At 47.3% G+C, this 142,076-nt stretch overlaps 3 protein-coding genes across 6 annotated transcripts; 1 reads left to right on the top strand and 2 right to left on the bottom strand.

The window, feature by feature from the left end:
* Positions 1 to 13,889: 13,889 nt before the first annotated feature.
* On the bottom strand, positions 13,890 to 23,121 carry TMEM230 (transmembrane protein 230). Of its 4 annotated transcripts, none has more exons than XM_062203901.1 (4): positions 23,031 to 23,121; positions 20,842 to 20,962; positions 19,128 to 19,250; positions 13,890 to 14,945 (listed from the first exon to the last, which is right to left on the bottom strand). In XM_062203901.1, the coding sequence occupies exons 2-4, from the start codon at positions 20,938 to 20,940 to the stop codon at positions 14,805 to 14,807; spliced, it is 363 nt and encodes a 120-aa protein (XP_062059885.1). In that variant the 5' UTR covers positions 20,941 to 20,962; positions 23,031 to 23,121; the 3' UTR covers positions 13,890 to 14,804. The 4 variants fall into 4 exon arrangements, with proteins under 4 accessions (XP_062059885.1, XP_062059884.1, XP_062059883.1 ...); XM_062203900.1 differs by lacking the exon at positions 23,031 to 23,121 and adding an exon at positions 22,722 to 22,835; XM_062203899.1 differs by lacking the exon at positions 23,031 to 23,121 and adding an exon at positions 22,525 to 22,705.
* Positions 23,122 to 24,155: 1,034 nt separating this feature from the next.
* Positions 24,156 to 28,827, bottom strand: PCNA (proliferating cell nuclear antigen). The gene is made up of 6 exons (XM_062203898.1): positions 28,420 to 28,827; positions 27,466 to 27,563; positions 27,234 to 27,301; positions 26,168 to 26,362; positions 24,618 to 24,741; positions 24,156 to 24,540 (listed from the first exon to the last, which is right to left on the bottom strand). Exons 1-6 carry the CDS (start codon positions 28,638 to 28,640, stop codon positions 24,461 to 24,463), a joined length of 786 nt encoding a protein of 261 aa, XP_062059882.1. The 5' UTR covers positions 28,641 to 28,827; the 3' UTR covers positions 24,156 to 24,460.
* Positions 28,828 to 35,995: 7,168 nt separating this feature from the next.
* Positions 35,996 to 103,226, top strand: CDS2 (CDP-diacylglycerol synthase 2). Its single transcript, XM_062203897.1, has 13 exons — positions 35,996 to 36,260; positions 81,979 to 82,115; positions 83,616 to 83,712; positions 86,070 to 86,167; positions 86,309 to 86,448; positions 87,525 to 87,583; positions 89,416 to 89,498; positions 91,885 to 91,972; positions 92,456 to 92,524; positions 93,400 to 93,552; positions 94,199 to 94,318; positions 95,612 to 95,715; positions 95,953 to 103,226. Exons 1-13 carry the CDS (start codon positions 36,204 to 36,206, stop codon positions 96,083 to 96,085), a joined length of 1,338 nt encoding a protein of 445 aa, XP_062059881.1. The 5' UTR covers positions 35,996 to 36,203; the 3' UTR covers positions 96,086 to 103,226.
* The last annotated feature ends 38,850 nt before the right edge of the window (positions 103,227 to 142,076 follow it).

The following is a 142,076-nucleotide window of genomic DNA, read 5'->3' as shown; positions in this document are numbered from 1 at the left end:
GAGGTGGCTTAACCTGCTGTAAAATAACACTAGACATTGTGTACATTTTCATACCTGTACTTTGCTTTGGAAGAACACAATGAGATTGTTAATAAGGAATATTTAATATTTTTGCTTAATTCCATTCTATATTTAAATAAATTTAAATGATTATATTTCAAAGTCTGAAAAATGAACACGCAGCAGGAAAATCCAGAGCTGGCCCCAGATGACCACACACTGCCCCAGCCTTGGCTGTGAGCGGAGATTTCAGCACGGAGCTGTGGCTGCTCCTGGACACTGGACACCCTCCCCTTTGCCCCTTGCTGCAGGCGTTCGATCCTCAGGACCTTGCCTTTTTCAGGTCTGGCTTTGCGTACTCCAGGGACTTTCTAAGGATCTCAAGGAACAAAGGGCCTCTGGAAAAGGAGAGGCTTCGAACACAATTAGTCCTAACACAATTTCCTTTTAAAAAATAGGGAGGGGGGGGGGGGTAAGCATTTGGTGCAGTGATTAGGATGCCACTCTGACATCCACAGCCCATATTGGAATGCTTGCGTTCGAGTTTCAGCTCTGCCCGATTCCAGCTTTCTGATAATGCAAATCTTAGTAGGCAGCAGATGATGTTTCAAGAACTGGTGTCCCTGTCACCCATACATGAGACCTCGCTGAAGTTCTGGGCTCCTGGCTTTGACCTGGCCAGGCCCCAGCTATTGTGGGCATTTGGGGAATGAATCAGCGGATGAAAGATCTCTGTCAGGGCTGGCGCTGTGACGCAGTGGGTTAACGCCCTGGCCTGAAGTGCCGGCATTCCATATGGGTGCCAGTTCGAGACCTGGCTGCTCCACTTCTGATCCAGCTCTCTGCTATGGCCTGGGAAAGCAGTAGAAGATGGCCCAAGTCCTTGGGCCCCTGCACTTGCATGGGAGACTTGGCGCAGCTCCGGCCATTACGGCCAATTGGGAAGTGAACCATCGGATGGAAGATCTCTTTCTCTCCTCTCTCTCTCTCTCTCTCTCTCTCTGCCTCTCCTCTCTGTGTAACTCTGACTTTTGAATAAATAAATAAATCTTTAAAAAAAAAAAAAAGGAAGATCTCTCTGTCTCTGTATGTATCCGTCTTTCAAATAAAATACAAACACAATTTAAAAGGAAAAAGTCAAGAGTGTTTTTCATGGAGAAAAGAGATTTGCAAAGCAAAGCAGTATGTGTCTCCCATGTGGCTGGGTCAGCAGAAGTGTGGGCAAAAGCCAAGGAACCAGAGTGGGCACTGGTGATGCAACAGGTGAAATGACACTGTTGACCCCAAGCTCATCTGAGCATGGGCGGTGGGAAAGAAGCATGCTTGGGGGAAGGGAACATAGGGACCAGCAAAGAGACAGTGGTGGAATTCCAGGTGGGAGACAGAAAGAGAGATAAGAAAATGGCTCAAACACAGGGACCAGGTAAGGCACTAGGAACAGGATCGGAGACCAGACAACGGAATCAGAGTGCAGGTTTCCTCCTATCCATGCCACAGAAAGAAGTTTGTGTACCACTTTGCTGTGATATTTACAGCTGGGAATCTTTTAACCCAGGGCTCATGCAGACCTTGGGCAGTCTTAAGACAAGGCATACCTGCTCCTTGGACCTTATTCCCGATTACTAAAGTATGGCACAGAGGTTGAGCCACCACTCGGATGGCTGTATCCTGTTCAGAGCCCGGGTTTGAGACCCAGCTCTGCTCTCTCTATTACAGCATCCTACTAACGTGCACCCTGGGAGGCAGCAGGTGGTGGCTTATGTACATGGGCCTCTGCTACCTATGTGGGAGACCCAGTGGAAGTTCCTGGCTCCTGGTTTTGGCCTGGACCAACCCTAGCTGTTGAGAGCATTTGGGGAACAAACCAGTGGGTAGAGACTCTCATTCTGTTTCTCTGCCTTTCAAATAAATAAAACAAATAAGAAGAGAATGAAGAATCCAACAGCAGGGAAGCAATGTGATTTTATAATACAGAGGCCCCAAAACTCTGGGAATTGGTGGTACCTGTAAAAGTAAATGTAGAGACCACACGAGATGGGCTAAAAGTCTGTTGCAGAGGTAGTCAAGAGGTGTTGTGGCACAGTGGGCTAAGCCACAGCTCGAGCTGCCCAAATCCCACGTCAGAGTGCCTGTTTGAGTCCCAGCTCCTCTGCTTCTGACCCAGATTCCTGCTTATGTACCCATGTAGGCAACAGATGATGGGAGACCTGGATGGAGATTCAAACTCCTGGCTTTGGCCTGGCCCAGCCTTGGCTGTTTTGGGCACTGGGGGAGTGAACCAGTGGATGGAAGATCACTGTCTCTACCTCTGTCACTCTGCCTTTCAAGTAGGTGAAAATAAAGGAAAAAATCTGTCAGAAAGAATTAGACTCTGTGTTTACAAAAGCTAATCAGGCTGTTGATTGTGTCCTTCTCTATACATATACTATATTATACTTCCATAAAAAGTAAAATCAGATAAATCCACTTCTCCTCGCCAACTCTTAGCAAAAAGGACAAAGGGCCTTCTCATATGCTGGTAGAAACCTAGAAGCTCTTTGGAGAGGGCTTTTTGTTTGTTTAAATATTTGAGGGGCCAGCACTACAGCAGAATAGGTTAATCCTCTGCCTGCGGCACCAGCATCCTGGCTGCTCCTCTTCCAGTCCAGCTCTCTGCTATGGCCTGGGAAAGCAGCAGAGGATGGCCCAACCACTCGGGCCCCTGAACCTGCATGGGAAATCCAGAATCCTGGCTCCTGGCTTCGGATCAGCTCAGCTCCAGCAGTTGCAGCCAATTTGGGGAGAGAACCAGTGATTGGAAGAGCTTTCTTTCTCTCCATCTGTCTGTAACTTCGCCTCTCAAATAAATAAATAAAATCTTTAATTAAAAAAATATAGTGTCGATGTGTCTGATGAACAGATTGCCAGAGCCTGGGTCTGAGATGCTGGGCTGATCTAAAGCCAGGAGCCAGGAGGTTCTTTTGGGCCTCTCATGTGGGTGCAGGGGCCCAAGTATTTGGACCGTCTTCTTCTGCCTTCCCAGACCAACAGCAGGAAGGTAGATTGAAATGGAGCAGCTGGGACTCAAGCTGGCTCCCGTATGGAATGCCAGCATCCCAGGCAGAGGCTTAGCCAACTATGCCACAGCACTGGCCCTGGAAGGGCTTTATGCAGCTCAGGATTTTTCCAAAAACACTGGAAGACGCCATTTCCAGCTGAGGTGGGAGTGCTCCCCTACTCCGAGACCAGGGGACTAAGTACAAGTCTGCATTGCACATAAAACGCCACGGCCTTCTCCCTAACTTGGTTCTTAGCCCTGTTTGAGAAAGGCCAGCATCCGAGGAAGAATGAAAGTTACTGTGGGTATTCCCCAGGGACTGGCCCAGCCAGACTGTCCTCAGAGACTCCCAGAGTCATCAAGGCCTTTTTGCAGGCATGGAGACCACTCGGTTTTGTATCCTTTTTCTTTAACGTCAGCCAATAGCCGAGGATCACCTAAAAGACCCAAACTGAAGCAACAAGAGAGAGGAGATGATATGCAGAGAGAGAGAGAAGGAAACATGGAAAAGGAATTGTGAAAATTTGCTGAATCTATTTACTGTGTCATTTGCTCACAGGTGACTGGGGGCTTCTGTGCTAGGCACACGCAGTTCCAAGTTGCTTGGGATGTCAGCGAACAAAACAGGGATGGCTGAAGATCAATTTAAATGGACAATTTCTATTGGTCAATTAGACCTCAATAAAGTGGAAGGAAGGAGGGCAGTTAGAAAGACAGGGGGGCCGGCACCATGGCTCACTTGGTTAATCCTCCGCCTGAGGTGCCGGCATCCCATAGGGGCACCGGGTTCTAGTCCTGGTTGCTCCTCTTCCAGCCCAGCTCTCTGCTGTGGCCTGGGAGTGTAGTGGAGGATGGCCCAAGTGCTTGGGCCCTGCACCCACATGAGAGACCAGGAGAAGCACCTGGCTCCTGGCCAGCGCTGGGCATGGCGGCCATTTGGGGAGTGAACCAACAGAAGGAAGACCTTTCTCTGTCTCTCTCTCTCTCACTGTCTGTAACTCTACTTGTCAAATAAGTAAATAAATAAATACAGACAGACAGACAGGGGTAAACAAATGAATAAATGAACTAGTGAAAAAATCCAGAGATGTTTACCCTAACCAGAGTGAGGGACAGGAATGGGACATAAAGCAGTAAACAATTCCTACAACAAACAGGTAAATTAAACAGCATGTCACAAAGCATCCATTGCTACGGGAAAGAAGAAAGGACTAAGTAGGAACCGGTAGACAGTGTGCTGACTGCAGGGGTGGGTGTGTGATGTGTGGGCAGGTTGCTGGGTTAGACACAGGGGTCAGGCAGGTCTTTCTAAAAAGCTGCAATGTGAGTCAAACCTGAAAGGAGTGAGGGGCTCTAGGGAGAAGGGACAGCCAGGGTCAAGGGCGCAAGGTGGCAGTGGGCCAGGAGAAGTCAAGGAAGACTGAAGCAGCTGCAGTAGAGGGAACGGGGCAGGGGGGTGCAGATGGCAGGTGAGGGTGGACAGTCCATGGTGGGCCGGCCCTGTCCTCCTTGATGTGGAGCCACTGCAAGATTTTGAGAGGAGGGATTGGCACTGTGACACAGCAGGTCACATCTGGGTGCTGGTTTGAGTCTCTGCTGCTCCACTTCTGATCCAGCTCCCTGCTAGTGCACCTGGGAAAGCAGTGTAAGATGGCTCAAGTCCTTGGGTCCCTGAACTCATGTGGGAGACCTGAAAGAAGCTCCTAGCTCCAGGCTTTGGATTGGCGCAGCTCCGGCCATTGTAGCCATTTGGGGAGTGAACCAGTGGATGGAAGATCTCTCTGTTTCTCTCTAATTGTGGCTCTCAAAAAAACAAAATAGATCTAAAAAAAAAAAAAAGATATTGAGAGGAATTATGTGATGGGATATACTTTGAATGGACTGCCTGCTGTGCTGATAAGTGAATATTTTAAGCTGATAAGAGAATATTTTGAGATAACAAAAGATGTGATATCCATAAAATGAAAACCAATTGCTATAAAATAACAAAGAGAGTCCTTGGACATTGGAAGAACAGGAAGTGTAACAAAACAGTTGGAGGGGAAAAAAAAAAAAAAACCTGACAAAATCTTCCATAAAGACCAAAAAGGCAAAACACAAAAAATGACAAAAATAGGGAGAACAGAAGAGAAAAGACAGGACTAACAGCTACAGAAACAATTCCAGATGTAGGAAACAGAGACACGTGAGTGAAGAAAACTTTCAGAGAGACAGGACGTGAGTTCCTGCAGAAAGTCCCCAGAGCACCTGGCACGATGCTGGATAAAAACAGGCCAACAACAGGACACGTCGCCGTGACATTTCATGACACCAAAGATAATCTGAGCAGCATCCATAGAGAAAAATTACCCAGGAAGGACCAAGAGTCAGAGCGGCCCCGGATGTCTGCACAGGTATCCCATGGGAAGGCCAAGGGCACTGAGGCACCCCCTGCTCCTGGAGGGACAAGGAGCAGGTGGAGGACAGGGCAGCAGCCTCCTTCCTGGAGAGAGTTCATCCAGAGGAAGTGGAGGGGCTAGCAGGAAATAAACACACACAGGGTCCGCGTGGGCTTCACCCATGGCGGATACCTAGAAAACCACACAAACTGCCAGCTCCAGGGAAAACGAGAAGTTGTGCCAGCGAAGTCAGGACACACAGCCTGCCCTTGCTGTGAAGAGCCTCCGCACATCTAACGTCACCATCGCCGCGATGACCTCCCCACAAGAACACGCCCTTCTGGAAGGCTTTCCTCTGCCGCCCCTCTCCAGAACACGGGCACAGGAAACCCGAGTGGCAGTGTCCGGCGCAGAGCTCCAGCTCCTACCTCAAGCATGAGACGTGCCCAGGGTGCCCTGAGATGGCCTGCAGCCATGCACGCACGAACGGCGGTTGTGTGTGCTGCCTGATCCACTGTCCCCTGCCAGGCTCCAGGAGGAAACGCAAGACTCGCAGGACGTCCTTTCAGAAGGAAGCAGCAGTCAAAGCAACCTCAGTCAAGTAGGAAATCATCCCGATAAACAGTTTGGATATTGAAGGGAAATAACGTGAACATTAAGTACTGGGGCCAGCGCTGTGGCATAGCGGGTAAAGCCCTGGCCTGTAGTGCCAGCATCTCATATGGGTGCCGGTTCAAGTTCTAGATGTTCCATTTCTGATCCAGCTCTCTGCTGTGGCCTGAGAAAGCAGTAGAGGATGACCCAAGTCCTTGGGCCCCTGCACCCATGAGGGAGACCCGGAAGAAGCTCCTGGCTCCTGGCTTCAGATCAGCACAGCTCTGGTTGTTGCGGCCATCTGGGGAGTGAACAGTGGATGGAAGACCCCCTCTCTGCCTCTCTGTAGCTCTGCCTTTCAAATAAATAAGCAAATCTTAAAAGAAAAAAAAAATTGTGACCCAACCCAAATGGGGCAATTTCATGGACAAACCAGGGGCCTGGAAGTTATGTGTCTGTGATGAATCCACCTTCCACTGCAGCGTCAGCTGATGAGGCCTCGCACTGCAGTCACAAAGTGGTCACACAGTATTCCACACAGAGGCAATGCTAAAAGGTCCAGATGGAAGAACTGATGGTGGCTGTTTCTTGGGGGAAGAGCAGAGGGGTCCTGAGGATGGATTTTCATGATGGGCCTTGTGCAGCAATTTCTTTTTTAAATATATGCATTTCCACCAATGCCACGGTTCACTAGGCTAATCCTCTGCCTGGAGTGCAGGTACTCCAGGTTCTAGTCCCAGTTGGGGCGCCGGTTCTGTCCAGGTTGCTCCTCTTCCAGTCCAGCTCTCTGCTATGGCCCGGGAAGGCAGTGGAGGATGGCCCAAGTGCTTGGGCCCTGCACCCGCATGGGAGACCAGGAGGAAGCACCTGGCTCCTGGCTTTGGATTAGCGCAGTGCGCCGGCCGTAGCAGCCATTTAGGGGGTGAACCAACAGAAGCAAGACCTTTCTGTCTCTCTCTCACTAACTCTGCCTGTCAAAAAAAAAAAATGTGCATTTCCTCGTTCTTGAGCTGGTCACAACCTGGTCCTGTGTGTCCCTGTCAACGTTAATCCTTAGCTCTTCCATGCCCAGCCTGCAGACCCCATAGCACAGCACCCACCACCGCTGGGCCAGCCTAAGTCCCCCTCCCCACCTGCCATGTTCTAGCCCAGTCTCGGCAAGACCACTGCAGGGCCTGCTGGACCTCATCTTCTCTGATCCACTGACCAGAGCAAGAATTTAACAATTCCTCATTTGTAAATATGACTCTGGTCTGTTCAGTTGATTCAGATGTGGGTGTCTTTCTCCCTAAGCATGGTGCCGACTTCTGGAGGATGTGCGTGGAAAACAACACCTTTTGCTGCCTGAAAGGGCTAGTCCCATAGTAGGGGCCCCCAAAATGCCTCATGGATAAACCTAAGGGCAGGATTCAAGGTGAATTAAAACATAAACTTAAGTCAAAGTCCAAAGATAAAACCAAGGTTAGATTAAAGCTATTGGCTGGTAATAGCTAGGACCAGTGAAGGACCCAATCATATCAAGATAGAACTGCGTTCAAAGCTCTGTGGTCCACTTTTTTGGTTAATGTTTAAGTTGAATTGTTTTAATAACGAGATATTTTGACCCCGAGTACTCTGAAGTTTCCAGTTTTGGTGACCTGGGGCTTGGTATGTGACTGTAGGTCTGCTCTACAAACAGCCCCTGGCACTTTATAGACCCTGTGCCCACTTCCTCTGCTTTGCCAGGCTGCCAAGGCCCAATCTCCACACACTGAGAAGTTCACTTCTTTTATGACCAGTCTGATAAGACTACTGGAGGGAGATCATTTTCTTGCCTCTTGTTGGAGTGGCAGTTGGAGGTATGGGGTTACAAATGGAAATGCCTAGGAGGGTGACACACAGTGAGAAAATCAGCATCTAGAGCCTGGTTCAAAATGAGCTGGCATCCTGGACCCTGGGCCTGCATCTTTTGCCCAGCAACGGCCCCTTCGGTCTCTCTGTGGTTTCATTTCCCATTAAATGGGGGACATGTTTGGCATTTTCTGATGTCCTCGGTTCAGTGTAAGCTAATCAAAAAATGTGACATACCACATTAACAAAGGACCAAAACCATATGGTCATCTCAACAGATGTAGGACAAAAAAACATTTGACAAAACCCCACATCCTTTCATTAAAAACTCTCAACCACTTAAGTACAGAAGGAATGTACCACAGCACACGGAAGGCCATTTATGACAAGCCCAGGTAACCTCATACTCAGTGGTAGAAAGCTGAAAGTTTTTCCTCTAAGATCTAGAACAAGACAAAGATGTACGCTCTGGGCACTCCTATTCTAGTCAGAGCGATTAGGCATGAAAAAAGAAATAAAAGGCATCCGAATAAGAAAGGGAGAAGTAAAACTATCTGCAGATAGCATGATCTTATATATGGAGAACCCTAAAGACTATCAAAACAGTGTGAGAGCTCAACAAATCATTCAGGAAAGGTGCAGGGTACAAATCAACACTCAAAAATCAGTAACGTTTCTACTCACTAACAGCAAACTACCAAAAAAAAAAAAAAAAAGAAGAAGACGACGACGACGACGACAACATAGAGAGGGCAACCCCACTTACAGTAACTACAATACAGTAAAATTCTTAGGAGTAAATCTGACATCACGGAGAACAGGAAACTTGGTGCTTTCCCTAAGTCGCCTGTCAGTAAGCTCTTAAATGTTTGGATTGCAGATACAGGGACAGGTGGCCTGACAGCCTCAGCTCGCTTTGGTTGGTTCCTATCTTGCAGTGCCACCAGAGATAGAGGGATCTTTCACCCACTGGTTCACTCCCCAAATAGCTGCAATGACTGGGGCTGGGCTAAAAAACAGCTTTATCCAAGTCTCCCACCTGGGTGCAGGGGCCTAAGTACTTGGATCATACTCCATTGTTTTCCTAGGAGCATTAGCAACGAGCTTGATAGGAAGTGGAGCTGCCAGGACTCAAACCAGTGCCCGAATGCAATGCCAGTGTTGCACATGGTGGCTTAACCCACTATGCCATAATAACCCCCTAAGGGTTAGCATTTTAAAAACTTAATTTTCATATTTGGAAAATGAGATCTATCCACCAGGCACTTCCCAAATGTTTGCCAACAGCCAGGCCTTGGCCAGGGAAGAGTTGGAAGCCGGGAACACAATCCAGGTCTCCCGTGCGGGTGGAAGGGATGCAAGTATTTGAGCTATCCCACACTACCTTCCCACACTGCCTTCTCAGGGTGTATATTAGCACTAAGTTGGAATTGGAAGCAGAGCTGGGATTCAAACCCAGGCACTTCAATAAGGGGCTGAGCCAGGGTAAAGCCTGGGACTCCATCTGGGTCTCCCACATTGGCAGGACCTGAAGTATTTGGGTCATCTTCTGCTGCTTTTCCAGGAAGAGAGCTGGATAGGAAGTGGAGCAGCTGGGACTCGAACCAGAGCCGATATGGGATGCCGGCATTACACGGCCACTTAACCTGCTGTGACACAGCATCGGCTCCAGGATTAACATCTTGACCTGGCGAATTGATCCATGTGGTCTTACCTCTCAGAGCAGAGCATGTTCGAGTTGGCCCCTCTCAAGTTAGCAAGAAGAAAGCAAGAACGGAGGTGACAGAGCCCATGGACAGGGAGAGCCAACTCTTCAAGCATTCCGAATAAACTCTTGGGCCACGAGGGCTACTCCCGCAGAAACCCAGACAGAACCCACCTTGCCTCTCCCCGCATCATAACTGACACACTGAGCCCACTCCTGGGCCGCAGGGCACCAAAGCTTCGTCTTCTTTAGGACTCCTTTGATTTCTCACCGCTGACAAAAAGGATCTTCACAAAGGCTTCCTGCCTGGTCCCTGTGCCCTTTCCTTGCAGCTTCCTGAAGACCCTGGGAGTCAGGTTTTTGGCCAGAGAACAGAGAGCCAAGGAGAAGGGACTATATCTCATGGGTCCCCCACTCCCACCCCCACCCCGGTCCAAGGGGAAAAACGCACTGAGGGCAGGGTGCCCCCAATGCTGCTGCTCAGACAGATCTGAAATGAACATGGGGTCTCATTACAATGCAGGTTCTGATTTAGCGAGCAGGCCTACATTCTGCATTTCTACCAAGTTCCTAAGGGATGCCCAGGGTACCAGTCCACAGACCAAAGTATGTGAATATCAGGGGGCATGAGGAACGCACAGAGCGGGACGCACGGCTCAGGGGGGTTAGAACAAGCTTCAGGGAGGAGGTCTGAGCTGGGCTGTATCACCCGCCTTCAGGGTTTCCTAACAGGGCTCTCCAGCTACATGGAGAGCTCTGTCCTCCCCCTTTTCTGCAGTTTGCAGAGACCTGGTGCACACAGCTCCCCAGGCCTAGCCAGAGACATTCTCTTTCCTTACGCACTTCTCTTAGGAAAGGGAGCTCTCCCTGGGCTAGTTCCTGCCCCTGGCTCTGGCATAGTGCTGCTGTGAAATACAAACTCCCAGGATGGCCCCAGGGGTAACAGATGGACTCTCTCCCTCACTCCAGGCTCTGCTCCCTTAAGCCAGAGGTTTCGGCAGCTCTGTCTGCTACGTGAAGTGAATCGCACCTGATTTATCTGATCCTCACAATTACCCAGAAGTTTAAGTCCCTGCTTGCGCTGCCAGCATCCCACATCTATGTGCCGATTCCAATTCCAGCAGCTCTGCTTCTGATCCAGCTCTCTGCTCATGTGTCTGGGAAGCAGCAGATGACAGCCAAAGTACTTGGGCCTCCTGCCACGTACATGGGAAACCTGGATGGAATTCCAGGTTCCTGGCTTCAGCATGGACCAGCCCTAGCTGTTGCAGCAATTTGGGGGGTGAATCTGCAGATGGAAGCTCTCACTCTGCCTTTGGAATAAACAAATAAATCTTAAAGAACAACAAACAAAAACCACCCAGGAGAGTGTGGACTGTGGTGAACCGAAGAAACTTGCTCAGCTAAAGCTTTCACTTCCTCGTTCCTGCTGGTTGCAGCCACTCAGTAACCAGACTTATTTTTCAAGAACAGTAAAAAAGTAAAGATCATGTCTCTTTTCTAAAAAAAGATGTTTGTTTATCTGAAAGGCAGAGCAACAGAGAGAGGGAAAGAGATCTTGCATCTGCTGGTTCACTCCCCAAATGATGGCCTAAGTACCTGGGTCTCTGCCACTCACATGGGAGACTTGGCTGTTGCAGTCATTTGAGGAGTGAACCAGCAAATAGATCTCTCTCTGGGGCCAACACGGTGGTGTAGCGGATTAAACGGCTGCCTGTGCTGATCCAGTTCCCTGCTAACATGCCTGGGATAGTTGCAGAAGATGGCCCAAGTGTCTGGGCACCTGCTACCCACCTGGGAGAACCGGAAGCAGCTCTAGGCTCATGGCTGTGGCCTGGTATAACCCTGGCTGCTGCACCCGTTCGGTAATGAACTGGCAGATGGAAGATCTCTCTCTGTGACTCTGCCTTTCAAACACATAAATTTTTTTTTTAAAGATTTATTTATTTATTTGAAAGTCAAAATTACAGAGAGGAGAGGCAGAGAGAGAGGTCTTCCATTTGCTGGTTCACTCCCAACTGGCCACAACTGCCAGAGCTGTGCTGATCTAAAGTCAGGAGTCAGGAGCTTCTTCTGGGTCTCCCACATGGGTGCAGGGGCCCAAGGACTTGGGCCATCTTCTACTGCTTTCCCAGGCCATAGCAGAGAGCTGGATTGGAAGAGGAGCAGCCGGGACTAGAACCGTTGCCCATATGGGATGCCCGTGCTTCAGGCCAGGGCGTTAACCCACTGTGCCACAGTGCAGGCCCCTCTTTTTTATTTTTTAAAAAAGCTCTTTCTTCAAGTAAATAAATCTTAACAAATAAAATGGGGCGGGGGGTGGTTGCAGAGCAGTCATCTGCTTTTAGGCGAAGTACACATCTGACAACTGACCTTGGTCCCCACTACTCCTACTGTCCAGTCTCCCTCCCCCATTTCTTTACTAGTCCAGCGCCTCAAGGCTGACAGCTTTCACATCCAGTATGGGGAATTCCGTACTTAAATCTGAGTACCAAACGGCCCACCTATTACCTTAAAATCTTATCTTAGAATTTGTCAAAGGATTAAAATGAAATAGAATACATAATAAAATTGGTTGGTGCAACATTTGGCAAACGGCTCAAGACCCACTATTATTAGGGAGGGTTAGGTCTTTGCTATAAAGCACCAAAGAATAGTTAGTTAATGCCCAGAGGTTACAAGGCATCTGATTTTGGCTTAATGAACGTTTCTGTAACAATGCCAAATGGAGTGAGATAAGCTTGTACGTTCAGCAGACAATAAGGGCTGTTCCTCTAGGGACATGATGAGGTGACTCCTATGCCAAGTAGGAAGTAGCTGGGTCTCTGCTCTTCGACCTACAACTACTTGCACAGGATGGAAAAGTGCACTTTGTACATTAAAAACCAGGTCAGGGCAGGCATTGTGGTACGGCAAGTCAAGCTACCACCTGGCACGCCTGTACCCTGTTATCAGAGTGACTGGTTCAAGTACTGGCTACTTCACTTAAAAAAAAAAAAAAAAGTAAGATGTACTTTATTTATTTAAAAGGAGTTACAGAGACTATTGGGGGGAGGAGGAGGCAGAGAGGGAGAGAATGAATGAGAATGAGAATGAGAATGTTGCATCTACTGGTTCACTCCCCAGATAGCCACAACGGCTGGGCCAGGCTGAAGCCCGGAGCCTACAACTTACTCCGGGTCTCCCATGTGGGAGGCAAGGCCTCAAGTACTTGAGTAATCGGCTACTTCGCAGGGTACACGTTAGCAGTAGGCTGGAATGAAGTGCAGCTGGGACTTGAACACAGGGGCTCCAATGTGACACAGGCATCTTAACTGTGGTGCCAAATGCCTGCCCCATAGCCCTTTTCTACTTTTTTTTTTTTTTTTTCTTCACCAGCAGCCTCACTACCTTTATAAAAATGGGGGCCAGTGTTGTGGTACAGTGGGTTAAGCCTTTGCCCATGATGCCAGTATCCCATTTGAGCTCCGGTTCAAGTTCTGGCTGCTCTACTTCTGATCCAGCTCCCTGCTCACGTGCCTGGGAAAGCAGTGGGAACATGGTCCCAAGTAGTTGGGCCGCTGCCACCCACATGGGAGACATAGATGGAATTCCAGACTCCTGGTTTTGACCCAGCCCAGCCTTGGCCATTGCAGCCATCTGGGGAGTGAACCAACAGATGGCAGATCTCTCTCTCTGTGTAACTCATTCAAATAAAAAATGACCATATAATTTGGTTTGCCCAACACATCATGGTGAGTTTTGCTTTGCAAACACTACAGAAGACAAAGCTTTACACATTACCTCTGGTCTTCACTGTCCAGGTCCAAAGATGTTACAAGTCTTCAGCTCCCCAGCCTACCCTCCCTTTACCAAATGTGTCTAACTTTGGAGGCTGCATCACGGCCCCTGGTCCATTTCTTGAGACCTCATTTTTTCTTCATACACTCATCCCACTGATGATCTCACCCAGCCCCACAACTCTTGACATGCTGTCCAAACAGTGGTTCCCAGATTTCTATCTCCAGCTTAGACACCCTCCTGACCTCCAGATGCCCCTGCGTTGCAATGCCTCCCCAGCAGCTCACCTGCGAGTTAAGCAGACATCTAAGTGTCGTCATAAAGCTGAATCACCTTCCCCCAAATACTCACTTGACCCACAGCCTTCGGAATCTCAGTTGACACATCTGGGATTCTCATTCCCCAGGTGCATAACCTCACAGTAAAAGACTGGAAAGCAGAGCCTGCCCCACCATGTCAGTTACCTAAAAACCAGAGTAGCTCTTGTATTGGGATCAAAGGTAGCAAAAAATCTTTACAATGTTTTCTGAAATATATTTAAAGTTAATTCAAAAGGTCTAGGATGGAGATTTGGACATTTTAATTTGTTTTGAAGTCACATTTTGCAAGCTAAGAAACAGAATCAACCCAAGGCAACCCAGCCTCTGCTAATGTTGGCTGAGTTTGGCCAGCGTTAGCAGAATGGCTTCATATAAGAGGGTAGCAACAGAGTCAGCAACTCTAAAGGGTAACCACTTATCCCTAGTTTTCATGAGGAAGCAGCCAAAAGCTCTCTCTGTAAAGGCATGATATACAAACATTCTGATCCATAAGCACAGAATGCTCCAAATTAAGTCAGCTGACTTACTGGGGAACCAAATCGTAGCTGGTCAAAGGTTGGTAAACAGATACTAAGTGTTTACATTCTGAAAACCTGTTGTCTAAAAAAATTTCTGGCTGCTGTCATTAAGAAAAAAATATGACAGATGGACCTTTCTTGGTATCTGATTTTGCCAAGGTCTTCCACTAGAGCATGAAGACAGAGATAAGTACCAGGGATATGATATCCAGGTATTTAAAAATAAATTATATAGTAGAAGGAAATTAGGCATACTAAATTCTTCCATTGCTACAAGAACAAATTGGATGAAGACTACTGAAAAGAAAAGCTCAACCCTGAAGAGTGGGGGCACAACATTTTCCATTAAAGCACAACCTCGTGCGTTTCCAGGTAACGCTGCTCTTCCTCCACAATCCACGTTCACATGGACAAACTTGTCAGGAGCTTCTGCCAGGGCCAGGAGATGAAAAAGACAGCATGTCCTAATTAGCTAACTGTAAACGCAGTTGGCATTTCTGGAACAGACTCAGGAAACCTGGCCATCGGCTGTTAAACCTCTGCAAGCTGCAGAATGCCTTCTCCCTCAGCCACAGTTTCTCCTCAGCAGCTCAGAGCTGAGTGCGGTCCCACTGTAACTCCTCTGCAGGGATAAGGTGGGTGCTAGTCATCAAAGTCTGGAATGTCATCGTAGGAGTAACCACGGTAGCCTTTGGATGCATAGTAGGCGATGCGCAGGTGGTAAAATCCTGGCAGGAACACCAGAATGCCAATGATCAGCACGGGAATGGCCCGGTCTGCCCCCTGGTGGCAGAAAGAAGCAAATACATCAGTACTGGATGTCCTGGGTACACTCCATGGATTAATATTTTATAATTTTCTGAAAATTTTCATTGGGTAGTACACCAGAAGAAAAGGTTTATATCTCTTTTACTCTTGATCATAAATTGAAGAAAAATGGTTAAGTGTTAAAACTTATAAGGAAGAAAAACTATGCATTCTCATCCTGAGATGTACTTCGGCTTATTCCTCCTGCTCCTTTTTTAAAGTTCATGGTTGTAAACATACCACACTTCATGTCCTGTCTCTTTCATAGCAAGCAATGGCCAGCACCATTATAAGCTCTTCACAGGTTCAGCTGTAATGGTGTGCAATATTCCAATGAAATAGATATACCACAACTTTAGTTAGCCACCTCCAGCCACGCTGCTGGGCATATTAGTTCTTTCGCAGTTTCTGGAATACATTATGTTGCAATACACTTTTTTCCCAATAAATATTTTGTAGACCTATAATTGTAAATATTTATGGGGTACAGAGTGATAATTCAATACATGTACCACAATAAACTTTTGTGATTTTCTTGGCCTTTCAGATTTTCTCTTTTTTTTAAGATTTATTTATTTTAAAGTTATAGGGGGTGGGTAGAGGTCTTTCATCCGTTGGTTCACTCCCCAAATGGCCACAATAGCCAGAGCTGAGCCAATACGAAGCCAGGGGCCAGGAGTTTTTTCCAGGTCTCCCATGTGGGTGCAGGGGTACCAGGACTTGGACCATCCTCCACTGCTTTTCAGGCACATTAGCAGGGAGCTGAATTGGAAGTGGAGCAGTCGGGACTCGAACTGGTACCCACACGGGATGCTGGTGTTACAGGCTGGGGCTTTAACCCACTATGCCACAACGCTGGCCTCAGATTATTTTCTTGGAGTGGATTCCCAAAGCACAATTTACAGGTCAAAGAAAGAGGGCTGTGTTCAGACTCTGTAACAGAAGGGTTCCCATTCTGGGGGTGGGATGGTGTCTAAGAGGGCAGACTGTATTCATCCCTGTATCTACGACTGTGCATAATGAGCAACCGACAGTAAATGCGTTCAAAGAATGCATTTTCCTTTATAAAACTGTCTGCCTTGTTTCCTAGGCATTTAAAAGATGTATACAATTTATTTTCCCTATCTTTGTGATTTTTCTCCATTGATTTTTTAAAAATTATTTATCTGAAAAGCAGAGCTGCAGAGTAATGAGAGAGAGAGGTCTTCCATCTGCTGGTTCACTCCCCAGATGGCTGCAATGGCCAGAGCTGAGCTGATCCGAAGCCAGGAGCCAGGAGATTCTTCCAGGTCTCCCATGTGGGTGCAGGGGCCCACGTACTAGGGCCATCATCTACTGCTTTCCCAGGCCACAGTAGAGAGCTGGATCGGAAGTGGGGCAACTGGGATTCAAACCGGGACCCATATGGGATGCTGGCATTTTTTACCTGCTACACCACAGCACTGGCCCCAACTGTTTTTTTTTTTAAGAACATTTATGTATTTATGTATGTATGTATGTATGTATGTATGTATTTACAGAGATCTTCCACCAACTGGTTAATTCCCCAGACAGCCCTGAGCTTCAGCGCCTCCCACGTGGGTGGCAGGGACCCAAACACTTGGACCTCTGCTGCTTTTCCCAGGCCATTAGCAAGGAGGTCAATCAGAAGTGGGGCAACTGGGACTTGAACTGGCACCCATATGGGACACTGGCTTCGCAGGCAGCAGGGTTACCTGCTATGACATGATGCTGGCTCCTCTCCACTGTTTTTAAGTTTAGGAAGACTTCCTTATCCAAAGATTTAAATCCAATTTAAAAAATCTTTTAGTAAGGATATTTAAACAATGTAGATTAATACATTACCTAATCATTATAGTTTTGACTGCTTCATCCACAAACAGAAAAAGGAGTATTTACTTCACATGGTTATGGTAAAAACCAAATGAGGTAAGACATGGAAAGCAAGAGGTTCCAGGTGGTGCAAAATGACTCAAAACATAAAAGTTTACAACAGAGGGAAGAGAATTTAAACAGACTCCTTTGGGTCAAAGACAACGTGAACATTAGAAAGATTAAGTCTGCGAGTCACAATCAACATACTTGAGGCTGGTTCAAAGAATTTTACATTTTCTGCTGCTTTGTATCTTTGGCATGATTTTAACTGCACATCCCTAATATAGTCTAAGAATTAAAAGAACTGCAGAGAAAACTAATAGTGCATTCAGCCTTCTTATATGCAGCAATACTACTGCTGCTTTTTTTGTTTGTTTTTAGCTTTTTTTAAAGATTACTTATTTGAAAGTCAGAGTTACAGAGAGAAGTAGAGACAGAGAGAGAGAATCTTCCATCTGCTGGTTCACTCTCCAAATGGCTGCAACTGCCAGGGCTGAATCAGGCCAAAGCCAGAACCTTCTTGATCTCCTAGGTGGATGCAGGGGCTCAAGTACTTAGGCCATCCTCTGCTGCTTTCCCAGGCATATTAGCAGGGAACTGGATGGGAAGTGGAGCAGCCAGGATTCGAATGAGTGCCCACATAGGATGCCTGCACTAGACACTAGTTTAACCTACTGTGCCACAGCGCTGGCCCCGATGCTGTTATTTGGAAGCTATTGTATATGTAATGTGGAATAGGCAAGTAATTCTATGGATAGTATTAGCATTGACATATATAAAACAAAACAAAAAATATAAAATCGGGGCAGGAATTTGGCCCAGTGGTTAAGAGGCCCATGTCCTGTACCAGAGTTTAAAACCTGCCCCCTGGTCCTGACTCTGGCTTCCTACTAACACAAACCATTTGAGGCTGGGGCGGGGGCAGGGGGTACCGCAAATAATTTGAGTTCAACCACACATGTAGGAGATGTGGACTGAATTCGTGCTCCCGGCTCTGGCCCTGCCCCAGCTAACATGGGCATTTGGGAGAGTGAACCAGGGGATAAGTGCTGTTTCTTTAAATAAATAAGTAAATAAATAAAATTTTTAACTATAAAACCATAAACATTTTAGGGGCTAGTATTATGGCACAGTAGGTTAAGCTGCCGCCTGCAACGTCAGCTCCCATATTGGAGTGCCAGTTCAAGTCCTGGCTACTCTGCTTCCAATCCAGCTCCCTGCCTTCCCGGGAAGGCAGATGATGGCCAAGGTGCTTGGGCCCCTGCCACCCACGTGGGAGACCTGGATAGAGGCCTTGACTCCTGGCTTCAGCTTGGCCCAGCCCTAGCTGTGGTGAAAATGAGGAATGAAATCAGCGGAGGGGAGCTTGCTTGGTCTCTGTCTCTCCTCTCTCTGATGCCCTGCCTTTCAAATAAATAAGTAAACAAACAGATACTTGAAAAAACTTTAAAAATTCCCAATCTTTAAGCTGCATTTGAAATGTGGATATGAAAGTACTTTCCCTGTTTCCTAAAGGACATCTATTTTCTGTCAGTGAAAACTCCTAGAAACACTAACAATCTAACAGCAATGAGCACCATTAATGCCCAGGCTGTGATCTGCAAATCTGAATTCCAATGGAAAGACAGCATGGCTGTCTCTAAGGAGCAATGGCTCTCCTATCAGGAGCAGGATGCATGGGGGTGGGCCTGAAGATAAACTGCTGATTTAGGAAGCCTGGAAGTTATGAAAGGATGCAGGTTTTAAGACCCAGTTTGCCTACCTGCTACCACCTACTTCACAGGAACAACGGGAGAAATTTATTGCTCGAAGGAAGAAAAACATGTTTTGTAACCAGAGAACAAGACATAAGAAAATCTTTTCGGGGCCGGTGCCATGGCTCACTTGGTTAATCCTCCGCCTGCGGCACCAGCATCCAATATGGGCATCGGGTTCTAGTCCTGGTTGCTCCTCTTCCAGTCCAGCTCTCTGCTGTGGCCCAGGAAGGCAGTGGAGGATGGCCCAAGTGATTGGGCCATGCACCCGTGTGGGAGACCAAGAAGAAGCATCTGGCTCCTGGCTTCAGATTGGCACAGCGCCGGCCGTAGTGCCCATTTGGGGAGTGAACCAATGGAAGGAAGACCTTTCTCTCTGTCTCTCTCACTGTCTATAACTCTACCTGTCAAATAAAAAAAAAAAAGACAATCTTTTCTTTGGCTGTACTAAATATAAATATGAAACACTAGCGCTCTGGCTGCTACTTGATGGCCCTCAGACCTCAGCCCTATTGGACTGAGCACGTACCCCTTTGCTGATGTAGCCTGAGAGCAGGAGAGAGCCAATGATAATCAGAAAGGCGCCGATCAGGAACAGCACGGTGGCGAGAGCGATGGCCTTATATGGGATCTTAGGAGGGCTTTTCTTAAACTGAAAGAAAAACAAAAACAAAAAAGACAATTATCTGAGAACAATATGGAATTATGAAGGTTAAACATTTGAAAGCAGAGAGGATAATTAAGAACCAAACTGGAGGCCGGCGCCATGGCTCAACAGGCTAATCCTCCGCCTTGCGGCGCCGGCACCCCAGGTTCTAGTCCCAGTGGGGGCACCAGATTCTGTCCCGGTTGCCCCTCTTCCAGGCCAGCTCTCTGCTGTGGCCCGGGAGTGCAGTGGAGGATGGCCCAAGTGCTTGGGCCCTGCACCCCATGGGAGACCAGGAGAAGCTTCTGGCTCCTGGCTTCGGATCAACGCGGTGCGCCGGCCGCAGCGGCCATTGGAGGGTGAACCAACGGCAAAGGAAGACCTTTCTCTCTGTCTCTCTCTCTCTCACTGTCCACTCTGCCTGTCAAAAAAATAAATAAATAAAATAAAAAGAACCAAACTGGATGCTGCTTTTGTCGTGCAGGATGTCCTACCACTCAGGGCAGCTCTGGGAGAGAAAGGGACAGGCAGGAGACGAACCTCTAGTTGTTGCTGTAACAGCCACTCAAAGGAGTCCAGCTAGAATGTCACCCTTTCCAGTTCTAATCGCATTCCATGGACCATTTATTGTAGCACAAGAAACTTTTTTTTTTTATGCAAAAGCAAAAGCTACTTGATGTTCATTTGGTCACCAGATATATTTATTAAGTGCCTGGTACATGGATTGTGTACCATTAAATGGACATTTAAGAATGAACACTGTGCTACGGAGAAGAAAATTCATGGTTTCCAGAGTTCAAAATTAAGTTAGCACACAAAGATTTCAGAAATGGGCAAGGAACCTGCCTTATGAACAAGCTTAAGTCAAGGTTAAGATTCAGAGACAAACTTCCTGAGGTTTGGCTCATGGTTCCATCTGACCTAACTGGCTGGAAGCTATTCAGATCTATTTTTTCCTCTCCTTCAAGTGCAGGTCCACACAGTACAAAGAATAATTTATTTATACTTAAAAGGATATGTTCCTGTGACTTCCTTTTTAGTCCTAGTTCTACCTACAATATTCTGTCCTAAGAAGAAGTGGGCAAAAAGAGATGCTATTTATTTTATAAATAATGCTCATGGAAGGATACAAACTTACAAATATGCATTGTTTTACTTACTGTTTGTCACAAAGAATACCTTTAATAAATTGGATCGCATGACATCAGGAAAGAAGGAAGATCCCCACAATCTGCTGGCTTTAGCAGTTAGTTTCTCCCTTAAAAGATGAACTGACTTTGACTAAAGTATAGACAGACATGATCTTTAAAAAAAATCCACTTAATAAAACATAAGCTGCTTATTTTTTGATAAATTAAATAAAATTAGCAACTATAGGGCTCTGGAATTACAACTATAAATTGTGAGAAATGGATAATAATGGAATCGGTTTCAAAGTGCCCTTCTGTGAGCTGTGGCTGCCAAGATCTCAGAGCTGAGCTGCTTCTGCGGCTCCCTCTATAGTCCTGGGAGTTAGCAAAACCTCCACATGGGAGGTCTTCCTGGTAACTCAAAAGAAACAGGCAGCCAGCTCTGTCAGCCCCCTTTCTGCATTTACCTGAAGGTCAATGTAGCCATCGTCGGTGCTGGAGAGCCTGGAGTATTTCACTTTACTACTGGGGATTCCAGCAGCCAGGTTGGTGCGAGATGGCATCATAACACACTGACACGGCTACGGTCTGCAAACAAACAAAAAGCGCTATTGTCGGAGAAATGCATGCTGGGGCACTGTGGCCAGTGAGTTCTGGGCTACTCAGCCACAGCAGCAATTCAGGTTTTACTGCTCTTCCAGTCTGACACCCCTCAGATCCCCTGTCATTCTCATTACATATCTACTCTGGGCGAGAAATTCACCAAGAGTCAGGCCACCGCTTGTCTGGTGCCAGCTCATTTTTCTCCTCCTCATTTTTCTAAAGTCAGCAGGCGGAAGAGGTGTCATGAATCTGGGTGGACCTCACATCCAGGTCCACACTTTCAACCACCCTGCTACAGCCTGACCCATCCCGAGCCTGCTTAGGAGGATGGACCCAAGTGATTTTCCTGACTGGCAGGGAGGCAGGAAAGGATGGGAATAAAATATGCTCACATCAGCACGTTGCCTATTTCTCCGGGACCACGCACCATCCTTTTAAAGCAGCGGATTTGTGAAGCTTTGTTGCCAATCTGGACAAGCTCCTGGCTATCAGTACTATTTCAGTGCCTTCAGATATGACTGACTCTCTGCCCCCACCTTGCACACTGAACGACTTATTTTTCAAATTATGTTTGTAGCTACCAAAAAAATATATTAAAAAACTGTTTTATTGTTCAAAATACTCAAAGCACATAGTTATGGAATCATGGGTATTTTATCACCAGTTTGAGAAACAGGGGATATGATTTTAAAACACTGATTTTATTCTTATAAATTTATAATGTGTATTCTTTACCTCCATAAAGTGATAAACTTATATGAACAATGTAATTAAACCTATTTTGACCTCAAAGCTACTTTTATTCTGAAAGTAAAAATATATCTTTAAAGAGAGAAAATTAAGCATTTCAATAAAGGTGACATTAAAAAAAAAAAAACACCAAACATAAAGACTGACCTTTCTCTGGTGTATGAAGCACCATCATCATCATAGTAACGACAATACTTACTCAGTCTTGGTTAGGTGCCAGGCACCGTTTGAAGTGTTTTACACATACTTAATTCTGAAAATCAGCAGGCTGCTTTAAATGGCTTATAAGACAATGTAAAATAATTAGCATTGTGGGGAAAAAAAAAATTTGTGCTACGTGTTCATGTCTCTCTATCAATGACATCCTGGTCCAGAAACCAAGTATTGAGAAAATCAGAGTAATACTAACCTATATGCTTTTCTAGAAGGGTCAGCTCTAACTGCATTCGTTTTTAGTGTTTTCAAACCAATTACGTGATAGTCTAGGCTCAGTTTTACAAGACTGAGTTCAAACGACTGGCGTGTGGGTTATAACTGATTGGAGTGTGTCTTTACTCGTACACCCATAACAGTATTTCAGAAGCTCGCACAGCGCGAGGGAGGGGAGCACGGATTCGGAAACAGCAGCACCGCACTGTGAAACTCTGTCCGGGTTTCGGCAGGCTCGTCGCCGGCCCCGCCGCAGCCCCGCACCCCCTCCGCACCCGGCCGCTCTCACAATCACCGAGGCATCACTAAAGCGACCCGCACTACGCGCTCCTACAGCCGCTACTTTCCTGCTCGTCTCCAGACCTTACCAGGGAGAGAAACAAGAACGGAGGCGAATTTGGTCGTAAAACAAACAAAACCGGATTCTGGGACGAGGCCAGGCAGGCCCGGGCGGGGAACACGCCCCACGCCAGGGGCTCAGGGCTTGATTTCGGCCTGGAGCGCAGGCTGGGCCACGCCGACGGAAGGGCGCTTCCGTTCCCGCCCCGCCGCACGCACGCCTTACCGGAGCGCCGCGCCGGGCCGCCCGCGCGCTGGGAGCTCGCCCACGGTCGGCAGCCGAGGCGCCCCAGGCCGCATGGCACTGCCCACCTAACGGCCTCCCCGCCCGCTCCGCCAGAGCGCCAGCGCCCCGCCGGAAGTGGGCGCGCCGGAAGTGGCGTCACCAGGAGCGACGTCTCTCACGCCGCTTCCTGAGCGCTCCCGAGCTCGCTTGGCGCTTCCCGTGGGGTTTCGGGAGGCGGCGCAACCAGAGCCCGTCGTCGTCCACCCACGCTGGGGCGGACGGGTGGATACCTGGAGGGCCCCGGCCCACCTGGGTCATAGTCGGATGCAGGGCGAGCGCAGTGCGCGGGGCCTTCCCTGGCCCACCTGGACCCGACGGCGTCCCCGGCAGCCGGAAGTCGAGCCTGCCGCGCCCTCTGGATGGACAGTCTCCACCCACTGCCCAGGGCCCTGTCCTTCCAGCCGGACGCGCAGACCTGGGCGGTGTCCGCCCCACTGCTGGTTACAGACGCACGTCTTGTGAATCAGCTTCTTCTGGCCGTCACGGGCCTTGTCCAGTAGGTCTGTCCATAGGGACGCTGTGCAGCATGAGCTGAGCAGCTTTTTAGAAAGATTAAAGTGTGATTTACACACAGTAAGTAATATTCCTGACGATTGTAGTTCTGTCCGCGTCACCGGCCTAGATAAAATATTCCCATCACCCAGGGGTCCCTTTGTAGCCAACCTGCCCACCCCCAGGCACGCAGTAGGTAATGGACACTAACTACAGAGTGGAGTTCTAAGGTAGTAAACTGGGACTCACTACGACTAAGTAAGCCATTTAACCCACCAGAGCGGACTGTGGAAAGGACTGTAATGAGAAAGTTACCCTCTGTATGGGGTATGTCAGTGAACTCCCAGCACTGGGCAAGTTTGACAGCTGTCCACAACCACAGGCCTTTTCACTTCTCTGGGTTGAATCCCACACCCATGAATTGAAGCCATCTCCAGCCCTCAAGTAAAGTCCCTAACAAGGCTACTCCTAGCAGAAGTTTGCATACACCTGGGGCTCCATCAGACCAAAGCTTCCAAGACACCTGTAGTTCAGTTAAGAATTTAGTAGGGGGCAGGTGTTGTGGACCAGTGGATTAAGCTACCACCTGAGACACCAGCATCTCAAGTGTGGGTTCAAGTCCCAGCTGCTCCACTTCTGATCCAGCTCCCTGATAATAATGTGCCAGGGAAAGTAGAAGATGGGCCAAGTATTTGGGTCCCTGCCACCTATGAGGAAGCCATGGATGGACTTTCAGACTTTCAGGCTGCTGGCTTCAGCATTTTAGGGAGTAAACTAGCATATGGGAGATCTAACTCAAATCTTTAAAGAAAAAAAAGGTCTAATTTTAAAATATTAGGACACTTGCAAATGGTAGTTTCAAATGAAGGCACTGCTGTGTGGCATTTGAAATTTAGATAACTTTATTTAAATTGAAAATTATTAAAACTGCATTTAAAGAACGTTGTTATAAAAATCACGAGTATTTCTAAGTAAGGCAGAAGTATTCCTAGGTTAACAAGACCAGATTTAACTTTGGACTTTATTCTTTAAACAAATTGTAGACAATGGGGGGAAACAGGTTATTTACAGAAAACAGTATCTACATATGTACTCAGAAAGGTACAAATTTGGTGAAAGACTTCAGTACACACTGGCATCTCCGAAGCAGTTCTCAGAGCTTCGTTTTACTTCCTTGGATTTAATGCCTAAGATCCTTCTTCATCCTCGATCTTGGGGGCCAAATAATACTTTAAATGTCCCATGTCAGCAATTTTATACTCAACAACTGAAAAACAACAGGAAGAGTTAATTACATGCAGTACTACATGTTACCCACAAATCAAGGTTCAAATGTATTCTTACCAAGGGGTACATCTGCAGACATACTGAGCGTTACTGTAGGAGAAAGCGGAGTGGCTTTTGTAAAGAAGTTTAGGTACCTCAGTGCAAAAGTTAGCTGCACTGGCTCATTCATCTCTATGGCAACCTGTAAGAGAAAAATGAATCATTAAACAAGTTGCAATCTTAGTTTATAGTATACATTTAAAAGTAATTTTTATTGGTCACTTCGGAAGGCGCTACGAAACGAAGTCTGTTAAGTTAAATCAAAAGAATGTAGTATTTAGCCATCTTATATGAACTGTATTTTAGTTGACCATTTCAGAGGATATGGGAAAGGTTGTCTTTGAAAACTGATTAAAAACTTTAACTCTGCAAACCCTACCTAGGACAGTGACTATTGGCGACTGTCAACATCACAAAATGATGTCCAGACACCTTGTGCCGCCACTAGGACACTAGGACCACTTATGAAGTACTCATGTTCTCCTATCCCCGAAACAAGACCACAACCCGAATAGCATCAAGCCTCTACAGCTGTTACCAGTGTAGAGCAAACACTAAAGTGTTTAAGTTGAACACATATGGAAGCAATCTGCAAGATCCAGAACTGGAAAGTTCTGCGACCAGTTTCTTCAACAGAAAAGGGAACCAGGAGGTTGAAAGGAATTTAAGAGGTATAACAGCCAATTTAAAATGTATGAACTCTACTGAAATGTCTTACAATTTTGAAAACACTGGCAGGAGTTTGGAATATAATTCAAGACAGATGTTTTAGATATTTAATCTAGGTTTTAACACCTTCATTTAAACTAAGGAAGGACTATGCAGGCAAGGGACAAGAAAATACTTAACATTTACTGTAACCTTAAAATGCCAGACATTGTGCTAAGCACTTAGAATATGGCAAAGATTAAAATAATCCCAGAAGATCTTTAATTGTTGAGAGTTTACTTGCTAGCCTGAGCATGTTAGTTTAATTTTAGTTGACCATATTAGCTCAAACATTTCAAAAATGCTTAAAAACCCGATTTCTCTACCTTTAAAATGGGTTACAATAGCAGCTACAACACATGTAACCATTACATATTAGCTTTATAAGAGCTGATACTAGCTAGACTTTTACCAACCACTGAACTGTCCTGTGTACATTTGGCAGAAACAATGAACATCTCCAGAAGCCTAGGGGACAGATGCCTACTTTCCGAATCTTATCTTTTGGGAATTCCGATTTTAAACCCACAAAGCCACAGTTCAGTGCATTCCCTTTTCAGATGATTCTACTGGATAGCACTTAGATGTGGGCAGTTTAATTCCACTTCCTGCATACTTAGTAAAGGGTAAGTTTATTTTGGTGTAGTTTTTTCATAATACACATTTTCCATAAAATTTTGAAGATCCCTTAATGGGATCACTTGCAGATTTAAAATAGTAGCAATATTTTCAATTTTCACAAGTAAGCTGGAACGCATTTTTATCCATTTTTACCTTTCATAATTAACGTAATTTGTTGGACAACATTACAATTCTCTTCAAAATATTTGAGAAATGCTAAATCTAACTTTACTACTTACAGCTTCCTCTTCTTTATCAACATTGCTCGTTTGTGACAACTTAATGTTTCCATTTCCCAGTTCTCCACTGGCGGAAAACTTCACCCCATCTTTTGCACAGGATATTACAACAGCATCTCCAATATGGCTGAGGTCTCGGCATATACGTGCAAATTCACCAGAAGGCATTTTTACTACACAGCTGTACTCTTGTTCCTATAAAACAAACTTAAACGTTAACTGCTGGAAATCTGACATCCTCGCTCTTAAGCAAATGTCTAAACTCAGATTTCAGGTTTTTCTGATTTCTTTAAAACATTACTAGGGACCAGTATTGTGGCACAGCAGGTTAAACTCATTTGCAGACACAGGCAGCCCATACTGTAATGCCAATTCAAATACAAGCTGCCCCATTTCTGATGCAGCTTCCTGCTAATGTACCTGGGAAAGCAGCAAACCATGACCCAAGTGTTTGGGCCCCTTTTACCCATGTGGGAGACCTAGAGGGAATGCCAGGTTCCTGGTTTTGGCTTGGGCCAGGCCTAGGTATTGCAGCCATTTAGGGAGTGAACTAGTGGATGAAAGATCTCTTTTCATCTGTTTGCTGCTTTGCTTCTCAAATCTAATTAAAAAATGGTTACTATGTGACTCACACTCCAACTAGAAGTATGGCATAATAATCATACAAGAACCTCTTAATGATGCTCCAGAGCCCAATCAAGAGGATATTAGGGTTTCGCACAGTAATGATGGTGCAGACTTTAAAAAAACAGCGAAGAAAACACATTAGGCATTTTACATTTTAAACATTCCCAACAGCTGTTCTCATTTAATGGTGAAAAGCCCACCCTTAATTAAAAAAAGACGCACAGAGGCTAATGCAAGTAAGCACTCCACAGCAAAAAATGAATTCACCCCACAATCAGTTTTAGGCTGCTACAGTTTAGTAAAATGACAATTGTCATACAAAAATACAAATCTTGCTTTGAAAAAAAAATCTACGGATATATAGGCAGTAGGCCTTAGGTTACATTAACACATCTTAAGTAACTCTGATGACTACGTGCAATCAGAAGCTGATACTCACTGGAATTCCAAGCTGTTCAACATCTAAGTCCATTAATTTCATTTCATAGTCTGAAACTTTCTCTTGATCTACGAAAAGAAAGCAAATGTTACTCAAGAAAAATGTTTTATAATCATGATGTAAATTTTAACGACCATCACAAAAAAACATTTAAAATTCTCACAGCTTTGAGAATTTCAAGAGTGAGATTTTAGTTCCCTGTAGCATAACTCAGTACAAGGTTATGACTTACTTGGTGCTTCAAATACTAGCGCCAAGGTGTCCGCATTATCTTCAGCCCTCAGTGTAATGATGTCTTCGTTGCCGGCACATTTTAGGATTTTGGACATGCTACAACACAGAAGATACGGTTTGCAATCAACACCATCTGCTCTGAATCTAGATTCTTAGATTCCGAGAGCAATCAGGAGCTACCATGCCCACCCCTCAGGCTGTGTGATGGACAGGTGAGGGGAAACTGGCTGGAGGCTGGGTTCAGGGGTCCAGCACCGTTCAGGAAGGCAGCCTGGTCCTACTGATACTTTACACCGGAACACACCAGCAATTTCAGCTCTGGGTGTAACACATAAAGGGCGGTATTTTGTGCACTGTAAATCCTTCCAGTGGGTTTAGTAAATTAGTGGGCCATGACGACCGTTATTAAGTGAGCTAACAAACCTGAAACATGCCGCATGCACTAGGAGTTATTTCTCTCGAGTCTTTTAAAACTTAACCGTATACACGGACCAGGCAGGGAGCAATCAGGAAGTTGAAAGCCGATGCCCCGGAGAAATGTCCCCAGCACCAATCCAGGAGTTTAGGATTCTCAGTGCGACCGTGTAATAAAGACCCAGAAACATCATGTGGCCCAAAATGGTGACACAGAGCCACACGTTCCCACGAGGGCACGTCACAACGCGGTGCGAGTCAACCACGACCACAGGTTTCCCCATTCAGGGCTGCAGAGCGCTCCGCGACAGGCGTTTTCCCGCCACCACTCGCTTTTGTGACGTTGGCGCGGAAAAGAGCCGGTTCGCGCGGCGGCCAGCGCGGGCTTTTCGGAACCGCGCGCTCCCCAGGGTCCCGCCTCCCGCCGTGGCAGGCCAATGAGAAGGCGCCGGTGGCCCACCCCAGCCAATGAGGGCCCGCCTCGGAGGTGCTCCCGCCAAGAGCCGGGGATGGCGGTGGGCCAGAGCCCCGGGCTTACCTGGTGAGGTTCACGCCCATGGCCAGGTTGCGGTCGCAGCGGTACGTGTCGAAGCCCTCGGAGCGCAGGGTGAGCTGCACCAGGGAGACGTGGGACGAGTCCATGCTCTGCAGGTTCACGCCGCCCGAGCTGATGTCCCAGCAGGCCTCGTTGATGAGATCCTTGAGTGCCTCCAGCACCTTCTTCAGGATGGAGCCCTGGACCAGCCGTGCCTCAAACATGGTGGCGGGGTCGCAGTGTCGCGGCTGCAGGCGAGTAGACGGAGAAAGTTCTGGCTGAAACTTCTTCACGAGGCTCAGGACGAGCGGGCGAATACAGCGGCGTGTGCCCAAGGCCCCCGAAAGACGACGACTGACTCGCAGCGCCAGCTACCGTTTAATGCCACCGCGTCTGTAAGCGCGCGCTCTCCGCCCCTGCGCCCCAAGTTAAGGCGTCACGACGCTTCCCCGCCCACCGGCTGGGCGGAAGGGATCCCGAGGACCAATCGTGTTCCTGCTCCGCGCAAAGCCCGCCCTCGAAAGGCAGTCATTGGAGGCTGCTGAAGCGGGGGCGGGGTAGGTGCACAGCGCGCCTTCGGAGGCCGACTGGGTGACGCACTGCCAGCCGCCCCGCGTTTTTTTTAGTTCCTGGGGCGGACGCCAGACATGTCCGGGCGACGAAGCGCCGGGTGACCGTCGAGCTTGGGGCGCTGTGTTGGTTTCTAAGCCTCTCGCTTTAAGGGGAGAATCACTGGCTCCCAGCACACACACATCAAGATCATATAATCTCTCAATTGTTTACTGTCTACAGTTTTCTACACTTTCTTCTATAAAAAGATATTTAAAAAGAAATACGTTCACGTTCCAACAGAGTATGTCACGTACATCTTTTCGGTATTTGCTTAATAAAGGTTCCGTGACGTCCCATGTATGCTACCTAATGACCAATTTCTGTTATTAAGAACACCTTTGGGCCGGCGCCGCGGCTCAATAGGCTAATCCTCCGCCTTGCGGTGCCGGCACATCGGGTTCTAGTCCTGGTCGGGGCACCGGATTCTGTCCTGGTTGCCCCTCTTCCAGGCCAGTTCTCTGCTGTGGCCAGGGAGTGCAGTGGAGGATGGCCCAAGTCCTTGGGCCCTGCACCCCATGGGAGACCTGGAGAAGCACCTGGCTCCTGCCATCGGATCAGTGCGGTGTGCCAGCAGCAGCGCGCCAGCCGCAGCAGCTATTGGAGGGTGAACCAACGGCAAAGGAAGACCTTTCTCTCTGTCCCTCTCTCACTGTCCACTCTGCCTATCAAAAAAAAAAAAAAAAAAAAAAGCCACCTTTGGGCATTTGGGTGCTTTTGTGAGTTCAACTCCCTGAAGTAGCAGTGGTGAATGAAGAGTATACTCACTTAGATCTTAGATAACTTACTAGTTGGCCTCTAAAGATCGTGTGTGTAAGCGTGCTCATTTCCTTTGTTTTCTTGACTACAGATACTGAAAGTCTTATTTTTAAATCGGTGCTCAGTTGTGTGAAAAGTTCAGTTGTTACAGATCGGTATCTTTCAAATGCTTGTATTTCTTGACGATTGTGTGTGTGTGTGTGTGTTTAAGATTTACTTATTTGAAAGGCAGAGTTATAGAGAGGCAGAGGCTGAGAGAGAGAGGTCTTCCATCCGCTGATTCATTCCCCAGATGGCCACAACGGCTGGAGCTCCGCCAATCCAAAGCCAGGAGCCAGGAGCTTCTGGGTCTCCCACACCAGTGCAGGGGCCCAAGGACTTGGACCATCTTTTACTACCTTCCCAGGCCATAGCAGAGAACAGTATCGGAAGTGGAGCAGCCAGGACTCAAGCTAGTGCCCATATGGGATGCCGGCACTGCAGGCCACAGCTTTACCCCCTTTACCACTGCTCTGGCCCCGGATAGAAGATTTTATCTTAGGGGCCGATGCTGTAGCATAGTGAGTAAAGCCGCTGCCTGCAGTGCTGGCATCCCATATGGGCATCCCATCCTGGCTGCTCCACTTCTGATCCAGCTTTCTGCTATGGCCCTGAAAAGCAGTGGAAGATGGCCCCAAATTCCTGGGCCCACGCACCTACATGGAAGACCTGAAAGAAGCTCCTGGCTCCTGGCTGTGTATTGGCCAGGCTCGGGATTGACCGAGCTCCAGCTGCTTGCGGCCATTTGCGGAGTAAATCAGTGGATGGAAGACCTCTCTCTCTCTTTCTCCCTGCCTCTGTATCACTCTGACTTTCAAGTAAATGAAAGAATATTGAAAAAAATTATCTGGGGCAAAGATTTTGAAATCCATGTATGTCTGGGATCCTCAAAAAGCTTATGGAAAGTGTGTAGCATGTATTTCCATTTTTGCACCAAGATATATTTTAATATCATTTTGCATGAACTTTACTTACAGATTTATTTGAAAGACAGAATGACACAAATGAACACATTCAGATCTTCCATCCGCTGGTTCACTTCCTCAATGCATACACTAGCCAGGAGCTTGGTACTGCATCCAGGTCTCCCATGTGGATAGTAGGTACGCAACAACCTGGACCATCAGCTGGATCAAAAGCAGGGAAGACAGGGCTTAAACTGGCATTCCAATATGGGCTGCAGGCATCTCAAGCCACGGCTTAGCCTGCTGGGTCACAGCGCCCACACCCCCATGGGCTTTCTGAAGCACCCTCATCTATGAGAACATATCCCTTGCTCGTTTCTCTTGGACTTTTTTTTTTTTTTAACAGCATTTCTCCTTAGAAGCTTTGAATATCTACCTGTAGAATTCTTTAGCTTGCGGTTACCTACCTAGGTGTGGGTTTAGTTATCTTTATTTATTTTCATTGCATTTGAAAGGCAGAGAGACAGAGACCTTCCATCCGCCTGGACCGGGCCAGACTGAAGCCAGGGGCCAGGAACTTAATCTGAATCTCCCGCATTGGTGGTAGGGTCCCAACTGCTTTAACCATCTTCTGCTGCCTCCCAGGATGCATGCGCAGGAAACTAGAGTGAAAGTGGAGTAACTGGGTTTGAACAGGGACCTGATTAGGGACATGTGGTTTTGGTTTAAGTGGCAGCTTAACCCACTGTACTACAACTTTTCACCCTTGGATTTATTTTTACTTATTCTGTTCAAAGCACTGAAAATTCATTTATTTCTTCAAGTCTAGAATATTCTTAGCCATTAAGACGTGAAATATCGTCTTTTCCTACTCTGTACTCTTCCCCTGGAATTTCTATTAGGCATATCTATTTGAGATTTCATCAATTGTAAAATGTATTGTTATTTTATGTAGCATAGCACAAGAAAGAAAATAGCACCTTTAAATGATCATATAATACCTTGTTGATTAGAATTTCTATTTTATAATTGCAAAAGATCTTTGTGGGCCGGCGCTGTGGCTTACCAGGCTAATCTTCCGCCTTGCGGCACCGGCACACCAGTCAGGGCACCGGATTCTATCCCGGTTGCCCCTCTTCCAGGCCAGCTCTCTGCTATGGCCCGGGAAGGCAGTGGAGGATGGCCCAAGTCCTTGGGCCCTGCACCCACATGGGAGAAGCACCTAGCTCCTGGCTTCGGATCAGCGAGATGCGCTGGCCGCAGCGGCCATTGGAGGGTGAACCAACGGCAAAAAGGAAGACCTTTCTCTCTGTCTCTCTCTCTCTCACTATCCACTCTGCCTGTCAAAAAAAAAAAAATCTTTGTGGATGTTAAAAACATTTTTATCCTATATTACTCTTGCGCCTATATTTAAAAATATATAAACAAAATCGAGTTAGGCATTCCTACTATTTCTCCACCTTCAGAGTTTCCTACTCAGTTGCTGACATTGCTGCTTTTCCATATAATGCTGTATTCTGTCTACTTATGGGCTGTGTTGATGATGCAGTGTTTCCAAGGCTGCTCCTCTATTGTGTCTGGAATTTCTCCCAAGCCTTGTAAGTTTCGACGCTGGCACTTTCTTGCTTTATGAGTGGCTTTCCTTTCTCACCCATCTCAGCACAAAAACATAATCCAGTCTCATCTGTTTGGGGATATTTCTCTTTTTTGGGTCTTTTATAGTTTCAGCTTCTCTCAAAAGATGGTTCTTTTTTTTTTTTTTTTTTTGCTTCACTAATAACAAATGTGTAAGTTCTGCTACTCATTTTCAGAGTGCTACTCTTTGCTTACCTAATAGCATTTCAATTTAATGCTAAATCACAGTGTAATCGGTTTGAAAACATTTTAAATGGCAGTTAAGTTCCGCCCATGTAAGAATGTTTCCTATAGAATTATTAATAATTCTAAAATTGGAAGCTTTCAAGTCTAGCAAAATTCGCTTTGGAAGGTAAATTATAGTAAATCTGTAAGACGGAATGCTACATGACTTTTAAAATAGCACTTCATGGGGTGCAGTGGGTTAACGCTCTGGTCTGAAGTGCTGGCATCCCATATGGGCGCCGGTTCAGGTCCCAGCTGCTCCTCTTCCGATTCAGCTCTCTGCTATGGCCTGGGATAGCAGAAGATGGCCCAAGTCCTTGGGTCCCTGCACCCACATGGTAGACCCGGAAGAAGCTCCTGGCTCCTGGCTTCAGATCAGTGCAGCTCCTGCTGTTGTGGCCATCTGGGGAGTGAACCAGCAGATGGAAGATCTCTCTGTCTCTCTCTGTGTAACTCTGTCTTGGTTATATCTTAGACACATTTGGGAAAATTAAGAAAAAAAAGAGGAGAAGAAGAAACTTATCCCCACTCAGGCCTCATCTCCAGAAATTCTTCTTTGCTTATTCTGGTAGGTTCTCTCCATTAGCACACCTTAGAAGCTGCCCAGGTAATGCTAATGAGCAATCAGGACTAAAAAAAAAAAAAAAAAAAAAATCAGGACTGAGACCTGAGACACACTCTCACAGCATGTGTGATTAATAGTTCTGCTTATAGCCACTTGTGCCCTCACGGAGACTATTAGTGCTTTGAAAAAAGACCTTTGCTTGTTAGAGGATACAGACATAGTTTAGATGGAATGACTAATGATGTAAAAAGTAAGTTCACAGGAGTGCAGCTTTGCATTATTCGGAGTTTACAAATTTTGACAATTCCGCATATCCCAGTCCCAATTCTATTTTGTTTGTCATCTCATGAAACTGAGTCAGAAGAGAACATTTGTCAGACTAAGAAGCAGAAAGGCAAATGAGGGATAAACCTGTTTTTGACAGTCCTTTAACAAATTCTTTTTTTGTTTAAAGAATTGCTCATTGACAATTCTCTACAGAAGGGAAATGACTATTCGGGGAATTGAAGAATTTCCATGCCATTTGTACTATTTACTGCAGTTTTCAAGGATCAAGATGAGGGGCAGTGTTTTAATTATAGAATAATTGCAGCAATAGCTGCCTGCTTAGACTGAACCTGCAGTCAGCCTGCATATTCTGGGGGATTAGGAATCCCACGTTAGTGACCCTGTTAACCAACATAGCATCTAAAACCAATGGAACCAACTAAGGAGTGTAATGAAAAGAAATTGCTGTCCCAACCCTGGAAGAAATGACCCTAGAAGACAGAGTTCATGTAAGGAGCAGCAGGGAAGATCAGGTAGACAGGAGGTGCAAAGTGATGGAAAGCAACAAAATTCTTATTTGGGCACGAGGTGGAGGGAGATTTTTAAATTTTACTCTACAGTTGAGGGAGAGGTCTTAGAGCTGATCTAAAAGTCCATCAGCATGGCTTTCAGACATGTCTGAGTACCTGATCCCTGCTGTTCAGACACTGACTTCAGGGATGTACTTGTTCTGAACTCGGCCTTGGAGGGCTGAGCGTGAGGAAGGTCACCCGGGTCCGTTTGAGGTCATTGTCCTTCGTGGCAATCACACAGGCATTCTGACTTTGGTTTAGGCTGGATTTGAAAGGAGACAGCTGAGCTTCTGAAACGGCTCTCAGGCTCACTCACTCCCACGTGAGCTTTCACAGTGAGGTGCGGCTCTGGACACTAACACCTCCACCTGTTCCAGAAGATGAACTTCCAGGGCCTGCAGCTGATAAACCTTGCTTCATTTACTCAAGAGGCAACCTGGGGGCTGGTGATGCGGCATAGTGGATAAAGCTGCCGCCTGCAGTATCCGGCTGCTACACTTCTGATCCAGCTCTCTGCTATGGCCTGGGAAAGCAGTAGAAGATGGCTCAAGTGCTTGGGCCCCTGCACCCATGTGGGAGACCTGGAAGAAGCTCCTGACGCCTGGCTTTGGACAGGTGCAGCTCTGGCCATTGCAGACATCTGGAGAGCGAACCATCAGATGGAAGACCTTTCTCTCTCTCTCATTCAGCCTCTGCCTCTCTGTAACTCTTCCTTTCAAATAAATCTTAAAAAAAAAAAAAAGCAGCCAACTGGTCTCCAGGTCGGGAAGTGGTCACCGGCATTGGTCAAAGTGGTGGTCACAGGGTTTTCAGATTAAAGGAGTTTTCAAATTACCATCAGTATGTTTACTTTTATCAATAACGAAAGACCAAATAGGACTCAAAAAGCAAAGCTTTCTTGTAATAAATTATGGCCCAAAGGGAGTGGTATCTGTTTCAAAACAAACAAAACAAAACTGAAGTGTTTGTGCAATGTCGTTAAATAGGAAACAGGGTTCAGAGTTCAGTGCTCCTTCCAATCTATTTAGACTGTTACGGGGACATGCAAATATGCTCTTAGAGAAATCAGGAATATCTGATGCCCTTTTCTCACTCCTTTCCCCAAAACGCACAGCTTGGGCCAAAACTGGTGATGGGAAGTAGCAGCGCCTCTGTGTGCAGGAGGTGTCTCCCCGTGTTAGATTCCAACATGGTGAAGGGTGGTTATCCTAGCTTTGCACCCCTGACGCGGCAGTGACTCGGAGGCACTGAAGGTAGTGCTGGAACAGAGGCAGCCGTGAGTCCGGCCAGGCCATAGGCAGTACAGGGCAGCAAGCTGGTTAAAGGGGAGGCTCGGTGATAAGACATCTCCGCGTTCCGATTCTTGCTAGCTCGTTGCTGCCTAGCCGTGGGTCTGTCAGCGAAGTCACTTTCCCCTTAGGAGCTTCACACCCATTCAACAAGCAGTCGGGACGCGCACTAGAGCAGCTAAACAACCAAAGCGACTCCTCCGCTCCGTGCGTGGTTGCTGGAGACCGCTTGGGGAAGCCACGCAGACCCAAGTTTCCTTATCACGTGATTCCCTCCTTCTAGGCTGGTTGGCCGACCTGGGCTCTCCAATTAAGGCCGCACAAATGTCCACAGGTGTGAAAAGGAAGAGCCCTGGCCATTGAAGACCCGAAGCCGAGGGCCATGAGTACCACACGCGCGAGAGCCCTGGGCGGCGCCTCTAGCCCTCAGCAACCCGTTACCTTCCGGACCCCGGGCGTCCCGCCAGTCAACCACGGTCAGGAGGCCGCTCCCATTGGCTGATCTCGCTCGGAAACGCACGCCTCTTCCCGCCCCCTCACGCTGCCACCCAACGCGCGCCTCTCCGCTCCGCTCGGCTCCGCCCCTCGGCCCTGCCTCCCTGGCATATTCGCACCATTGGTGGATTTCGCCGGCTGTGATGGCGGCAGTGCGCGTGCGCGCTCACTCCGAACCCTCTTCCCGGGAGGAGGAGCGAGCCAGCCGGGGCAGGGGCAGGCAGACCGCGCTCGGCCGGAGTGGAAGGGCTGCTGCTGCGGCGACGGTGCTGGGCGGGGCCGAGCTCCGGAGCTGTCGGCTCGGCTGCGGAGGGGCCTGTGAGCCGCTGCGGAGCTGTGGAGCGCCCGGGCTGGACTGGGCAGGCCGAGAGAGTCCGCGCGCGCCCGCTCTGAGCTGCCCGCTCCGGCGGCCGCGCTGCTCACCAGCATGACGGAGCTGAGGCAGAGGGTGGCCCGCGAGCCGGACTCAGTACCCGAGGACAAGGTAGCGGCAGCGTCGTGGTGGGCGCGGCCGGGCCGCGGCGGCCCCGGTGGCCCAGCGGGGGGCGCGCACCTAGGAGTCGCCCTCTGACCCTTTGTCGCGGCCGGCGGCGGCCCCGGGCCCGGGCAGCGCAGAGGGTCCTCGGGGCCCGCGCGCGTCGCGGGTCAGCGGACCGGGGCCCGGGACAGGGCTCCGGGTCTACCTGGGGGTGGTCCCCGGGGGCGCAGGAAGGAGCGCGCCGGGGTTGCGAGCAAGGCGGCTGCCTGGCAGGGCCGGTCGGGGTCCCTCAGCTCCCCGAGGCCTTCCTGGGAGGCGCGACTTAGTCTCTGCGCCCCCCTGTGACATGTTATTTATTTTGAGGCTGAGGGAGTCAAGACAAGGCCACAGGGCTTGCCTCCTGGGAGATCGAAATCTCTCCTGGGGACTAAAAAATCTATTGGCTTTGAGCAGAGAGGTGTGTTGGTTCCCGCCGTGCAGCGGCTCGGCGGTCAGCAGGTGTTGCAGGGTGCACCTGGCCAGGCTCGTTTCCTGCGCCAAGCGTGGGCACTGATGGGGTAGAGGAGAAAGGTGAGGAGGAGGCCATCTTGGCGGGGACACAGGTTGTGAGGCAGGGTGAGGATGGGGAGCAGACTCCTCTCGTTTAGGGGGAAGGTGGGCAGGGGCTGACATTCTGTGGACGCTGCATCGCAGCGGAAGGGTTGGGACTTGGCGGTCGGATTGGTGCTTTTGTACTTAGCAGTGTATTTGGAAGTTGATCTTGCCCTGGTGTGTGGAATACACTGAGGGAGCCTGGGCTAGGGTGAAGGGGACTGGTTAACGCAGGGGGGTTGCCCACAGGTGATGTTTTGTCTTAAAAATCAGAAGATCCTCCCAACACTCTGAACTTCTTACCTACCTTGGGTAATTGGAGGGTCTGGCATCGCATTCTCACCTGAGCAGCAGTGGGCTGGACCTGCGATCATTATTGCACTGTCCCTGTTGCCTTATACCAGACCCACAGCACCGACATCTGTGGCCTGTACTTAGATCACTAGGAGAAAGGGGTGTTAGGGAGACTGCAGGGAGCAAGTAGTGGCACGATGTGGCGACGGATGTCAACAGAGCAGTTATGGTTGGAAAAAATGCTGTTTCAGATAGTTTTTTTTTTTTTTTTAAAGATTTATTTAGTTATTTGAAAGGCAGACTCACAGAGAGACAGAGAGGGGTCTTCCTTCTGTTGGTTCATTCCCCAAATGGCCCCTGGAGCCAGGAGCTTCTTCCTGGTCTCCCATGGGGTGCAGGGGACCAAGCACTTGGAGCCGTCTTCCACTGCTTTCCCAGGCCATAGCAGAGAACTGGATCAGAAGTGGAGCAGCTGAGACTTGAACCGGTGCCCATAAGGGACGCTGGCACTGCAGGCAGCTGCTTAACCCACTATGCCACAGCACCGGCTCCAATAGGTTTTAAACACCTTTTTTGTTTTTGCTGTTGAAGGTGGTTCATTTGGGGAGAACCGTCCATATTTTTTAGAACATCTTGAAGATACAGGGCTGGGAGTGCAAATTTAGGAGTCTATTGTAGTGACAAGGGTGCTTTGAAATTTCTCCTCTTGCCCTGGAATGTCTTGGTTCCTCTTGAAAGAACTCGCTGCTCATTCTTCGTAGCTGGTGAGAGTTCAGCTCTCTGAAAGGCGCTGTCATACTTGATGTTAATGGAACCTGGTGGGCTAGAAGGTACGAGGAGGGAGAAAGAAGGTATGATAGCTGGCGAGCCACATTTTTGAAAAACTAGCTGTAATTATTAAACCTAGTTAGAAAAAAGTGCCAAGTAAGGACCCCCATAGGATTCTAAGGTGAAGCAAAGTTTCTAGCCCCCCAAGATAAAGTGTGAGTGATTCTTGCTTTCCTGTCCTGTGTTTTAGGTAGGACTGGAGGAGCTGTCCAACTGACGGTGCTTTATTAGTTAGAACTGCATTCACACTGTGTATGTACTCCTGTGACAGGATGCCTGAGGCTGTGAGGACTACTAGTTGCATGTCGTTACCTAAAATATAGCAGCTATGCATTCTATTAAGAACATGGTAAGAGAGGCCAGTGTTGTGATATAGTGGGTAAAGCAACCGACTGCAATGCCCGCATCCTATGTGGGCGCCAGTTAGAGTCTGGGCTGTTCCGCTTCTGATCCAGCTCTCTGCTAATGGCCTGAGAAAAGCAGCAGGGAATGGCCCAAGTGCTTGGGCCACTGCCACCCCCATGGGAAACCTGGAAGAAGCTCCTGGCTTTGGGCTAGCTCAGTCCTGAGATTGTGGCCATCTGGGGAGTGAACCAATGGATGGAAGATCTCTTTATCTCTTTATCTCTCTCTCTCTGTAACTCTGCCTTTCAAATAAATAAATCTTAAACAACAACAACAACTACTACTAAAACTGGGGCTGGTGCCGTGGTGCAGTAGGTTAATCCTCTGCCTGTGGTGCCAGCATCCTATATGGGTGCCAGTTCTAGTTCCGGCTGCTTTTCTTCCAATCCAGCTCTCTGCTGTGGCCTGGGAAAGCAGTGGAAGATGGCCCAAGTCCTTGGGCCCCTGCACCCACATGGGATACAGGGAAGAGGCACCTGACTCCTGGCTTCAGATCAGCACAGTTCCGGCCTTTGCGGCCATTTGGGGAGTGAACCAACGGATGGAAGACCTTTTTGTCTGTCTCTCCTTTTCACTGTCTGTAACTCTACCTCTCATATATAAAAAAAATCTTAAAAAAAATAAAAAACTCCAGATGCACTCTGTGGCATAATAGGTCAAGCCTCCCTTGCGGTGCCAGCATCCCATGTGGTCTCCGATTTATGTTCCAGCTGCTCCTCTTCCGGTCCAGCTTTCTGCTTATGGCCTGGGAAAGCAGTGGAAGATGACCCAAGTGCTTGGGCCCTGCACCCACATAGGAGACCCAGAAGAAGCTCCTGGCTTCAGATCAGCTCACCTGTGGCTATTGTGGCCATTTGAGGAGTGAAACAGTAGATGGAAGATCTCTCTCTCTCTCTCTGCTTTTGCCTCTCTGTAACACTACCCTCCCAATAAATATTTTAAAATAAAATGTAGTCACAGGGGAAGAGGGAGAAACAGATTCTCTATCTGCTGGTGCATTCCCCAGATGACCACAGAATCCAGGAGCCAGCAGCTTTAGCTGGGTCTCTCACGTGAGAGGCAGGGCCCAGGCACTTGGACCATTCTCCAATGCTTTCCCAGGCATGTTAGTAGGGAGCTGGACCAAAAGTGTAGCATCCATGCCTATGTGGGATATCAGTGTTGCAGGAGGTGGTTTAACCCAACATGCCACAATGCCAGCAGCAATAATTAAAACTTCAAAAAGTCCAGTTTTATTCTGTTTCATAATCTGGGGGGAAAACCTACTTCCATAATTTTGTCTTTTCTAGTATCCTTGTGTTAGAATCCTAGGATAGTAGAAATAACAAAACAACGATGTCTTTTTAGGGAAACGAATTGTGAAATGGGAACTTATTTCATTGTAGAAGAATCTCAAAAACAATTTTTAGGTCAGTTCTTTAAAAGATCTGTAACACAGTTGAAAGATTCCTGAAAATGTTAGTTGCTTAACTGCTTTTGCAAAATTGTCTTGTCAATAGACAAGCATTGGTATCAAAATAATCTGGAGAATGTGTTTGTTTATAAAGGTCTGAAGGTATTTTAGCATTTAGTTATATTTAGCATCCTAGAATGGAATTTTCAAAGCCAATTTCTAATAAAGGAAATGTCCTCCTCTGGGAACTGTGCTTATAATTTTAAAGTCCCAACGCACAATAAGGTTGCCAAATTAAGAAACTTGGAATTTAAGCTTTGGGAATTGTTCTCTTCCTGCCCAAACACCCCCCCCTCCCCCCCTCCAAATGGAGTTTAGGAGAGAGAAGAATAAAACTTGGGCTAAAAGATTGGCATCTGAAGATTGATTGGCTTGGGATTTCAGGAGATTTTGGTTTTGGAAGTTAGATTGAAGTTTCTGTGGTTATCTGCTTTACTTAGATGCTGAGGTGCTATTTGAATGAGAGCTTTACTGGTTTCAAGGTTTCCTTTCTAGGTAGGTGAAACTGTTAGGGAGAGGAAATAGTGACATCATTTAGAAAGGGTAGTTTAACTTTTAACTGAAGATAGTGGTTAAGATCAGGGCCTTAAGAGTCAGCTAGATTCATTTGAGCTTGGGCTGTGCCACTTATCAGCTCCGTAACTTGGAGCAAGTCCCTTAAGTTGTGTAAGCCTCAATTTGTCCATCCCTGAGATGGGGTGATAAAATTGCTTGTGTGTGCTTCATAGCTTATGTGTGTCTCAGTGAGTATTCATGGTAAGTGCCTAGGGCACACCTTATCACAGTATAATGAGTTAGCTGTTGCTGCTACTGGTTAAAGTTGGTTTTTATAGGCAAAAGCTTCAGTATTCACCTTCTAGTCTTGGAAGGTGATAAAATCTTCAATTTTTAAAAAACATTTTATTTATTTGAGAGGTAGAACCACAGAGAGAGGGAGAGACAGAGATAAAGGTCTTTCATCTGCTGGTTCACTCCCCAAATAGCAACAGTGGCTAGAGCTGAGCTGATCTGAAGCTAGGAGCTTCTTTAAGGTCTCCCACATGGGTGCAGGGGCCCAAGCACTTGAGTTATCTTCCAGTGCTTTCCCAGGCCATAGCAGAGAGCTGGAATGGAAGAGGAGCAGCTGGGACTAGAACTGGCATCCATATGGGATGCTGGCACTGCAGATGGAGGCTTAGCCCACTACACTACAGAGCTGGCCCCAAAATCTTCATGTTGTCTTTGAAGTAATTTCATATTCATCACCTTCTAAGGAAAGTTTTATAGAAAGGGCTTGGGCTTTTATGACCTCTCCAGTTCATTTTCTTGCTGATGATTTCAGTGCTTAGAATTAGTCAAGCTTTAACTGTAGAATGAGCACTGGGCATTGCTGCATGCAATCCTCTTCTTTCATAGCACTCACTATGATATATTTTAGGGCCCTGGTGAATAATTAAAATAGTTTTCTGATAGCCTTTAAGAGTGAAATACTGAAATAAAATATTAAGAGCTATAACTCCTTTAGGTGTAGGAGGAATGTGTTATTTCTTTCAAAAAAGTTTTACATTGAAAAATAATTTGGGAATTGAAAAGTCAGTAAACCTTAACTGTGGTTTCCAGATTTAATTAGGGAGAGGATGTGAAAAAGATTTTTCCTCTCTCACTATCCACTCTGCCTGTCAAAAAAAAAAAAAAAAAAGATTTTTCATATGACCCAGCTTTCTTTTTTTTTTTTTTTTAAGATTTATTTGAAAGGCAGGGTTAAAGAGAAGGACACCCATAGAGAGAGACTTCCATCTGCTGGTTCATTCCCCAGATGGCTGCAATGGTCTCCCACATGGGTGCAGGGGCCCAAGCACTTAGGTCATCCTCATCTGCCTTCCCAAGGCATTAGCAGGGAGCTGGTTAGGAAGTGGAGCGTTCAGGACTTGAACTGGCACTCATATGGGATGCTGGCATCGCAGGCGGCAGCTTGGCTTTGTGCCATAACACCAGCCCCATTAACAGCAGTTTAAATTTATTTATGTTGATTAAACAGTATAATTGTATTAAAAAAACTCAACTGCTTTTCAATTTACAATATTAGTTTTATTCAGAATGTTAACTTTTGTTAAAATGTTTTGTTTGAACAAATTAATATATTTTATTAGAAGAATTTAATATCTTAAAAATGTTCAGTTGCTTGCCTCATATATTAGGATGAGAAGGGATAGTAGAGGATCTTCAAGAAGAGGATGCCATGGTCCAGGAATGGAAGTTCCTTGCTTAGGGCCACATAGCTGCTTAGATGCAGAATGGCTGAGTGTGTGAATGTATTCTGCTTCCTGCCATCTTCTCATCCTGTTGCATAGTGATGCCTTCCAGGGTACAGGATTAATTTACAGGTATTAAAAACTTCTATGTTGATTACCTTCTGGGGCAAAAAATGCCCAAATATCACTTGTTTCTCTCATGTGGTTACGAAGTTAGAAAAATAGCAAGATATCTTTTACAATGTCAAATACAAAGGAAAACAAGCTGGAGAGTTGATTAGGTCAGATTCTCTGGGTTATTGTGTGGCTGGTGATTTATGCACTTTGAAGCCCATATCTGGGCCTGGCCTGTAAAGGAGCTCCCCACAGGGTGCTTGGGCCCCACTGGCTTCTCTGAGCAGTCCAGGTGGCTGTGTAGAAGTGCTTTTTTTGGCTGTTGACCCTTGGTGTCAGGACCATGTGTCTGGCAGTGGTCAGTCATTCAGTACTCCACACCTCTCTGAGAACAGGTATAGTCTGTGGTTCTGAGGGAGGCTTGTGTGAGAGCTCGTGAGGATGAGATCCAGAACATTCTTTGTGAAGATATATTTATTTGAAAAGCAGAGTGACAGAGAGGGTGTGTGTGTGTGTGTGTGTGTGTGTGTGTGTGTGTGGTGCGCGCGTGCGCACAAGCTTCCATCCAATGATTCATTCTCCAAATACCCAGAACAACCAAGGCTGGGCCAGGCCAAAGACAGGAGCCAGGAGCTCATTCCAGGTCTCCATGTGGATAGCAGGGACCTATGTACTGAGCCATCAACTGCTGCCACCTGGGTACATTAGCAGGAAGCTGGATTGGAAGTGGAGTAATGGGGATTTGATTGCAGGCTCTCTGACAAAGGATGTGGGTTCAGTGCGACTTAACCTGCTACTCCACATTGTGTGCCACTTTCTACCAGTTTTGACTCCCAGCAATCCATTCTTGTACTGATTTAAATAAATTATATAATTTTTTGGGCTAGCATTGTGGCATAGTGGGTAAGGCCAACAGCCTGCAATGCTGGCATCCCATATGGGTGCCAGATAGTCCCAACTATTCCATGTCCCATCCAGAACCCTGTTAATGGTCTGGGAAAGCAGCAGGAGGGAGTCCAGTTACTTGGACCCCTGCCAGCCATGTGGGAGACCTGGAGAAGGCTCCTGGCTTTGGACTGACCCAGCTCCAGCTGTTGTGACCATTTGGGGAGTGAACCAGCAGATGGTGGATATCTGTCTGTCTCTCCCTTTCCTCTAACTCTGCCTTTCAAATGAGTTTTTTTTTTTACCCTATACTTTTGAATATGTCTGAAAAAAGCTTCTAGGTGAATCTTTGTAACTAATTTCACAGTATAAATAGTCATCCTTTAAACTGCTGGAAAGAGTATGAGTGTCCGTGTTTCTCCTTTTCACACTTTTCCGTCTTTTCTCGAATCTACGTAGGTGGAATGTGTCCCCTACACGGCTTGGTAACCTGCTTTTTTGTGCTGTGTCAGCCTCCTTGGCCTTCCAGACTGGCACCAGAGGTGTGGGGTGAGAAAATGCAGCCGTTTATGTATCATACGGCCTCTGGTTCCGAAAAGGGACAGACACTGGTTGGTGACTGTTGGTTTTGCCAGTCTCTTTGAAAGAATACTGGTTTGTTAAGCCGACGCCGTGGCTTAACAGGCTAATCCTCCGCCTTGCGGCGCCGGCACACCGGGTTCTAGTCCCGGTTGGGGCGCCGGATTCTATCCCGGTTGCCCCTCTTCCAGGCCAGCTCTCTGCTATGGCCCCGGAAGGCAGTGGAGGATGGCCCAAGTCCTTGGGCCCTGCACCCACGTGGGAGACCAGGAGAAGCACCTGGCTCCTGGCTTCGGATTAGCGAGATGCGCCGGCTGCAGCGGCCATTGGAGGGTGAACCAACGGCAAAAAGGAAGACCTTTCTCTCTGTCTCTCTCTCTCACTATCCACTCTGCCTGTCAAAAAAAAAAAAAAAAAAAAAAAAAAAAAAAAAAAAAAAAGAATACTGGTTTGTTCCTGGCATGGGGCAGGGTTTCTGCCTTCCAAGTCTTGTCACGTGGTGGTTGCCTGGTAGTGGGAGTAACGAGGAGCCCTCCCCCAAGTGCCCATTAGCCAGTCACGGATCTTTGTTCTCATGTTTGCCCAATGGTAGAGATGGTATCAGGCTGCCAGGTTGAGTGACCTCTTTAAAGTTTATTATGTTATTTTGACTAGGCCATGTGTGGTTCAGAGTTTGAAGGGAACAAAGGGTATCCGGTGAGGCCTCTCCTCCTACCTGCTTCTCCCAAGAGGCAGCCCCCATGCCGGGCTGTGGTGTCCAGGAGCACAGCTGTCTGGAGGGACTTGACCTGACCTGCTGAGCTCAGACATCCTTTTCAGCTGCAGCCTGTGGCATCAGCTCTTTGTATTAGCATCCCCACAGGTCCAGCCTAGAGCTTCTCTGTAAAGACTTTGCTGAAATTTTTTTTTTTTTTTTTTTTTTTGGCGAGGCAGTTAGAGACACAGAGAGAGTTATAGACAGTGAGAGAGACAGAGAGAAAGGTCTTCCTTCTGTTGGTTCACTCCCCTAATGGCCGCTACGGCCAGCACTGCGCCGATCCGAAGCCAGGAGCCGGGTGCTTCCTCCCGGACTCCCATGTGGGTGCAGGGACCCAAGCACTTGGGCCATCCTCCACTGCCCTCCTGGGCCATAGCAGAGAGCTGGACTGGAAGAGGAGCAACCAGGACAGAATCTGGCGCCCCAACCGGGACTAGAACCCGGAGTGCCGGCGCTGCAGGCGGAGGATTAGCCATGGCTCTTTGCTGAGCTTTTGAAAGGTTTTGGGACCTGGGATTTTTGGACAACCCCCTCTGCTTCTGAGTGTCTGACATTGAGAACTCTGCCATGGACACTGGATCCCTCAGAAGGTGACTGTCAGAGCCCCATCCCCAAAGTCTGTGTCCTGTGGATTCAGTGGTCCCCGAGACTTTCTTAGGGACTCTCAATGCATTCCTTCAGTCATTGTAAACTCATGTGGCCTCAGATCGGACTCTCTTGCTTCCTTTGTTGACCCTCTCATGCGTGTGCTGTTGTAAATTCTCTGAGTTAAACACCATCCCCATCATTTCCCTGCTGATCTATCTGCCCTTTGCACCTGTTAGCATCTCTGGACCTCCCTGTGAGTTATAGAAAGGAGGATAGATAGAATTCTGTCCCCCTTTTCATCTTTTAAGCAGCCCCCCCATCCCTCATGGTGCCTCTGTGTCACTTATGCTCTTGTTACTTAAAAAGCCTGAAATGTGCACTTCCTGTGTTCTATGGCTCCCATTTGTACCTGTTTAAAAAAAAGTTGAGACTAAACCTTGACTTTTTGAACCAATCAGGTGTTTAAATTGTTTTAAGTTTTTTGCTATTGTGAAGAATACTATAGGATGTAATTCTTTTGAAAAAGCCTTTCTGAACACATGTTGTTTAGAACTGCTAACTCAAAAAGGGAAGTATGTTGTTTAGCCTTTAGATACAATTAATAGATTTCCTTCTGCAGTAACTTTGTAGCCTTCATAACTGTATGAGTGTCTGTCTTTGATCTTTTTTCCCTGCTAAATTATACTGTATGCTCACATATTTCTTGATTTTTTTTAAAAAAATTATTCCTTAAATATCCAATATTCCTTAAATATTCCTAAGTATATTCTCTCTCTTCCTCACGGGCGCGCGCACACACACACACACACACAGAGAAAGTGCTGTTTCACTCCCCAGATGCTTGCAACAGTCTGGTATGGGGTACACCCAGAACTTGCAGGTCTTCCAGGTGGATGGCAGGGACCCAACTGATTGAGCCATCATCTGCTGCCTCCCAGAGTGAGCATTAGCAGAAACCTGGATCAGAAGCAGAGGCAAAATTCCGTGCCAGGCACTCCGCATATGGGATGTGGGTATCCTGAGTGACAGGCTTAACCCATTGCGCCACAACGCCTGCCCTACTTGTTTCTTGATTTTAGGAGAAGTGTTCTAGCTTAGCGATTACAAGCAAACTCAGGAGTTGGGCTGCCTGCGTTGTAGCCTAGCTCCACCAGTAATTTGCCTCAGTGTTCCCATGTGGACAACAGGGATCTGCCTTGTGGGTTTTTTCTCAGATGTTCTTAGGTCCTCACACGTGAATTGTACCTTAGAGTAACCAAATAGTTGATAAAGGAAAGTTTCTCATATAGAATAAATGGTACATGAGAGAGAGAGTATTTATGTTTTCCACGCCCCAGTGAATGAGTAGAATGTGGCAGTAATCATTACCACTGCACCTCCCAGCGGAGCAGCCTTGTCAGAGACTCCTATCTTGGCCTAATCAGGCTTTATGCTAAGTGCTAATTTATAAGAAATGGAAGAGATGGAAGAATGCATTGAAAAGCACTACTGGGCAGATGAACAGGTTACTTTAGTAAATAAAGAGTGAGAAGGACCTTTCCCCCCATTAAAAAAAAGAGAGATGGAGATACCCCGAGGGCAAAACCTCCCAGGTAAGATCCTTGAGGCAGATTAGTAATTCCTGGACCATATTTGGATTCTGATTCAATCTAAGAGAAAGACTAGAAATTATTAGGTAAATTTGAATATTGGGTATTTAAGGAATTACTTTTTAGAAAATCTCATTCGTTCACTGTTCTTTTTTTTTTTTAATATTTATTTATTTATTTGAAGGGCAGCGTTACAGAGAAGCAGAGAGAGTGAGTGAGTGTCAGTCAGTCTTCCATCTGCTGGTTCACTCCCCAGGTGGCTGCAACAACCAGAGCAGTCCCGATCTGAAGCCAGGAACCTGGAGCTTCTTCCGGGTTGTTCATGCAGGTGCAGGGGCCCAAGCACTTGGGCCTTTCAAGTAAATAAAATAAATCTTTTTAACAAAGTCTCTATACATAGAGTACTAGCTATGAAGGAGAAAACAATTGATAAATAGAAGCTCTTAAACATAACTCAGTTTAGCCGGCGCTGCAGCTCACTTGGCTAATCCTCTGCCGGCAGCCCGGTTCTAGTCCTGGTTGGGGCACTGGTTCTGTCCTGGTTGCTCCTCTTCCAGTCCCGCTCTCTGCTGTGGCCCAGGAAGGCAGTGGAGGATGGCCCAAGTGCTTGAGCCCTGCACCCGCATGGGAGACCAGGAGGAAGCACCTGGCTCCTGACTTCAGATCGGTGCAGCGCGTTGGCCGTAGTGGCCATTTGGGGGGTGAACCAATGGAAGGAAGACCTTTCTCTGTCTCTCTCTAACTCTGCCTGTCAAAAAACAAAACAAAACAAAACAAAAAAACCAACTTTTTATTGAACTTTTTTTTTTTGACAGGCAGAGTGGATAGTGAGAGAGAGAGACAGAGAGAAAGGTCTTCCTTTTTGCCGTTGGTTCACCCTCCAATGGCCGCTGCGGACGGCGCATCTCGCTAATCTGAAGCCAGGAGCTAGGTGCTTCTCCTGGTCTCCCATGAGGGTGCAGGGCCCAAGGACTTGGGCCATCCTCCACTGCCTTCCGGGGCCATAGCAGAGAGCTGGCCTGGAAGAGGGGCAACCGGGATAGAATCCGGCACCCCGACCGGGACTAGAACCCGGTGTGCCGGCGCCGCAAGGCAGAGGATTAGCCTGTTAAGCCACGGCGCCGGCCTTGAACTAACTATTAAGAGAATAGGCAGATATTTATAAAAATCATATTTTTGAAAGATTTATTTATTTGCAAGTCAGAGTTACACAGAGGAGAGGCTGAGAGAGAGAAAGAGGGAGGTATTCCATCTGATGGTTCACTCCTCAATTGGCTGCAATGGCCGGAGCTGTGTCGATCCAAAGCCAGGAGCCAGGAGCTTCTTCTGGGTCTCCCAAAAGGGTGCAGGGGCCCAAGGATTTTGGGCCCTCTTCCTCTGCTTTCCCAGGCCACAGCAGAGAGCTGGATTGGAAGTGGAGCAGCTGGGTCTCGAACTGGCTCCCAAATGGGATGCTGGTGCTTCAAGCCAGGGCATTAACACTCTGTGCCACAGCCCTGGCCCCTAAAAATCATATTTGACACAGGGCTTATTTTCAGAATCTATAAAGAATTACTACAAAACAGGTAGATAAAAAAGACATCTCAGTAGAAAAATGGGTACTTCAAATGGTTAATAAACATATGAAAAGGTACACGACATCATTAGTTGTCAAGGAAATGCAAATTAAAACACAGGATAAGATATGATTGCATATCCACTAGAATGGCTAAAATCAAGAAGGATGAAGTGCTTAGAGTTGTCAAGCATGTTGATCAAATGGAACTTCCATATAATCTGCTTATGGAAGTCTAAATTGATAGTAATCACTCTGGAAAACTGTTACAGTACTTACTGAAGTTAAATATACACAAACTATCTACATAAGCACCTGTTGGGATCCTTGGGGTCCAAGGACTTCTGCTTTATGAAACTGTAGGACTTGTCAGGGAAGACCAGGTTGAAGCAGTCGTTGTCAGTGGGCATGGAAAGTGCTGGTGTGGACCAGCTGGGTGGTAAGTAGGAAGGGCACACATTTAGCTCTCAAGTGGCCCAGTTTGGGTGATGCATTATGTGGTCACTCTAATGATGAGGCTTTGTCAGGCAGATCGTGAGATTTGGTAACTGAGATGATATGTGTATATTTTGATTTTCCTCCATGGTACCTGGTTCATTACTTCGGTAACTATTGTTATTTCCTAAGTGACTAGAATGTTGGGGTGTGTAAGGTCTCTAACCGGCCTTGGAAAGCAGTCTCTTCTCTCTCTAAATTTCTCCTACCCTCTTTTTACCTGTTCCTTTTCTCCCCAAGTCAGGTCATATCAACAAGTGCTGCTTTTCCCCAAGTGGATCATAGGGACCAAGGATAAACTCTAATCTTCCCTGTTCTGTTTTGGAGCTGGCCTTGTAGAAATTCTCTGACGTACCTGGTCTGATAGGAGTAGGTCCTGAGACCTCCATTCCAGAAGGGGAGATTGCCCCTTATCTGGAGGAAGGAGTGCTGCACACAGAGGCCAAGAAGAATCCAACAGACACATTTTCCCACCTGGTCTGTGGACTAGATTCCACCTTTGTTGTCCAGACACATTTTGACATAGCTTTCCATGTTCTGATCATGCTTACGCAATGAGGACTCCATAAAAACCAAAAGGTGGCCGGCGCCGTGGCTTAAAAGGCTAATCCTCCGCCTTGCGGTGCCGGCACACCAGGTTCTAGTCCCGGTTCGGGCGCCGGATTCTGTCCTGGTTGCCCCTCTTCCAGGCCAGCTCTCTGCTATGGCCCGGGAAGGCAGTGGAGGATGGCCCAAGTCCTTGGGCCCTGCACCCACATGGGAGACCAAGAGAAGCACCTGGCTCCTGGCTTCAGATCAGCGAGATGCGCCGGCCGCAGTGGTCATTGGAGGGTGAACCAACGGCAAAAAGGAAGACCTTTCTCTCTGTGTCTCTCTCTCTTACTATTCACTCTGCCTGTCAAAAAAACAAAACAAAACAAACAAACAAAACCCAAAAGGTTGGAGTAGGGAGAGCTTCAGGACAGCTGAGCATGTGGAGGCTAGGAAGGTAAAGGTGACTTCCATCCATGTGCTCAGGGCAGAAGCTGATGTTCTCTGCACCCTTCAAAACCTGGCCCTGTGCATCCCTTCATCGGGCTGCTTAATTGTATCCTTTAGAATTTCCCTTATATAAACCAGTAAATATATGTATACTGTTTGTGAGTCACCCTCGCAAATTGACTGATGGTGAGGCAGGAGCCTTGGGAAACTCAATTTGTAAAACCAGTTGGTCCGAAGTTCTGGAAGGCTAGACTTGTGTCTAGGTCCAAAGTGGGGGCATTTTTGGGGACAGAGTTCTCTGCCTGTGGGATCTAATGCCAGTTCTGGACGTAGAATGTCAGAACTGACTTGGATTGAGGACACCAGCTGGTGTCCATGGCCGCAGCTTAGTTGCATCCTTGCTGGTGCAGAGAAATCTCCATGCCTTTTGAAGTCCTGGAATTCTTCCATGTTGATTGTTGTGTGCGAGCAGAGGAAGAGTGGTTTGTTTTTCCTGTAAGTGCAGTACCAGCGTCATCTCTGTTGGTGCCTCTGTAGGGCTTCCTGTGCTGGTAAGCGTTAATCTTCTGGGGACCATAGTGGGTGGACCCAGGGTTTGGAAGAAAACACCCCAGTGAAGCTTTGTAACATTAACATGTTCTTTGTATGGTGCTATAAAATGTTTTGTTAAACTTCAGGCTACTTTCTAAAAGAAAGCTCCTCATATTATCAGAGTGTTGGAGATCACATATCCCTTTTGAAATTTATTTTCCAACATGATTTTTTAAAGAATGCTTTTTAAAAAAGAGATTTATTTATTTTATTTGAAAGGCAGAGTGGCAGAGGGGAGAAGGAAAGGGAGAGGAAGAGAAGAGAGAGCTTCCATTTGCTGGTTCCCTTTTGAAATGGCTGTAATAGCCAGCTCTGGGACAGGCCAAAGCCAGGAGCCAGGAACTCTATCCAGGTATCCCACATGGGTAGCAGAGACCCAAGTACTTGGACCTCCTTCTGCTACCTTCCCAGATGTGTTGGCAGGAAGATGGATTGGAAGTGCAGCAGCTGGGACTTGAACCAGCACTCCAGTATGGATGTCAGCATCACAAATGGTGGCCTAACTAGCTTCAGCACACTGCTGCCCCTTTCCCCCCAATGATTGTTATCCTTTCCCAGTGTAATTTGAAATTCAGTGTGAAACTGTCTACCTGTTTTGTTAAAAATGCTGAATGGAAGAGCACAGTGAGTTAAGCCGCTCCAGCATCCTATATGAATGCCGGTCCAATCTAGCTCCCTGCTAATGCACTTGGGAAGGCAGTGGAAGATGGCCCAAGTGCTTGGGACCCTGCCACCATGTAGGAGACCCAGATGGAGTTCCAGGTTCCTGGCTTTGGCCTGTCCCAGCCACAGCCATTGTAGCCGTGTGGGGAGTGAACCAGCAGATGAAAGATCTCTCTCTCTCCAATAAATAAATCTTTAAAAAAAAATTGAATGGCTTTTGAGAAAAAATATACATCTTTCCTGCATAAACTGTGACTGAAATCATCATGTTGAGGATCGTGTGCATATTTTGAAGGTTGTGTATAAAATTGTGTAGGTTTTCTCCTAGGAAAGTGTTAACTGGGGAAGGTTTGTGGGTGTGCAGGCTTAGTCTGGTCCTCGCCTCTTCTGTCTGGCAGCACATCTCCCCTCCTCCCTGGTGGTGCCAGCACGGAGCCCCATTCAGTCACTCAGCAGTTGTTGTGGTGACTCAGAGCTCAGTACTGCGATTCGATGCCCAGTGTGGTCATCTGAGCAGTTGTGGACGAGGGGCAGAAGGGAGAGGGCAGGGAATCCAAAATGAGCTTTCCCGTTCCGACCCAGAAGGAACCAGGGAGACACCTGGCAGCTTCTCGGCTCACCTCTGTCCTGAGTGGACGTTCAGCTGGGACCCTGTGTGTTTGGCTGGAGCCTGTTGCCCAGTAGACTTCACTTCAGGTTGAGTGGATGGGGAGCAGAATCTCCAAATCCAGAATGAGCAGGGTACCACCATAGGGTCCAGTATTCACACTGGGAATGTAAATTAATCCTGGTGATGTGTTCTGGGTATTTGAGCTGGGGGAATGGCCACGTCCTCTGCAAATGAGTCAGTAGTGGAGCGTGTAATTTGCAGGGTTGCTTCAAGGTCCAGACCCTCAATTTCTGTTACAAAACCTAGTTCTTGCCTTTGCCCACCATCCGGTGTGTCAGACATTGATTCAAAGCCTCTGTAGGGTTTCAGAGGGCAGAAGGCTCCTATTTCCCCCTCCCCACCCCCCTTCCCCAGCCTTCCTGAAGTACACTCTGGGCTACACTTTCTGTTCTATTTCAGCCATCTCAGCTCCTCAGTCCATTTTGTCATCCAGGAATTTGTTGAAACTGCATATCCACTGATGACCCCTGTCCCCTTCTATTTCTGTCTAAAGCCATAGTTTCATTCCTTACTGCTCTCATTGACGTTCATTTCACTGGGATATTGGAGGTCTAAGCCATGGGCTGTGTGTCTGCTGTTTATAAAAGGAAGTTTTGAGTTTTAAGAAACCAAGCTGATTTTACAACATAGAAGCAGCTAGTTGCAACACTTTTTGTTTTCTTTCTTAAAAGATTTATTTACTTTTTTTTTTTTTTTTTGACAGGCAGGGTGGATAGTGAGAGAGACAGAGAAAGGTCATCCTTTTTGCCGTTGGTTCACCCTCCAATGGCCGCTGCGGCCGGCGCATCTCGCTGATCCGAAGGCAGGAGCCAGGTGCTTCTCCTGGTCTCCCATGGGGTGCAGGGACCAAGGACTTGGGCCATCCTCCACTGCCTTCCCGGGCCATAGCAGAGAGCTGGCCTGGAAGAGAGGCAACCGGGATAGAATCCGGCGTCCCAACCGGGACTAGAACCCGGTGTGCCGGCGCTGCAAGGCGGAGGATTAGCCTGTTGAGCCACGGCACCGGCCAAGATTTATTCACTTGTGAGGCATAGTTATAGACAGAAAGAGGGAGAGACAGAGAGAGGTCTTATGTCCACAGGTTCACTCCCCAAAAGGCCACATGGCTGGAATTGAACTGAGGAGCTTCTTACAGGTCTCCCATGCGGGTATAGGTGCCCAAGTACTTGAACCATCTTCTGCTTTCCCAGGCCATCACCAGGGAGCCAGATTGGAAGTAGAGCAGCTGGGACTCGAACCAGCGCCCATATGGATGCCGACACTGCAGGTGGATGCTTAACCTATTATGCCACAGCGTTTGCTGCTCTTGTTTGGCTTTGTTTTGGGTGGGGTGTGAGGGATTAAAAATTATTCTTGTGGATTAATGACATTTGTGAATTTTGGGCTTCTGCTCTTGGCATTAGGATAGGTAAGAGCTGGAATTAGGCATTTGGCTCAGAGGTTAAGGCACCACTTGGGCTGCCCACATCCCATATCAGAATGCCTGGGTTCAAGTCCTAGCTTCATATCTGATCAAGCTTCCTGCTGATGAGCACCCTGGGAGGCAGCAGGCGATGACTCAAGTATTTGAGTCCTTGTCACCCATGTGGGAGACCTGGATGGAGTTCCAAGTTCCTGGCTTCTGCCTGGCCCAGCCCTACTTGTTGCAGGCATTTGGGCAGTGAAGCAGCAGATGTAAACAAGTGTGCACACATTCTCTCTATTCCTTTCAAATAAAAAATTAAATTGTGTGGAAATGCCCTGAAGATAGCCAGAAATGATGTTGTTATCAAACATGGCAACTTTGGATGCAAATCATCATACATGCACCTTGCATTGCCAAAGAAATATACTTTTCCTGGATGTTGAAATAATAACTTACTGTGGGCTGACTCTGGCACAGCCAGTAAAGCTGCCACCTGCAGAGCTGGCATCCCATATGGGTGCCGGTTCAAGTCCTGGCTGCTCCTCTTCTTATCCAGCTTCCTGCTAATGCACCTGGGAAAGCAGTGGAAGGTGACCAAAGTGCTTGGGCCCCTGCACCCACATGGGAGACCTAGAGGAAGCTCCTGGTTTTGGCTTGGTGTGGCCCTGACTGTTGTAGCCATTTGGGAAGAGAACCAGTGGATAGAAGAGATCTTTCTCTCTTTACCTCTGCCTCTCCTCTGTAATTTTGACTTTCAAATAAATAAATCTTTAAAAAACAAAACAGTAACTTGCTGGAGGGGAGCACAGGTATCCACAGGGCTGGGATTGAAATCTAGGTGTCCTGCTGCCTAACATTCCTCACGATGATCCCATGGTTAGGTCCTAGCAGCTTGATGGGGTTCCTTCTCCTAGGAAATGAATTAGTTATTTAGTTTTTAAAAAAAATTTTGTTTGAGTGGTAGAGTTACAGACGGAGGGAGAGAGAGAGGTGTTCCATCTGCTGGCTCACTTCCCAAATGGCTGCAACAGCAGGAGGTGGGCCGATCTCAAGCAAGAAGCTTCTTCTGGGTCTTTCATGTGGGTGCAGGGGCCCAAGTACTTGAGCCATCTTCCACTGCCTTTCCAGGCCATAGCAGAGAGCTGGATCGAAAGAAGAGCAGCCGGGACTTGAACAAGCGCTTATATGGGATGCTGGGATGCCACGGGGGCAGCTTTACCTTCTACACCACAGTGCCAGCCCCACAAATCAGTTATTGATAAATGCTCTTCAAAATAAGAGATCTTGGAAAAGAGATGAAAGGATCAAGTTGAGAGGTCTAGTCCCGACTTGTTACATTTCTGAGGCTCAGGAAGATTGGCCAGCATTCTGATTGTATCTGGCCTGTTTTGTTCCATGGACTTAGCTCTGAAGGCATGAGGCACAAGCTGTCTCTATCCCCTTCAGCTGTCACCACTGCTGTAGTGAGGGAAGCTCCAAGATGCTCTGGGGCTTGCTTAATTGCCGATCTTTTGGCTCCTTTGGATCTCTTGCTATGATCTTGTCTGCAACAATCTGATCTGCGTTGTGTTTGGACTGATGCTGTCCCCTCCTGAAGTCTGGGGAAAGTGTGGACCACGTGAGCCTTATTTTCTCATAGGGATGTCATCCAGATACCCAGCTTTCTCTGGCATAGCTGCCATTCCATCTCCTGCCTGTACCCTAGGATTCTCTGTACAGAGAACTTTCAATCTGTACCTAGTGCTCTGTTAAAAATACAACACTGGGGAGTAGCTATTTTGTTAACTTCTGGCAAGAACTGTTTCTTCTGGAGATAACAGCTTTTCCTTGGGACTTTTTATCACAAGTGACATTATTGGGGGGAGGTGGGCGGGGTTCATCCTATTTGAGTCCTAGTGATAAGGCATCTTGTTTCCTAGATCTCCATGCGTGGATTTGCTATCCTAACAGATGACTTCTATTTTTCATTGGTCTTAAAATACCCAAAACACTAGAATGAGCCACCATTCAAGAGTTGAAGAGGCAAAAAGGCTTTTAGTGTCCTGAGGGTCAAATGGGGGATAGACAAGCAGGAGGTGGTTTGAGTGTTCTTCAGGGTACTTCTATTTCCAGGGAAATTCAGCTTCTAGCCTTCATCACTTGCCCACTGATCTCCGTCAGCCCTGAAGAGTCCACTGTCAGTCATGTGGTTGTGGAAGCTGGCCCTTGAGGAATATGGTGCAGCCTCCTGCATTCACTTGTGTGTGGCTTTGGGGCCCAGCTCTTTAGCACAGCCTGGGCAGGACCCGTTACAGCTGCTCAGGAAAAGGAAGGTGCCTGGAAGGATGAGTCCGGGGTCTCCAAGTGTGACAGGACGGCTTTGCAGGCCATGCCAGAGAGTCCATGGGAAGCAAGTGAGCGTGTCAGCACAGGGGAGTCAGACACTTGAGAATCCACTTTGTTCTAAAATCGTGAAAGCAATGCTTGTTTTGTGGAAAGGTAGAGGTGAAAGAAAGGCTTGGAAAAATTTAAATTACTTTTCATTAACCAGAATATAACAATATATTTGTGTTTCCTGCTAATCTTTTACCTGGGTTTTAAAGTGGCTCCTAGGTATTCCTCTGTCTTTTAAAAATAGATCTTGGGGCTGGCACTGTGGCATAGTGGGTAAAGCCGCCGCTTGCAGTGCTAGCATCCCATATGGGCGCCGGTTCGAGTCCCGGTTGCTCCACTTCCGATCCAGCTCTCTGCTGTGGCCTGGGAAAGCAGCAGAAGATGACCAAGGTCCTTGAGCCCCTGCACCCGCTTGGGAGACCCAGAGGAAGCTCCTAGCTCCTGGCTTCGGATCGGCACAGCTCCAGCCATTGCGGCCAATTGGGGAGTGAAGCAGCGGATGGAAGACTTTCTCTCTCTCTGTCTCTGCCTCTCCTTCTCTTTGTGTAACTCTGACTTTCAAGTAAATAAGTATATCTTTAAAAAGAAATAAAAATAGATCTTGGCAGAATCTTCTGTTAGACCCAGAGTGTTTCCAGTTGTTCATTTTTATATAGATAATAATGTGATGAACATCTTCATAGAAGTGAGGTGTGTCTCCAGATATTTACTCTGGGTATTTTTCTCAATATGGAACGACTAGGTAAGAGATGGGAACCATTTGATTGAACACCTTTAATACCTGTTTCCAAGGTACCTTTCCAGAAAGTACTTTTTCTTGACTACCATACGCGTGAGCTGGTTTTCACCAGCCCTGGGCCACAGGGAATGTTATTCCTTTTGTCCATTCATTCAGTCTGATAGGAGAAAAATAGTTTCTTAAGGCTGTCTTATTTTTTTGAATCATTGATTATTATCGAGATTAGTATTTAAATTTACAGACAGTTTATGTTTGGTAAATTCTTTTTCCATGCACCTGTTCACATTTTTCTTATTGATGTGTAAGTTTTTTTTTTTAATATGCAAACAAGTTGAATGGTTTTGTGTATGCTACTGGTTTTTCTCAATTTGTCATTTTTAGTGCTTTTTCATTTGAAGTTTGAAGTTTTGTTATTTGGTTAGGCCTGTCAGTTGTCTTTTTTTGTTTTTAAAAGATTTTATTTCTCTTGGCTCTCTCTCTCAGCTCCTCTCAACTCTCTTCTCTCTTCACTCCTTGCTAGCTCCTCTCCTCTCTGTTTCTCTTGTATACTCTCTTTTTCTTTTTCCTTTGCCACCCCTTCACTCCGGTCTGTTGGGTGTTCCCCAATAAACCCTTCCCCTTACTCCAGTGTTCGGTGTGTTTTGCGACGGCTAACATTAATATATAACATTGGTGCCATGACTAGGATAGCCTCATATTGGTAATCCAGCATCCCCCAGTCCTCTGGGGTCCTGGATTTCTGCCAGTCACAAAGCACACTCCCGGAACTCTTTCCAAGCCACCGAACGCTCTGTGATCTCCATCCACACATTGGCCTTCCAAATGTTGAGGTTCTGATGAACTTTTTCCAGCCACTTCTATTGTATTCAGTATTTTGGGATGGCTCTGTAAACAAATGAAGGTCTCTGCTACAGCCTGGGAAAGCAGTAGAAGATGGCCCAGGTCCTTGGGCCCTTGCACCCACATGGGAACCTGGAAGAAGCTCCTGGCTCCTGGCTTTCGATCGGCCCAGCTCTGGCCATTGCAGCCATTTGGGGAGTGAACCAGCAGATGGAAGACCTCTTTCTCCTCTCTCTCTCTCTCTCTCTCTCTCTCCCTCCCTCCCTCCCTCCCACCTCCCCCTCCCCCTCCTCCCCTCACTCCATCCCCCTCAGTGACTCTGACTTTCAAATAAATAAATAAATCTTCAAAAAAAAAAAAAGATTTTATTTGAGAGAGAGAGTTACAGAGAGGAGAGACGGAAAGAAATCTTCCATCCGCTGATTCACTCCCCAAATGGCCACAATGGCTGGAGCTGAGCTGATCGGAAGCCAGGAGCTCCTTCCAGGTCTCCCATGCAGGTGCAAGGGCCCAACAATTTGGACCATCTTCCACTGCTTCCCTAGGCCATGAGCAAAGAGCTGTACCAGAAGTGGAGCAGCTGGGATTGGAGCCGGCACCCATATGGGATGCTGGTGCTGCAGGCGGAGACTTAGTCCACTATGCCTCAGCGCCGGCCCCCGTCAGCTGTCTTTTGTATGACTTTGATAACTGGCTTAGAATGGGCCTATTCCTGCGCCCCCCCCCCCCGTAGTTAACTGGTATGTTTTATTAGTGTTTTTATAGTTTATATAATGGAATCTTTACTCCATATGGAATGTGCTTTATGATGTGAAGCAGAGATATAAAGTATGGTATTAGAGGATTTTTAAAAATGGTTATCTGTTTTTCTTTCTTGCCAGTGTGATAGCTGTGGGCGGAGCTGGCTTTATGATGGTCAGCAGCTCATCAGATTTCTCATCAGAAACCCAGGAGAACCAGAAGGTCGTGGTGTTGCTACATAGTCCAGATATGGAAGGTTAAATAAGTGTCAGCTGAGAAAGCCACATTCTCCAGAATCATCCGTTGAATAGTAGGGAGAAATTGGGGCATTTCCAGATGTCTTGGGCTTTTTGGGCTACTGGCTACTGTAACAAAGTGCCTTGACCTGGATAATTGAAAAAGGACAGAAATGTGTTTCTTAGTGTTCTGGAGACTGGAGAGTCATAAGATCAAGGCACCAGCAGAGTTATGTCTGGAAAGAGCTCACTCTCTGCTTCTAAGATGGTGCCTTTATTGAAAAAATAAGCACATGGAAAAGCTGGTGGCCTGGTATGGTCAGTTCAAGTTATGTCGATGTGTTGAAGAGTTGCATTGTAGCCCTTAAAAAATGTGCAAGTACTACCTCTTAATCCAAAACTCAAAAGTAGATTTTTTTTTTTTTTTAAAGATACTGCTTTCTTGAGGTGTCCTCAAATGATAGAATGAAGAAGGCACTCACCCTTTAAGCCATTTTAGACAGTCACCCATCCTGGGGCTGGTGTGGTCGTTCAGCAGGCGTAACACCTGTCGCCCGTGACACTGGCATTTGATATGCCAGTTGAAGTCCTGGCTCCCTGTTGATGCTCCTGGGAAAGCAGAAAAGCAGAAGATGGCTTAAGTACTTGGGACTCTGCCACCCACATGGGAGACCCAGATGGAGTTCAGATTCCTGGCTTCAGCCTGGCCCACGTTGGCTGTTGTGGCCATTTGGAGAGTGATCCAGCAGGTGGGAGATTTCTCGCTGTCTCTCCCTCTCTATAACTGCCTTTCAAATAAATAAATCTTTTTTTTTGAAAGTGCCCAGAATTTATGAAATTAAAAAGATAGTGGGTGGGAGGGTGGTTATGGATGAGAAAACTGCTATAATCCAAAAGTTATACTTTTGAAATTTATATTTATTAAATAAGTTTTCAAAAAAAATAAAAACATACTGAAACTTTTAGCATGAAGAAATAAAGCTAACTCTCACAGCTAAAAAAAATAAAAAGTAGTAAAACTAGGTGGTTCAAATGCAGAAAGTTTGGACACAATACAGGATATCAGGCAAAAACCTCAATTCATAAAACTTTAAATGCTAAACATAAATTTTTCCTCTATGGGTTAGTATATAAAATATAAAATTTAAATTGTATTCAGACATTTGAGTTTTCTGAAATGTGCTAAACTACATTTATTTCCTTTACTACATTTAATTCAAAATTAAAACCAAGGTTTAAAATTCAAAGATCTTTTAAAATGCATACCAACGATGACATTGATTTGAACATTTTCACTAAGTTTTTTCCTGAACTGGGAAACCAACTCTAGGAAAGGGGGAATAATGAAACCATTGCTTTCTCTTCATCTTTCTTCTGTAAATAATCCCACCCCACCTCGTGTTTGACATCGTTGAGAAGTGTCCTGTGGCCTTGGTGTCAGAGGCAGCCTTTCTTGTTCATCTTGGTGTCCTGTAGTTTCATTATTGGAAAGTCTTTGCACTGGTGTTAGAATTATCTTCAGGCAAAAGGTGTGCTTCACTTTTTTTTTTTTTTTTTTAAAGATTTATCTTATTTACTTAAAAGGGAGTTTCAGAGAGATGTAGCAACAGAGGGAGAGAGGTCTTCCATCCGCTGTGCCCAAATGGCTGCCACGACCGTAGCTGAGCGGATCGCCCATATGAGGTGCCGGGGCTTTAAGCTGCTGCACCACAGCTTTACTGGTTTTCTTTCTCTTCTTGAGGGCTATGCAGGGAAAGAAGGCAACTTCTACATGAGGGCACCTCTGTAGGGGTAGGCCTCAAGTATAGACGGGTAGCAAGAAAGGCCTGTTTAGAAAGCATTCCTACTACTCAGGTGTGAGGTTCTCATCTCTAGTTCTCTGTGGAAGGGCTATAGTACCCAGTCTCCTATCCCTCTCCTCTTTGCCCCCCACTAACCAGCATTTGTGTGGTGAGTCAGTTCACAGCATATTCCTGTGCCTTGCCTCAGGGCCTTTCAGGCTTTTTTTGGACCTTGGTCCATGTAAGTAAATACACTTTATTCTGAGTCCTAACACCAGCTCAGATGTGTTCTCACTTTTGTAAATAAACCTCAGGAGGCAGTACTTTTAAAGTAATTTTTGAAAGATTTATTATTTATTTTTAAAGATTTATTTATTTGAAAGAGTTACACACACACACACACACACACACAGGTCTTTTATCTGATAGTTCATTTCCTGATTGGCCGTAATGGCCGGAGCTGCGCCATTCCAAAGGCAGGAGCCAGGAGCTTCTTCCAGGTCTCCCACATGGATGCAGGGGCCCAAAGACTTGGGCTGCCTTCTGCTGCTTTCCCAAGCCATAGCAGAGAGCTGGATAGGAAGTGGAGCAGCCAGATCTCGAACTGGCACCCATATGGGATGCCGGCACTGCAGGCCACAGCACCGACCCCAAAAGATTTATTTATTTGAAGGTAGAGTTACAGAGAGGCAGAGGCAGAGGGAGTTCTTCCATCTGCTGGCTCACTCCCCCGATAGCCCCAATGGCTGGAGCTGAACCGATCCAAAGCCAGGAGGCAGGAGCTTCTTCCGGGTCTCCCATGTGGGTGCAGAGGCCCAAGGACTTGGAACATCTTCCACTGCTTTCCCAGGCCATCACAGAGATCTGGATTGGAAGTGGAGCAGCTGGGACTCGAACTGGCATCCATATGGGATGCCAGCACTGCAGGTGGCAACTTTACCCACTACGCCACAGCGCCGGCCCCAGGAGGCAGTACTTATTATCTGTGGTACATTCAGAAGCTTTCTGTTGTGTTCGATTCTTTTTTTTTTTTTTTGTCTAACAGTTTATTTCTTTGAAAAGCGGAGTAACAGAAAGAGGGAAGGGGAGAGAGAGAGACCGTCCATCCGCTGGTTCACTCCCCAAATGACTGCAACAGCCAGGGCTGGGCAAGGTTGAAACCAGGAGCTGGGAACTCCTTCTGGGTCTTCTGCATGGGTGACAAGGACCTAAGCACTTGGGCCATCTTCCGCTGCCTTCCCAAGTGCATGAGCAGGGAGCTGGATTGGAAGCAGAATAGCCAGGTCTCAAAACTAGCATTCTGATATGGGATGCTGGTGTCACACACCTGCTATGCCACAACACCAGCCCCAATTCTGTCTTACTCTGTTTTTTGTGTAAACTTTTTTATTGAAGTGCAGCATACGTATAACGTTACAGAGACTTCTCATAAAGTAAGCACATCCTTCCATCAGCAGTTAGGACAGATAGTTCTGGGAAGACTCCATCGTGAGAGCCTCTTAGCACTGCCACTGCCCCGGGGGAGCCACTGGCCTGACGACTGGCACTGTTTTTTCTGTTTCGTTAGTAATGACCCCTTGAATTGATTTCAAGACCAAGTAGGTCTTAACTCTTGGTTGGAAAAACACAGCTTTATTTTATCTTCCCAGTAATCCTTGAGATAGGAATTGTTGGTTTCATTGATCAAAAAGTTGATGCCCAGAAGTGACTTGATTGCCCCTGAGGTCACCCAGCATTACTGCTTCCCTTTTCCCCTTATGTGACCCGCGCTGCTCCCTGAGGTAAGGAATGACTTGCTTTGGAACTTCAGCGGTAGCCCTTGTTTTATGTCTAGTTTATCACTTCCTCTTAATGTTTTTTGCAAGCTTGATATTCATTATTAATGTAGCATTAGTGAAATCCTGATATTCTTAAGTACTGAGTGTGTTTTTGTGAATCTGAGTCAGATGTGTTTACTCAGTGTTCTGGAGGTTGTGTGACTTGCAATCTTCTATGACATTTGTCCTCTGGCCTCTACCTAATAGAATGAAATTCTGCAGGGCTATAGGTGGTAAACAGGTGTCACAGCTCCCCACCCTGCTGACCTGTAGTTCCTCCCCTGCCTGTAGGCTTTGCCTGTGGAGGGATTTCTTTCTATTCCATCATCTTCCTCTGGCTCCAGAACAGCTACCTGGAAGTTTAAGTGCTGAGTGAGGTCACTCCTTCCAGCCAGCATCCCTGGGAGTAGATGCTCTGAGAGCTGCTGAGACTGACGCCCAGAAATTCCTGCCTGACCCCGGGGGCTCTCCCCGGCTATGAAAGTTCACTGGCTGCTTTAATTCTTAGGAGCCTCAGCCTTCTGGGTTTTCTGCCCTTAGTAGAATTCTTTGGGAGAGAGGCAGCTTGGAAACACTGCCAAGACAATTTTTTGCAAAGCAGAATTGCAGGGCATGGGAATATAGCAATGACTAATAACCAAAGGCTCTTCCACCATCAGTTTATGTTGCAGTGGGGGAGACAGACACATGTGTAATCATTTTGGGGAGACCAGGATAAGCACCTGGCTCCTGCCATCGGATCAGCGCGGTGCGCCGGCCGTAGTGCGCTACCGTGGCGGCCATTGGAGGGTGAACCAACGGCAAAAGGAAGACCTTTCGCTCTCTCTCTCACTGTCCACTCTGCCTGTCAAAAAAATAAGTAAATAAATAAAGTACATGTTTCTTAATAAGAGGATAGCATTTGGAGTGTTAGCATCTGAAATGGTCTTCTAGGATGTGGTCCAGTTGGCTCAAAGAACAGATGTATCCTGACTCTGCCTAGAGAATTTCCCGTTACTGAAGGAAGCATGTGGAAATGTCCACAGACCTAGTCATTCTGTAAGATGTGATGAAACTGTTTAGGGCTTTAAACCTTTTAGGCTTCACTTGTCTACTTCTTCATTGTCTCTGGCACTGCATTAGCTGTTGTTTGGAAATAGAAGTCATTATCTCCCTGGAGCTCATGGTTGCCCCTGGAGGCACCCCCAAATCTTTTAACCTTTGGGAAGGGCTAACATGCAGTGCTTATAGTCATTAGTTGCGTTTATGTAACTGTGCCTATAGGTTGTCTTTCCCACAGGCTGGCAAGCCAGTTTTCTAGGCCTTTTAAAAGGTTGATGAATTTGATTTGTTTGCAGAGCGGTCTTGAGCTTCTTATAGATTCAAGGTGAGAAGCTCTGGAGGTAAAAGATGAATAGGCACTCTCTGCTTTTGATTTGGAAATTAATGTAAATGGTCTTGAAGTTAATGTAAATGTACATGAAAGCATAACAAGTCCTGCATGGGGGAGGTACATACAGCATTCTTTGGGGACTTTGTCAGAAGAGAGATCAAGTTGATGAGAAGGATGGAATTATAGTTTCCTAGGGCTGTTGTAGCAAATGACCATAAACTGGATGGCTTAAAACAACAGAAATGGGCCGGTGGCTTGGTGCAGTGGGTTAAGCCTGTAGCCTGCCCTGCCAGTATCCTGTGTAAGTGCTGGTTTGAGTGCTGGCTGCTTTGCTTCCAATGAACCAGGAATCCAGCTTTCTAATGAACCTGGGAAGGAAATGGATAATGGCTCAAGTACTTGGGACACCTGGATGGAATTCCAGGCTCCTGGTGTTGGCCTGGTCCAGCCCTGTCCCTTGCAGCCATTTGGGGAATAAACCAGCAGATGAAAGATATTTCTCTCTTTCCCTCTGTAACCCTGCCTTTCAAATAAATAAATATTTAAGAAAACAAAACAAAGCAACAGAAACTTATTTTTTCTTAGTTCTGGAGGCTAGAAGTCTGAGATCCTGGTGTTGGCAGGGCTCTACTCCCTGGAAGCCCCAGGAAGATCTGTGTCTTGTTCTTTCAGCTTTTGGTGGCATTTCTTGGCCCTGTCTCCCTCTCTGCTCTCTTCTCTCTGATCTTTTGCCTCTTTTTTTTTTTTTTTTTTGACAGAGTGGACAGTGAGAGAGAGAGACAGAGAGAAAGGTCCTCCTTTTTTCTGTTGGTTCACCTTCCAATGGCCGCTGTGGCTGGCACGCTGCGCTGATCCGAAGCCAGGAGCCAGGTGCTTTTCCTGGTCTCCCATGCGGGTGCAGAGCCCAAGCACTTGGGCCATCCCCCACTGCATTCCTGGGCCACAGCAGAGAGCTGGACTGGAGGAGGAGCAACTGGGACAGAATCCGGCGCCCATACCGGGCCTAGAACCTGGGGTGCCGGCGCCGCAAGGCGGAGGATTAGCCTAGTGAGCCATGGCTCTGGCCTGCCTTTTCTTTTTAGATTTAGGCTTAGCCTACTATGCCACAGCGCCAGCCCCTTGCCTCACTCTTACAAGGATGCATGTGATTTCATTTAGGGCTTACCTGGGTAATCCAGGCTATACTTCCCCCTTCAGGCACTGTAATTTAGTCATATCTTTTGCGCTACATGTGAGGCAATATTCACAGTTTCAGGGGTTAGTGAATTTATTTGGGGTGTGGGCATTTTTTCTTGTTACCCACAGACAGGAATCATGGAAGATTTTCCTTAATGGCTTTTAAGATAAGAGACTTAAAGGGCAGCGCTGTGGCTTAGTGGGTGAAGCTGCCGCCTGCAGTGCCGCATCCCATATGGGTACCGGTTAAAGTCCTGGCTGCTGCAGTTCCCATCCAGCTCTCTACTTTGGCCTGGGAAAGCAGTAGAAAATGACCCAAGTCCTTGGGTCCCTGCATCTGTGTGGGAGACCTGGAAGAAGCTGCTGGCTCCTGGCTTCGGATTGGCCGAGCTCCAGCCATTGCGGCCACTGGGGAGTGAGCCAGCAGATAGAAGACCTCTCTCTCTGCCTCTGCCTCTCTGAAACTCTACCTTTCAAATAAATAAATCAATAAATCTTAAAAAAAAAAAAAAGACTTAAAAGGATGAACAGGAAGGAGCAATGGGGGAGAGGAGGGCAAGGTGGGATATATAATCAGAAACAAGGAATCACGTGGGATGAGCGGGGATGGGGTGCAGAGGCCCTTGAGTGGGAATATTTGTGTTTAAGTCACCAGGGAAAACAAGTGGTGGAAGGGGGTGAATTGGCTGTGTGTGGAGAATAAATCAGAAGGGAGGAATTCATGGAAAAACCAGTGAGGAGGCCAGTACAGCAGACAGATCGAAAGCAGACGTCCGCAAGGACATCAGCAGTGAGGACAAGGGGAAGGGCTGGTGAGGAAAGGCCCTACACAGTGTGAGGACTGCTGGAGGGGTAGGATAGGGACTCAGATTGTGATGACAATGTTTCCCATGGGACGTCTCTGGTAGATTGGAAGCTTGAAGGAAAGCAGGAGAACGAGTTAGTGTGGATGAGAAAAGAGGGGATTAGTTTGGTTTTGGGCCCATTGAGTTTGAGTTACCTTATTGGTTGATTGAAATTCCACTGGAGCTTATATATGACTAGTGTTAATCAGGGATGGGTCCAGGGAAGAGAGGCTGAACCTCTGTGTCAGCTCACACAGGGTGCGGTGCCTTGGATACTGACATTTAGGAGGTATGGAGAGAAAGAACTGAGAAGATGTAATTAGCTGTACATGTAAAAGCCACTCAGATGAAAAGGAAAACAATCCATTGGCTCATGTGACTTGAAAGAAAGGGAATTCTAGCGTCAGGTCTGGTTTAATACAAGGGCCTAAAATGCTACCAAGTTCAGATCAGTTGGACAGTTTATTCCTATCAGTGATATTCTTCAACTGAGCAATATTTCCCTGCCTGTGGGTTCAATTCCTGGAGGTGGAAACGTGGGCTTTTGGTATCATAGATACGATCCATCACCCAACTGTTGGTGTTTTGGAAATTACTGGATACTGTCTGCCCAAATTTAACTTTCTATTATGCAATGTGTAGTTAAGCCTGGTTCTACCGTTTGCTCTGACTCAGGGGCTGTGTATAATGTCATCCAGCTTCTCCTTGGTTTGCAATATGCCCGGGAGAAGCAGAAGGCCCAGCTTCAGTTTCATGTCAGCTCTTGATGTACACACCCAGAACATCAAGTCCTATTGGGACTGATCTAGAACAAAGTGCAAGACCATGAGAAAAGTTGTCATGACGTACTCATGTTTGGCTGAATTTATGTGGTGTGATCAATTTGGAAATAATGCTTAATTCCCTTTCACTTCACGTATTAGAACAATTTCCTATTAACTAATTTTTTTTTCTTTCTTTCTTTCTTTCTTTCTTTTTTTTTTTTTGAGATTTAGAAACATCCACTGGTTTACTCCACAAGTGCCTACAGTTGCCACTGGGGTAAAACCAGGAGCTGGGAACTCAGTCCAGGTCTTCCATGTGGGTGGTAGGGATTCAACTACTTGAGCCATCCCTTGTCTCCCATGGTCTGCATTAGCAGGAAGCTGGAGTCAGGAACTGAAGCCGGATATTGAACCAAGATACTCTGATGTGGCACAGTAACCAGTGTCCTAACTGCCAGGTTAAACGTCCATCCCCAGTATGTTTTGACTTTTGGTTTTAGCATGCTGTAGTAAATATCCGGGGACAAGCTCTTCAGTTGAATACATCTGAGACACTGTTCATTGATCCACCAAACTTTGTTCTCCCGCCATCTCTTGACTTTCAAATTAGCTTCATTTTTAGGCTTTTAAATCATAGAAAGATGTCTGCCAGCAGGTAAAGTCTCATGGAAAAGGCCATGCCTCCCTCCTCCTGGCTCCAGAGTACAAGAATTTGATGTGATTGAGTTTGTCTTTACCTTGACCTGGTCATTTTGTTTAAGAGAGCACAGTGTGCTGATTTATCAGGTCTAAATTATATGTCCATGATGGGAGTTGGGGATGGGAGGAGCACCCAGAAGCGAAATAAGGGAAGTCCAGTTGCTGAAAGGAGAACCAAAGCTGGGTAGTAAAACACTGAATGTTCAGTATACCAGGGATCTGGGTGGGAGAAGTAGTGTTTACTAAGCAGGCATGGGTGAGTGCTACAGAGGTGGCTGTGAGCCTGGTGATGGAGATCTGTTTTTCAGCTCCACAGACAGGGGCTGAATGATCTTTCAGGGGAAGCAGTTCCTGAAATTCAGTATAGGCTGAAGCCAGGTTCGGGAAGTTTGAAGAGTTGGTGAGGAAAGGAGAACACATGGTGAGTGGGAAATTTTGTAAGCTGGCTTGTAAGTGAAGAAAGAGGTGGACTGGTTGGTGGCTTGGGGTGGAACGGAGTCTGAACAATGGTTTTAGGAGAAACATCTGAAGAGTGGTTAGGTCCGAGAGTAAAAGGGTCAGTCAAGATAGTAGAGGGCGAGCGACGATGAGTTGTTTCGTCTAGGAGGACTCTAGAAGACATGGGGTCTGGGTCACGGGAAGACAGGCCAGCCATGTCTTAGTCTGCTTGAGCTGCTGTAACACAGTGCCATAAGTGGGTGGCTTTCAACAACAGAAATTTATTTTTCATGGTCCTGGAGCCTGGGAAGTCAGAGATCAAGGTGCTGCTGTAGACCAGGGCCTGCTTCCTGGTCTCCAGATGGCTTCTCTCGGTGTGCTCACATGGGGGAAGAGGGGGTTTCTCAGGGGCCTGTTTTATGAGGGCATCAGCTCCTGTCACCTGCCGGGGGCCCAGTCTCCTAATGCCATCACTTTAGGGGTTGGTGTTTAGTAAATGAATCTTTCCAGGGGACGCAAACATTCAGACTTTAGCAGGCGGGGACTTCCAGACAGAGCTGTGGCCAGGGCCCAGGCAATGGTACTGACCCAATTATTTTACTTCTTTTTGACAGAGTATGCTACTGACTGCCTTTCTGTCATATATATATATATATATATATATATATATTACATATATTATATATATATATATTTTTGACAGGCAGAGTTAGAGACAGAGAGAGAAAGAGACAGACAGAGACAGAGAGAAAGGTCTTCCTTCTGTTGGTTCACTCCCCAAATGGCTGCTACGGCTGGTGCACTGCGCCAATCTGAAGCCAGGAGCCAGGTGCTTCCTCCTGGTCTCCCATGCGGGTGCAGGGCCCAAGCACTTGGGCCATCCTCCACTGCACTCCCAGGCCACAGCAGAGAGCTGGACTGGAAGAGGAGCAACCGGGACAGAACCCGGCGCCCCAACCGGGATTAGAACCTGGAATGCCAGCACCTCAGGCGGAGGATTAGCCTAGTGAGCCGCAGCGCCAGCCAGTGTCATAATTTAAAAGAACCTGAAATATCACACCAGGATTCTTCAGTTGCTTCCAGGTTACAGTGGAAGCTGCATAGTTTTATATTTGAACCTTGGTCTCCAGGTCACTAGATGAAGTATCTTCAGCTTATAAAAGATAGGTAGACTTTCTATTAAAAGTAAAGCTTGTAAACCTTAGGTTGGCAGGTACAAACAGAACTAGTAGTTTCTTTCCCAGTTTCCTGTATTCACAACAGAATGAGAACACAGCACATTCCTTAGCAGCTGGCTGTTTGGGGGTACCGCAGGAATTTGGTGCCTGGATGATGCGTGTGTATCCCGAGGTGCATCTGTAAGTAGTAGTGACTGACTGACAGGGATATGGGGTGTCCTGCAAGGAATGTTCTCCACAGCTGTGCTAGGGCCTCTCCAAGCAAAACCTAAAGGTGACTGTGAAGATGGACTAAGACTTTAATTCACACTACCTAAGCACAGGGGAGGCTGAGACACTGATACTTTAACCTGTGTGGTAATGGAACAGAGGGATAGGCAGACTGCTTTGAAAATCAGATTGAGATTTTTGGGTCGGATACTGTAGAACAGAGAAGAATCAAAGAATGACTCCTAACCGTTCAGTGAAGAGTTGCCCCAGGGCACTGGGAAAGTCCTATTCCCCAGCTCTGTCCAAAGATGCAGGTCACCTGCCTGGGAAAACCTGTTGGAGCATGGGGAAAACCTCACGCTAACTGGAAGGATACTGCAGTTCCAAGTATGTCTTTCAGGTTGTAGTCCATGTTGCAGCAGATGGCCTCTGACTGTCCTACCCACTGCTCCCTTACAGTCGGAGGCAGCAGTAGTCACCTTCTAGCTGTCCTGCCTGCCTGCTGCTCCCTCACAGGGTGTTCAAAAGATCAACTCTGCTCACACTCTGACTGCTCTAGAAAACTCCTCCACTGCCCATATTGGCATCAGTTGAGTGCTCCCTGCCACACATTCTTGCCTAATTAATTGAAGAAATTATGTTTTTACAATTGTACAATGTGAAAAATATAATTATTATACATTTTTATTTTCCTTTGCTTGTTTTTTAATGTGCATGTAGGCAAATGTAAGGATCTTCGTAAGGGAGCAGATTTCAGGTTTTGATTCTTTTTTTTTTTTTTTTTTTAGATTTATTTTATTTATTTGAAAGAGTTACAGAGAGAGGCAGAGACAGAGAGAGAGGTCTTCCATCCGCTGGTTCACTCCCCAGATGGCTGCAACGGTCGGATCTGTGCCAATCCAATTCCAGGAGCCAGGAGCTTCTTCTGGGTCTCCCACGTGGGTGCAGGGGCCCAAGCACTTGGGCCATCTTCCACTGCTTTCCCAGGCCATAGCAGAGAGCTGGATGGGAAGAGGAGCAGCTGGGACTAGAACTGGCTCCCATATGGGATGCCAGCGCTTCAGGCCAGTGCTTTAACCTGCTGTGCCACAGCACCGGCCCCAAGTGTTTTGATTCTTGATTAACAGACCATCAACAAGTTGTGATGCCTGTACAGGTACCAAACTACATCTTTCTGAAATACGTTTCTGGTATTTTTTAGATTGTTTCCAAATGGTTGAGCATCCCTAACCTGAAAATCTGAAACTCAAAATGCTCTGAAATCTGAAACTTTTTATTTTTATTTGTTTTTTTAAAAGACTACAACAGCCAGAGCTGGGCCATGCAGGGTCTGGGTCTTCCATGTGGGTGGCAGGAACCCAAGTACTTGAGCCATCATCTGCTGCCCTCAGGCACATGAGCAAGAAGCTGGATCAGAAGGCAGAGGTGGGATTTGAACCCATGGAATATGAGAGGGAATACAGGTGTCCCAAAGGCAGTTTAACCCACTGTGCCACAATGCCTACCCATGAAGTCTGTAACTTTTTAAGTGCCCACATAATACTTAATAAGTTTTGGATTTTGAGGAACATGTTAGATTTCAGTTGAGGAAAGCTCAGCTGTATAGATACTCCAAAACTCCAAAATCTGAGGCTCTCCTAACCCTTCAGATAGAGGATACTCTGTGTGTATTAGGAGAGTGAAATCATTCTTAAAAAGCATCAACTTAGGCAAATCAACCTTAGTTTGTTAAACTGTTTCCCTGTATGTATTTAAAAACCATGGGTCATGTTTCTGTATAAAGTTTGTACATCTAGCAGAGTAAAATACTGACACATTAGAAAGAACGACATAAGAACTTAGAATCTTGGCAATTCAGTGCTCTTATGCTTTTTTAAAAAGAGGAAGAAAATAATGCAAGCCAGAGTTTTCGAGTGATTGGCATGCTTCTCTTGGTTTGTCTGTTAGTCTGTTAGCTGTATGCAAGTGATGATGAAGCTGAACTGTTTTTACTGCTGCCACCATAGCCATCTGACGCTGCAGGAATCACAGCATTGCTGCTGCTGTGGAAAGCAGACAGAGCTGGGATCTCTGCCGAGCAAGGCCTTGCTCCAGTCTTTTCTCAGGCTCGTGGCTGCAAAAGCTGCTCACGCTTGCTGTCAACAGGCTTAGAACCTGACCCCTCTTTGCTGAGGACTAGATACTGTGGGTTGTTGAGTGGTGCACAGCAAGGGGTGGGACGTGTGGACTGGGATCCATAAATCGTCCCAAAGCTGTGAAGGTCATGAAGGAGTCTGATGGGGGAGACACATGAACTGACACACATTTAGTGAGGAAAACAGGTGGAATGGGAATGACAATGGGAGGAGCTGCTTGGAGGTAACTGAGATGAACCTAGTGACAAAGGAGATAGAAAGGACAGACTTGATGTGTTTTGGTTGTAGAACCAACAGTACTTGAGTCATTGTTCTTATTGAAAGGAACAGCTTACATAAACCATTGGTTTCAATCAGTGTGGTCTTTCCACTTTGCCTTCCAGGTGCTGGTGTCATCTGAAGGCTTCTCTGGAGATGCAGGCCTGTGCCAGAAGCACCTGGCCCTCTTCCCTCCTGCTGCTGGGGGGAGAGTACCGTTTATTATCCCTCCCCCACCAGCCTTCTGACCAGATTCCAGAACTCTGCTCCCAAATAGTCATGTTGCACATTGGCTTTGTCTGGAATTAAATGCTCTTTGTGAACCTGTCATCCTGGTAGAGGGGATTGGATTAAAACTAATCTCACTAGGCTACAATGAAGGAATGGAATGGATTTTGGGAGGGAACAAACTGCAGTGTCCAGGACCTGAGGGAAGATGGGGAGAGAAGAATTAAACATGACTCACAGGTTTCTGGAAGACACAGGGTATAGATGGTGGTGCTGATCACCTGGCTGGCTAGGCAAGACTTCAGGATCAACACTTTTTCAGGCACCATAGAAAGTTCTGTTTAGATATGATCTATTTGAAATGCTTGAATATTTTCTTGTCGAGATGTTAGTAGGTAATTGGGAATATGGATCTGGCATTGGGTGAGAGGTTGGGGTTGGAGATAGAAATGTTGGGATCATTGACCTGGAATTGGCAATAAAGCCAAGGACTGATGGTGGTATTTAGGGAGAGAGTATAGTGGGTCCAGGTTTGAGCTCAGGGCCAGTCCTACACTTTGAGATCGAGTAGAGGGAAAAACAGCACAGGAGACCAAGAGCAAGTAGCCACTTGGTAGAGTGAGAACCTGGAGACTATGGTGTCATGGATATTTCAAGGAGGAAGTGGTTACTGAGAGATGTGATAAGATGAAGACTGGACAGTCCATCGGATTTGGCAGCATGGAGCCTGTTTTGTTTATTTTGTGCGTTTGAAATTGGAGATGCTTTTGTGTCCCCAGAGCCTGTGCCCACACCCTGAAGCCACATTGAGTTCTCAAGCTGAGGTAATGGATATTTGAAAGTCACTGTGATTCAGCTGCCCAGGCGGTCCTTTGTTCATTGGAGATTTGGTTAAACCCCAAGAACTAGAATTGAAAACATTTACTTTCATCCTTGCAGAGATCACAATCTGCATTATTGCATGATCTTGATTTGAACTAACCCCCCCCCTTTTTTTTTTAAAGATTTATTTGAAAGTCATAGTTACATGGAGAAAGGGAGAGAGGGAGAGAGGAAGAGAGGAAGAGAGGAAGGTCTTCCATCTGATGGCCGCAATGGCCTGAGCTGCGCCGATCCGAAGCTAGGAGCCAGGAGCTTCTTCTGGGTCTCCCACATGGGTGCAGGGGCCCAAGCACTTGGGCCATTTTCTACTGCTTTCCCAGGCCATAGCAGAGAGCTGAATGGGAAGTGGAACAGCCAGGATTCCAACTGTCACCCATATGGGATGCCGGTGCTTCAGGCCAGGGCGTTAACCCACTGTGCCACAGCGCTGGCCCCTCTTTTTGTATTAAAGGAACCTTTCAAACATGAGACACATTTTAGTCAACTCCCTTGTACTTACTATACAGGAAAGGTGTAAAAACACTTGATTTTTCCTTTTCTTTATTGATTTAAAAAAAAAGCAACAAAAACTTGATGTCACAGCACCCATCAAAGATGGCTAGAGTGGTTTCTTACAGAGTGGATAGTGAGAGAGAGAGAGAGAGAAAGGTCTTCCTTTTTGCCGTTGGTTCACCCTCCAATGGCCGCTGCGGCCAGCACATCGTGCTGATCCGAAGCCAGGAGCCAGGTGCTTCTCCTGGTCTCCCATGTGGGTGCAGGGCCCAAGCACTTGGGCCATCCTCCACTGCCTTCCCGGGCCATAGCAGAGAACTGGCCTGGAAGAGGGGCAACCGGGATAGAATCCGGCGCCCCAACCGGGACTAGAACCCGGTGTGCCGGCGCCGCAGGGTGGAGGATTAGCCTGTTAAGCCACGCCGCCGGCCTCTTACAGTTATCATTATGAAGTCAGATTTTCATGTGCTTGTGCTTAATTCATTGTTAGTTTCTTATTTATTTTTAAATATTTATTTTCAGTTTTTATTTGGAAAGCAGAGAAATGAGACTCAAACCAGACATTCCAACATGAGATGTGGGTGCCCTAAGCACTGTGCCAAATGCTCGCAATTTATTTTTAAAATTTTACTTTTATTCATTTGAGGCAGAGCAAGACACACACACACACACACACGAGACATATATATATATATATATAGAGAGAGAGAGAGAGAGAAATTTTCCATTTGCTGGTTCACTCCCCAAATACCTACAACACTCAGGGCTGGAGCCAGGAACTGCAATCTAGGGTCTCTTACATTAGTGGCAGGAACCCAACTTCTTGAACCATCACCTGCTGTTTTGTGGGCATTGTACAATGGGTTAAACCACCATTTAGAATACCTGCATCCCATATTGGAATGCCAATTGAGTCCTGACTCCTTCATTTGCTCTGTTTCCTGCTAATGCATCTTGGGATGCAGCAGATGATGGCTTAAGTGCTTGGGCCCCTGCCATCCACATGGAAGATCTAAATGGAGTTGTGGGCTCTTGGCTTTGGCCTGGCCCAGCCCTGGTTGTTTTGGGCATTCGGGAAATGAGCCAGCAGATGGAAGATATTACTCTGTCACTCTGTCTTTCAAATAAATTAAACATTAAATACAAGAAATGAAAATATCATAAATTATTGTTTGGGCCATTAAAAAAAAATTCCAGTACAGTAAACAGCCCAGAGCATTTGCCCACCTGTGGGAACAGGAGAGGTCAGGACACAAGATGCTGGGGACATCAGCTGTCAGGGAACTTGGCAGCACCTCCTGGTTCTACTTCCTGACAAAAGGCTAGGGAGTACCCTAACCCAGTTTCTTTCCCATTTTGTTAAATCTTTTGGCAATAATTGACATACTCCCTTCTTTGGAGGAAACTGGGGAAAAAATTACTTCATCCCACAGTAAGACTGAAGACTCATTTTTCCTTTGCTTCTAAACAGAGATGCCTAATTAGGGACCTGGTAATGGGAGGAGCTTTTCATTTTGCCCTGACCCTGGAGGACAATGGGAAAACAAGTGATGTCATCAGAACCGAATGAGAGCAGAGCCTCTCAGGAGAGCTAGGTGATTTTTCTTCTGCCTCTAGGAATCTCTGTTCTGCATTAAGTGATGTCTTGTGATGGAGGCTGGTACTTCCTGCAGCTGTTCTGATTATAGTTGTATGTGTGTTCTTTAAGTATATGGGTGCATCTATTCCAGAGAGAAAGCTTAATGGCAGGGGTGGGAGAGGGTATGGGAGGATTCCTTTTCATTCCTTGTTATGCACATTCTTGGTTTTACATATGAGACTGGCAGTTGTGAGGAAGGTGAGACCTGGTATAACTGAAGTTTGAATTGGAAAACCTTCACAGGAGTCCTCTTCCTTTATTGAACTCTTTCTCAAACATACAAATCTCTATTTTAATGCTCCTATACTATTTAGGATACATTTGACCACAAATACATATGAAAGAGGAGGAGATGAATGGGGGACCACTGGCTACAACTGTGAAATGCCTCTTGTATTGCTATTAAGAGAGCAATAAATGAGAGTGGGCATTTGGCCTAGCAGTTAAGATGCTAGTTGGGACTTATCCATTTTGGAGTGCCTGGGTTCGAGTACTGGCTCTGCTGCCAGTTCTACCTTCCTGCCAGTGCAGCAAGTGATGGTCCATGGGGGTGATCTCAATTGAGGTTGTGGCTTTATTGCATGAGAATTTTGTCTGTGTCTCTCACTCTCTGCCTTTCAAATAAATAAAAAATTCAAAAAAGCAAAAATGTTGAATTGATGACATAAGCTAGATGTAGCTCAGGTGTAACTGCCATATCAGTAAACCCTGGATTCTCCCTGATAAGAGTCCAATGTGGTGAGGCCTGCTTCCAGTCATCTGTGTTCTAGGTGTCATGGCAGGTGCAGTGGTGAGGACATTGATTTGGTTCTGCTTTCACTGCAGTATGGTCTAAAGGAGGACCCTGTGGTGTGGGGTATTCATGTGAGGAGGGATGGGGTGGGGCACACAAGTTAGGGAAGGTTCCTGGAGAAAGGGATCTCTTAGAGGATAAATCAGAGCTAGCTGAGAAGAGTGGTGGGTCTTAGAAAAGGGCAGTTTGCAGGAAAACATGATCAGAAAAGTAAGGGAGTACAACCTGTCTTAGGAATTGATTCTCATTTAGAGCAGCTACAGGAGACACAGCTGGAAGGGAGACAAGACCCTTTCTTTCTTTCTTTTTTTTTTTTTTTTAATTTTTGACAGGCAGAGTGGACAGTGAGAGAGAGACAGAGAGAAAGGTCTTCCTTTGCCGTTGGTTCACCCTCCAATGGCTGCTGCGGCTGGTGCGCTGTGGCTGGCACAGTGCGCTGATCCGTTGGCAGAAGCTAGGTGCTTCTCCTGGTCTCCCCTGGGGTGCAGGGCCCAAGCACTTGGGCCATCCTCCACTGCACTCCCGGGCCACAGCAGAGAGCTGGTCTGGAAGAGGGGCAACCCGGACAGAATCCGGTGCCCCGACTGGGACTAGAACCCAGTGTGCCGGTGCCGCAAGGCGGAGGATTAGCCTATTGAGCCGCGGCGCCCGCCAACAAGACCCTTTCTTAAAAGTGCTTGTATGCCATTTGAGAGTTTGGAATTGTCCTATGAGAGCTGGTGCTGTGGTATAGTGGGTAAAGCTGCCAGCATCCCATATAGGCGCTGTTCAAGTCCTGACTGCTACACTTCCAATCCAGCTCCCTGCAAATGAGCCTGAAAAGCAGCGGAAGATGGCCCAAGTCCTTGGACCCCTGCTCCCACGCAGCAGACCTGGAAGAGGTTTCTGGCTCCTGGTTTTGAATTGGCCCAGCTCTGGCCCTTGTAGCCTTTTAGGGAGTGAACCAGCAGATGGAAGATATCCCTCACTCTCTTTCAAATAAATTAATTAAAAATATTTGAGAGGTGGAGTTACAGAGGGAGAGACAGAGGTCTTCATCCTCTGGTTCCTTCCCCAAATAGCCTCAATGGCCAGAACTGGACTGATTCGAAGCCAGGAGCTTCTTCTGGGTCTGCCATACGGGTGTAAGGATCCAAGTACCTGGGCCATCTTCTACTGCTTTCCTAGGCCACCAAATAAATAAATCTTAAAACAACAACAACAAAAACTGTCCTATGGGTACTAGGTAGGGTTTAGGACGAGGAGTGACCTGATTAGATTTTCTTTCTGGGAAGTTCCTCTTGCTGCTGCAGTGTCAGGAGTGGGAGTGGGAATGGAATCTGGACTCAGAGGCAAAGCATACTATTAGGCTGCTGCAGTGCCCAGAGGAGAGATGGTGTTGGCTTGAATTAATGGACTTGGGGGGTGAGGAGTAGATGTGGCTGAAAGCTGCTATGGAGGTAGAATTAAGCATGCTGATGAGTGGAGCTAAGGAAGAGGTAATGGGAGTATGGGGTGTATTAATTTTTTTAAAATTAATTTCCCCTGAACTTTTTTTTTTTTAAGATTAATTAATTTATTTGAAAGGCAGAGTTACAGAGAGGCAGAGAGAACGAGAGAGGTCTTCCATTTGCTTCCCCAGATGGCTGCAACAGCCTGAGCTGTACCGATCCGAAGCTAGGAGCGTCTTCCGGGTCTCCCACTCGAGTGCAGGGCCCCAAGGACTTGGGCCATCTTCTGCTTTCCCAAGCCATAGCAGAGAACTGGATTGGAAGTGGAGCAGCCGGGACTAGAACCGGCGCCCATATGGGATGCTGGCACTGCAGGTGGTGGCTTTACTCACTAAGCCACAGTACTGGCCCCTTTCTTCACTTTTTTAAAAAAGTTATTTTATTTAAAAGGCAGGGCTAGAGATAGAGATGTCTCCCATTTGCTGGTTCACTCCCCAAATGCCTGCCAATAGTCAGGGTTGGACCAGGCCTAAGCTAGGAGCCAGGAACAATATTTGAGCTATCTGTCACCTGTTGTTTCCCAGGTTGTTATTAGCAGAAAGCTATATCCAAAGCAGAGTACCCAGGACTCAACCAGCCTCTCTGATAAGAGATGTGGGCATCCTAAGCAGTGCCTTAACCCACTATGCCAAAGGATGTTTGATCTTTTGTTCTGACAATTGAACTCTTCAGATGTGGTTAACATTAGGAAGGGCTAGGAATACCTTTGTTATTATCAATACTGCACAGACACACACACACATACATATTTATTCCAGTAGGAACTCAGACTTGGCTCTGAGAGGGATACTTGAGTCTATGGTCCTTATTAAGGACCCTCCTATTTCTGGCAGTTTCTCTCCAGAGCCCTGTCTACTTGAGTGGGGGGAGTTGACTGTCTGGACATCTGGCCACAGTCCTTGATTAAGAAAATGGCAGGTATTTAGTAGAAAGGTTAGACATAGAGTAATGTCTTTTCTCCAGTAGGAGGTTTGTAATTTGCATATAAAGCCGTGTAAGAAATAGTTTGTAGTATGCAATGCCAGTGGAAAGGACAGAGTCGTTGGAAAAGTAACCAACCCGGGCCTTGAACACCACTTTTTAAAGCAGTTTCTCAGAAGATGAAAGAAAAAAAGCAGGGAAACCTAATGAATGGCACCACTTATTTTCTTTCCCTAATTATTAGCTCCTTTTAGGCAAACATGAACAGAATATATATATATTATAAATTATGTTATTAGTAAGGTATAAAGCTGAGTTGGCACCAGTAAAGAAATGGGGTGTCGGGTGTCCCCTGCCTGGACCCCAACTGGCAGATTACCAGGTTTCTCTGTCTAGCCTTAGCCACAGCTTTTTGGGTCAGGCGGTGTTACTGTGCCATCTTCAGAGGTTCTGAGGTAGGAGGATAGGCCCCTGACACCAACTGATGACCCAAAGGGAACCTCAGAATCACACTCTGTAAGCCCAAGTCAGGCCTTCAGGAAATTCTGAGAATTAGGAGGAGGTGAGAAGAGGTGGGACATGAGCCAGACAATGAGGTGTCCACCTGGAGAGCAGCTGGCGTGGAGGCCTGCCCTGAGTGCAAGAAGCCTCAGAGCCTGCCCAGGCCCCTGCTTTCCTGGGCTGGCTGCTGTCTCTCTCGCTACACATGCTGTGCTGGACTGAGCCAGGACCCAGGCAGAGCCACACCTTGACACAAGGAACTTCCTCTCCCATGCTCTGCTTCTCTTGCCAGTGTTGAAGGCAGGGTCCATGCTGTTCTGGACCCCATAGTGGGGTGAGGTTAGAGGGGCCCTGCAAAGCTGGTTGGGGAGCTTTTTGAGCAAAGGTTTCTCCAGAAACGCTGACTGCTCTCACCAAGCCCTTGTACCGGAACACATCACCCCGTGCCTCTGCCTGTCCCGAGACAGGGTCTGCATGAACGGAAAGGAAAGGGGCCTCAGGAGGCACTTCTTTCCCTTTCCTTTTAGAGCAAGGCTCTTGTTTCCTGTTTACATCAATGCCACAACCCTAGGGGAAGTGCTGAGGAACTGTGGGAGGATGGGCGGTGTTTTTTTGAGATAGCCCTCCTTCTGGGCCAGAAAGGAAGGAGGAGGGGCCCTCTGGGAGTGGTGAGATAGCCTGAAGGGGGAAGTGCTGCCCCGGGGCTGGGCCTTCACACCCACCCCCTACCATTGAGGTGGCAGTGGACACACTAGTCTGGTCCTGCTGCCAGGGCCTCTGCAGAGGCAGGGGAGATGGGGGAGTATGTGGGGCTTGTGAACTGGAACTCAGGGGTGCCAGCATGTTGTCAGTGCAGACACTTTGGTCCATGGAAATTCAAGTTGAATGGATGAGCTCATTAATTCAACAAATCTCTGGGTGCCCACTGTTCCAGGCATTGCTCAGTGCAGTGGTGAACAAGTGCCCACAGCCCCTGACAGCACCGTGCCCAGCAGGTGTATGTTGTGTTCAGCGTGTGCCCCTGTTTACAGCTAACTTGTTAAGGTATCTGCATGCACTGATATGCATGAAAAGCATGCACAGGAAAGAATCAGAAGTAAGATCTAGAATGATCTCCCACCTCAGTGGACTGTGTGGCACACACACTCTGCTATGGAGAGCACTGAGAAGTACTGTTGCTTTAACAGGTAGCCTTTGCATTGCAGATACCTTGGGCCTGCAGTTGAGAGTGAGGAAGCCAGGTAGTCAAAAGCTGAGCTCAAATAATTTATTAGCAACCAGGCCCCAGCAAGGCTGATGGCCACTGTCCCCCTCGGCCCCCTTGGGAAGGGCACTCAGGTTGCCTGGGTGGGTGTTGAAGGCACTCATGCTCCTATGTAGTCAAATTCCTGGTGGACTGGGATTGGGAAGAGTGGTACAGCAGAACCCTGTTGCCAGGGAAGCAGTATCCTGGCTCCTACTGAGTCTTCCTGCTGCACATCTGCCTGTCTCGCCATCCCCTGCAGGAGCAGACTGACAGATGTGCTCAGCATCTCTGATTCTTGGCCCAGCTTGTGCCACTTTTCTTCTGGGCAAGAACTTAGGCCCAAGCACCCCCCTCCTTCCAGGTCCACCGTGGAAGCTGCAACTAGCACTTGGCTTCCTTCACCTCACTTTGCGGATGGTATGAGAGGGAGTTAGGAAGCTTCCAGCCTGCAGGTTCTTAAAGGTTTCTACTCTCCTGTGATGTCCACACCTGGGAGTCAGGAGAGCTAGCTGACTTCCCCCACCTGTGGTCCCATTTCTGCCTGTGAGTGTGCGGTGGTCTCTGTAGGGCTGGTCTGCTGTGCAGGCAGTGCCTCCAGATCTAGCTCCGAGAGTGCTTGTTCTGCAGGCTTTGGTGAATCCTGACGTTCCTGGCTTATAGGCAGGTACAGCCCAGAGAGTGATTCTCTTTTAGGTTTGTCCCTTCTGGGCCCTTCTTTCATTGTTGTTCATGCCAGTCACCTTGAAATCTTGGTAGTAAGGACAGTCACAGTATCTGATAGTTCTCTATCTCCTCTACTACTCCACCTCAGGATACCTCTCTTCTCTTCACCTCTTCCTGCAAGAAGGGAGCAGTCAGGGTTAAGAGGATACAGTGCTGGGCTAAGGTTCATGAAAGGAGGCCGGATGGCCCTGCGAGACTTTGAGCACAGGCCTTCCCCTGCAGGCTGCTGCTGGGCTCTGTTCCGGCCCTTCCCTGCCTGGGAAGCCAGCAGCCTTTGAGAGTCTCCTTGACAACAGGATGCATAAGTTAAAAATAACCCGGTGTGGGGCCTTCTCTGAGTATGAGTGCCCTCTCACCCGCCTGCCTGCCTGCTGTGCTTGAGCTCAGTGGTTGTGGCTTCAGAGAGCCTCTGTCTGGCCTTGTCAGAGCTGGGGTGCTCACATTTTAATGACCCAAGCTTCAGGGGTCAGAGCCGAATGGTCGCAGGGCTGCATTACCTTGTGTTACAGGTGGCTGCCGCCAAGTGCCGGTGTAAATGTACCCTAAAGAATGGGAGCCATGGCCCTCGTTGTCTCTAATAGAGAGGGACAGCACCGGGGTGGTGCAGTATTTCAGAACCTCTTGGGCAGTGAGTACAACATAGCCCTGGGTGGGAGTGTGCTGTATCTCTTCAGGGCATCGCCACAAGGGAGGCCCTTTTTATGAGGTGAGGACACCAACACAGGCCCCCGCAGTGCTTGTCCAGAGGCCCCTGGCTCGGCTGTGCAAAGTAAGGAGCAAGCCCTGTTGTCAGGAGCTCTGGCGCTACTAACTAGGCCGTCTCTGTGGGTGCCTGTCTCTGTATGCACAGTCTGCACTGTTTGTACCACAGCTGTCAGTGAATGGAGAAATAGCTGTCACCACGCGGCAGGGGCTGAGTGTCTCTTAGCCATACCTGGAATGAATTCCTGGCTTTCCCTCTCTCCTGTCTTTGCATCCATTAGTCAGTGTTTTTCTGTGGGTCAGGCATGGGGCTATAATGAGAACAAGGTATGTGGTACCATCTTTAGGGAGCTTCTGGGTAACTGGGGAAGTGTTTATTAAAAAAGGCCCCATCATGTCAGTGCTGGGAGAGAGTGTTGGGAAGAACAGTGACTGGGGTGAGAGGTTTGCAGAAGGCTGGGGGAAGACAGGAGTGCATAAAAACACCTATAAGCCAGTCTAAAGGAAGGCAGAAGATAGCAAGAAACTGACCAATAATCTGATAAAACTGTTGGGCCAGTAAACATAATATGAAATCCCATTCAATTTCATGTTTGTGTTCATTCTTCGGGGAAATTGTTAGTGCAACTTAAAACTGCATGGCTGTTGCTGGGCTTGCACACGTGTGTAACACAGTCTCGAAAGAGGTGGAGGACATCCTGGTGTGATTTTGCATCATTTTTGCATCATTCTGAGTTTCTGCTGAAGAGTAAGATGGACTCCAGAAAGACAGGTTAGTAGGAGACATGCGGCCACGCAGCTTCCCAGCACCCCTGTGTCCTGCCACTGCTTTCCTCCCAGTGCTGCTCCGCAGGTGTGGGGGACGCGCTCTGACTCGGGAGGGCTGTGCACACATTCAGGAGCTTGTGACCGCAGTGCTCGGTGATCCATTTCTCCTCCACCTCTTCTCACAGCATTTGTTTGGAATTCCCTGAAGAAGTAAAATTTCTATGTAGGAGCTAGGATTTAGAATAGCCTTTTCCTTGACCTTTGGGTAAAGAGTTTGTTGCTGGCCTGGTTCTGATCTCCCTCCCCAGACTGGGTCAAGGTATATTCCTGTAGGTGTTTTCTTCATGGCTAGGGCCTGGATGGCAGCTCTGTGTGAGTGGCGTTGCAGGGTCTGCTGATGTCCAGGCCTGGTAGCAGGGAAGGGACAGGCACCCAGGCTCAGGTGTTGACTGGAGTAAGCTGTCAAGTGTAGCCTCCTTTGCGCAGGGTGCTCTTATGAAGTCTGGAAGTGATGATCTGGACTTGGTGGTGGTATTGGCATTGACTGGTCCACAGGGGATAATGACGCACACACTGGCTTCTCCTGAGAGCTCTGGAGGTTCTGAGCATCTGTAGTGTGCTGTGGAGGAGCAGGGGCGGTGCTCTCTGTTCGATTCAATTGTTGGGGAAGAGTTTTCATAGTTGGATGGCTCTTCCCGGGAGCCTGCAGCCAGCCCTGATGGCATAAACCTGGGATACGTGGGCAAGGGCTGGCTCAGGGATCACCGTGGGGGAAATGAGCCACAGCCTCCTTTTTGTGTTCTTTGAGTACAAGAAGAATCTCTCCTCTGGATTGGGCCCCTGCTCTCAGACCTGGCCAAGTGAGCAGATCTGCTCTTCTAACAGAGCGCACCACTGCCTCACAAGTCAGAGCAGTGTCAGGATTGCTGTGCGTCCTGACCGTGCCTGGTTCTTGTGCCCTGTTTGGAGTCTCTCCCCACAGATATCCCAGGACAGCCACATGCTGCTCAGTTGTCTTCTGATCATTTTTGACCCTTTCCTCTTATGTGCTTCTCTCATGCAGGAGTCGGAGTCAGAAGCAAAGGTCGATGGAGAGACTGCATCGGACAATGAGAGCCGAGCAGAACTTGCTCCTCCTCCAGCTCCCGCAGATGACACCCCGGAAGTTCTCAATAGGGCCCTTTCCAATCTGTCTTCCAGGTAACCTGGCTTGGTGATGTCTGAGTGCTATGGAAGACCCAGGACCCTCAGTGGGGCCATCCTACTTGTTAAGGGGTGGGTGCAGGGTGCCCACTTGCCTTAGTGCCCCATCTCTGCCCTGGGCTCCACTGAGTGTCATCTGGTGCTTAGCAGTGACAGCAAGCACAGAGGGTGCTCAGGATGGAGGGCAGCCCTGCCTGCAGGGACCTGGCCCTGGAAGGCTGCTCTGGGCTGGGCTAGGTTGGGAGGTGCAGTCAAAGGAGGAGCAAGAGTATGGACCAAGGGGTGGGGTGGGTGAGGTCAGCAGACACAGCACACTGCAGAAACTCGACCTTGTGCTGGTGACTAAGGAGCTGGTGCTTTTCACTGGCAGTCCGCATTTCTGGCTCAAAGATTAGTTCTCCTTCTCCCATATACCTTTTTTCTTTTTAATATTTATTTATTTTATTTGAAGGGCAAAATGACAAAGAGATATCTACTACCAGTTCAGTCCCCAAATGGCCACAACAACTGGGCAAGGCTAAAGCCAGGAGTCAGCAACTCTAGCCTGGTCTCCCACATGGCTGGCAGAGGCCCAAGCACTTGGGCCATCTTGTGTTGCCTTCCCAGGTGCATTAGCAGGGAGCTAGATCAGAAGCTGAGTAGTTGGGTCTCAAACAGGCTCTCTGACATGGAATGTTTTCCCAGCAAGCAGCGGCTTAACCTTCTGCACTGCAATCCTGGCCCCTAAAGGAAAAGCTTTTGGCCCTCGAGAAGCTGGTCCTTCTAACACCAGCTCTCTGGGTAGATTAGAATTGCAAATTATAAGGCCCCAAAGCTTTAAAGTGTTGCTCTGTGTATCTCCTGGCTGTTCTTCTGGGAGACTGTATTGTGCAGTGGCTAAGGGCAGCCTCTGGAGCCAGAGCCCTGGATGTCAGTCTCAGCTTCTTCATGGGCCAGATGGATGACCTTTGTCTCCATTTCCTCCTCTATAAAGCTAGTGTGCTGAGGGTTGAATGGTGTAGTGTATATAAAGTCCTTAGAGAAGTGCCTGGTGGATATCTGGGAAAGCTCCTGTTATCATTGCTTAATATTATTTCCATCACCATGGTGGTGCAGGGGTAGTGCATGGTAGGATTCTGCTGTAGGAAACATGTTCATAATTTTTTCTTCAGGAACAGCACTGTAGAAACCCTCCAAGTAGACACAGGACCAAAGGACACTACCTTTCCCTCAGGTCTCTGTTTATTTTGTTTGATGCCTGCCTTAAGATGTAAGCTGAATGTGTATTTTTCTGAAGTTCTTGGAGCACCTGCTGAGTATGATTGTAGGTGCCAAGGGGCCCTGCTGCCACCAGCATGTGGCTGCTGCCTCTATCAAAGTGACAGAAATGCTCTGGAAAGGATTGAACACAAAGCCCCCAAATCTCAGGAAGAGCCAGAGCCCTGGGGGAGGGGGGGTGTTTTGGTTCTTTTTGGAATCCTAACTGGTGTTGTCTTCTTCCCCTACACTCTAACCTAGATGGAAGAACTGGTGGGTGAGAGGCATCCTGACTTTGGCCATGATTGCATTCTTCTTCATCATCATCTACCTGGGACCAATGGTTTTAATGATGATTGTAAGTGTCATTTACATGCTATATTTAAAAAATTATTTCCATTTTATTTCAGAGGTAGAGAGAGAGAAAGAGGGAGAGGCATTCAGACAGAGATCATCCATTTGCTGATTCACTCTCTAAATGGCCACAAGAGCCAGAGCTGGACCAGGCTGAAGCCAAGAGTCTAAAACTCCATCTGGGTCTCCCACGTGGGTGGCAGGGTCCCAGCAACTTGAGTCATCATCTGCAGACTCCTAGGGTGCACAAGCTAGAATTGGAAGTGGAGCTGATACCTGAGCCCAGGTACTCTGATATGGGATATGGGCATCCCAAGCCAGTGCCTTAGTTACCCCTTCATGCTATGCTATTTTATTTTTGCCTTGAGTTCTTCCTGCAGGAGCTGTTGCCTTGTGTGCCACATATTGGGTTGATTTTGGGAACTGATTGGGATCCAGACTCCTGAGAATACTTCTACCTTCAAACCACTGGACTTCTGCCTTTCAGCAGCCAACTTGAGGGTCATTGGCAGTGACCAGTTGTTTGTGGTTAAAGATTTCTTTTTTTTTTATGTTCATTCAAGAAGCAGTGAGACAAAGTGTGTACAAGAATGTGTTCTCACTCAGTTCTTCACTCCCCACATATTCACAGTGGGCAGTACTGGAAGCTGGGCTGGACTGAAGCTGGGATCTGGAAAGTCAGTTGGGGGTCTCCATGTGTGTAGCAGAAACCCAGTTACTTGAGCCATCACTGCTGTCTTCTGGATCTGCATTAGCAGGAAGTTAGAGTCAGGAGCTGGAGGCAGGAATTGAACCTAGGCAGGTATTACAGTACAGGATGCAGGTTTTTTTTTAAAATTTATTTGAGAGGTAGAGTTATAGACAGTTGAGAGGGAGAGACAGAGGGAAAGGTCTTCCTTTCTGTTGGTTCACCCCCCAAATGGCTGCAACAGTGAGAGCTGTGTCGATCCAAAGCCAGGAGCCAGGTGCTTCTTCCTGGTCTCCCATGTGGGTGCAGGGGCCCAAGCAGTTGGGCCATCTTCTACTGCTTTCCCAGGCCACAGCACAGAGCTGGGACTGGAAGAGGAGCAACCGGGACTATAACCAGTGCCCATGTGGGATGCCAGTGCCGCAGGCGGAGGATTAACCTACTACACCACGGTGCTGGCCCCAGGATGCAGGTATCTTAACTGCTAGGCTTTATAAAGGTCTGTCCCAATCTCTTAATTTTTTGAATTGACTTTATTATTCTAGCTGTTTGATTAAACTATGACCCTGGGTATGTCTGTGTATCCCTCCTAGTTTGGTTTTATTTTTCTGGGGCCTTCCTCAGGGGCTTAGAGCTATCATTAAGAAGCCCCAGTCCACAGAGCTGCTCTTTATCTTCTCATCCTCATAGACAAGGTCAGACGACCAAAAGCTGAATCTGCAGTCAGGCAGTGGGGGATTTTCAAGGACTGATATTGAGTCATAAAAGGAAGGGATTGGTTGAGTCCTGGGAAGTTCTATAAATAAAAAGGTAATGGAGAGGGCAGGCATTATGCTGAAGCAGATTAAGCTCCCACTTAGGGTACCAGCATCCGATATCAGAGGGCCTAGGATTGAATCTTGCCTCTGTTTCTGGTCCAGTTTCCCGCTAACATAGGTGCGAGGCAGCAGATGACTCAAATACTTGGGTTCCTATCACTTAGGGGAGACCTGGGTAGAGTTCCTGGCTCCTGGCTATGGCCTGGCCCAGCTGTGTCTGTTGTGGGCATTTAAGGAGTGAACTAGTGGATGGAAGATATCTTTCTGTCTCTCTGTTTTTCAAATAAATAAATTAAATAATTGTTTTTTTTTTGTAAAAGGTTAGTGGAGGCCCAGCATTGTGGTGTAGTGAGTTTAAGTCTCCACCTGTGATGCTAGCATCTCATATAGTGGATGGTTCATGTTCCAGATGCTCCACTTCTGATCCAGCTCCCTGCTAATGTGCCTAGGAAAGCAGTGGAGGATGGCACAAGTGCTTGAGCCCTGCACCCATGTGGGAGACTCAGATGAAGCCTCTGGCTTCAGCCTGGTCCAACCCTGTCTGTTGTGGCCATTTAGGGAATGAACCAGCAGATGAAAGATACCCTTCTCTTTCTCTCTCTTCCTCTAACTCTGCCTTTCCAAAAAAAAAAAAAAAAAGTTGATGGAGCCATCAGGAGTATGTATTTTATTGTAAGAAATTGGATCTACTGTCTATGACACTGTGTGGGATAGTAAGAGAAAGGGAAGCAGAATCGTTGTGGGAGGGAGGTTTTTCTTCAGTAGGATGACTTTTCTTGAAGGCCTGTGAGCTACTGGTTTTGTAAGCTCATGAGAACTGGGCAGGCAGTAAGTGTCTGATGCTCTGTCTTGCAGGTAATGTGTGTTCAGATTAAGTGTTTCCATGAGATAATCACTATTGGCTACAACGTCTACCACTCCTATGACCTGCCCTGGTTCAGGACCCTCAGTTGGTAAGCCTTTAATGGATTTGGGTGGTATGCTTTGTGGCAGGTGTTCACAGGGAAGTCAGCACAGGCTACCACAACACCTCCAAGACCTGAGTGTCTTGTAGGCCCAGTTGTGTTGCTGCACTGCACCATCTCCACTTACAGGTACTTTCTCCTGTGTGTCAACTACTTCTTCTACGGTGAGACAGTGACAGATTACTTCTTCACTCTGGTCCAGCGAGAGGAACCTTTGCGGATCCTCAGTAAATACCACCGCTTCATCTCCTTTACTCTCTACCTGACAGGTAGGCCGTGTTTGTGTTCTTCCCCTGTGTCTGTCCCACGGGACTGTGGGGGCTTCCTGGTTGGTGTAAAGCTGTGTTGCATGATCTCTGACTCCAGTGGGGATTGGAGCTGATGCTGTGTCCTATGTCCTGGGGCAGCTCTTCACTAAGTGGACACTGAGAGGGTTGTGTGCTGTGGGGGGCCACAGTCTGTGCCACCTCCCTTGGAGGATAGCAGAGCATGGCCGTGTCTTGACTTTCCTGTTGGCAGAGATTCTGCCACGTGACCCAAGCAGAAATCATCCTGAAACTTTGCCATGTTTTTAGGAGACTGCCTTGAGAAGCATTGCAGCCTGGGGAAAGTTAAATCTCCGTGGCCTCAGCAGGGCTAGGATTTTAATCTTTCTAAATTGCAGTGAATTTTTGTTAAGATTTATTCATTTATTTGAAAGAATTACAGTGATAAAGGGTTGGGGGGGAGAGAGAGAGATCTTCCATCTGCTGGTTTATTCCCCAGGTGGCTGTAACAGCCGGGACTGGACCAGACCAAAGCCAGGAGCTTCCTCCAAGTCTCCCATGTGGGTGGCAGGGGCCCAAATACTTGGGTCATCTTCCACTGGCCATTAGCTGGGAGCTGGATCAGAAACAGAGCAGCCGGGGCACAAGCCAGTGCCCATATGGGATGCTAGAAATTGCAGACTTTACTTCATAGGGTCTTCCATGTGGGTGGAAGGCACCCAAGTACTTGGGCTATCATCTGCTATTTTCCAAGGCTCATTAGCAGTGAGCTTGATTGGAAGCAGAGAAGCCGGGTCTTGAGCTGGCACTCTGTTGTGGGATACCAGCATCACAAGCAGTGGCTTATCTCACTGCACCACAGTGCTGGCCCTGCCTTTATTGTCTTGAAGGAGTCAGTTTTTCTTTATGACTGTTATCTGAATGAATAGTTTCATCTCCTCTCCGACTAGTAAAATTGTGCACTAGTTAACTGCTGTGAAGAAATCAAAGAACCACTTAACCACTTAATGGAATATGAGGAGAAAGATGAATGTGGAATGTCATAAATTTACCCTTTCTCCCCTCCCTCCTGAAACTAGGTTTCTGCATGTTTGTGCTGAGCCTGGTCAAGAAGCATTATCGGCTGCAGTTCTACATGGTAAGGGGCTGTGTCAGGAGTCTTGGTGTGACTGAAGCTCTGCAGAAGCTAAACTCATGCTTTCTGCAACAAGTCAGAACTCTGGAACGCAATGTGTTCCGCATGCGTGTGGAGCCTAGAGCACGAAGGAAAGGCGCCTGTTCATGTTTGGCGACTCTGCATCCTCCAAGGCCCAATCCCTGTTACTGAACTTTGGTCCTAAGTGGTCTGTCCACTAGGATCCTGCGGGTCGGTTGTGGGTAAGACTCAAGCTGAAGTGTTAGATATTTCCCACAGGTGTCCTGCCTGCTACATCCCTTTGGTCATTCCCTGCCTCAGCTTGAGCCTGTCTCCTCTCTTGAGTGCCCCAGGTGCTCAATGAATACTCAGAAAGTGAACCATACTTGGACTCTTAGAGCACGAATGGGCCTGCTCCCTAGAGGATCATGGAGTCCCTATTATTTGAGAAGTGGAGAAAGCTCCCATCCACTGGTTCACTTCTCAAATACCTTCTTATAGCCTGGGTTGGGCTGAAGCTGAAAGCTTAGAACTCAATCTAGGTCTACCATGTGGGTGGTAAGGACCTAGCTACCTGCACCATCACTGCTGCCTCCCAGGATTTGTGTTAGCAGGGAGCTGGAGTCAGGATCCAGGGCTGGGTGTAGAACCCAGTACTCTGATGTGAGACCAAGGCTTGCTTGCTTGCTTTCTTCTTCTTCTTTTTTTTTTTTTTTTGTTTTGATTTATTGACCAACAGTAATTGTGCAGATTTATGGGGTACAATATAATATTTTGATACAGGCATACATTTTAATGGTCATATTAGGATAATTAGCATCCATTGCTTCATATATTCAAGGTTTCTTTGTAGTGTGTGTATTCAGAAGTCTTCTAGCTATTTAGAAAAGTACAGCATGCTGTTCTTAACTACTATTACCCTACTGTGCAATAGAACACCAACAGTTTGTTTTTACAGTAATGGAAGAAAGTACTTTTTAATTCAATAAAAGTAAACCTTTCTGAGATTTGACTTACCTATTTTTTTTTTTTTTTGAGGGAGTTAACTTTGGAGACAAACTCCAGAATGGTGTGTCTTTTGCGAGCACTTAGACATTACTATAGCTTAGGAGACATAGATAATATCCTCCATTTAATATATTAAAGCAAGGTGAATCGTTGTGATCCAATTTTCCTATTAACTCTCATAATCCAACTCTTTGAGGAGAGAGGTCCTACATGGGAAGTTAACGCACAGTGACTCCTGTTAATTTAACATTTAACGCTCTTATGTATGACGTCAGTGATCACTGGAAGCTCTTGACATGAGCTGCCAAGATTGTGGAAACCTTTTGAATCCACTGACTCATTCCATATTTAGACAGAGCTGTGGGCAAAGTGGGAAGTTTTCTCCTCCCTTCAGAGTAAAGTACACCGTTCTTTGATGATCCCTTCTTTCTGTTGGTGTCTCACCCACAGAAGTCCTTCAAGTACGACGCTTTTTGCCACAGTTTTTTGGCTTTTTATGCCTGATGTGCTCTCAGGTTTTTCAGGAAGACCAGAATGCATTAAGGTCTGATTCTGAGGTCAGAGTGTTGTTTGAAGTGATTGAGACCAAGGCTTTCTAACCAGCTTCTTAACCACCAGGCTAAATGCCTACCCTGGTGCCTACTTTTGATGGGATTCTTAACTAATGGGATTAACTGCCAGAGGCCTGTTCTGTGCCTTTGTAAGCCAGGTATAAAAGCAGATATTTTTCCTACCTATGTCTCAGCAAATTTCTGTTTGGTATTGATTGTTCTCTGAAGCTACTTCCAAGGTAAATGTGATAGGTTGAGTTTATTTTTCTTTTGCAGTTTGGTTGGACACATGTTACATTGCTGATTGTTGTAACCCAGTCACATCTCGTTATCCACAACCTGTTTGAAGGAATGATCTGGTGAGTGATGTCAGTGGGAGGTGGCTCCCTCTTGTTTCGTGGGTGCTTCCTAGGTGTGGGTCGGCTGAGAACCAACCCCTGCCTTCCCTTTTAAGCCACTGGTTCTCACCTGGAGGTACCTTAGAATGCCTTGCAGGTTAATTCCAGCACAGATTGCTGGGGTGAGGCCTGAGGATGTGCATTTCTAGTGCATTCCAGGTGCTGCTGCTGCTGCTGCTGGGCAGCCTAGACCAGCAGATCAGGCATGGGGATATTTAAAGAAGCAGACAGTGCAGCCATATGTCAACATGCTTTAGAACACTGAGGAAATAGTGTGGCTTCCTGACAAAATATGAAGTACTAAAAGTCATAAAGAAAAAAACCCAAATAGATTAGTATCTATAAAAGAACTTTGAAAGTTGTATAAATTCTACATCTGGAAAAAGAAAAGAACAAATGGTTTATCTAATACTTACCCATATGATTAGAAGCAAGAGACAAGATTAGTACACTGATTCCTTTTATGATTACAGATAAGCCATTTTAAATAAAACATTAGCAAATAGAATCTGGCAGTGTATTAAAAGAGTAATATGCTGGGACCGGCACTGTGATACCGCAGCTTAAACTAGTGCTGGGGAAGCCTATATCCTGTTTAGGAGCACCCTTTCAAGTCCTGCCACTCCATTGCAATGCAGATTCCTGCTCATGTGTCTGGGAGGCAGCACAAGTACTTGAGTCCCTGCCACCCACATGGGAAACCAGGATGGAGTTCTGGCTTCTGGTTTTGGGCTGGCCCAGCCCAGCTGTTGTGGCCATTTAGGAAGTGAATCAGAAGATGAAAGGTCTTTGTGTCTCCCTCTCTGTCATTCTGCCTTTCAAATAGATAAATCTTAGGGGGAAAAAAAGGAATATACCATTACTGAGTAGATTTCAGAAATGCAGTGATTTCAACAGGAAGTCTGTCAGTATTGATAGAAATTAACAGGCTGACTGAAGAAGCTAAATGATCCTAGTGAGAAGGTAGAGCATGACCTGGTGTATGTAAGAGAGAGGTCGTAAGGATCATAGTTCAGACCCCAGACGGCACCTGTCTCTAGACCTCAGCATTAGGATGCACTAGTACATGCTTTCCGGGAAGTGAATCAGTAAATATGTATAAAATGCTTAAAATTGACTGGCTCAGGCAGATGTTTGCCTTGGCATTACTACATTTAAAACAAACATAATGGCCTGGGGAGGCTTTGGCTCCTTTTCTGTTTTTGTTGGGTGTTTCTTAAGAATGGCATGGGCCAAGTCTTCATCTTTAGGGCAAAACATACCATATACTTGGTTCTACAGTGATTAATGTTAGTTACAATCTATAATTACTAGTTTTCAACCTAGAAGACTTACAGAGCAGAGACTGCTAGAAGCATTGACAGAGTAAATGCCTTAGGGATTGGGAGGTGGATGGAGTATGGCGGGAGGGTACAGATGCTCTGAATCCCCCCTTTACAGACAGACAGTGCTGGCAACATTTGTGTGTTAGGTTAAGCCATAGTAGGTGAGTGTAAGGAGGTGTGTCAGAGGAGAAAAGAGAGATGGTCTGTGTGTGGACACGACCCTTGTTTGGTGGTAGGGATGCCCAGATCATCAGGGGTGAAGATGAAGAACTGCAGATGTTCCTATTGGAATTTTTGCCTCCAGTGCATCCTAGGGAAAGATAAGGTTCATAGAGCCTTGTGACAGACAGTGAAAGCAATGAATTATAGGCATAAAGTATGTTTAGAATTGTAGAGATTTGACAACAGACTAGCAAGGCTTAATATGAGTATTTTTGCGAATGGGGATAGAGATAGGGGAAAGAAGGATATTTTGTTATTTTTTCTTTACCCTTCACATTTGTATTATTGTGTACATGTTACTTTATAATGAAAAGAGCAAATGACATTTGGTAGAATGCCACCTCCATTTATTCAGCACTCAGTAAACACCTGAATGCCTACTGTGTGCCAGGTGCCAGATACAGCTTGTGTGATATTTTCTTCCATTTTAACTTTTTTTTAATTTTTTATTTTTAAAGATTTATTCAGTCATTTGAAAGAGCTACAGAGAGGGAGAGGCAGAGAGGGAGAGAGAAGTCTTCCATCCACTGATTCACTCACCAAATTGCCACACAATGGCCAGAGCTGAGCCCATGTGAAGCCAGGAGCCAGGATCTTCTTCCAGGTCCCCAACATGGGTGCAGGGGTCCAAGGACTTGGGCCATCTTCTGCTGCTCTCCCAGGCCATAGCAGAGAGCTGGTGGAACAGTCGGGACTCAAACCCATGCCCATATAGAATGCTGGCACTACAGCTAGTAGCTTTACCCACTACACCACAGTGCTAGCCCCTGGGTTGATCCTCACCTTGGTTTATTTCCTAGGTTCATTGTCCCCATTTCTTGTGTGATCTGTAATGACATCATGGCCTACATGTTTGGCTTTTTCTTTGGCCGGACCCCACTCATCAAGGTAAATGGATTGCCCTAATGGGATCTGTCACTGTGCAGGAAGGGTGGTGCTTTCCATCTAAGTGGAGTAGCATGTGGGAACAGGGAGGAGTGGCAGCTGGGCTTGACCTTGTGGCCATGTCTTCATGTCACCTTGGGAAAAGGCTGGTATTAAATTATTTGTGAGAGAAAAGCTAAAAGAAAACACTCACTACTACTTATTAAAAAGAAGAGAGAGGGGGGCTATTAAAATATTCTTGCAGATTATATATGCACACTTGTGAGGCTTTGATCTGGATTTGAGTGTTATATAAGTAGTGTGTGGTATTCTAATGTAGTACATTTGTATGATCAATTGAAACAGGGAACTGAAGGGTCTAGAAACCATATTCGAGGGACGTTGCAGACAGTGACATGGTTAGCAGTGCTCTGAGTCACAAGGACTCGTTCCCAGAGCCAGTGTTGCTGAAGCGCCCTGTGCTGAGAACTTGCTCTTTGTTCACAGCTCTCCCCGAAGAAGACCTGGGAAGGCTTCATCGGGGGCTTCTTTGCTACTGTGGTGTTTGGCCTTCTGGTAGGTGATGGCTCCCAATGGGATGGGGGAGTGGACAGAAGCCCTACCACCTTCAGGGGCCTGTGTAGGGCTAAAGGCCTTCCAAGGCCAGTGTTCTTGCTGAATGGTGACCCTGTCCTAAAGACAGATGTGAACATGGCATACTCTGTAACTGGCATAGCAGGACCAGCCACCTCTATCACCAGTGTTCGGGCAGGGTCTTGTGCACCTTGTGTGTCTCTCAAGCTTAGCTGTGGTGACACTTAGTAGGTGCTGTGTTTGTCAGGCATCTGATATTCCAAGGTCAGGGTGAGGTGAGCTATGTAGTCCAGCGCAGATTTTCTCCCACAAGTGACCTGCCAAGATGTGGACGCTTTTCCAGCCCTTTCAGGGTCACTGTTTTTTTGTTTTGTTTTGTTTTTTTGTTTGTTTGTATTTTTTTTGTTTTTTGTTTTTTTGCTTCTGACCCTCAGGCCAGTTTTCCTCCTTTCTCAGGGTTGCCTGTCTTTCAGTGTTGGCCTCTCCCAGCTTTATTGTATGCTAGCCATCTTTCTCTGGCTGGCTGCCTCTTGCCGTACCACCTCCCCACAATCTCCTCCCGTTCTGTTAAGAGCTCTTGAGCAGAATGGACTGCGGCTCCCCCACAGTGGGAGAAACTTCTCAAAGTTCTTGGTGCAGGTTCCTTCAGGTCTTCCCTGTGCTCTTTCAGGGCCTGTGTGTTTGGGCACAGATGGATGAGACCTCTGGTCCATGAACCTGTTCTTTTTTAATTCAGGTAAAATACATGTGTGGTGCAACACGATCCTCTGATGTAACATGTAGTCAGTTAGCGGGGTTCTGGGCGCTGTGGGGAACGTGGCCAATCCAAGTGTCTGCTGACTCTTCCTCCTCCTCAGCTGTCCTACGTGATGTCTGGGTACAGATGTTTCGTCTGCCCTGTGGAGTACAACAACGACACCAACAGCTTCATGGTGGACTGTGAGCCCTCGGACCTGTTTCGACTGCAAGAGTACAACATTCCTGGCGTGGTCCAGTCTGTGATTGGCTGGGTATGTGCCAGTCACCTGGGGTGAACAGCCATAGGTGCACAAGGGACTACAGAAAGCCTCTCCTTCCTTCTAACAAACAACCTTCATCCCTCCCAGGAGCGTAAGCCCAAGAAATACATGTGCGGTTGTTTGAATTTTGAGCTTGATTAGCTGCTTCTAACTAGGAACTTAATTTTTACTGGACAGCAACTAACACACAAGCTTTTCAGATTAGGATACTTGGCAGGTGTTTTCTTGAGAAGAATGAAGTGAGCTTGTCACTTCAAGAGAAATATCCGACAGTAACTGGTACCGGTGATAATGTTTGGCTTCCAAGTGCAAGTTAGAATTTTGGAAAGCCTGTGCTCGCCTTTGAGAATTTGACAGCTTTCTGATACTTGTTTTCTCATGAGCTCTGTGATGATTTTAATGTGATATTTTGATGCTGTATAAAATAGACTTTTTAAACTACATTTTCTTCCACCAAAACAACATACTGCAACAGATTAAATGCAGAGTAGCTTTACGTCTTCCATTAAAGCCAGGTGTTATAGATTTACAAAAATCGAAAAAATATTTTTCTCTGTATATAAATTCGTTTCATAAGAAGTTATGTCATCAACGTGTAACAAAGCTGGGCTAACTTCCCTTCACTTCTTGTTCTCAGAAAACTGCCCGGATGTACCCATTCCAGATTCACAGCATTGCCCTCTCCACCTTTGCCTCCCTCATCGGCCCCTTTGGAGGGTTCTTCGCAAGTGGATTCAAACGGGCCTTTAAAATCAAAGTAGGAAAGCCCTCTTCCCTGTTTTCTCATCTTCCTCCTTCCTTGCCCATCTGCTGCCCCTCTCTGCCAGCCCCCACCCCTGTCACATCACTAGGCTGTCCATGCTGGGGTGGGTGTGTGCTCTTCTTGACCCACACGCTGAATTTAGGTGGATTCAGTAAAAAGATGTCATTTCCAAGAAAATTCCATCATTGATTTTTTTATTTTTAAAGGCTTATTTACTTATTTATTTGAAAGAGTTACACAGAGGAGAGGCAGAGAGAGAGGGAGGTCTTCCATCTGCTGGTTCACTCCCCGATTGGCTATAATGGCCGGAGCTGCGCCAATCTGAAGCCAGAAGCCAGGAGCTTTCTCCAGGTTTCCCAAGTGGGTGTAGAGGCCCAAGCACTTGGGCCATCTTCTACTGCTTTCCCAGGCCATAGCAGAGAGCTGGATCAGAAGAGGAGCAGCTGAGACTCGAACTGGCGCCCATATGGGATGCTGGCACTGCAGGAGGTGGCTTTTACTTGCTATGCCACAGCGCTAGCCTCCCATCATTGGTTTTGTTTTGTTTTGTTTTGTTTTTTTTTACAGGCAGAGTGGACAGTGAGAGAGAGACAGAGAGAAAGGTCTTCCTTTTGCCGTTGGTTCACCCTCCAATGGCTGCTGCTGTAGCGTGCTGCAGCCAGCGCACCGCACTGATCCGATGGCAGGAGCCAGGTGCTTCTCCTGATCTCCCATGGGGTGCAGGGCCCAAGTACTTGGGCCATCCTCCACTGCACTCCCTGGCCAGAGAGCTGGCCTGGAAGAGGGGCAACCGGGACAGGATCGGCGCCCCGACCGGGACTAGAACCTGGTGTGCCGGCGCCGCAAGGCGGAGGATTAGCCTAGTGAGCCACGGCGCCGGCTTCATCATTGGTTTTTAATTAATATGTTAATATATTAGCATACCTCAAAAAGTACATGGCAAAACAGAATAAAAACATAAGCTTAACTTTGATTTCTGGTGCAAAAATTTTTAAATCCATTCATAGCTCTTTTTGGTAGTATCTTTTCCTGTGAACTTCTTTGTAATAGGTGTTTTTCGTGATATGCATGTCCATGAATTTTTAGAAGAGCCCTTTCTTCAAGAGAACATTTTGTAATTTATAAGATTATAATCAGAGGCTGGTACAGCCTTGGCATCTGATCCCACACTTCTTGATTTCATTGCCTTCAGCTGTTTTGGGGTGGTAGCTGGACATGGGGTGGGCCCTTAGTCTGGGGTCTGCTTGCAGGCCGAGGCCAGGCTCAGCCACTGCTCCTCTCTTATAGGACTTTGCCAACACCATTCCTGGCCATGGAGGCATCATGGATCGCTTTGACTGCCAGTATCTGATGGCCACCTTTGTCAACGTGTACATTGCCAGCTTCATCAGGTATACTGCCTTTCTGTCTGGTATGTGGGGCAATTCCAGAAGCTTAGCCTCTCCTAAGTTCCAGTGAGAAGCATCTCAGATGTGAGTGCAGCCTTCAGTTGTGGCCGTTGAGGGGTTCTCTGAGGCCCCCTCTTGTCCTCCATTATCAATCCAGACATCAGCGCAGCCACTTGGATATTCAGGCCTCAGAAGCTGCTGGGCCTCAGCTCAGCACTGTTTCTTCATGTTCTGTTCCAGGGGACCCAACCCAAGCAAATTGATCCAGCAGTTCCTGACCCTGCGACCAGATCAGCAGCTCCACATCTTCAACACACTGAAGTCCCACCTGACCGACAAGGGGCTTCTCACAGCTGCCACGGAGGACGAGTAGGGGCCACCCAGGGCAGAAGAGCAGGTGCAGGACTGAGCGAGGGGCAGGTCTCCAAGACAAGCCCAGCTGGTGTGACTTAGACAACGACAGGGCTTCGACTCACTGTCTTTTCTCTTTTTTTCCCCCTGTAGAGTGTTTTTTATTTGTGGGTTTAAAAATCTGTATATACAGTATCTGTGTTTTTGATTTGGGTTGTGAGTAGATTACAGCTTTGAGTTGGGAAGATGTCACAGGAGGAAAACTATTTAGGTTTAAAAAAAAAAATGTGTAACAACCAGGAAGACAGTGTTGTGTGGCTCAGGGTGTCTGTGTGGTGGTCCCATCAGCTGAACAGCTTGTAGACTCATTCAGAGAATGGATGTTCTTCTGTGTCCTGCAGCTCAGGGGGCTCTCCCAGGTGCTGGGGTGCACGTCCTGTCTGTGCTCCTGGAGAGCTTCCATTTGGGCTTCTCTAGCAACCTCTAAGTGGAGCAGTGGGAAGGTCGTCTTCTGTAGCCCTGCCCTGGGGGAGGGAGGTTTAGCCATCAGATAAGCATTCTGTCCATGCTGATATCCTGCAGGGTGTGAGTCGGCTCTGCTTTACAAGTAAATAATGCTTTCACCTTCATCACAGATTGAAAGGAGGTTTCAGTTTTTACTTTTTCCAGAAAGCACGAGAAATTATTTATAATGATCTGGAGAGAAATCCACACTGTAGTAGTTCAAGTGTATGCAGTAGCACGCCCACAGAGCCCGCGCCCGTGTTGGGTGGGATCAGGTGTCTCCTGTAGGGCGGCCCAGCTCACTGTGTCTTCTGGGCTGGCACTCTTCGTGTTGTGCTGTAGACTTGCTGCTGCTGAATCCCTTCTGGGGTCCCCCTGTCTGCGCACCCTTGGCCAGGACACCCGCGTAGCTGCTGTGTTGTGTATATATGGTTCTTACAGCCAGAGTGTGTCTGTGTGTTTTAAAAAAATCTCTTGTGCCATGCCCTCTTCACTGAAACCACAAAGTCCTGCTTAAAACTATGGAGACCCTAACCTGATGAGAGGCTTGACCGCTGTGCAGGTTAAATGTACACTTTTTATATAATGTGACCAGTTTAAATCCAGTATGTATTTTCCTGGGGGACCTTTTGTTTGTTCAAACTGTGATTTATTTTTCCCCCTCCCTATTGATAAGGGGTGAGAATTGACTTTGGGAAGACAGATGAGTTCTGTCAGGCCAACACACAGCAGAGGGTGGGAGTGGGAAACTTGGTGGCCAGATGTGTTAAATTACCTGGTGCCATGGATCACCTTGCTTTAGCCCCTGGGTCTAGTGCGTGGTTAAGTTCCCCCTTCCTACCTCCCCGGAAGGCTCGGCCAGCCCCGATTGCTCAAGCGTCCAGCGGAAACCGAACCCTTACAAGTTTTCAGCTCACATCGCTGCCTGATCCTCCTCATGCATGTGGAGTTGAGGCAACTTCTTCCCCTTAAACTTTGACTTCCATTTCAGGTCCAAGATCCCCTTCATAACAAAACTGCAAAGGGTTCGGTCCTGGCTGTGACCCCAGGCAGGGCGCATGCTCCCAGGGCCTTCGTTTCCTGAGCTGTCTTCCAGCTCTGCTCTCCGCATCCGAGGGGCTCCTGTGGGTATTGAGTCACGTCCTGGGGCACCCCAAGGAAGTGCCTTCAGGCCTTTTCTAGCTTGCATCCTCTTGAGTCGGGGCTGCAGCAATGGGTCTTACACAGAGGAGAGTTCAGGAATGTAATAGCAGTTCTCTGAAGAATGAACTTGCACGATCAGGTCCTCGTTTGTCTTGTGTTCCATTGTGGGTGTCTGGTGGGACCTGAGAACAAGGAGACTTAGCTGGGGCTCCGTGGTGAGACCTCTCTGTGGTAGGGCTGCCTTTAGGACTGGTAAGCCTGGTGGTGGCAGGTGAGGCTCGCGCTGCTTTGTGGCACTGGTTGCTCATGGGGGATCCAGGCCAGAGACTGGGTTTATTTTCTAGGGATTTCCCGGTCAAGGAACTGGGAGGCAGCGCCACCTTGTGTCTCTTTAGCACAATGTTCCTTTCCTCTGTTTTACCATCCACCCATGTGGGTCCTAATGAATGGCATACCTTGTTTTAAAATATCCATTTTTTTTGGTCAGAAATAAAATGTGAATGAAATGCTGTATCTTCCCTTTCCTTGAATCCGGTATTTGTTGACCCCATGCGTGGTTTTGTTTCACACTTGTTCATGTGTTCATCAGTATTGGTTATATAGTCCCGATTTAGAAGTTTTTGTTTTGTTTTCCAACTCGTGTGCCATACATTCTCACTGCAGCCTTCTGAGATTCCTCAGGTGAGAGAGCTGCACCAGGGCCTCCTGGCAGAGTCGGACTCACTCTGTCTCGCGCTGCACCTGTGGGATGTGAACAGCAGGGGCCCCAGCTCCCCTGCTTCTGTGGCTGTGGCGCCAATGCACTGGAAATGCTGCAGCGCTCCTCCCTCAAGCTTAGGAGGCCTCACCTGAGCCAGAGGTGCATCAGTTGCTGTTAGCACACAGATGAAATCAGGAGTTGAGGAATGAGGGGGAGACAGCCTGGGTGCCCCCTGGTGAGTTCTGCCACTGCTCCCAGGTCCCGGTCTCCCTTTGAGTGTGCCCAAGCCACTCCTCCGTTTCCAGCATTGGGAGGTACACATCTGTGTTTTGCTCCTTAAAGTGAAACCCTCTAAGGCAGCCCAGGCCCTATTCATGTTGGTTACTTTTTTGACCGTTCCTATTCTGAGCATTTTAGTGCTATTTTAAAATGTATTCACTCTTAGTGTTGTACAGTTCTGTAATGTATGTGAACTAGTTTGTCTGTGGAGGCATGGAATATAACTTTGAGTCTTATCCGGGTGGACTTTGAAATCACTTTTATGGTATTTTCCCCAATCCTCCCTCTCCCCTAAGCCTTTCTCCTGTAACTTGACCTTATTAGGCAATAACACTCCAAGCATACATTTTAAGGGAGACTGCACAGACCCCATAACTGAGCCTAAGCCAGTTGCTAAGTTGGCTGGAGCCTAGTGGCAAGGGAGCCCTGTGTTCAGATCCTCACAGTGTTGGTGAGCCCCTGGCAGGCTCCGGTCTCTCCCCACTGTTGACAGAGTTGGGGTGGGAGAGAATGTGAGTGATTCAGGGCAGAGCGTGCCCTAGCCCAGAACCCCGCACAGCCATGGCCATTTCCAGAGTAGACGTGGGATGTGCTGCTGAAACTCCTTCCTATTTAGTAATAGCCTGGGCTCCACTGGCTCTTGTGTTTCAGAGTGACTCACATGTGGGCCCAGCTTTTAAAGATTTATCTGTTCATCTGAAAGAATCAGAGGGAGGGAGGAACAAAGAGATCCTCTATCCGCTATTTCATTCCCCACATGGCTGCAACAGCGGGGGCTGGGCCCCGGAGCCAGGAGCTTCCTCCGGTTCTCCCACGTGGGTGCAGGGGCCAAAGCACCTAGGCCATCCTCTGCTGCTTTCCCCAGCACATCAGTAGGGAACTGGAAGTGGAGCAGCAGGGTACGAACTGATACCTGTATGGGATGTGGGTGTTGCAGGCAGTGGCTTAACCCACTTTGCCCCAGTGCTGGCCCTGGGCCCAGCTTTCTAGCACACACTGTGCTGATGTGCTGGGGGGAGGGTAGAGTGGGATGGGGGTGGCAGGGACAGTTTCATGTCACCTGACCAAGGTCAGGATGGGGAGGAAAAGGTGAAGTGGAAGGTGTGTAGGTGATTGTCGCAGCCACATCACATGGCAGGGAGCCACAGGTAGACTCTTCATTTGTGCTTGTCTGGAGCACAGGGTTCTAAAGAGCAGCTGGAGCGTTCAGCTCCTGAGACACAGCTAATTCTTGGACAGAGCCTCCTGCTTGTCCTTATCTTGGTCAAACCAGACTTCCTTTTCCCTTAATCACCCTCCTTCCTAACTTGGTTTCCCTCGTTGGGTGGGGGTCTTGTGGCCTGACCTACGAAGGGTGCCGGGCTTTGGTGGCAAAGAATCCTTACTGAAAGGTCCAGCTGGGCTGACCCCTCTGTCTGGGCTCTGCTCACATCTCCTTGGGGGTGGGCCCCATTCTTAGGAGGGGGGTCCTGGCTGCCAGCTGTGTTCATCTGAGCAGCTCCCCTTTCAGGTTGACCTGCAGTGGCCTTGTTCACCTGAGCTCTCAGGTGGGTGGGGCAGGCTTCTCCTTCGGGGCTGCCTTTGGCTTGAGCAGTGGTTTGTGTGGGGACCTCGGCTCTGAGGGCAGTGTAGGAGGCTTGTTGTGGATGCTGACGTGCTGGGGCTCTCGGAACACGTGATGAGCTGTGAAAACCAGAAGGGCAGAATGTGCAACGTTCAGGGTTCTGTGGCCAGTGGGGTTCAAAGCTCTTGGCTATTTGGAGACCCCGTGCCTTCCCCTCTTTAGCAAATGCCTCTCTGCTGAGGTTCTTTCTCTTTTTATTCTTGAGCCAATGAAATACCAGCAGGTGTCTGTTAGTAATGATTGCAATCACAAAGTGCTTAATATGTGCCAGGCACACTGCTAGGAGTTTACATACATTATCTCTGTTATCCAGAAGATGAGGTATCATTGTCGTGCCCGTTGTATCAAAGGAAACAGGCCGAGAGTGATGACCAAGGAGACAGACGTGGGCTCACGTAGCCCTGGGTCTGGGCAGGCTCCTAGGCTGCCCTCACCCTGCCTGCACCCCTGACCCAGCTGGGGCTGGTATTGGTGCTGCCTTCTACGGGCCAGTTGTGGTATTGATGGAGATAATGCACGTCAGCGTTCAGCGTGCCGCCTGGCACATCGTAAGCACTCAATAAATGGTAGTTACTTGTGTAGAGCTCCGCTGGTCCTTGGACCCTCGCTGTGGTAGTGCTAGAGACAGGGTTCTCAGCCACCTCGCTGCTGCTACCCCGCACGCCAGAAGTTCCCAGGCTGAGAAGTGAGCCTGCTGCCCTTCTGAGAGAAGCAGCCCCGCCTTAGCACCTCCATGGCCTCCAGAAGGCCAGCCTGATGGAGGGAACAGGACGTGAGGAGGCCCAGAAGTGCTCTCCCCTGAGGGTCCTGCAGCTTCCTGTGCCCATGGTCTGGACTGCCCCTACCCAGAGTTGGCTTCCTCTTGCCTGGTGGTGCCTCTGCTCCATGGGCAGGGAGGGCCTGTGACTTGCCACGTACTTCCCTCTGTGGCCGGAAAACTTGTCAGGCATAGGCAGCACAAGTGCAAATTTTCAGGGTCCAGGGATGGAGAAAACAGACCTGCTGTGCAGCAGATTCCACTGACTGGAAGCCTGAACACAGCTCTGCCTGCATGCGGCCTTGCAACGTGGCCAGTCTGGGGCCTGGTGTTTTTGTTCTTCCTTAAAAGTATTCACGGGATGGAAGTGGCAGCCTGCCTAGGACACGTGGCCTGGGGTACTGCTGGCAGTTCTAGGATAGCCAAAGGCTTGACTGGGTGACTGACAAATGAGGGGTAACGGGCATTGGATGAGCAAACACTTGCCTCTTTAACTTAGTTCCTGAATGAAGACAAGGGTCATGGAGGAGCGAGAGGTGAAGTGGAGGATTCTTGGCTTTGAAGCACTGGTGGTGGCTCATGGGACCGCTGGAATTCTGAAGCCAGTCGAATAATCACCTAGAAGACTGGCTCGAGTGTGGGGTAGCTCCTGCGTGTCAGTGGAGCCTAGATGCCCATTGCTAGACTTTAACTAATGGTCTCTCCCCTTCAGTTAGTTGATGAATCAGGAGACATATCAGGCGGACCCTGGCCCTGCCTGGAGCTCCCTTGTGCTATTGCACGCACCCATGCAGCCTCTGATCTGCAGAGAGAGCCGGTGAGGACCCCCTGGAAATACCCCAGCAGGGCTCTCCCAGGCTCTGTGCAGTGCTCAGCAGGGTGTGCCATCTGGTGCTGTCGTCCTAAGTGGAACCATTCGTTCATTCACATGGCTGAGTCTGTCCTGGCTGCTGGGGTACTGTTTTCTTACCCCCGTTAGGCTCATACACAGGTTTTGCTGGCTTTTCTCAAAGGAACACCAGTTTAGAAAAGGGGTCAAGAATGTTTTCTAGTGGGTAGAACGTGCGTAACTGTTTTTATGAGTGTCCTTCCTTCGCTGCTTTGTTCAGCTCCTCTATACACAGACAGCAGCCTTCAGTACACCCAGTGCTCTGTCTCACGTCACCCGGGCTGGGCGTCGGGGGGCTGAGCACGAAGCAGAAGAGCTGAGCAGACATCAGGAGCCAATAAAACAGGAGGTCTTGGAGCCAAGGGGCCCGCCAGGGCCTGGGAAGCAGACTATTGTCTGGCCACAGCAGTAGCCACAGGGCCAGCAGCAGGGGGAGCACGGGGTAAGGGAGGGGGCTGGGAATTTCACAGCTGAGGACAGGCACGCAGCAGGCCAGCTGAGGGCTCGCTGGTCCCCGCTGCCTTGTGGGTGGGGGGGCCCGAAGATGGCTCAGAAAACCTGTGCAGGGAGATTTGAAGCTGGGGATTATCTTTTAGAGGTGGTACGGATACCAAGTCTTCATGTTGATTGATGCTCGGTACCTTTCACAGCAGGAGAAGAGCAGACCGGACCCCTTGCCCCCACTGGAGAGTTTTGGGAATCCCAGCTGTGGCTGTCTTTTGAATTCTCTCCACTTGAGATTTATTTAATCAGGAAGTTCCCCCAAGCCTAACAAGGGTCCCTCTGCCCCTTTAGGGAGTGGTCTGTGCTGGCAGTGCCAGGAAATCACATATGGCCTATCACGGCCAGCGTCTGTGCCTCCTGGGAGTCTCCCTGGGCCCTGCCTCCTCCGTGACGGGGGTGGCTGATGGGGGGCAGAGCACCCCTAGGGCAGTTTTTCAGCCCCTTCCCCATTTTGTATGGAGGGACACAGATAGGCTGGGTGATGGGGGTAGAGTCCACGTGATAGTCCTGATGGCTTCCCCTGGGAAGTGTGTGCCTGTGCAGCTGCTGTGCCATTGACCCACTTGGCTGACATTTGACTAAAGCAGTGTTTTTTGTTTTTTTTTTTTTGCCACAGCTGATCCTTCTCTGTATACTTCTGATCAGTGTTGAACACTACATGTAGATTCTTAGCACAATGTAAGCACTCGATATCCTGTACATTGGAAATATTTACCTTATTTATATACCCGATTGTTCCTACTACACAAATAAACACATAATTACATGCTAGATCACGTGTGGTTCTTGACTTGGGGTGGGGAGTGCATTTTGAATCCCAAGGGTGTGGAAGGGGCAGCTGACCTGGTGTGAGTGTTGGGGGTTGCTGGCATGGAACCAGCCATGGTGCTGCTGGCCCCTCCCTGTTTCCAGAGGCACCTTTGTGCTGGCAGGCTGCCCTCCCGGCCTGCTGCCTGCCTCAGGTGGCTTCTTTGTCTCTTAGATCCTCTTCCTGGGGATTTCCACCCATTCGCAAGGCCCCACTGACCACACTCACCTTCTGCAGTACCTAGGTCCATGTTTCTGATCTGCATGGGCCTATATCTGACTGTGAGCCTCTTCACTTGCCGACACCTGCCCCGCATCCAGTAGTGTTGATCTCGCCATCTGTTTTCTTGCACACGCCGGGAATAGGGAGTGATCTCCTCGGTAACTAAGGCCTGCCCACTCTACCTTCTGAATATCCCTGAGATTCATCCTCACTGCCCAACCTCTGGGCCAGGCCTTTGCTCCTGCCAGAATTTCTGTGGCAGCCCTGGCCATCTCTGTGGTTGTGCCAACTCTTCTAATACATTCCATGCATGAGAACTGGGAGAGGAGCTCTCTCTCTGTGCAGAACCCTTTGGTGCCTTTGGTTAAACTTGGGACTTGTTAATGGGGGTTCTGGGGCTGCAGTGAGCTGGCCAGTATGTCACCCATGCTCTCGACCTTGCCCTTTCAGTCACCCTTCCTTCTTAATCCATGCACTATCCTGCCCTGGCTTAGCAGGTGCCTTTCTCTCTTCCCAATTCCCTTCTTTCTCCTGGCTTGCCCTCAGTTTGCCTGATTTCTAGCTTTCCAGGTCTTGCTGTCAATAGTACCTGCTCTGGGGGAGGCTTGTGCATCTCCATGCTGAGTGCTTGCTACCCCAGGGCTGTTTTCCTGGGAGTTGGTTGGCCCTGGTAGGAAGGTGGAGGGTTCCTTAAGTCTAAACTCCAGGGGCCAGTGGGCTGCTATTGTCTGGGCTAATGCCTTGGGCAGTGGGACTTCCAGATGCTTTGCCTCTTGACAGGAGCCTCTGTCTTTCTCACCCACAGGGACTCCAGCATTGGGACTTCTGGAATGAGTTGCCTGCTAGCACTCAAGGTACAAGCAACCTTGCATTTAGGTACTTTGCTAAGTCTGACAAAATCTGACTCTAGGCAGGCAGTTTCCAAGGTTGATGAGAAACCCAACCTTAGTCATTTCCCCTGCCTACCTTGCTCTCTTTTGTCTTGGGAACCAAGGACCTGTGTAGTGCTGGAGAAGTAGGTTGGGCAGGGGTTCCTGGTCTCCAGTCCGTCTGCGGAAGGTTCTGTTGTTCAGACCTGGGAGGTCTATCTACTCACTCTGACACGGCCCCAGCAGCAGCATCATGGTGTCTGGTGTCCTACCTGGGAGCCTGATGGGTCTCAGTGGTCTCCATACGATCAGCAAACAAGTGGAGTGCCACTTCATGCTAGGTGCTATTGCACACTGGGGATGCAACCAGAGATAAAGTCCCAAGAGGAACTTTATGGGAGGAGGGTAGTAAGGTGGTCTGTTGGAGAATAAGTAGGCGAGGAGGACAAGGAGTACTGATGGGGAGAAGTTGCAGCTCTAAATAGTGTGGTCAGAGAGGGCTTTGCTGCCACGGAGAATACCTCTGTGTTGGGTAGAGAGCCATGCAGATATCTGGGACAGGGTGTCCAGGCAGGTGCGCAGCAAGTGCAAAGATACCTGCAGGCAAGTGAGGTGGGGACAGAGGCAAGAAACAAGATCCCAGATAGTGGATAAGTACCCTGGGCCTAGATTGTGAGTTGTTATTTTTTAAAATTTTTTAATAAAATGTATTTGAGGATGACAGAGGGTAACACACACACACACACACAGATTTTTCATCTGCTGATTCACTCCTCAAATGCCTGCAAAAACCAGTGATGGGCCAGGCTGAATCCAGGAGCCAGGAACTTCATCTGGGTCTCCCATATGGGTGGCAGGGAGCTAAGTACTTGGGCCATCATCTACTGTGTCTCAGGTGCATTAGCGGGGAGCTAGATCAGAAGCTCAGAGTAGGAGGACTCAAACCAGGCTCTCCAGTGTGGGATGCAGATGTCAGAAGTTGCAGCTTAATCTGTTACGCCACAGCACTCGCCCTGAGTCCACAAGCTTTTACTCTGAGCAAGATGAGAAGCTGTTGGAAAACACGGAGTGAGAGTGTGACTTGATCTGATGTTTGTTTTCAAAGGGTCACTTGGCTGCTGTGTTAAGAAGACTAGAGGCCGGCGCGTGGCTCACTTGGCTGATCCTCCGCCTGTGGCCCCGGCACCCCGGGTTCTAGTCCTGGTTGGGGCGCCAGGTTCTGTCCAGGTTGCTCCTCTTCCAGTCTAGCTCTCTGCTGTGGCCTGGGAAGGCAGTGGAGGATGGCCCAGGTGCTTGGGTCCTGCACCCGCATGGGAAACCAGGAGGCACCTGGCTCCTGGCTTTGGATTCGGCACAGCACGCTGGCTGTAGCAGCCACTTGGGGGGTGAACCAACGGAAGGAGGACCTTTCTCTCTGTCTCTCTCTCTTTCACTGTCTTAACTCTGCCTGTAAAAACAAAAAAAAAAAAAAAAAAAAAAAAAACCAAAAAAACTAGAGAGGGCAAGACCAGAGAGGAGGACACAACAGCAGGACGGGCACGAGAGGATGGGCGTTCGGCTCAGCTGGCAGAGAGGGATGATCGGATTGTCAGAACCTATCGATGTGGCCCGGCTTCCACCCACAGCAGAAGCAACTGTTAACCTCCTCCTGGGGAGGGAGGCAGCATACTGAGGCCTGGGTGCCCTTTCCTCAAGGAGGAAGGTCCACTTTTGGTCTTGCAGGGAGGGGAAGGGAAACAGCAGGAGTGACCTCTGAATAATCAAGTCAGAAAACAGGCAGTCAGGTGAGCAGCCACAGAGAGTGGATGATGGCCTGGCCGTGCCATGCTAAACCACAAGCCATCACTTCCCTGGAGTTACCAAAGGACATCGCTGGTTCCAAAATCAGCTAAAATTCAAGAAGTTCTCAAGTAGGGTAAAACCATACTGGTGCTTCCCTTCATGTTGCTTCCCAATTTTAACACCAATCTTCGGCACGGTTTTGGGGTAAAACACGTCTTGCAGACTGACAAGAGGTCTAGCATAAATCCGAACTCTGCTTGACAAAGGCAGTGGGTGTTTCTTACAGCAAAGATGATGTCTCTGAGCTTGCCCACAGGGTCTCTATTTCTCCTAGATTCTAAGAGCCCTAGAGGCAGGGATTCTCAGACTAAGCTGTGAGTTGCAAACAACTGAAGAACTTAACACTCAGGGCCTCAGCCGCACTTCAGACTCAAGTCAGAATCTTTGAGGGTGGGAAGTAGGGTTCAGTGTTTAAAAATAATTCTCCAGGAGATTCCAAGATGCAGCCAAGGCTGATTGAAACTCTCTCAGATGAGCCCAGCCCTGATTCCTAAGAGGTGGGTACCCTCTGCTGGAGCATCCCCATGGGTGAGTGACATAGAGAGGGAAAGCCACACACAGAGATCTTCCATCCGACTCCCAGGGTGGCCCTTCTGGTGTAGGGGCATGTGTTGTCTCCCAGTACTCATTCTGTCTCTTACATCTCTTCCTGCCATCTCCTGCTGCTTTCCCAGGTGCATTAGCAGGGAGCTGGATCAGAAATAGAGAGCTGGGATCTGAACTGGCATTCGTATGGGATGCATCACTGGCAGTGGCTTAACTCTCTGTGCCACAACTTGGGCCCTGTGTCTTGCATCTCATGGGTGGAATCTAATTCCTCTTCTGCCCAATGACATCTGTAATGTCCCTCATGTGTTTCCTGTCCCTCTTCTCACCACCCAGCCATCTTCCCAAGTTTCCCATCTTTTCACACTTCCTCACAGGAGCCTCCCAGCTCCTTCGCTCCGCTGAGCAGTGTCAGGACACACACACCCTCGTCCTCTTTGGGGTCTCCTGTCACTGCCTGAAGTGCATGTGTGTGTGGTGGAGGGGGCACATATGGGATCTGTGGTCACGGAAGGTCTCTCCTGTAGTCACATGGGCCCCTGTGTGTCTCGCCCACTGTGGTGGAGAGGAGCCTGGGAGGGAGCCCTGTGGGAAATAAATCTTCATCTGTGGATGCCGTTGGTTCCCAGAGCATGGCCTGAGGACCTGGGAGCTTTGGTTGGTGGCTGCCTGAAGGTGCAATTATTTAACATTTCATTTTGCAGTATTTCCAGATGGTACAGAAAAGTTATAAGAATTCCCTGCATACTTCATCAACATTTCCCAAATGTTAGTATTTTGATTTTCCCCTCTCCATATACACTTTCGTGAGTCATTTGAAAGTTGTAGACTTGATGCCCCTTTTTTATTATGCAGTCTCAGATTTCATCCGTTATTCCAGTTGTCTTTCATAGAAAAATCACAGCTCTATTTTTTTTTTTTTTTTTTTTTTTTTAGTTTGACATGCAGTTAGAGAGAGAGACAGAAAGGTCTTCCTTCCGTTGGTTCACCCCCCAAATGGCCACTACATCCGGCACGCTGCGCCGATCCGAAGCCAGGAGCCAGGTGCTTCTTCCTGGTCTCCCATGCGGGTGCAGGGGCCCAAGCCATTCTCCACTGCCTTCCCGGGCCACAGCAGAGAGCTGGACTGGAAGAGGAGCAACCAGGACTAGAACCCGGTGTCTATATGGGATGCCGGCACCACAGGTGGAGGATTAATCAAGTGAGCCACGGTGCCAGCCCCACAACTTTATTTTTGATGCAGTTTTTAAGGGGTTATTCAGTGGCTTTTGAAGAAGAAATACCATCCTTCCCCCACCCTTATCTGTGGCCCCTCCTCTAAGGCCCAGGTAAAATGTGGTCCCCAGCTCAGCACAGCAGTTCTGTCGTGGACCAGCAGAGGGCAGCAGAGGGCCATGCTGAGGCTCAGGGCTTCTGCATGGACCACAGCTGGATGGGATACCCGCCTGGCCTGCACCACCTTTGTGACCTTGAACAAAAGCCTCAACTGCTCAGCCTCCTCTCTGAAACAGCAGCAGTTGAGGAAATATATAGCACATCTGTCTAGCTCCTAGCTCCCATTAATCATTCAACAGAAACCCCTACTTGTTATGGTACCACGTTGGTCTGAGAAGTGGCTTTCCCAGGGGTGCACCTGCCATTGAAGGCTGGGGTGGGGCTGGTATGCAGGGAAGGGGGAAGAGCCAGGGAGATGAAGTGCTTTCTGTGGCTTGGGGTCCCCAGGCCAGCGGGAATAATGTACCCAGGAAGGCTGGCCGAGCATCTTGGACCCTTGTCCAGGTTCCTGCCCCTGTACATGTCCTCAACAAATCCTTAAAGGAGGACCTGTTGGTCTCCTGTTCCGTGTTGGTTGAGGGAGTGCCCGACTCCATCCCTTGTTGGCTTTATGGCCTTGGGCAGGTTATTTAGCCTTTCTGGGCTTCCATGTTTTCATCTGTATGATGAAGCATGACGACAGCGTGTGCCCCATGCGATCACTGGGAGGATTCAGTGAGCTCATACATGCCAAGAGCCTGGCCTGGCTCCTGGCACACGTGTCTGTAAACATTAGCTCTTACTGTTTCAGGGTCCCCACAGCCCGCTGTCCCCTTTCCTTTCTGATCCTCATGTGTGGCCTTTTCACATCCCTCCCGAGACAGTCCCATTGTGGCTGGGTCAGCACCTCCCTGCTCCAGCGCACAGCTGGAGCTCAGTGACTGCTCATGCTGACCTCTCTGGCCACCATTCAACCTTGCGGAATGTTTCTCCGACCAAGGGCTTTCTGTTCATTACCGATGGCTCCAAAACATCAGAGAGCAAGGAAACTGTAAAAGAACAGGAGGGCTATGTCTCAGTGACTCAGCCAACAAGAAGAGGCTCCCAAAGATAGGGCATTCAGAATGGCCATCAGGCTCACTCTCCCGCTCTCTCCCCTTGGGCAGGGGGCTGCCTCCCCCAGGGCCCTGCCCCTCACTTGTGGACTCTGCCCCTGAACTGCTAAGACTTGGCTCTTGCTTTGCCACACCAGCCTTTATTTGGAGTGTGGTTTGGTTGCCACAGACTGAGAATGAGAATGGGAAGGGAACAGAAAGACCTCTGCATCGTTGAGAGCTGATTTCTGCACTCAACGTGTTAAGCTTTTGAGATTGTGCATCAGTGGTGATTAAGATTCTCTTGGCATCCTGTGGGCAGGAGAAGGGAGTGGCTTCTGAGAGCACAACCAGAAGGCATTAGGGAAATGGAAAAATCCAGTGTACAGACTTTCAGCCCGGTCATTCACTGAGCTGAGGTGGTTCCTCCCTGCCCCTCCTCTGCCTTCCCCTCTCTTTCTTTATACGTGGGCTCAGTATGAGGAGCCTTGGGTCTCAAGTGTTGATAGGAGTCAGAGAAGATTCAGTGGCCTGGGGTTATTCTTTGATCCATCCACTAAAATGCTGTACAATGACAAATCGCCGCTTGTTCTTGCTAGAGAGACTGACACTTAAAGTGGGGCATTACTGGGATGGCATTTGGAGCAGCAGCTGAGCTGCCACTTGGGGTACCTTCCTCCCTTGGCTGAGCGCCTGGGTTTGAGTTCTGGCTCTGCTTTCCGTTTCAGCTTCCTGCTGATGCACACCCTGGGAGTCAGCTGAGAGATGGCTCAAGTCCTTGGGTCCCTGCCACCCACATGGGAGACCTGGATTGAGTTCCTGACTCTTGACTTTGGCCTGGTCCAGCTCTGGCACTTGGGGAGGGAGTGAATCAGTCGATGGGAGCTCGCTTTCTATCTGCCTCTCTGCTTTCAAATAAATAAAATGTATTAAAGAATAATTAAAATGGGCCACCGTAACACTATGTAAGGACGTTTGTTAGTCGTTAATTATCAGTGACATTTGTGAAAGCTTTCCATGAAACAGGTATTGTGGCTGACCCTTTCTTTATACCATTTCCTTTCATCCTCACAACATTCTTATAAACTAAATGTTATTCTGCCCATTTCATAGATTATGAAATTGAGGCTCATAAGATTCATCAAGACAAGTAATTACTACAGAATTCTACTTCATGAAAACTGGCCTTAAAAGAGTGTCTTCCCTTATGACTTCTCTTGTTTCTTGCCTGTGTCCTTGCTGACTGATGGTAATGCAGTCACTCTTCCTTTGGTGGTGGGCAGGGGTGTCTGCAGAACTGAGGTCATTCAAGGTCCTTTTCAGCTTGCAGACCCATCATCCCTCTGTCATGAGAAGAGGCCTTTGTCATAATGAGGCTGAACAGTCGAGGGGAGATGGCCTGCCTGGACAGTGAGGCTCTCCCAGGGCTCACATTCTTTTCTGAAGCTGATGGCTTACTTCTTATAAAATACCTGTTAGGTAGAAAAACTGAGTTAAAAGATATGGGATTATTTGGTACAAACATTTTTGGAAAACCATGTGTAGTTTTTCGTTTGTGCTTTCATGAACTTTTTGAAGACCTCTTGTATGCATGGGTTTCAAAAATGTCTTTGTGCCAAAATAAACTTACATTTAAAAAAAAAAAACATGTATTCATTCATTTGCTTGAGAGGTAGAGTGAGTGAGAGAGAATGAGAGAGATCTTCCATCTGCTGGTTAACTTCCCAAATGGCCACAACAGCTGGGCCTGGGCCAAGACAAGCTAGGAGTTGAGAACCCCATCCGAATCTCCCACATGGGTGTCACCATCTGTGCTTCTTACATGCATGAGCAGGAACTGGATCAGAGGTGGAGGTGGACCTTGATCCCAGGCACTCTGATGTGGATGTGAGCATTCCCACGTCTGCCCCTAAATTTATCATTCAATTCCAGTTTCCACAATCTTTTAAAAATCCCCTCTCTTTTTTTGGACAGGCAGAATTAGAGAAAGGTCTTCCTTCTGTGGGTTCACCCCCCAAATGGCTGTTATGGCCGGCGTGCTGCGCCAATCTGAAGCCAAGAACCAGGTGCTTCCTCCTGGTCTCCCATGCGGGTATAGGGCCCAAGCCCTTGGGCCATCCTCCACTGCCTTCCCAGGCCACAACAGAGAGCTGGACTGGAAGAAGAGCAACCGGGACAGAACTGGCGCCCCGACCAGGACTAGAACCCTGGGTGCCAGTGCCTCAGGCAGAGGATTAGCCTAGTGAGCTGCGGCGCCGGCCAAAAATCCCCTCATTTTAATGTAAGACAGTGGGCTTATATGCATGAGCTGTGATTGAGTAATACAGGTTCTAATCCTGCTTTTCCCTTTACTGTTTCTTGATGGGTCATGTATCCTTTCTACTTTCATTTACAAGGTGAAATATTTGATGCATCTTGGTTACCAGTTTAATCACATCTTTAGAAAAGTCTAACAGGAACTTTAGCAAGTGGCTTAGCAAGATAGAACTGTTTCTATCTTCATGCAATAGAAGTGCCAAGGTAGGGTTGTCATGGCTTTGGTGCTACGAAATTGTCAGGAGCCCAGGTTCCTGCCAGCTTTTGTTTCTGGGATGTGGCCTTTGATATTGTGCTCCAAGATGGCTGCTGGAGCAGTAATCGTCATCCTTACATTCCAGGAAGCAGGAAGAGGAAGGGAGAAGATGTCTACTAATCAATTGCCTTTTCAGGTTTCCCAGAAACCTCATGCATACCGTCTGTTATAATCCATTGGCCACAGTATAGCTCTCTGGCAAACCCAGAGCAAGTGTGGCAGGGAGAGGAGATAGGAAATTAGCCTTTCTTCTGGCCAGCAGGGTACTGAAATAAAACAAGTGGAGATCTGTTATTAAGGAAAAAGGAAAAGAATGTATATTGAACAGCAACTCTGGTTCTGGGTCCTAGTGAGACCCCGCTCTGAGGAGACAGTGATGGGAGAGCACCCTGGGTGCTTCATCAGTGCTACTGGCACTTGCATCGTGTCACAGCCAGTGTGCGCTTCCAGCGGAACAAATCTGTGCATCCAACTTCTGGTCTTTAGTGCCTTTACTTCTAGTGTGTGTGTGTGTGCGTGTGCGTGCGAGAGAGAGATGCACACACATACAGGGGAAGGAGGAGGAGGAGAGGGGAGCAGAGATGAGGTGGGAAAGAGGGCTTACTCTGTCTTCCTGAAGCTCGCTCGCCTTCTCATCCTGAGAAGCCGCTGCAGGTATCCAATGTTGTCTCAGGGCTGGCGATTTGTGTCCTTGGGAAATAAATGAACCAGTGAGCACTTAATGCCATTTCTGCTGTAACATTTTTGCTAAAAACCTGTTGTTCATTGAAAAGCAAATTAAGGTTCCTGGACTTGTACATGGGTTCCCAAAATTGTCGACGTGTAATGAAATTAGAAGGTGAGTTTAGGGGCTGGTGCTGTGCACAGTAGGTTAAGCCACTGCCTGCAATTCCAGCCTCCCATATGAGCACTGGTTTGAATCCCAGCTGCTCTACTACCAATCCAGAACTTTGCTGATGTGCCTGGGAAAGCAGCAGTAGATGAACCAAGTGCTCGGTTCCCTGCCACCCACGTGGGAGACTCAGATGAAGTTCCAGGCTCCTGGTTTCGTTCTGGTCCAACCTTGGCTATTGTGGCCATTTGGGGAGTAAACTAGAGGATGGACGATATCATTCTCATCCTTGCTCTTTGTCCCTCTCTCTGTAACTCTGCTTTTCAAATAACTAAACCTCCAAAAATATGAGTTTATTTTGGCACAAAATGATTTTGAAATCCATGCATATGAGGAGGCTACAAAAATTTCATGAAGGTGTGGGTGTCGTGTTGCAGCAGGCTAAGCTGCCGCTTACGTCTACCTCCCATATGGAAGTGCAGGTTCAAGTCCTGGCTACTGTTCTTTTGATTCAGCTTCCTGCTAGTACACCCAGGAAGGCAACAGATGATGGTCCAAGTACTTGGGTTCCTGCCACCCAATAGCAGACTTTAGATGGAGTTCTGGCTGCTGCCTTCAGCTTGGTCCAGCTCTGGCTGTCGTGAGCATTTGGAGAGTAAACCAGCAGATAGGCTCTCTCTGTTATTCTCTCTGCCTTTCAAATAATAATAGTAAAAAAAAAATCATGTAACTAAAATTTTAAAAGTCTTGCCAGTTATTGTAGGGCAGGACTGTTATGGACATGGGGAGAGACTCAGTGGGTTGGGTCATGTTCCTCAGTTCTCCTCCTCTCTACACCCTGTAGCAGCACTTTACTCATTGGGAGTCGATGGCATTGGCCAGGGCCCATTGCCTTGCTGTGTTGTTCCTGTCGTCTTGTTCTGACATCATCTCTTTCTCTGGCTCTTGGTGGGCATGGGCGTAGTTCGACTGGTAGAAGTAACAGTAGTCCTTACTCTGCCCACTGAGTAGGATTTGAATGCCATTTGTGTATTTAAAATTCCCCTGTGAAAATTACTACCCTGGAGATTGGGGAATGAGACTTAAAGACCTAAAGGACAGGTCAGCTTCAGTAGCCCAGGAAGCAGCAGCTGTGGGTTGGCTTTGGACCCGAGGCAAGGGTCTGAGTGGAAGTGACTTACATGGAGGGGATCCGGGGCAACCCTCAGTAGAGAGAAGTGAGACCGAGGCGGCTGTTAATGAGCTGAGTGCTGCCGGGGAAATGGGGCTTAATCCCATGCAGAAACTTGGCAGACTGTAAAGAGCACTTGTCAAAGTTGTCACCATCAGGACCAGTTGGTCCAGCTGAAGAGAGCTTCTGGGAGCGTTTAGCACATCCTACCTGCTGCACCTGCAGGCTGAGAATATTCCTGCAGTCCGAGGTAGCTCTCAGCAGTGAGTCACAAGAGCCCACTGACGGAAGGCATCACATTCTCTAGAACGGTGGGGACCATGGGGACGTGGGCAGGGCGCTGATTGCTGCTAAGACAGCTGTTAGGGAGGAGCTGGGCTGAGGGACCTGAGTCCCTGATGGGAGGGCATGGAGACTGTCCTTCCATGGATGACATGAAGGATGTCATTGCTGGCATTTTCCTTTTTAAAAGAAGTTCAACATTTAAAAATTTTAATTAATTAATGTTTTTACTGTAAAAAATAGTTGCATATATTTGTGGAGTACAAAGTAATATTATGACTAAGATAATTAACATTCACCACTTCCAGTGTTTAACATTTTTTGTGATAAGAACATTTCAGATTCATATTAAGTGTACAATATTTCATTATTAGCTCTATTCACCACTGTGTGCAGTTGATCTCAAGAGAAGAAAAAACAACAAAATTTTATCCTGCTGTTTAACTGAGGCTTTGTACCCAGTTTGAGATTCTCGTAACCATAAACAATAGAAAAAATTTCCTTGATGGGTCCATCTCCAAACCATCTGATGAATTCCTGATCTTTCATTCAACTCATCTTTTAAATAAGTAGCTTGTACCTATCCCACCCAACTCCTTTCATAGAGGTTATGGGCTCGGGGTGATAGATTTTCCCCAAGAATGTTGTGAAAGGTATCTGGATCATTGTCTGGTCTTAGTTTGTTGATACCTGGTGTGCAGGGGCTCAGTTTGCCAGGTGCTGTGCTGTAGATCAGATGTTACACAAGGCTGTTGGGTGCCAAGGATGTGGGGCCAAAACATAGCTCAAGCTTCTTGAGTAAGTCCTGTATCACACAGGAGCCATGTCTGTAGGTTGCATCTTTTTCCCCTGATTTGTACAAAGTTGCCATTTGGGTTAATGGATGTGCTAAGTAGGAAAAGTGAATTTAAGAGAAGAATTATTCATGCCCACAGGATGTCATTAGGGCAACTGTCTGGCACAGTGAAGGCATTGCATTGGCCTTTGCTATGGATATGCAAATGAGAGTCATAATTAGTTTTCTGAGTTGCCAGATATCTCCCCAAATTTGTCCAAATACAGACTGGTCCTTCTGAGGGCATTGAACTGTTGACCAGAGAACGACTAAGTGGAAAATCATGTCAGTTGCCTTTACTTAACACCTTGTACTTATAATATTAGAAATAGCAAGCACCAAGTAGACACTCACTGCCGCGCCCCCCCCCCCCCAATAAGAGTAGAAGGAAACCCAGGAAAACCCAGGAATCAACAAGATTGGCCAAGAAAGACCTTGCAATTAACAGCTTTGAAAGGTGTGTAGAAGTACTTGAGACAGTGTTGGCTTCAGAGCCCCTTGCACTTCAATATCCAGTGAACACAGACTGAGTTAGCTGACTTCAAGTAAGGGAATAGGGAGGTTGTGATCTGAAGCCCAGTTCTGGGCACTTTAGGAATGGATGCCCCATGGGCAAAACAGTGAAAGTTCAAGAAAGTCTTTTCAACGAGCGAAGGAGCTAACAGGAAAGGATGAGACACTGGCCAAGCAATTGGACACCGCCCCTTGCCTCTCTGAGCTCTTAGCTCACCTGGCAGTGTTCTTGTCTGGCTCACTTCTTGTTATTTAGGTTTGTAATGACATGGATATCTGTAACATCACTTCCAGCACAAATCCACTTAGATTTTCCCTTACAAATAATACTCTTCTCATGTGATATCTCTTCATCATTTCCCTCTCTACCACCTTGGAATGTGCGACAGTCACCTGATGTCTGGATTATGATATCGACCCTCTATCTGGTCTCACCTCTACTATTGTTCCTGTCTTCAACCACCAGAGTGACCCAGACCCTGCCCCTCCTCTGCCCGGATCCCTGCTGAGAGCCTGAGTCCTCATGATCTGGCTTCATTTCCTTCTCACGTTCCTTTCATTCACTCTGTGCCAGCCACACTGGCCCCTGGGGGGATCATGTTACTCCAGGCAGGTCCCACCTCTGAGCCCTTGCCCCTGCTCTTCTTCTGCCTGTGTTGTCTGCACTGGATGTCCAGGTGCCTCACTACCTCACCTCCTTCAAGTCTTTACTCAGAAGTCTTCTCCTTAGCAGTCCTCATCAGGCTGCCCATCTAACAATGCAAACGCCTCCACCGTCCGATCACCCCTTTCTGCCTTTCCTGCTCTGTTTTTACCCCTAGTACTTGTCACACTGAATATTTTACTTATTTTCTGGCTTATTGTTTGTCTTCCCCTCTAAAAAATAAGATTCCTAAGGATGATGATTTTTTTAAAAGATTTATTTATTTGAGAGGCAGAGTTACAGGCAGAGGGATAGACACACACACACACACAGAGAGAGAGAGAGAGAGAGAGAGAGGTCTTCCATCCACTGGTTCACTTCCCAAGTGACCCCAATGGCCAGAGCTGGGCTGATCTGAAGCCAGGAGCCAGGAGCTTCTTCCAGGTCTCCCACATGGGTGTAGGGGCCCAAGCACGTGGGCCATCTTCTACTGCTTTCCCAGGCCATAGCAGAGAGTGGAATCAGAAGAGGAGCAGCTGGGAAACATCCTAGTGCCCATATGGGATGCCAATGCCTCAGGCAGAGGCTTAACCTACTACTCCACAGCGCCGGCCCTGAGGTTGTCAGTTTTGCCTGCTTGGTTGTTGTGTCTCTTGTCACCTAGGTGCCTGGGCCACAATAAGTGCCTTGCAAAGATTTATAGAATGAATGTGAGGATACTTCAGAAAGTTTGTAGAAGATGGAATTAAAACATAAGTTTATTTTGATGCAAAAAGATTAAAATCAATGCATAGTTTTTTCATGATATGCATTTTTCTTGTGCTCTTTGAAGCCATATGAAGTGCTCGCTCTGAATCTGCCCTTCCAACTGCCTACTGAGATCCCCTCCCCTGTGAATTCCCAGATGTGTGAAGGTTGAGTGTTCTGGTCTCCCCTAGTCCACTATCTCTATCTGACCGTGTGGACAAAAGTGTGCCAGTGAATCCTCTGGGTTTTGATTTCCTATAAAGTAATGTGTTTGAACAGGATGATATGAGTCTCCCTAACTCCTCAGCTTGTTAATAAGTCTTTGATTTTTTAAAAAATATTTTTCTGTCTTCAACAAGTCACACTTCAACCATGCTGTTATATTAGAACCAAGCTATATTACCAGGGCAATCGATTTCCTTTGATGAGTCCCAGTTTCAGCTTCTTGTAACAGGCACCACCTGTGACCAGCCCACACTCTTGGAACCATTCCAGGATGTGCCGAGTGACTCCACTGCTAACACCTGTGCCTTCCTGCCCACGAGTGTTCTGTCCCCCGGGGAGGGGCAGGCTGGAAGCTCTGGGAGCACGTGTCCCAGGGGGTGGCCCTCAGCCAATGCTCTGTGGGAATTGCTGGATAACTTCCTGAGCTCCTTGGCCCCTCCAGTGGGCTGACTCTGAGATGTGTTCCATGCAGTCACCTAGAGTTTCCCAGCAAGATTGGGCCCCATATTCCCTGTATTCCTCACTCTAGTGCCTCCTGAGATCACCTCCCTGATAATCTTGTACCTAAATCTTTGTCTCAGGCTCAGCTTCAGGTTTAAGGCACCATTCCGCTGTGCCAGTCACCTCACGCACGTCCTCAATGAGTTCCCTTTCTCTGGGACTGGTTGTGGCACTGGCTCCCTTTCCTGCTATATTTCTGGACATGTCCTTTGACAGACCCTTCCTCCCATCCTCACTTCTCTCACCTAACTGCCCACAGGGATTTGGACCCAACCTCACCTATTGAGACACTTGGACGAACAAAACGATAGACCTTTCCCTGCACAGTTGGCTTTCTCCTCTGAGTTGCTCAAACTGCTGGCAGGTAAAAGGTGTATTTTCCTCATCACATCTGATTTATGAGCTCAGGATACACTGAGAGGGCTGAATGCCACAGCTGGAAGGTGCTCTTCATTCAGAGAGCATCAGGGAAAGACACTGTGCTGCTAGAATGATGACAAGCAGAGATACAGGCAAATTATACAAGAAAATGAAGTTTTTTCTTGCTAGAAATTTCACCAAATGGGTAAGGATGAAGACTCTGAGTCTTATTATTTAAAAAATTGGTGCATAACTTCAAATTGTCAACTGACCCCAAGCATACACTTGGACTCCGACTTTTTCTTTTTTTTTTTTTTTTTGACAGGCAGAGTGGATAGTGAGAGAGAGAGAGAGACAGAGAGAAAGGTCTTCCTTTTTGCCATTTGTTCACCCTCCAATGGCCGCTGCGGCCAGCGCATCATGCTGATCCGAAGCCAGGAGCCAGGTGTCTCTCCTGGTCTCCCATGCGGGTGCAGGGCCCAAGGACTTGGGCCATCCTCTACTGCCTTCCCGGACCACAGCAGAGAGCTGGCCTGGAAGGGGGGCAACCAGGATAGAATCCGGCGCCCTGACTGGGACTAGAACCCGGTGTGCCGGCGCCGCAAGGCAGAGGATTAGCCTGTTAAGCCATGGCGCCAACCTTCGACTTTTTCTTGACTCTCCAGGATACAGATGTGAGCCTGCACATCCTTGATTAAGCTGGCATTGTGGACAGACAGTGGAAATGCTGCGTTCCTGCTCAGAGACACATTGGGTTTGGAAAGGAATGCATTCCACAGTGCCATGCCACGTCATGGTCCAAGGAACCCTGAGAGGTGTCAGGTGCCAGCATCTCTTGGTGTGTTTCAAATTCACTCAAGGGGCAGGAGCCCCTGTGTGGGGTTGAGAGAGAAGCTGTCATGAGGAGGGGAAGCACACTCCAGATCAAACCAGTTTATTCCACCCATTATGGGTGCCCAGACCAACTCCTTGCATCAAATATAAGGAAACAAAATGAAGCTCAGCAGATGGCAAGTCTGCCCACCTACACGTCTAACCCTGGGGTCCAGCCAGGTGATCAAGATGTGAGAATCTGATTAATTATTGCACAGCCCTTACAGCTATGTTCTAAAGAATTATAATTTCCAGGGATAAATGCTCACAGAAGATTGGAAACTGCAAAGTAGAATGTAGAGGAGGCCATTTTAATTAATTATACAGGCAGGTAGGAATTGTAAGTGCATTTGTAAATTGCCTCCATACACAGGCTTAATTGCATATATGTGTAAACTTCTGTGTGTAAAAGTTATATTGAAGGACCCAAAATCTGGGAATCCAACATGCTCGGGTGGTCGCCCAAAGACCCAGACTCCAGACCGGTAGATGCAAGAGCAAGAGGATTTTTATTAGGCGTTTGCGCAAACGGGCTCCCCAGCACCACAGGCGGTTGAGAGAGCCCTGAGCAGGGGTTACAGGCAGTTTTTAAAGACAATAGCCACCTGATTAACATATGCGTTTGGTGATTAGCTATTTTGATGGGCAACAGGCATGCAAACTCTTGATGCAATTGCTCGCTAATCTAGGGTACATTTGGCGCCTGTGTTGGGAGGGGGTAAGTTTATACAATGGTCACTAAGTTACAGAAACTTATTGCAGCTCTTTTCGGACATCTGCAAGCGTTATCGCATGAGACAGTTACACAGAACAGTTACACAAGGCAGTTTCCCAAGGTTATTCTGCAGGTGGGTGGAGACACAGTTATTTTAAGGGATGTCTACTGCCAGCAGCTAAACTTTTTAACCCTTTACTATAATATTATTTTAATATTTACTTTTAGCAGGGGTCTTACAATATACACACTCAACACAGGGAGAGTAGACACAACCACATTCATAACAGGTACACTGGAAGAAAGGGTGACACAGGATTTTGGGGAATATACTATTTGTGTTTTTATAGTGTTCTGCATTCGCTACATCCCATGGCTGGAGACGATGTCAATGATAGGTGTTGTTCAGGTTTCTGACTCTTCCAGCAGATTTTGCTTCATCCAAGCCCAAGCTGCTTGGGTTCTGGCTGCTGAAAAATCAAAACGTGTGACTGCAACCTTCAGCCATAGATCTCTGTTCCAGGACGGCTCTTCCTCCCTGCAGAAATAACTGATGTTCCTGAGAGGAGCTCAGTGACACTGCATCATCTTGAAGCATCTTTCCTTCCTTCTGCCTTTCCCATCTTTCCTCTTCCCTTCCCTCTCCTTCCCTCCCCTCCCCTTCCTGACTTATTATTTGAAAGGCAGAGTGATAGAGGGAGATAGATCAATCATTGATCAATCGATCAGTCTTTTATCCACTGGTTTGCTTACAGACAAAACTGGGCCAGGTTGAAGCCAGGAGCCAGGGACTCCATCCTGATCTCCCACTTGGGTGGCATGGGCCTAAGTACTTGGGCCATCTGCTACTGCCTTCCCAGGCACATTAGCAGGGAGCTGGATACAGAAGTGGAGCAGCCAGGACTCAGACCAGCTCTCCAATATGGGATGGTGGCATCACAAGCTGCGGCTTACCTTTGGTCCCACAACAGTAATCACCATATCTTTTTTTATATATTAAAAGATATTTCAATATATAATATACCATCTTTTCTCCTGGATCTGTGATATTGACACAGATAGTTGGAGCAAAACTACTCCTTCTGCTTGCCTTTCCATCGGCCTCAGATGGGGCCCTCTTGTTTGTACTAATATGTTTCCCCTGACCTGGGAGTAGTGGTCAAAGGGTAGGATGCTGTTAGAAGGCCAATAGACCTGAGACCTAAGCTCCTCACCCTGAGACTCCATTCCTGTGAAGAAACTGCAATGTACTCTGTATGTTATATCCCATCAGACCCCACCACTGCCAGTAGTTCAAGTGGACCTGGCTCTTTACCATACTGTGTATCTACCTAGATAATTAGGGGACTGCTTTTAGTTTAAAGATGGCCCCTGCCAACAGCAGTGTTGCTGTGTTTCACCCCACAGATGGGGCTATCTAATGATCTAACAAGGGTTCAGCGTTCCTTATTGAAAAGCAAGTCATTAGCATTTTGAAGAGAGGATGGTAAAATCCTAGCAATATCTTTTCCCACACAAGATAGCAGAAATCAATAGCTATTTGAGTACTTCTCTCTCATAATTCAACCATCAATATGTCTCTGGGTAAGACTTGTTATAAAGCATTCACCCATCAATGACATTTTAATATCCCCACACCATTACCAAGTGAAGATGTTCTATAAACAGAAGACAATGAACGCGTCTGGTCTGATAGCTTTTCTTCCCACTGTTGTTCAAATCACTCCTAATGCAGGAGCTCTCCAATTTATAATTCTTAGCAAAATGCAGCCCGATTCCCGGCTGCACAAACCACGCTGAGATTGTTGTGGGAAATACACTAATAAGATGAGCGAGCATTAGCCATGCCTCTACAAGACGTCAGGCACCAGGGGAACTCATTTTGTTGGTGGCCTCTGGACGTGGGGAATGATTTTAACTCTGCCCAGGGGTTTCTAGCAGGGTTAGGATATGAGACTTTCAGGTGGACACCTTGGCCTGTGGAGAGCTGGTCAGTGTTGATGACTATGGCCAGGCACATACTCTTTTTCTTCCACAAACACATTACCAACTGTAGACGCCATTGATGCTCCACTTAGATCCCTTTTATCAACCAGTGCAGCTGTCTCTCAGTGTTGGTTGCTAACAGCTCACTGTTTCCCCCTCCCTGGAGATATGTCCTTGTGTGTGATCTTCCTTGTTCAGGAAGTTCTGCCTGCTGTCCCACAGGAGTCTGCAGCTAGAGACTGGCTGATACAGGGGTATAAAGGGCCAGCCCCCTTGCTTTCAGATGGGACCAATTCTGTGATGTGGTTCATGCTCCAGAGTCTCCCCACCCGGCCCCCAAACCCTATGATTCAGGCTGAGGCTGGATCCAGGTGGGACCACATCCTTGCTCCTCTCCTGTTCTCCCCTACTCTTCTCATCCATTGTCTTAGAATCACCCTCAATAAATCACATGTACCCGAATCCCATCTCTGCTTTCAAGGAACTTAACCTAACATGGTGAATTGCAAAGAAATCACTGAAATGCATCAACAAGAAGACTTCAGAAGATAATTTAGTTGTTCCTTGCTGATGTAGAAGATGCTTCGAGATGATGCAGTGTCACTGAGCTCCTCTCAGGAACATCAGTTATTTCTGCAGGGAGGAAGAGCCGTCCTGGAACAGAGATCTATGGCTGAAGGTTGCAGTCACACGTTTTGATTTTTCAGCAGCCAGAACCCAAGCAGCTTGGGCTTGGATGAAGCAAAATCTGCTGGAAGAGTCAGAAACCTGAACAACACCTATCATTGACATCGTCTCCAGTGACAGTTGGGGGCTGTAGCTGTTGTGTGGCTTCTTACTTTTCAGCACTTCACATTGGCTGTCTCATACATACACAGCACATCAGCACTGGGAGGACCCAGAGTCATTTCTCCAACAGGTAGTTGTTGAGCTCCCTTCTAGGTCGAATTGTGTCCCACAGAAAGGCCTGTTGAAGTCTTAACTCCTGGAAATCTCAGAATGTGATTTTGACCTTGTTTGAAAATAGGGTCACTGAAGATGGGTTAATTAGAATGTGGCCATACTGGAGTAGGGTGGGCCCTAATTCAACATAACAGATGTTCTTGAGAGAAAGGGAGGGAGATGCACAGGGAGAAGATGGCAGAGAACAGAGGGATGTAGCTACAAGCCAAGCAATGCCAAGGATTGCCAGCAAGCACCAGAAGCTGGAAGAAGTAAGGAGGGGTCCTCCCTACAGGTTCCAGAGGGAGCAGGTTCCTGGATTTCAGACTTTTAGCTTCCAGATCTGTGAATTCTTGTTGTGTTAAGTCACCCAGTTTGTGACACTTTGTGACAATAGACTAGGAAACGAATACAAGCCCCCAGTACCTGTCCATCTTCTAACTTTAAGGCAAGGACATACCTTGGTCCCATTTCATTGTAGCCCAGCAGGGGGAGCTCCAGGTTGACTGAATTTTACAACGATCGCATCCCACCCTCTCCTTCTGGATTGCTTTGTTTTTGTTAGAACAGCAAGCAGCACGAGATTTCAAATGACCTAGAGCCATTGTGGAGAAAGTCAGTGATGCCTCCTGTCTCATAACCTTTGGCTTCGTTGGTGAAAGTCAAGGAGAACATGACAAGTGGTGCTCCTGGAGGATTCTCAGCCCATCCACGTTTGGTATGTCGACAGAAGTCTGCTGTGTAGTGGAGACAGTCACGGTGGCAAGACCTGCGTACTACTACTCTCATTTCCTTCCTCTGCTTCTTCCCCTAGACAGGACAGTTCCTGAGTGTTAAAGTTCTTTATCCTAATTATAACTATTACTGTTACCACTGATTCGAACCCCGGAAACTTGCTCTATCGGTAACCAAGTATGAGGCCAATGAACAGACATGAAGGCAATTAGCAGAGAATATTATTGAAAAGAACAAGGAGACAGAACGTCCTATACCTTATACAAGGCAGGTGTCTCCATAAAGGACTAAGGGCTCTAATTCACATTGGGGTTTTTATGGACATGAGTGTGGGTACCCCATTTCTTCTCCCTTCCTCCCTCTTCTGGGAAAGTCTGGGTGGGGGATTTTTGGATGTGGAATTCCCCTAAACAAACCCCTCTGGTCAATACATCAGGGTTCTTATCTATTGGAGGAGCCTATGATTCATTCATGCCAGTGATTATGACCGTGTTGGACCAGCTGTGTATCACTCCTGCAGTTCAGTGAGTTCCTTCTGATAAAGTACAAGCAAGGACACCTTAGGCTATGGGAGACAGACAAGAGGCTGGGTCCTGCTTTCAGCGCTTGCTTCCTTGTTCCGTTGCACATATATTTATTTTCTTTAAAACTTCGTATTTTCTTTGGCCCCTCCTACACACATAGGCTAATATCTACCCAGTTGCCTTAACATTATCATTTATTATTTAATTTATTTGAGAGAGAGATCTCATTAACTGGTTTGCTACTCAAATACTTGCAACAGCTGGGGTCAGGATGGGCCAAAGTGCAAAGCCTGGAACTTAATCCTGGCCCCACTTGAGTGGCAGAGACCCAACTACCCTGAGGTATCACCTGCTGTCTCCCATGGCGCACATTAGTAGGAAGCTAGAATCAGGAACAGCAGGAACTCAAATCCAAGCATTCCAATATGGGATGCAGTGTCCCAAGTGACGTCTTAACTGCTGTGCCCAGCGCCTGCCTGCCACTCCCCCCCCCCCATTTTTTATTGTTGCACAGTTTCCAAAACCTCTCTAGAAGCTGATCTAGAGAAAATTTACAAAAATCAAGCCTGATGTTTGTACAGTTCTGGCTGTCTCATCTGGACTGTTCACTGGAGCAGAGAGCTCAACCTCATGTCAGGCTCACATTGTCCAGAATGTCCTTCTTTCCTAGCTTCTGGCACTGCATGGACATATGACCCAAAACCATTTCTAGAGACACACACACACACCCCACAGAAGTCCTCCCTGGTGGGCCCACATGAAGCAGTCTAACACAGTCACTACTTAATTTCTCCAAAACATGGTCACCTAAGACAGACTTCAAAACCAGTGAGAGTGGATTTAAATCCATAGTTCAGAAAGTTTTCTCAATAATTTTGCTTTGTGAAAGCAGAATCCTTCCAGCTTTTTGAGAAGAACAACAAAATCACAAGTCTTCCCTGGCTTCAGCTCTGGACCTCTGTTCTTATTCTTCTAGTGCTCAAATATTAATCAAAAGTTCCACAGTCCTCAAGCCCAGGCTTAATGTTGATTTCCTCCCAACCAAGCAGTGCACGAAGTTGCCTTCTTCCCAGGAGCCCAGAGGAATTATTCATTCAATGAGTGTGATGCTGGTGACATGGCTTTAAAAAACAGCTCTTGTTATTTTAAAACATTTATTTGAGAGGGCTCCCCATCCATTCCTTCACTCCCCAAATACCTGCATTAGCCATTGGAGCTATAGACACAATCCAGATCTTCCGTGTGAATGCCAGGGACCCAATTACTTGAGCCATCACTGCTGCCTCTTTGTCTACATCAGCAAGAAGCTGGAGTCAGGAACTGGAGATGGGAATCAAATCCAGGCATCCTGTTGTGGGATGTGGGTGTCCCTAACTAGCATCTTAACCACTAAACTAAATGCTCGCCCCTAAGTCCACTCATAAAGAAGGATGAAATTTCATGCATCGTTATTAGAATTTTCCTAAATATGGATGGGCAGGTAGTATGAGTCTGATACTGAAGTTCTGAAATCTAACTGCACATAATGCCATAGCAAGTAAGAAGCTTAGTAAAAATGCAGGTTTCCTAGGCCACACACAGCTACTTGGATCCATGTTAGTTTAAGAATACAGAATACGGGACTAGCACTGTGGCACAGTGGGTAAAGTCTCAGCTGCTCCACTTCTGATCCAGCTCCCTGTTAATGCACCTGGGAAAGCAGCAGAAGATGGTTTGAGTGCTTGGGCTCCTGCCACTCATGTGGGAGACCAGGAAGGAGTTCCTAGATCCTGGTTTTGGCCTGGCCCAGCCCTGGCTATTGTGGCTATTTGGAGAGTGAACCAGCAGAAGAAGGATCTCTCTCTTAAATATATATATATATATATGTATATATATAAATATATATTTAATATAATATATATGGAACAGGCTGGCGCCGCGGCTCAATAGGCTAATCCTCCACCTTGCGGCGCCGGCACACCGGGTTCTAATCCCGGTCAGGGCACCGGATTCTGTCCCGGTTGCCCCTCTTCCAGGCCAGCTCTCTGCTGTGGCCCAGGAGTGCAGTGGAGGATGGCCCAAGTCCTTGGGCCCTGCACCCCATGGGAGACCAGGAGAAGCACCTGGCTCCTGCCTTTGGATCAGCGCGATGTGCTGGCTGCAGGGTGCCAGCCGCGGCAGCCATTGGAGGGTGAACCAACGGCAAAGGAAGACCTTTCTCTCTCTCTCTCTCTCTCTCTCTCTCACTCTCACTGTCCACTCTGCCTGTCAGAATATGAAGTGAAGACAGTCTAGGAAGAGCAGAGAAAGGATAGCTTCCTGTTAAAGTGGCTCTAAGGGGTGGGACTGGGCCAGCCACCCCAGGCTGGGTCTGACCATTGCTGGTAGGTGCTGGGCAGCCAGCTGGGGAGGGTGGAATCATGATGGCAACCTTCTAGAAGAGGGGTGCTTGTGCTGGATGAGGTGCTGGGTGCAGGAATGAGGTGGCAGAGCCCTGATGTTATTGAGGCTTTGCCTCTGTTCTGTGGCTTTGCAGACATTGACTTTCTCGCTGAGTCATTTGGACGAGGCAACTGTGGGCTGGACTGGGGTCCCAAGGCCCTCGGAGAGGGTTTCCCAACACACGGAGAGGGTTTCCCAACACACACGGGCTGCCTGTAGCATCCCCACCTCCTCCCTGTGGTTTCAGTTTGCTTGCCAGGTAGATCTGCAGGCTCTACTACGTTGTAGCAAGCGGCTTACAAAGATTGCTGCAAGGATTCCCAGTGTGAGTCCAGCATAGGCAAGCAAATGGGGAGCTGTTTCCCACTCCAGCTTCGGTAAATTTTTAGGTTAAAAATAAGGCAGGTTGCTCACACTCAGAATGGAGTTGATGAAAAAAAATAAAATTGTTAATAAATCTTTCTGTATTATCCACTTATAGCCACTTTTTACCAGTTCTGAACCTTACCTTATGTGTATATGTCTTAAGAAATTAAGTATGTATTGATTTAGGCTGAGTCACATGAAGTTGATACCATTCAGCTATATATATATTTTTAAAGATTTTATTTATTTATTTGAGAGGTAGAGTTACAGACAGAGGGAGAAACAGAGAGAAAGGTCCTCTGTCCGCTGGTTCACTCCCCAAATGGCCGCAACAGCCAGAGCTGCACGGATCTGAAGCCAGGAGCCAGGAGCCCCTCCAGGTCCCCCCCGTGGGTGCAGTGGCCCAAGGACTTGGGCCATCCTCTACTGCTTTCCCAAGCCACAGCAGAAAGCTGGATGGAAAGAGGAGAAGCCAGGACTAGAACTGGCACCCATATGGGATGCCAGTGCTGCAGGCAGAGGATTAATCCACTGCACCACAGCGCTGGCCCCTCAACTATATTTTTTTATATAAAATTTGCAATTCAGTTCAGTTACATCCAACCAAAAGTAATCATGATTAACATTACTTTTTTTTTTTTATAGCATACAGAGGATGACAAAACTCTACACTCTTCGTTGTTTTATTCCTTTTTCCCTTCCTCTCTCCCTTCCATCTTTTTCTCTTTTTCTTTCTTTTTTGGAAGGTAGAGAGATCTGCTGACTCACCCACCAGGTGCCTGCAACAGACGGGACTGGACTGAACCAAAGCTGGGAGCCAGGAACTCCATCCAGGTCTCTCATGGTGGTGGCAGGAACTCTACTGCTTGGACCATCACTGCTGTCTCTCAGGGTGCACATTAGCAGGAAGCTGGAATCAGGAGTTGGCTCTTGAACTCAAATATTCCAAAAATGGGATGCGAGCATCCTAAGCGTAATCTTGGCCACTAAGCTAAACACCTGCCCCCACTGTTTTGTTTCTAAAGTCATGAGAATTTTGATTCAGAGATTTATAAAATTTCATTAAATTTAATACTAAACACAAAACCTCTTTTAAAAAAAGTTTACTTGAAAGGCAGAGTGACAGAGGAGGAGAGAGGGATCTTTCATCTACTGGTTCACTTCCCAAATGCCTGCAACAGCTGGGACTAGGCCAAGTCAAAGCCAGGAGCCAGGAACCCCATCCAGGTCTCTCACATGGGTGGCAGGGACTCAAGTACTTGGCCATCTACTGCTTCCCAGGCTCCTTAGCAGGAAGCAGGATCAAAAGCCAAGTATCTGGGATTCAAACTTGCACTCCAGTATAGCATGCAGGCATCCAAAGTGGTGACTTATGCTGTTGCAACACAATGCCCTCTCCACAAAATCTCTTTGATATTTCTTATAAAATAATAAAAATTGGAAATATACACACTACTGTGTATATTAAAGTTGTCTCATCCTGATGGCAAAAAAGCAATTGAAAGAATACCCAGAGCCGGCACCATGGCTCAATAGGCTAATCCTCCTCCGCCTTGTGGCACCAGCACACCAGGTTCTAGTCCCGGTCGGGGCGCCAGATTCTATCCCGGTTGCCCCTCTTCCAGGCCAGCTCTCTGCTATGGCCCGGGAGTGCAGTGGAGGATGGCCCAAGTGCCTGGGCCCTACACCCCATGGGAGACAGGATAAACACCTGGCTCCTGCCTTTGGATCAGCGCAGTGCGCCGGCCGCAGCGCGGCGGCCATTGGAGGGTGAACCAATGGCAAAGGAAGACCTTTCTCTCTGTCTCTCTCTCTCAATGTCCACTCTGCCCGTCCAAAAAAAAAAAAAAAAAAAAAAAAAAGAATACCCAGAAAGAACACAGCAGCATAATTAAAGTACAATTTTTAGTGGGCAGATGTGTGCGAGATACATAGAAAATACTGCTGGAAATTTACAAAAGCATTAAAACAAATTACACTGGTGGGAAGTACAAATATTCCCAATATGTCCCAGCTAATGGTGCTTGTTAGGCCATGTCTGTAATAAGATGAAATAACTATTTTTTAATGAGCCATGAGATGAAAGATGAACCAGAGAAGTTACAGTCTCAACAGTAATGGACTTTAGGAACAAGAATAGTATTTGGCAGGGAAAAAAAAGAGCTAGTGGCCGGCGCCACAGCTCACTAGGCTACTCCTCCACCTACGGCGCCGGCACCCCCGGTTCTAGTTCCAGTTGAGGCACCGGATTCTGTCCCGGTTGCTCCTCTTCCTGTCCAGCTCTCTGCTGTGGCCCGGGAAGGCAGTGGAGGATGACCCAAGTGCTTGGGCCCTGCACCTGCATGGGAGACCAGGAGGAAGCATCTGGCTCCTGGCTTCGGATCGGTGCAGTGTGCCGGCCGTAGCGGCCATTTGGGGGGGTGAACCAACGGAATGAAGACCTTTCTCTCTGTCTCTCTCACTGTCTAACTCTGCCTGTCAAAAAAAAAACAAAAACAAAAAAACAAAAAAACTAGCATTGTTGTATAGCTGATCAAGCCACCACCTGTGATGCAAACATCCCATAATCAGAGTGCCTGTTTGAATCCTGCCTGCTCAGCTTCTAATCCAGCTCCTTACTAATGTGCCTGGGAAGGCAGAGAAAGATGGCCCAGGCGCTTGGACCTCTGCCATCTACATGAGAGACCTGAATGGAATTCTGGGTTCCTGGCTTTGGCCTGGCCTAGCCTCAGCTGTTGTGGCCATCTGGGAATGAACCAGCAGATGGATCTTTCCTTCTCCTCTCTCTCTGTCACTCTGCTTTCAAATAAATAAAATAAATTGGGAGAAAAAATAAAAAGAACCATAGCTAGCAAGCTTTGATTTGAGAGGGGGCAGAAAGGATTTTGGGAGTAAGATTATTATGCATCTCATAAAAAGAAAGGTATTCACCGTCATTGCATGGGCCAGGTGTTGCAGCCAAGAGGCAGAAGCTGGAAATGCTTTGTTAATGGAGCTGGCTGTGTGAGGATGTTTTATAAGGACAGGCATGACATTATTTTGTGGGAGTTCTTCAGAGCACTTCTAACAAAGATGAGTTATGCAGCTTTCCTTTACAACAAAGCATGTTTCCAACTTGGGAACCTCTTCAGAGAACAAGTGAATGTGCATAGAATTGACAAGTGATAGCAAGGGCTTGGGTTGGAAGAAAGTCCAGAAACAAACACTGATGAGGAAACGACAAAATCCACTTGTGAACATATTGTATATGGGAGGGAGTTTAGAGTAGCTGGAATTCACAGCAAAGATAGGAATATGGACCACACAGTTAATGTGTGCAAACTTGGGCACCAAACCTTCCAAGGCTACCTGGTATCAGGACGATAACACCAGATCCCCTCAGACCTTTTGGAAGCTTTTCTCTCTGGCTCCAGATTTCTGCACAAAGGCCAAGAGTCCTCATCACTTTCTGAGTTTATGATAATGGGCCAGCATTGTGGGGCAAGGGTTAAGTCACTGCCTGTGATGCCTGTGTCCCATTATCAGAGTACCGGTTCTGGTTCTGACTGCTCCACTTCTGATCCAGCTTCCCTACTGCTGCATCTGGGAAAGCAGTAGAAGCTGGCTTTGAGTACTTGGGTCCCTGCTACCCAAATGGGGGACCTGGGTGGAGTTCCTGGCTCCAGGCTTCAGCCTGGCCCAGCCCTGGCTGTTGTGGCCATTTAGGGGAGTGAACCAGTGGATGAATCTGTGTGTGTGTGTGTGTGTATCTCCCTCAATCTGTAACTCTGCCTCTCACATAAATAAATCTTTTTCAAAAAGACCAGTGTAAGAGACATTCTGGTGACAATTGGAGTAATTTGGCCGGCGCCGTGGCTCAACAGGCTAATCCTTCGCCTTGCGGCGCCGACATACCAGGTACTAGTCCCAGTCAGGGCACCAGATTCTGTCCCGGTTGCCCCTCTTCCAGGCCAGCTCTCTGCTGTGGCCCAGGAGTGCAGTGGAGGATGGCCCAAGTGCTTGGGCCCTGCACCCGCATGGGAGACCAGGAGAAGCACCTGGCTCCTGGCTTCGGTTCAGCGCGGTGTGCCGGCTGCAGCGTGCTGGCCGCGGCGGCCATTGGAGGGTGAACCAACGGCAAAGGAAGACCTTTCTCTTTGTCTCTCTGTCCACTCTGCCTGTCAAAAATAAAAAAAAAATAAAATAAATAAACAATTGGGGTAATTTGAGTATGGATTGGGTACTAGGGAATATAAGGGAACCATTGTTTGTTTTGTTAGAAATGATAATGGTATAGTGGCTGCTGTGTCCTGAATGTGATCTCTAAACATTCCTGTGTTGAAATCTAATCACTGGGTGATTACTGACGTCATAAATAAGAGTGTCAATTGTTAAATTAGCGAGTCACTGTGCACCTACTCCCCATGTAGGATCTCTGTCCTTAATGTGTTGTACTATGCGAATTAACTGTAAAAACTACTACTCAAACAGTACTTTTATACTTTGTATATTGTGTGGGTGTAAACTGTTGAAATCTTTACTTAGTATATACTAAGTTGATCTTCTGTATATAAAGATAATTGAAAATGAATCTTGATGAAGAATGGGATGGGAGAGGGAGTGGAAGAGGGGATGGTGGTGGGTGGGAGGGAGGTTATGGGGGGAAAAGCCACTATAATCCAAAAGTTGTACTTTGGAAATCTGTATGTATTAAATAAAAGTTGAAAAAAAAAGGAAAAAAAAAAAAGAAATCTAATCACCAAGGCAATGGCGTTGGAAGGTGAGGTCTTTGGCAGGTGATTAAGTCATGAGGGATCTGTCTTAGTCTTGGACTTTGCAGCCTCCAGAAGCATAAGAACTAAATTCTATTGTTTATAGGTAGGAAAGCTATGGCATTTTGTTACAGCAGCCCAAATGAACGAATGATACAGTGGTGATGTAAGAAAATGTCCTGGGGCCAGCGCTGTGGCATAGCAGGTAAAGCCACTGGCTACATTGCTGGCATCCGATATGGGTGCTGGTTCAAGTCCCAGCTGCTCCACTTCCGATCCAGCTCTCTGCTACAGCCTGGGAAAGCAGTAGAAGATGGCCCAAGTCCTTGTGCCCCTGCACCCACGTAGGAGATCCAGAAGAAGCTCCTGGCCTCTTGCTTCAGATCAGTGCAGTTCTGGCCATTGTAGCCAATTGAGGAGTGAACCAGCAGATGGAAGACCTCTCTCTCTGTAACTCTGACTTTCAAATAAATAAATATATCTTTAAAAACAAACAAAATGTCCTTATTTTTAAGAAGCATGTGAAAGCATGAAGAGGTGAAATGCCACTGCCTGTAATTTATTGTAGATATTTTGACAAAAGTTAGATGAAACAAAATATTAAAAATAATTAACTCTAGGTAGATGGTATGTTGGAGGTCTTTATGCCATATTTTATACTTTTCTGTGTGTTTGAAATGTTTTAAAATAAGTAAAGAATAAGTAAATAAAGACTTATAGTAAATAATAAACAAATTCATATTTCTTTGAGATTTATTTATTTATTTGAAAGGTAGAGTTAGAGAGAGAGAGAGAGTCTTTCACCTGCTGGTTCATTCCCCAAATAGCCACAATGGTTGGAGCTGGGCCAATCCAAAGCTAGGAGCCAGGAGCTTCTTCCAGGTTGCCCATGTGGGTGCCACCTTGGGCCATCTTCTGTTGCTTTCCCAGGCATATTATCAGGGAGCTGGATTGGAAGTGGGGCAGCCAGGACTTGCATAGGTGTCCATATGGAATGCCAGGACTGCAGGGGGTGACTTTACCTGCCATAGCACACACCCCTAAATTAGCATTTTTATAGTAAACAATAAATTGTCAAATTTTGTACCATCAAGATTATATTTTGCTGGTGCTATGGTGTAGTAGGCTAAGCCTCTGCCTGTGGAGCCAGCATCCCATATGAGCACAGGTTTGAGTCCTGGCTGCTCCATTTCCAGTCTAGCTCCCTGCTAATGCACCTGGGAAAGCAGTGGAAGATGACCCAGGTGCTTGGAAAAAGCACCTGGTTCCTGGGTTCAGTTCAGCCCGGCTCTGGCAGTTGCAGCCATTAATGGGGAGTGAACCAGCATTTGGAAGACCTCTCTTCTCTTCCTCTCTGTCTGTAACTCTGCCTCTCAAATAAATCTTTATTTAAAAATATTATATTTTAGCTTTGAGGTAGAAAGTAAATACACTTTTTAAAAAATTTACACCAAAAATTATACATATTATGGAATACCATGGGTATTATAATACATGTATACATCGTGTAATTTTCAAATCAGGGTAAGTAGACCTGATCCCTCAAATATTTGTCATTTCTTTGTGGTGAAAGTATGCTTTTTCCTAGCTTTTTGTAATTACCTTTGAAATGAAATATATAGAGATATTACAAACTTTCCATTTTTATATTTTATTGTCAAAAGAAATACAAGTGGATCATCTGCCAACTTTCCTTCTCCCATTCTTAAAAATAATTTTGGGGCCGGCGCCGCGGCTCACTAGGCTAATCTTCCGCCTTGCGGCGCCGGCACACCAGGTACTAGTCCCGGTCGGGGCACCGATCCTGTCCCGGTTGCCCCTCTTCCAGGCCAGCTCTCTGCTGTGGCCCCGGGAGTGCAGTGGAGGATGGCCCAGGTGCTTGGGCCCTGCACCCCATGGGAGACCAGGATAAGCACCTGGCTCCTGCCATCGGATCAGCACGGTGCGCCGGCCGCAGCGTGCCTACCGCGGCGGCCATTGGAGGGTGAACCAACAGCAAAAGGAAGACCTTTCTCTCTGTCTCTCTCTCTCTCACTGTCCACTCTGCCTGTCAAAAAAAAAAAATTAAAAAAAAATTTTGGAAAAACAATGAATGACTTGGAAAGGAAACTAAGAAAATAACTTCATTTACAACAGCATTAAAAGGAATACTTATATGTAAGAGTTAAACCTAACCAACAAGGTGAAAACTACAATGGAAACTACAAAATATTGCTGAAAGAAATCGAAGAAGACACAAATAAATGGAAAGACATCCTGTGTCCGTGGACTGGAACACTTAATGTTGTCAAGCTTTCCATGCAACCAAAAAGGACCTACAGTCAGTGGTCCCATCAAAATACCAGTGACATTTTCTGAAGGTAGAAAAACTCATCCTAAAATTCATATGGACTCTCAGGGACCTCCCCCCCCCGCCCCCATAACCAAAGCAATTTTGAAAAGCAAGAATGAAAGTGGAAGACTCATACTTCTTGATTTCAAAACATATTATAAGCCACAGTAATCAAAACAGTATGGTATTGTCATAAAGACAGGCAAATAGAGCAATGAAACAGAATAGAAAGCCTAGAAATGAGCTCTTGTTTATATGAGCAAATGATCTTCAATAAGAATGTCAAATCCATTCAATGGGGGAAAAAGAGAATCTATTCAACAATAGATTTGAGATAGTGGATATCCACATGCAAAATGGATACCAACTCAATATGGATTCAAGGCTTAAATTTAAGAACTAAAACTAGAAAACTTAATGGACTTGGCAATGATTTATCAAATATGACATCAAAACACCGTTAACAAAAGCAAAACAAATAAGACAATATCAGACTTAAAAACTTTTGTGTATGCAAGGACACAATCAAAAGTGAAGGGCGTCCCACACATCCCACAGCATGGATGAGCCTTGACCATCTCTGCCAAGTGAAAAAGCCAGTACAGAAAGACACATTTTCCAATCTCACACATGGAGGTCAAATTCATGGAAAGCAGAATGGTGATTACCAGGGCTGGAGGGAGGGGAGCAGGGGAGTTGTTTAATGAGCGTAGAGTTTTAGATTTGCAAGATATAAATGACTGGAGATCTGTCTCACAACCACCTGAATATACCTAACCCTACTGAACTGCCCACTTAAAAATAGTTAAGGTGGTTAAATATGATTTTAAAAAATAAGAGGAGGGCCAGCACCGTGGCTCACTTGGTTAATCCTCCACCTGTGGCACTGGCATCCCATATGGGCACCGGGTTCTGGTCCCGGTTGCTCCTCTTCCAGTCCAGCTCTCTGCTGTGGCCCAGGAAGGCAGTGGTGGATGGCCCAGATGCTTGGGCCCCTGCACCCGCATGGGAGACCAGGAGGAAGCACCTGGCTCCTGGCTTCTGATCGGCGTAGCTCTGGCTGTGGTGGTCATTTGGGGGGTGAACCAATGAAAGGAAGACCTTTCTCTCTCTCACTGTCTAACTCTATCTGTAAAAAAACAAAAAACAAAAAAACAAAAAACAAAACAAAAAAAACTTTGGGAAAAGAACTGTTGATGTGTTTTACAAACCTCCCTATAAAGTGTCTCAGTGGATTTGGAAGTGAAATATATTTTCTGAAATATATAAAAAATCCAGAGCCCTCTGATTAGTCTGCAAGAAGATCAGGGAACACAGTGACTCATTCTCCAGGTGCCAGCAAGAAATTTTGCATAATTAGTGGTGGAAGAGATGAAAAAAATGAGTATCACAGTTTAAGGAAGCATATTCTATAATGTCCTCACTGCACTAACTTTTCTTTTAAAAAAATCATTTATTTATTTATTTATTTGAAAGTCAGAGTTTCAGAGAGAGTGGAGAGGCAGAGAGAGAGGTCCTCCATCCAATGATTCACTCCCCAATTGGCTGCAATGGCCAGAGCTGTGCCGACCCGAAGCCAGGAGCCAGGAGCCTCCTCCAGCTCTCCCATGCAGGTGCAGGGGCTCAAGGCCCTGGGTCATCCTCTACTGCTATCCCAGGCCACAGCAGAGAGCTGGATCAGAAGTGGGGAAGCCTGGACCAGAATTGGCACCCATATAGGATGCCAGCGCTTTAGGCCAGGCCGTTAACCTGCTGCACCACAGCGCCGGCCCCTGCATTAACTTTTTGTGAGAAGACTTTCATTGCATTACAATGGAATAATAATGGAAAGTAAGGGCTCTGAGAACATATATCTTCAAATTATTTTATCACAAAATCTGTCATTTTTTAAAAAAAGATTTATTTTATTTGAAAGTTACAGAGAAAGGTAGAGACAGAGAAAGGTCTTCCATCCACTGGTTCACTCTCAAACGGCCACAACGGCCAGAGTTGAACTGACCCAAAGCCAGGATCCAGAGGCTTCTTCCAGGTCTCCTACATGGGTGCAGGGGCCCAAGGATTTGGGCCTTCCTCTGTTGCTTTCTCAGGCACATAAGCAAGGAGCCGGATTGGAAGTGGAGTAGCCGGGACTTGAACTAGCGCCCATATGGGATGCTGGTGCTGCAGATTGTAGCTTAAGATTTTTTAAAAATGGTGGCATGTACAATATAACAACTTGGGGTAATTTATGTAGAGTTTAGGCATTTCTTCTTATAAACTCTTGAGAATTTTTGCAATGCCATAAAGAAGTGATATGATAAAAGTACTGTTTTCCCCAAATGAGCTATAAATTCAATGTGATTCCAGTAGATATGCTAATAAGGTTATCCTGAAACATGATAGACTGAAGTAAAAATTTCTATGGAGGGGCCGGTGCTGTAGCATAGAAGATTAAGCCTCTGCCTGCAGTGTTGGCATCCCATATAGGTGCTGGCTTGAGTCCCAGCTGCTCCACTTCCGATCCAGCTCCCTGGTAATGCACTGGGGAAAGCAACGTGGGAGACCTGGAAGAAGTTCCTGGCTCTTTCAGTCTGGCCCAGGCCTGGCCATTGCAGCCATTTGGAGAGTGAACTGAAGGATGGAAGATTCATTCATTCTCTCTCTCTCTCTCTCTCTCTCTCTCTATATATATATATATATATATATATATATTTATATTTATATTTATATAATTATAAGGAAGATTAAGGAGCCAAGGGTAGCCAAGACCCTCTTGATAGAAGAACAGTTTAGTGATGAGCTTCTGCTCTTCTAGATAGATATCAGGATTTATTAAAAGGTTAGAGTCATTAGGGCAGCGTGATATTGCCACACAGAGATAGGATTAGACTGATGGAACATAACGGAGAGCCCAGAAACAGGTCTGCAGAAACTTACCATGTGTCATGGTGGGCTTGGAGAGAGGAGAAAGTAATGATTATCAATCAATGGCTCCATGGTCCCAAAACAGAACTTGTGGGCTGTGCTTTCACTTCTATCCACCCATCACTCATTGCTTGTTTCTCTTTCTGTTCCTCCTACAAACCTGGTCAGCACTGACAACATCCTTTTCTTCCTCTCTGTGTTACATAACATGGTGTCCAGCACACTGCAGAGCCTTCCCAAGATTCAGTTCCATCTTTAATGAAAATTTACTATTTACTCTCCACAGTGAGAAATAAAAGGTAATCTGAGCAAATCTGCTTTGCATGGAGTTGGTGCCCCTAAGTGCTGATTATAATTTTTTTATAAAGATTTATTTATTTATTTGAAAGAGTTAGAGGAGAGGCAGAGAGAGAGAGAGAGAGAGGTCTTCCATCCGCTGGTCCACTCCCCAGATGGCCGCAACAGCCGGAGCTGTGCCGATCCGAAGCCAGGAGCCAGGAGCTTCTTCCGGGTCTCCCAAGTGGGTGCAGGGCCCCAATGACTTGGGCCATCTTCTACTGCTTTCCCAGATCATAACAGAGAGCTGGATCAGAAGTGGAACAGCCAGGACTCAAATCAGCACCCATATGGGATGCCAGCACTGCAGGCAGCAGCTTTACCCCCTATGCCACAGTGCCAGCCCTGATCATAATGTTTTTAAAAAAACATTTGTCTTATGTTATTTAGTATTTTTTAAAAACTTTTTGCTTATATAAAGAGAACAAAAAAAGAATACAAAAAGGACAATAAAAGAAACTATTGTCAGGGATGTGAAAGCAAAGGACAGCTCTACGCTTTGTTGTGGAAATCTGAAGTATAAACATCAATCTCTCAACATCCATTATAACTAAAATATATAAATATACAAATAATCCTTGAAAAATTCATTGAACTATGCATGTTCACTGTTTGTAAATTACTGAATAAAAAGTAAACAAAATGTAAAAATACATCTACCCTTGGGGTTGACTCTGTGGTACAATTAGTTAATCCTCTGCCTGCAGTACCCGCATCCCATACAGGCGCCAGATCTAGTTCTGGCTGCTCCTCTTCTGATCCAGCTCTCTGCTGTGGCCTGGAAAAGCAGTGGAAGGGGGCCCGAGTGCTTGGGCTCCTGCACCCGAGTGGAAGATCTGGAAGAAGCTCCTTGCTTCTGGCTTCGGATCAGCCCAGCTCTGGCTGTTGCAGCCATTTGGGGAGTAAACCAGTGGATGGAAGATGTTTCTCTCTGTCTCTCCCTTTCACTGTCTGTAACTCTACCTCTCAAATAAATAATAAATAAAATTTTTTAAAAAAGCATATCTAGGCCGGTGTCGTGGCTCAATAGGCTGGGTTCTAGTCCCAGTCAGGGTGCCGGATTCTGTCCCGGTTGCTCCTCTTCTAGTCCAGCTCTCTGCTGTGGCCCGGGAGTGCAGTGGAGGATGGCCCAAGGGCTTGGGCCCTGCACCTGCATGGGAGACCAGGAGAAGCACCTGGCTCCTGGCTTCGGATTGGTGCAGTGCGCCGGCCACAGCGGCCATTGTGGGGTGAACCAACGGCAAAGGAAGACCTTTCTCTCTGTCTCTCTCACTGTCCACTCTGCCTGTCAAAAAAAAACAAAAACAAAAACAAAAAAAACCAAAAAAAACCAAAACACATCTACCCTTGACCCAGGAGCACCCTCCTGGAAATCTATTCCATGAATTAAAACTATTACCATCTACACATAAAGGCATTGATTGTTATTGCAACTTTAATATTTATTTATTTAGAGATCTTCTATCCACTAGTTCACTCCCTAGATGGCTGCAACAGCCATGGCTGGGCCATGCTGAAACCAGGAGCCTGGAGCTTCTTCCAAGTCTTCCACTTAGGTTCAGGAGGCCAAGCACTTGGGCCATCTTCCACTGCTTTTCCCAGGTCATCAGCAGGGTGTGGAATTCGAAGTGGAGCAGCTGGGACTCAAACTGACACTCATATGGGATGGTGATGTCACAGGTAGGGCCCAACCCTCCACAACACTGGCTATAGCTGAATATTTTCTATCCATGGTTGGTAGAATGCACACATGTGGAACCCTGGATACAGAGAACCACTGTTCTTGAACTTGTATTCCCTCATTGAATATTTGTAAAATTGAGAGGGTTATGCAATCCAACCTCCTGTGAGTACAGAAGATTTATCTAGACCATTATCTGTGCTGTGCACTCACACACTCCATTTGCAGGCTTAGCCAATTTGCTCCACTCATGTCAGTAACTCTATAGGCTTTTGGGATCCACAAGTTAGTACAACTTCTTTGGCAGCCCATGAAAGTCTGTGTTAACACCACCCACTTCCCTGTGGGTAAAATGTGACAGCTGCAGTGACTTAATACCACCCCCATACAGCAAAGGGATCCAGGATGGGGCTGTGTTGTGTTCTAAGTTGTCTGCCACCCACCCTCTCCATGGTGTCTGTTTTCACTGTCCCCTTGTGGAGCCACCCCCTTCTCAGCCCCACTTAAAATACATTGAGTTTCTATTTAAAGTTGTCTTCAAACAGTTGGAAACATTCTGGGGCAATGATACAATAAGCATATATAATGTCTGTTGGGTCTGGCACACGGCAGGCCTCATAAGCACTGTCTGTGAGTGGCAGGTGTCAGAGGGGAGGAGACGACAGGAAGGGTGGGCGAGAGGCCAGATATCAGGAGGCAAGAAGTGGAAGAGGGTTGAGATGTGGTCATTCAGCATGTAGATGATCCTGTTGTCAGTATTGTACCTCCTTCCCTCTCCTGTCCCTCATGGCTCCACTATGCTGTCTGTGGGGAGACAGCCTCCAGTCTCTGGATGACACTGGGCAGGAAATCTGGGTGTCTGTAACCAGACTCAGCCTCATTCTGTTTTCAGCATCACCCTCGATCTTGGCTGCCAGTAAAGCCCAAAACTTTTATTGATTTTGTGAACAAAGCAGATTATTTTTGGGATTTCTGCACTGTTGACCTTGCTCCACTTTCTCAAGCCTGTTAATTCATTTACCACTCATTTTAATGGTACCCAGGCTCCAAAATGCAGTGACTGCCAAGGCCTCATTAATTTTTGTGGTTACATATGCTAAAAAGTCTTTTTGTTGCTGTTGGGTAGAGCTCAGGAAGGTTAGGAGATAATTTGTGCATTCAGTCCATAATTTATTTAATAATTGTTTTAAAATATTTATTTGAATGGCAGAATTGGAGAGAGAGAGAGAGAGAGAGAGAGAGAGAATAGGAAACTTCCTATTCCCTATCTATGGGTTCACTCCCTAAATGGCTACAATGGCCAGGGCTGGGCCAGCCTGAAGTCAGGAGCCTGGAACTCTATCCTGGTCTCCCACATAGGTGGCAGAAGCCCCAGGTACTTGGGCCATCTTCTGCTGCTTTCCCAGGTGCATTAGCAGGGAGCTGGATTAGAAATGGAGCTGCCAGGACTTGAACCAGTGCTCACATGGGATGCCAGAGTTGCAGAAGGTGGCTTAACCTGTGCCACAAAACTGGCTCCATCAGTCTATAATTTTAAGTTAGAAAATTCCACTTACTGCTCCTTACCGAATATTTCTTAGAGCTGTTCAATATGGAAGTTGGCCATGGCCATGGTGTGGCTTCCTGCCTTCCATTGCATTGATTCTCAATCCTAGTTGGGTGTTCATAGTCTCCTGGGAGGTTAGCAAAACATCCAGACCCTGGGCCCCGCTCCCAAACTACTACTACCTTTTTTTTTTTTTTTTTAAAGATTTACTTATTTATTTGGAAGGCAGGGAGAGAGAGAGAGAGAGAGAGAGAAAGAAAGAAAGAGAAAATATCTTCCATGTGCTGGTTCACTCCCCAAAATGCCACAATGGCCAGAACTGGGCTGATTTGAAGCCAGTAGCCAAGAACAGGTATGGGGTCCACAAACTTGGGCCATCTTCTACTGCATTTCCAGGCCATAGCAGGGAGCTGGATTGGAAGAAGAGCAGCCGGGATTCGAACTGGCACCCATATGGGATGCTGGCACTGCAGGCAGCAGCTTTACCTGGTATACCACAGAGTTAGCCCCTCCTCAAACTTCTGATTTCAGCCATAGAGCAGGGGCCTGGGAATATATATTTTAACAGTGATATGCAAAAGATGCTTAAAGACTACTGCAACAAGAGAAGCTCCTTGTACAACTCAGTGGCAGATGGTCAAACAAATCTTAGTTCACACCTTTAAAGGCAGGCTGTGTAAATAAGTGACTCTGGATATTAAGAAGTGATTGTAATATATATATAACTCAACTCTGTTTGGAGAACCTTCTGCCACTTCCTAGTTCTACTCCTTGAGACTGTGCACCTCATGCATGGTTACTCTTTGAATGACTTTGAAGGAATCTACTACGTTCACTTCTCCCTCCGGCCTCGTGGGTGAACTCTCCTACTAATTGTTGCCAGATCATATTTTTCAGACCCTTCACTGCCCTGGGTAGCTGCTTCTGGCAACCAAGTCCTGTTTATTAACATTCATCATGGAATGCTCCAAATGGAACCTCAAATTCCAAGTGTCTGAACTTCAGAGTTCGGGATGGTTATGTCCCTCGACTCAGACTTCACATCCATTGATGTGGTCACTGGTTGCACTGTTTTGCTTCACTTTTGTTTTTAAGGCTCATCATTACTGATGGTTCAGCTTACTCTTGGAACCACATGTGTTCCCGCCATCTTACATCTAGACCCTTTAAGTCACATCTCCCATCACTACACTCAGTGATAATAGGCTCTCTCAAAACATATTGAATGAATAAATGGATGAGTGAAGGAAAGAAGTTGAAGGAGTGTTTCTTGATTTTAGTAAAATCTCAATAGTAAGGACAGTAAGTGAAAGTTACCCTCACTTTCCAAAAATGGACCAGGTGAGACATCACCCCCATTCCAAAGAGAGTTGTTATACATACCTCTACTAGAAAATGTTAGAACAGATTCAATGCCCGTTAACCCTTTGTCCTATCTCCAGCATTCGTAAGAAGACTATACACTGTGTATGAATGACTATTGGAAAGCACTGGGAAAGGATAGCTGAGCTTTGTGCGGCTGCTGTGGTATTTCCCTCCTCTCTCCATGGTTCTTCCACACTTTTCTCACACAGCCTATTACGTCCTGGCTGGTGGCCTGCTGAGATGCAGAATCCTGTGGACCCTCCTTGAAATAGCCCCCAGGAAGAGGAATTGAGAGTGCTTGGAGGAACCTCGATGTAGGGGACTTAGTTAACCAGTGTCTGGTTAACAAGCTCATGCATTTTGCCAGCTTGTGCAAGAGGCAGAGTGTTAGTTGGCACTGCCTGGGTTAGCAGGGTGAGGAGGTAAAGACTCCTTGTGTGGCAAGGATGAGTGAGGGGATAACAGGTGTTCATCAGGTTTAAGTGGGCTTGATGAGAACTCGCCTAAAAGGTGAGGGGATTCCAGCAGGAAGAGGGTTTGGAATGGCATGGTAGGACAAAAACTCAGAAAGAAGGGGACATACAAAGTTATGTAGGGGAGACATTGCTCACGCCAGAGAACTGCACGGTACAGAGGCTCATGCAGGGACATTTTCAAAGGACATATCAATGCCTCCAACCAGGTGGAAAGCCTGTCCTGGTTTCTCTAATCCCTCCTTCTCCTGCTTTCTCCCAGAGGAGGGGAGAAGTGAAGGCACAGCAGCTTGCAGCCTCTTCAGCGCAAGGGCTCGAGCCACTGGTGGGGTATGAGTTGGAAGGAG

Source organism: Lepus europaeus, chromosome 10, assembly GCF_033115175.1.
Source record: "Lepus europaeus isolate LE1 chromosome 10, mLepTim1.pri, whole genome shotgun sequence".
Lineage (NCBI taxonomy): Eukaryota > Metazoa > Chordata > Mammalia > Lagomorpha > Leporidae > Lepus > Lepus europaeus.
The sequence above is the reverse complement of the archived record's forward strand: the minus strand, read 5'-3'. Positions and strand labels throughout refer to the sequence as shown.

Coding starts and splice junctions, on each gene's coding strand:
- CDS2 (XM_062203897.1), top strand. CDS start 36,204: ATGACGGAGCTGAGGCAGAGGGTGGCCCGCGAGCCGGACTCAGTACCC. Junction 86,168..86,308: donor TGGTTCAGGACCCTCAGTTG/GTAAGCCTTTAA, acceptor CTCCACTTACAG/GTACTTTCTCCTGTGTGTCA. Junction 93,553..94,198: donor TCCAGTCTGTGATTGGCTGG/GTATGTGCCAGT, acceptor TCTTGTTCTCAG/AAAACTGCCCGGATGTACCC.
- PCNA (XM_062203898.1), bottom strand. CDS start 28,640: ATGTTTGAGGCACGGCTGGTCCAGGGCTCCATCCTGAAGAAGGTGCTG. Junction 27,564..28,419: donor ATGGGCGTGAACCTCACCAG/GTAAGCCCGGGG, acceptor TCTGTGTTGTAG/CATGTCCAAAATCCTAAAAT. Junction 27,302..27,465: donor GCTAGTATTTGAAGCACCAA/GTAAGTCATAAC, acceptor TTCTTTTCGTAG/ATCAAGAGAAAGTTTCAGAC.
- TMEM230 (XM_062203901.1), bottom strand. CDS start 20,940: ATGATGCCATCTCGCACCAACCTGGCTGCTGGAATCCCCAGTAGTAAA. Junction 19,251..20,841: donor ATGGCTACATTGACCTTCAG/GTAAATGCAGAA, acceptor TTTTTCTTTCAG/TTTAAGAAAAGCCCTCCTAA. Junction 14,946..19,127: donor CAGGCTACATCAGCAAAGGG/GTACGTGCTCAG, acceptor TTCTGCCACCAG/GGGGCAGACCGGGCCATTCC.